The sequence below is a fragment of the Gigantopelta aegis genome, chromosome 3, assembly GCF_016097555.1.
Source record: "Gigantopelta aegis isolate Gae_Host chromosome 3, Gae_host_genome, whole genome shotgun sequence".
NCBI classification, from domain to species: Eukaryota; Metazoa; Mollusca; class Gastropoda; order Neomphalida; family Peltospiridae; genus Gigantopelta; species Gigantopelta aegis.
Window position 1 is genome coordinate 91,665,054 of NC_054701.1, and position 144,179 is coordinate 91,809,232.

General features: G+C 36.9%; 4 protein-coding genes across 4 annotated transcripts; 2 read left to right on the forward strand and 2 right to left on the reverse strand.

The window, feature by feature from the left end:
* Positions 1-10,994: 10,994 nt before the first annotated feature.
* Positions 10,995-37,980, forward strand: LOC121369339 (T-complex protein 1 subunit zeta-like). The gene is made up of 14 exons (XM_041494335.1): positions 10,995-11,164; positions 20,132-20,195; positions 24,199-24,333; positions 25,027-25,086; positions 28,835-28,948; positions 30,312-30,415; positions 31,077-31,187; positions 31,642-31,884; positions 32,533-32,629; positions 33,418-33,565; positions 33,936-34,028; positions 35,057-35,200; positions 36,016-36,088; positions 37,705-37,980. The coding sequence occupies exons 1-14, from the start codon at positions 11,028-11,030 to the stop codon at positions 37,778-37,780; spliced, it is 1,599 nt and encodes a 532-aa protein (XP_041350269.1). The 5' UTR covers positions 10,995-11,027; the 3' UTR covers positions 37,781-37,980.
* Positions 37,981-47,590: 9,610 nt separating this feature from the next.
* On the forward strand, positions 47,591-76,691 carry LOC121369341 (phosphatidylinositol transfer protein alpha isoform-like). The gene is made up of 10 exons (XM_041494337.1): positions 47,591-47,681; positions 50,207-50,237; positions 53,212-53,399; positions 56,919-57,018; positions 58,129-58,206; positions 60,080-60,160; positions 60,927-61,007; positions 65,606-65,701; positions 66,259-66,381; positions 70,359-76,691. The coding sequence occupies exons 1-10, from the start codon at positions 47,665-47,667 to the stop codon at positions 70,407-70,409; spliced, it is 846 nt and encodes a 281-aa protein (XP_041350271.1). The 5' UTR covers positions 47,591-47,664; the 3' UTR covers positions 70,410-76,691.
* A 313-nt stretch (positions 76,692-77,004) lies between these two features.
* On the reverse strand, positions 77,005-87,862 carry LOC121369340. Its single transcript, XM_041494336.1, has 6 exons — positions 87,518-87,862; positions 86,300-86,330; positions 85,057-85,246; positions 82,592-82,732; positions 79,475-81,751; positions 77,005-78,754 (listed from the first exon to the last, which is right to left on the reverse strand). Exons 1-6 carry the CDS (start codon positions 87,782-87,784, stop codon positions 77,956-77,958), a joined length of 3,705 nt encoding a protein of 1,234 aa, XP_041350270.1. The 5' UTR covers positions 87,785-87,862; the 3' UTR covers positions 77,005-77,955.
* A 15,278-nt stretch (positions 87,863-103,140) lies between these two features.
* Positions 103,141-116,035, reverse strand: LOC121366868. The gene is made up of 2 exons (XM_041491140.1): positions 115,900-116,035; positions 103,141-107,038 (listed from the first exon to the last, which is right to left on the reverse strand). Exon 2 carries the CDS (start codon positions 106,973-106,975, stop codon positions 105,299-105,301), a length of 1,677 nt encoding a protein of 558 aa, XP_041347074.1. The 5' UTR covers positions 106,976-107,038; positions 115,900-116,035; the 3' UTR covers positions 103,141-105,298.
* Positions 116,036-144,179: the final 28,144 nt, after the last annotated feature.

Here is a 144,179-nt window from a genome sequence, read left to right on the forward strand (position 1 = left end):
GTTTTGCCTGACCTGTCGCCCATTGAGCACCTATGGGACGAAATGGAAAGACACCTACGTCTCCTGCCAAACCAGCCGTTGACCTTGAACCAACTGGGTCGTGACCTTGTTCAGGTCTGGAACAACATCCCACAAGGGTTTCTGAACCATCTGGTGTCATCGATGAGACTTCGTTGTCAGAACTGTGTGAACGCACATGGTGGCCATACACAGTAATGACATTGTGAACTCACTTTCGATGCCACCCCTCTTCATGACCCCAGAGATTGGTAACGACAATGCCAGACATTTTATTTCTGGATTTGGTATTGATCGTAAATAGCAAATAAATAATGTGTCAAATAATTGTGTTGATTTACTTACAAATAAGAAAATCACACCACTTTTAGTAACGCACAGGAATAGTATATATATATATTTCATTGCTATGTATTTAATAAAGACAAATAATGTTTTGTGTAACAATAAAGATATATATATTTATTTATGAATTGAGTTTATAAATGCTTTTTGAATGTGACACCTAGATGTAGCATCTTACAAAGAATGACGTCATGTATCTTGCCTCACAGCAGTAGCCAGTATAACCTTCGCTGGATAAAGCAGATATCTTAAGGTTATATTTATGTGTGTCTCTCTGTCTCTCTCTCTCTCTCTCTCTCTCTCTCTCTCTCTCTCTCTCTCTCTCTCTCTCTCTCTCTCTCTCTCTCTCTCTCCTACAACCACATGTGTCCCTGGTTCACTTTGTCATTATATTAAAACTGCCGTTATAAAAGTTTGTTTTGTTTAATGACACCACTTGAGCACACCGATTTATTAATCATCCGCTATTGGGTGTCGAACATTTTATAATTTTGACATAGTCTTGGATAGCCAACCCACTACATTTTTCCATTAGTAGCAAGGGATCTTTTATATACACTATCCCACCAACAGAATAGCACATACCACAGCTTTGAATATACCCGTTGTCGTGCACTGGCTGAAATGAGAAATAGCCCAGTGGATTCACAGACGGGGATCGATCACAGACCGACTGCGCATCAAGCGAGCGCTTTGTCACTGGGCTATGCCTCGCCACAAATTACTGTTATAGCGAATGAATTTTTCATGAGTTATGCCAAAATGAGATAAGAATAAATTACTAAAAGTAACTGAAGACTGAATAGCATTTAAATAGTTAATGCATTGCAATTATTATTAAAAACACCAAATATATAAAATAAAAAAAATTAAATAATATTTAATATATTATTATTATTAATCAAGGCACATTAATTGTCAGTCTAATCATTCTATGATTGGTACCTACTTCATTATTGAAAAAAATTGATTGTTCAAAGTTAATCCTTAATTGAATGACTAAAGGCTTATTTTCAAAAGCAATACACGTCTACAGATTTAACAGACATCGGTAACTCGGACACCATATTACACTGTCGGCTCTTAACAAGATCTGCAATAGCTGTGTGTACTACCAATGTGCTATAGCATCTGTGATTATGTAATGTCATTGTAAAGAGGGGTTTTCAGATGTTAGATGCATGTTTGTTCCTAATTGCTCTGTTGGTGTCAGAATAACATTGATATACCAACAATTTGTGGTCAAATAGTATAAATGTCATAGTAACGAAAAAAGTTTGTTTTGTTTAACGACACCACTAAAGCACATTGATTTATTAATCATCGGCTATTGGATGTCAAACATTGTCATTTTGACAGTCATAGAGATGAAATCCACTACATTTTTACATTAGTAGCAAGGGACCTTTTATATGCACCATCCCACAGACAGGATAGCACATACCACGGTCTTTGATATATCCTCACGGTATGTATTTTGGCCCGGATATGCAATGATCAGGCGTAGTGTAAAAATAACTATGTCTTTCTTGTTATTATTGACAGAGACATAACCTAATGTATATATATATATCATTAAAATATAAACATTAAATTAAATATATAGTGAGATTTTTAGTTTTAGTTGTATATACTGTAATATTCTAACCTTTTTGATGTGGTATGTATTTTGAAGCGGAACTCCTGAATGACCAATATTCAAGAAAAATAACTCCAAACAACTGGAAACGATGTGTGGTGGTCCATAAATTCCATATTAATAATACATGTCAAAAATAACTCCATTAAAATACATTTTAACCCTATCGTCCCATGTAAACCATATAGCCCAGTGCAAAAAGTCACCATTTGTACACTGATAGGGTGGGGTAAATTTGACAGTCCTTCGAGTATTTTTGTTTGTTTGTTGATTATTACTATTATTCAAAACAATGTCCACTACAGATTTCATGTTCAATAGATATTATTTTTAAGGGTATTTGAACGTTGTTTAATCCTGACCCAATATAATCATATGCAGTGCATATAAAATAAGGACAGGGGACCCATTCGAACATTCATAAAAATAGATTGACGTAGAGGTGATCTAACTGCCTTGTGTTTAATTCACTAGTAGCAGACAACAATGTTTTATGCAACAAGTGAGTAAAATTCATCGTAAAAATTTGGAGATGGGGGGGGGGGGGGGTTTTAAAAAGTGCCTTACGGAAAATAGTACTTCTTTTTTTATAAATAAATAGTTTATTGCCCCAGAAATATATGATAATGTCAGGGTTGGGGCCCTGAATTCACTACCTTACAAAGTACATAGCAAACAATATACTAATATATATATATAAAAAAAGGAACAGTGACAAAAATGGAAAGAGAAAACTTAAAATGAAGTTATAGGTATACTTCCAAACTGGCATCATACTTAAAATTATACACATAACAAAAGTACTAAGTGTCTCAGTTGTGGCCTTCTAGAACGTTTAACCATGGTTTCCAATTGTTGTCGAATTCTGAATGTAAACAGTTTTTGTAATATATGTATTTTTCTATTTGTAACTTAACTTTAATAAAATTGTTGATACCAGTTTCATTTAGTGTACTCTTTTGTAATTTTGATTTGTATATGTAACATTTTACGTTAACAATTAACCAGTTTACAAATATATGTTTACTATTTATAATTCCAAATAAGACTGTGTTCCTATTCAACTGGGTATAATCACCTTTTTGTAATAACAATTTTTCTATAATACTCCAGAGTTCAACGACTTTAGGACAGTCATAAAATAGATGCTGCAGTGTTTCTGGTTCATGTGAACAAAAGTTACACATACTAGAATCAATCAGTTTTATTTTATGTAAAAAGGTATTCGTTGGTATAATTCTATGTAAAATCTGGTACTGAAACCACAACAGCGTTGGGTTTTTAAAAGAGCAAAATGGTAAACTATAATATTTTGCCCATAATGAAGAGGTAAAATCACAACCTTCCACTGAATATTTCATTTGTGATGTAGGAACTACAGATGATTTATTTAGTAGTTTGTAAAAGATTTTACTTCCCAATTGGTCTTTTAGAAAGAATTTAATTTTTGATGGAAATATTGGATTTTTGCCTAAATTGAATGTTTGGTTATTTGTATTTATTACATCACGCAAGGATTTGACAGCCATTATAAATGGTATATTCTAAAAAAAAATACCGTATGTTATATTTTGCTTTGAAAATAGTACTTTTAGTTACATAGTATTTTTAATTGTTTATACTCATGGCTTCTAGATTATGGCTAGTGATATTCAATGTTGGGCTAGTAAATAACTAATATTGCCATGCCCGACGGCTAGTGAATTTTTTTGGATCAAATGTTGCATTTAAGTCTATTTTGTAAATATAAATATCTTGCTCCGTCACCCCTATCCACCAATGTTAGTGTTTTTAAGCTGTATCTCTCTCTTTAGGTAATATATATGATTATTACTATTATTTAGTAAAATTGTATGAACTTAAAATAAAGTAGGGCTAGTGAATTTTTAATCGTGACCAGTAAATTTTTAAAATCACTGATCCCATGGCTAGTGAATTTTATAAAAATTCTAGAAACCCTGATACTTACCGCAAACTGGCAAATTGTGAACAATGCTTTATTGTTATCAATAAAAAATAATTCCATCAACAAAAACTTCTGCATTCGACATCATAGGGTTTTTTTGATGACGCACAATTGCTATTTTAAGATACCGTGCCATAATACATACCGAGATAATACCAGTCATGGTGCATTGGCTAGAGCGAGAAATAGCACAATAGGTCCACCGACAGGGATCGATCCTAGACTGACCGTGCATCAAGCTACGTCCAGCCCTTGTGTAACGAGGTCTAACCATATATATATATATATATATTTATATATCCTGGCACATGTTTTCGATATGATAAGCAAAAAATTTAAATATAATGAAAACAATACTTTGTACATACAATAATACTTTACCTTTCTCAAGTCACATTAATTTATTGTGAAAAAAAGTGATAATTTCCCATGAACACCAAGTTTTCCTCCAAAAAGAATAGCTTCTAAGTCATACAGGTGTTTCCGCTATATTTTCACAAACGTCATATGTTTTCGACAGTTTCATTGGCTGTCTATTTTTGTCCTTGTTATGGTAGTGTAGGGTCTATACTCTGTGCAATAATTTACATCAAAATATTCTTTTGAAAATAAAATCATAAAATGTTTGCAACTCGTAAAAAATATTGAATAATTTTCAGACCAATAGACAGTGTTACATATTTACATTAGGTTTTCGTCATAGGTTAATGTCTAATCATCTTGTTATACGTATCAACGGCACCAAAATTCAGACTGTCATCGTAAGTACTCTGACAGCGATACAGAACTATATATTTTCAAAAAATCTAATTTCACCAAACCACCTTTATTTGTAGTAAATGTAAATGCATATGTAGACATGCCCCCACCAGAATTACTGAAAAGAACTTTGCTGTGAATGACGTAAGAGGTAACCCAACCAGCCTTCCATAAATGTTATTGTTCAGTGTAATGATCACGTGGCATATCGTCTAACTTTGGCAGGTCAGATGTCGATGTTGCAGACGGTAACTTTGCAGGGATTTGTGATACCTGGATTTCGCTATATTTCATTAGTACCAAAATATAGCATTACGAAAACTGATAACATGCACACTATTTATGGTATTATAATTAAAACATAAAGTTGGCAGCTTGACTTGAAGCATTTTTAATATTGAGAGAAAAAACACACTTCGTTGTTTATGTTCAGGCTGATAGTGATGTAATATCTCACATAATCTCGTGATACATGCAGTTACAAACAAAGTATTGAAAACATATGTCGATACGATATACATTATATATATATAGGGCAACGGCCCCAGTATTCGACCACTTAAGAAAGAAAGGATTATAACATGTTCGTTTTATTGGCATTTGCTAATATTTGTTTCTCTTCGTATATACTTATTGGTAATGCTATTCATGAAATAGACCCACGGTTTATTCATGCAGTATACGCCGACTAGAGTACGTTTGAGTGCCGCAATGAACAGCATGCAGTATTCGACCAGATGACCCAGTATTTGACCACTTTCTATTTAACTAATAAAACTAAACTTTGAAGTTTATTTTATAGTAAATGCAACATATCAAACAACTAAATCCAAAAACTTTTGATTTTAACAACTAACACATATTCATGCATTTATGCATGCACGCACATGCTTGTATATACATTCACACACGGACACATACTTTCTGATAAACAGTCTGTTTGGTTCTATCTCAATTTACAGACAATGATATTAGACTGAAAATAAAAGAAAATATAATTGTGAGTCCTGACAGACAGCACCAAAAGACATAAAAGTAGTACATTTGTGGTTCTTGGGAGTTTATTTTGGGAATGTATACTCAATCTTTTTTATTGGTCTAATACTGGGGCAACCCCCTCTATCATATATCATGATAGTAGTCATGTGATCGAAATTATAATGACTGAGGTCACATTGCATTTCCAGCTCTGTTTGATCATAAATAAAATTATTAAAGACATTAAAGATTTCACTGTAGCTGATGGATATATACTTACATTCATTCACATGGTTATCGTCTGCTATTGCGTTTCTGGAAGAAAGAATGTTCACCAGACCTGTCAACCTTTAGTCAAGAGAAAGCCAGAGTTCGACAAATCCGCTAGCCCGACGCCCGTTGCTAGTGGTTTTTAAGTTCGGGCTAGTGAGAAACGCAAAACCACTAGCCCCTGCTTTCTTTCTTTTTCTCTCGGCTGAAATTTCGTTTAATAAATTTGATTGTGACGTTTGTCATCGAATAATATCAACAACGCAATCAGTATATAATAATAATCCACTTGAGCTAGGTCTGCAAACTGCAGTAACATGCTGTCTCTACATCGTCACAGTTACAGCATGCATTGTTTACCTTTCCCTTTCAAGTTTCTGGCACAGGAAATAAAGTCTAATGACATGCGTGTTTTAATTGGTTAATTGGTAGTTAATCTCGCACATATGTTTTAGGCTAAGAACTTGGAAATCACCAATCGCGACGACAGGTTAATCTCAATCAAGTAAACCCCAGCCATGCTTTGAATTTCAGTGTTTGTTTTATTTACCTATTGTTTTCTAATTTAACACTTCGCTGACATGTGGTTATCGGCAATCAGGAAAACAATTTACTTTAATGGTAACCACATATGCAATGACTCGGCTTGGCCTATTACGTGTAGCGGTTTGGATAATACGTCACAGCTGCCGATACAAGATAATACCTTTTTTGTTCATCAATTAACAACGGATTAGATGTCCGTAAATTGTTTTGTTTTTTAAGTTTAAATATTATTATGATTTAATACATATTAAAAAAAAATATATATATTTTATCCAAAAATGTTAAGAACATGAACAAGAAATAAAAAATTTAATTAGTACATTTACGGTATTACACTTAAGCCTTACAGGTTGCGTTACATTATCATTTGTGGTTAGTGTAAGTACCAAAGACAAATTTATATAAATCTTATAAATTAATATTCAGTTTTTACTATAATGAGGAACAGTGGCGTGGTACTTATTTAAAATCATTATAATGATGCAATAAATATTGTATTTTCATTAATCATAAGTAAAACCTCATTACGGACATCGTGTGAAATATACCGGAATTATACCCATTTCCGTAAGTAACTTTATGTCAATGTCAAACACAACATTTTTTAATTGTACAAAAATAATTTCTTGAAGAGTACCCTTATAACCAACATTTTACTGCACAAACATACAAAATTAACTGATACAAGTATGTTTATACATCTAATTGGTCTTTTCGTTGTCTTGCTGTGACATGTGATTTTAACATGCATCGTGTGTATCGCTGTCAACTCGGAGTCTGGCAGTTCAGATTCGTCATAGTTGCATAATGTAATCCAGTGGGAAGACATTTTACAATTCAGAGGTGTCATTAGAACTAAATTGGATTGTTTTTTTTGTTTTTTTTATGCAACACTGAATGTCAATACACAGCCTGTTGAATTAGCGGCAACACGCTTCGTAGCCATTACAATGACAACAAACATTATAATAACACGTCATTTTATAAACTCCATGTGCTTTTTTAACAATATAAATAGGCTATCCCACAATTCTCACTTCGGCAAAGGTTAAACAGTCGGGACAATTCGGCCTGTTACATTCTCAGAAAACGAAAGTAGTCGACATTTTCCGAATGAAAAAAAAAAAGGTAGAGTTACTTCCCTTATGTTATTTTGACAAAAGAGGATCGATTTTTTTTGTATGCTTACAAAAATGTCATTTAACAGGAGAAACTGTCTCCCGCACAGGTGTAAGGAGATTTAATCAAATACAGGAGGGTTGACAGGTCTGATGTTCACCCTGTCGCGTATGTTCAAAATACTCTGGGGAAATCTATATACTATTCAGTTTAAGCGAGTATGGTAATTAATTAAATACACTGGTCAAATACTGGGTATCGCTAAAGATCGAAAGGCGTCCTAAGTCAAGAAGCATCCTATTTTACGTACGGCTTGTTTATTACGAATCTGAGCACGCGTGAACTTGACAATACAATAATTCGGAACCAGGAAGTACTTGCTACCGATAAAAAAAAAATATGAGGAAAAAACAAGTAAAAAGTTATTTTTATACAAAATGCATTATACACCATCGTTATTTAAAATAGTAGCATCGATTAAAATCATATGCTATATTAATACCTACCTGCATCTAAATAATCAGCACTTGTCAACAGCAAAAGAATCCTGTCTGCTTTTATCTTTGGGTCAGGTCACGTGACGTACGTATTATTTCAACAAAAACGAATTATGGAAACCCATCTTACCTATAGGACGCTTTCCGATCCAGGCCTTGGAATGTACACATTCAACTGTGGCATGTGTTTTATCTATCGACAGAATACACTAGTAAGATTATAAACATCTTATTAATTGATATTTATAGTTAATTGAATACAGTAATATATCAAATAATCAAACTGATCGTGCAATGCGTGTGCGTTGTAGCCATTTTCCCATTAATAGGACGCTTCACGATCCTTCGAGGATACTGGTCGAATACTGGGGGCTTTCCAGTCGATTCGTCCACTCACCTCGGACAATTCGTCCACTTGATGACTGCATTTTTTTCAAACATATTAATAGTTATTTCTTTGACATGGTAATCGTTTCTTAACATTATTTTGTGTATACTATAACCAAAAAAGTAAAATAGAGTTAGAATTCAACATTACTATCCAGTTTTTATTAACTGTTTGTATTCATTATCATGCGGATGATTCGTCCACTCGCTCGTACACAATGTGGTAAATAGGTAATGCAAGCCTCCGCGTCGGAAGACTTTATTACCCACCCCCCACCCCGTCACGTTCTCCTTCAATGGCGTAAATTATATCCACTGTACCCTCCCTCGTCACGTTATGCCTAATAACCTCGAAATAAAATAAAAACGTGTTGTCTTCAATTCCAATTTAATTAAATGTACATTAAAAAACAATTCAACAAACCATAGTTTGACACCCAATAGCCGATGTATTTTTCGTGCTGGGGTGTCGTTAAACATTCATTCATTCATTCCGTCTATACAGGTAGTTAGCGGTGCAGCTTTGAAATAAGGCGTGTTTTAGACGCTACTGGATCCAACTTGGTGAAACAAGCTTAAGCAGTAATGAGCCTGCATTGCTAATTACTTCACAATATCACAATAGAGGACACCTGTACACTTACCACATTGAAAGGGAAGGACTAAAGATTATCTTTACTGGGCACATTGTACTAAAAACATCCTACGACATGTAGCGTGAAAGGCATACATTATAGAAACAAACAATAACCGAATAAATAGAAACGCCAAAGAATTATGTCTGCAGAGCATTGTTACAAAAACATCAACCAAGCGTAATCTAATGCAATATAATTTATTTTCACCTTTGTAAATTTTTGACACAGCAAAAAAAATATGGGGTAATAATGGACGAAATAAAAACCCAGTGGACCAATCTTCCAGTACTGATTTTTTGTAGTGGACGAATCGTCTCGAGTTCCTCAGTGGACGAATTGTCCAGTGGACGAATCGACTGCATCCCTACTGCCAGTACTGGGGTCACTGCCCTACACATACATACATACATACATACATATATATATAAACAATTGATATATTCATGATTGAATAAAATGTAGTAGTCACTAGTTGTATAGAATAAGTTAACAAATCATGGCCTAAACTGCAAAAGCAGCAAACTGTAATTTATAAATATTGAAATGGACATCTCATAATAAAATAATTTCAACATATATTTAATCAGAGTTTGGACGTTTTAAGTCACAATTCACTTACCACGACTAAAGTCTAATGGCAGGATTATGGATAGTGGATAACGGGTTAGCTAACGTAAACGCACTTGGACGTGCGTGTCGACTGTCACGAACTCGCAAGCGCCGACTGATAACAGCGAGTCGAGCAGTAGAACTTTTCTAACACCAGTCATCAAAATCAGGTATCGTGACGCCTACCTAAGCTTTTACACCTTATTTGTTCCCGTAATTGCCAACAGTTGTTACAACAGATAACTCTTGATGAGTTAACTAATGTTGACCCAGTTCCTGAGTTTAGCCCTGTCATTGGCGAGTCCGGTCATAATTTTAATCCTATTTTAAAAGAACAAAAAGCGTAGCATCAATACAAATATCAGTTGAGAGCCAACGAGGGTAATTCTGACGTCATAATGTATTATCGGCTGGGTTCTAGTAAACCAAAGCAATTCCACTGCAGATAATGTTAACATTTTAAAATAAATCTGAGTGCACCTATTTATGTTAATATAAAAAATAGAGAGACAGAGAAAGAAAGAAAAAAAAGAAAGAAAGAAAAAAGAAAGAAGAAAAAAACAAAAGAAAGAAAAAAGAAGCAGAAGATAGTGAGGGGAGAGGCAGAGAGAATGATAACTAAATCACAGCACCTTACATTTAATCTTCTTACAAAAAGTAAGTTCAAATGTAACACAGGCGGATCCAATGGAAAAATAGGGGATCCCCCCCCCTCCCAAAATATCCAAGTGCCTACGATTTTGGTCAGAGAGAAAAAGAGATATTGCTACGCCAGTGTTAATTTTAAACATATCTATAATTTCACTAATACAAATTTTAGCTCGAAGAACTACTAACCATTTTGTCCTCTTTACGTATTCTTGTTTTTGTTTCCTCTCTCTCTTACATTTCTTACATTTTTGTCATATTGCTTTGGGAAAAAATGGGGATACATGTATTCTAATTAATAATATTGCCCGTTCAAGCTGTTGGCCAATCTCAAAACCGCTTATTTTGTCTGATGGTAATAAATGTTTAAACACAGAGTTTAAGTATACTGTGTCTAAAAAAGAACATTCACATATGATGGTACCAGCCCAAATAGTTTGGCTGTGTGCCAGAGACGGCGTGCCTGAACCTTACTTGAACACTAAAATGTAAGCTAAATGGAAATGATAAATGTGATGGTTCCCAAAACAGAGGAGAGAAACACCAAAGAACAAGAAGTTTCTAGAACCAGAAAGCGTAATAACAAAGGTGTTTGGTCTTCGATAAACATGTCGGCGGTGAAATCATTGAATCCAAAAGCTGAAGTAGCTAGAGCTGCCCAAGCTCTGGCGGTCAATGTTAGCGCAGCAAAAGGTTTACAGGATGTACTACGAAGTAATCTTGGTCCTAAAGGGACCATGAAGATGTAAGTTTGTTCCCATTTGTAATCTAATAAAACTTGGAAATAACCCTCGACTGGCAACACGTGCTTGCACGCCTTGAAACTACCGGTAACCAGTTTGGGTACACGTTTTGGGGTGTTTAGTCGGTGTGTTCTGTCATATTTTTAATTTATACATAATATGTTCGTTTCTGATAATATCATATGGTTATCTTTTTACTAGTAGTAGTAGTAGTAGGAATGAAAATAGTAGGAATATTTTCATTATTACCATGTTCAAATGAATCATTAACATCACATCTGCCTAGCAACAGTGACATAGTAAAAACCAACATACTTAATCCCTTGATATTTATCTTGGGTTCGGAATGTAACTTGATGCGTGGTCAGTCTAGGATCGATACCTGTCGGTAGGCCCATTGACTAATCCACCCATCCACTTGCTTGTGCAGTTGGTGGTCTAGGATCAATTCCAGAAAGTTCGACCCGTACCCCTCTATATCAAAAGCTCTAAAGACTAACTCTAACCGTATCCCTAAAACATCAAAGGAAGGCTTTCCAGACGGTGGACGATTCATCCACTTGTAACAACATTTAGAGATGTTGAAAATACAAACCGAAACAAACTGATCTCAAAGAGCCATGTTTTATGTAAACGAGATCTCGCGAGAGTTTTACAAAAGGTTATGCATTACTGTGAAGTGCATGATAAACCGATAGTTACATCCTTGCCTCTATGAGAACCTAAAGGTTCAGTTCTTTAAGTTGTTCAGAATAATAATAATGTGACAACTTGTTAATACAGAGTATGACAAATATTTTTAAAAGTCACTAGCCACAGGGCTAGTGGGTTTGTGAAAACCACTAGCCCACCAAGATAAAGCACTAGCCCAAATTCCTGATCAATTATAACTGGATTTTTATATAATTTTTGTAACATAACACATTTACGAGTATAACAGTAAAATAAAACAAACACTTAAATCATGTTGTAACTTTCAGTTTTTTGTCGTGTTGTACGTTTGGTTTTTTGTCAAATGTGATACATCGTCATTGTCCTGTTTTCGCTTTTGCCCTCCCTCCGGGGAAAAATAATTGAGCAAACTCATGGTTGATATCTAAAACCACTGTCAAAATAATTAAATTTAAATGAGAGAACGACAGTGTGACACACGGTAATACATGGTTCAGTGTATTCGGTAGTGGGTTATACATTTAGGGCCCTACTATTTATGTCGCCAGGAACGGTGATGCCAATTGCTCAAATACAGGGCATTATCCCGTGTCAGACTGATATATCAAAAAATATAACGGCGACATCTAATCCGTTGTTAATTAATGAACAAAAAAGGTATCATATTGTATCAGCAGCTGTGACGCATTATCCAGACCGCTACACGTAATAGGTCAAGCAGAATCATTGCATGTGCGGTTACCATTAAAGTAAATTGTTTTCCTGATTGCCGATAACCACATGTCAGCGAAGTTTAAATTAGAAAACAATAGGTAAATAAAACAAACTGAAATTCAAAGCATGACTGGGGTTTACTTCATTGAGATTAACCTGTCGTCGCGATTGGTGATTTCCAAGTTCTTGGCCTAAAACATATGTGCGAGATTAACTACCACGTGACGTGTCCAACCAATCAAAACACGCATGTCATTAGACTTATTTCCTGTGCCAGAAACTTGAAAGGGCAAAAATAAAAAATGCATGCTGTAACTGTGGCGATGTAGAGATAGCATGTTACTGCAGTTTGCAGACCTAATTCAAGTGGATTATTATTATATACTGATTGCGTTGTTGATATTATTCGATGACAAACATCACAATCAAATTTATTAAACGAAATTTCAGCTGAGAGAAAAACAAAAAACAACACGATCGAGCGATAAGGAGGGAGGTGGAAACCACTAGGCCTGCGGGCTAGTGGTTTTACGTTTCTCACTAGCCCAAACTTAAAAACCACTAGCCACGGGCGTCGGGCTAGCGGATTTGTCGAACTCTGGTTAATAGCTTTAAGAAAGATTAAATCAGAAACTCCAAAATACAAGTTAAAATTAATACTACCACACTGTCAGTTATGAAATTTCAGTTCATGAATATCAACTCATATAGGTGACCGTTCATACTGTGAAATTCTTCACAAATGTTCTGCTTGACCGTTCATGAATATACTAGTAGCAATGCAAGACGGTCCCGATCTGCAGCAGTGAAATCAGGTCACCAGCCCCTCCATCAAAACTTTTGATATTGTAGCAATTACCGTGTACAGTAAAATCCATGAATTTATTTCTAATAAAATCAGATTTTATCGAGGAATATTCTTATGTTTTTCTTTTTCGTAAATTCCATATACTTTGCAAGATACTGATTTATGAAGTTAGTCTGCTCTCCGTGAGTGCAGCCGCGATAGTATGGACGAGTCTATAAAAAGTACTGTGGAATACCTGGAATTCCGCAAGGGTTACTGACGTTGCAGCGAGCTGAAACTTCTCAGCCAGTTAGAGGAGCTGTTACAAATCATGTAGGGAAAAACAGCATGGCGATATCTGCGCTTGGTCCGGAGATATTTTAGGGGTAAGTTGAAGGCTGTTTTTGCCAAAAAAAATTCACCATAATTGAGCGTAATTTAACCCTGCGCATCGGCGATTGAAGTTTGAAACTTCTGCTCAACGCCAATTTTTTATCGGCCATATGTTGAGATGCATGCTCATGACGGTAGAGTCTACTGCCACATCACCACCGATCCCCTCTGTGGGGCCGTTGTGTGTGTCTTGTGATTGAAATGGCATGTTCTGATTGGTTGGACGGTTCTATTTAGCGATGTAAACAATGAAGTTGAGGGTAGATCAGGTTCTGTTTCATGTTGTCAGCTGTGGATTTTTCGTGGTTATTTTTGAAAATGATTGCTCTAGTCTTGATTCAATAAGTTTTTTTATAATATCTGATAATTTATTCCGTAGATTTTAGATTTTTTAATATAGATTCCCCAGCCATCCTGTTTTACTTTTGAGTCCAATTGATGCCACTTTGCTGATATAATTAATTTTAAATTGGATAGTGGACTAGACTAGTTGTAATTATTTATTGCACGTTTTGAGAAAGGGTTGAGGTTATGTTGATGGATCTCTTGTTTTGATTTTTCAAATGATTGCAGTCAATGTGAGGTTGGGCCTAGATAATATTTTTATATTTCTATATAAATATAATAGGAAAAAATTAAATTGGACATTATTCAGTAATTAAAAAATATACATATTATTATCTTTAAATTAGACATTATTCAGTAAGTAAAATATATATGTTTTAATTTCTGAATAATGTCCAATTTAATTTTTTAAATTTCTGTCCAGTGTAGTGGTGAAAACCATGGCTGACAAAAAGAAAGAATGCCTGGACAATTTCTGTAAGGTGGCTCAACTCCGATCTGAGGACCTTGTCGGGAAGCTTTGTGAGAGTAAACCAGGATGCTTTTACAAACGGACTAATTCTTGATATCAGTTGTTATGTAAAGTGCCACCAAATGTCATGGGCTACATTAGAGGAATGGCTGCTCAAGTTAATTCCTTCTGCACTATTTAAGTCAGAGACCATGGACTCAAAATCATTTAGAATAAAACTACACAGTGCTGTGTCTAAAGTAAGAAATCAACAGGATAAGTTACGCACAAAAAAGAAAACACAAGACATTGTTGCATTAGAAAAACATTTATTTGAATTGCCAGCAAATGGGGTCCCTGTATTTTCAGCATTGGGCAGTGAGGGAACAGAACAGGATACTGTACATGAAGACCGTGGACATCAGTTAGGGAGTGGAACTCTGTCATCGGGTGGTGGCGATGCCGAATTTCCGGACAATGACATGCCTATCTTGGCTGAGGTTTCATTAGATCAGGGTTCGCACGCATCCTGGAAAACCCTGGAAAGTGCTTAAATTTTTTTTTTACACTGGAAAGTCCTTAAATGTCCTGGAAAAGTCAGTTTACCTCCTGGATAGTTCTGGAAATTTGAAATTTTGTTTCTAATTTTTTTTTAGTGATGTTACAAATACATAAATAATCGCGTTTGACTTAGGTACCCCTCCCCCAAAAGAAAGAAAGAAACCCCCCAATAAAAACAATACCTAACCGCATCGATGATTATAATGAGGTCGACTGCCATTGGTCAGTTGTTAAGCAGGAAATACTGTGTTGGTTTATTTGGTTTATAGATAGGCGTAGTGGTGCTCGAGTAGATAACCTTAATTGAGATGGCGACACAATTCTTCAAGCATGGAATCCTGATCAAAAAAATATACCAGTATGACATTAAAAAAAAGAAAAAGAAAAACGGGTAGATGTGTAAATCACTTCTGCGAAAATGCCTAACGAAAAGTGTACGTTTAACGACAGGTGACTAAAAAATGTTATTTTTTGAAAAACAAGCACGCGTCTAAGTTGACTACTTGCATGTAAATAATTTTATGGACCTGTTAAATCCCGACAAATTCGAGTAACTGAATAATCCATTTAGCTCGTAAAGTTAATTAAACGGTGTATAATTAAGTAGGAATTGACACCTCACAAAGTGAGCTATCGCTTTAACAATGGTCCACCGCTTGGGTCTGAATGCTGTGCGGCGAGTCGTGACCATGATTAATCATTTGACCGGAAAGAAGCCCATATCTTTAAATAAACCCCATCGATGAACGTGAGATTAAGAATGAGTTTAACACCATAGAGATTTGCAAAGATCTCCTTTCAACAATTGTAACAGTGTATAACATTGTTACACTTGTTTCTTTTGGTGGTGTCGCCTATGTTTATTCGATCTACTTGAGCCAAGCCAAAACAAAGGAGATGTATATTTCAGAAGGCGCACGTGCAACACGCTTTGATTTAGCAGCTGAGCTTTAGCTGCAAGGATTTAATTAACAAAAAATTCCACAAGGAGGCGTGGACAAGACCGGTTTAGATCACACCAATAATTATAAACGTTCTAAACTGTTTCATACCTTTTTTTTAAATTTATTTTTATATATATATATATATATATTTATTAAAAAAAAATATATATATATATATATATAAATAAATAAATAAGTGTGTGTGTGTGTGTATATATATATGTATTCTATTTGAGTATTAGATACATGTTTATATCACTATTTTGTACAGTGTACAACAAATATAGTTAATAAAATATTTTATTTCAACAGTTTTAGTTTACAACTTTACCATCCATAAGTTATATCCAGAGTGGGGTGTGACTACTGTAGACCGTGTGTAACAAGTATTGTATGTTGGAGACATAGCAGCCACTGACTAAAAAATCTGCTATGGTGTCATTAAACAAAAACTTCTTTCCAAGTCATATATTCAGACGCCTGGAAAAAGGTAAAATAGTACTGGAAAATGAACGAAAATAGCCCTTAAAAGTCCTGGAAAATAAAACCATTTGAAGTGTATGAACCCTGTTAGATAGATGTGAAACTTTAGACCGTGCTGTTGATAAGGATAAAGAATTTGTTATAGATATTAAACAACCAAGTGCAGGGACATAGAATTAATCCACAAAAGGACAACATTGTAAATCTTGAGAGTTGCGATCGCACTTCTGTTTCTGAAAAGAAAAGGGATAATTTAGAAATATACAATGTGAAACGTGAAATTAAACATTATGAATCGGTGTTGAGTGAAACCAAGGCAAAACTAGCTGAAGTTGAAGCAGAGGTAGGGAAAGTCAGTGCTAAAAACATGAAGAAATGTAGAAAAACTGCCCTAGTTTCCAGAAAGAAATTACTCGTTTGTCGTTGGAAAATACAAAAACTAGAGCAGGCAGCTCAGGAGAAGGATACCAAAATTCAAGAAATGGAGCAGAAAATAATTCGGTTGAAAAGAGAAAAGCAGCTTGAACAGAAAATGAAATCAAAGTACAAGAAACTACATTTCTAGTGCAAAATCAGGACGAACAACTGGATGATAAGTCAAGCTTCTTTGAAAGGAATTATTATGGAACTTTCAGGTGATATTAGAGATTTAGAAAAATGAGCTTGTGATAGCTACTGCAAAGATTAGTGAAGAAAAAGGAAAGCGACCTGACATGAAGCATAATCGTATATTCTCAGACAATATCAGAATGTGTGTTTTAGAAATGGTGGCGCTTGATGTGTCAACGGAAAAAATTGGTAAAGTAATACAGGCTGTGAACTGAAGGATTCTCAAGTTCCTTCAAGACAAGTCTGTGTGAACATTACTGATGAAGCTCAATATTTGGCCTAGCGATACATTGGAGAACTATTGAAAGAAACTCATTGGGGTGGAAATAAAGATGGGACAACTCGTTGGAAGGAGCAGATTCTTACACTGCTATCACTGTCCAGTCAGGGAAAATGATCTCATTAGGTTTCACTAAGATAGCAACTGAAGATTCAGACACCATTGTTAGAGTATTTCAGAATAAACTAAAGGAAATTACGGAAGCTCATAGTCATGGACATGGTTCAGTCTGATTCACCCGAGGATAAATTCATTGAGGATGTTATGGCAAAGTTAACATTTCTAATGAGCGACCGTGCCTCTAATGAAAAGGCTAGTGATAGAAAACTTTGTGAGTGGTGGGATGAACTTCTGCAAGCAGCAAAGTCAGACCAGCAAGGACGGGTTGTTTACCATTTTTTCTGCATGGCACACTGTTTGCTAGGTTTTCACAGTTACAGCCGTCAAGAACTTAGTCTCAACAAACTGAACTTAAAGTTGATGGAAAGTTAGGACGAGATGTCAGTGGACAGTTCTGGAGATTTGGTAAAACCTTAGCAGCTGAAAGAGCCATCCGCATGACAGCCGAAACATTTGGCCCAGCCGGGGATCATTTGGGCCTGAAAGATCTTTGGAATGGTGTCTGTCAACAAAAGGGTATCAAATCTATCATGGGAAATTACAGAGATAATTGGTTTAATGCCTTATTTGCCACAGCTGCTCATATCATCCACCATCTCAAAGACCTGACTGACCTTTTAGAAACAAAGGTAAAAGGTATTAAGGACAAAGCAAACCAGAAGTTGGTGTCTGTTCACCTTGATTTAACCAGTCCAAGACTAATTAATTACTATTATCCAAGCGTTGGCCATTATGTACATTAAAGTTACAGGACCATATCATTCCCTTATTGTAGGCAACAAGTCCAAGTACTTAGAGTTGTACCAGACACTTAACAACTGTACAGTTTTCTTCAGGAATGTCAGAGCCATCCAGAAATGTTAGTTGACATGGACACTCATGCATGTGATGCAATACGTATGGTACACCCTGAACTCCATACTGACATTTTCACCCCTGTATACCCAGAACATCGGGAGCTGTTGCATGATACCTTGCACTTTTATGCAAAGCCAACAGTTTGGCAATTCAGTTAATTTCCCACGCTTACGACGAACAGATGCCAAGGAACATACCACAGTTCGGCACTTCAGAGCTATTTCCACTAACACAGTAGAAGTTTAATAAAGTCGTATTTCAAACAGAAATCAGTTTCAGTAAATCATAGTTACTGTGTAAAACATTACTACATTCTTTCAATGAAAGAATAGAGTGGCTACAAAGCGATTCTGTGCAACATGCACATTACCGGTTCCGTTGCAGCTGCGAACGGCTTTAGCAGACGTTTTACGTTTCCTACTCGGCAACAACAAAGAGATTCGCTACATACATGTTTTTGCGAGAGTTCTAGAGATGCTCACAGTCGTCTGCATACATCTCTTCCGCACTGCCACCATGTAACAACATTTAGAGATTATGTTGAAAATACAAACTGATCTCAAAGAGCCATGTTTTATGTAAACGAGATCTCGCGAGAGTTTTTACAAAAGGTTACGCATTACCGTGAAGTGCATGATAAACCGATAGTGTTACACCACTCACCTCGGACTATTCGTCCACTCGATGACTGCATTTTTTTCAAACATATTAATAGTTATTTCTTTGACATTGTAATTGTTTCTTAACATTATTTTGTGGTATACTATAACCAAAAAAGTAAAATAGTTAGAATTCAACATTAATATCCAGTTTTTATTAACTGTTTGTATTCATTATCATGCGGACAGAAACCAGACACATTGAAAGGGAAGGGCTAAAGAGTATCTTTATTGGTCATATTGTACTACTAACATGGTACGACATGTAAATACAGGTAGTTAGCGGTGCAGCTTTGAAATAAGGCGTGTTGTTTTAGACGCTACTGGATTCAACTTGGTGAAACAAGCTTAAGCAGTAATGAGCCTGCATTACTAATTACTTCACAATGTCACAATAGAGGACACCTGTACACTTAATTGGTAAAGCAAACAGAAACCAAACAAGTTGAAAGGGAAGGGCTAAAGACTATCTTTACTGGGCATATTGTACTAAAAACATCCTACGACATGTAGCGTGAAAGGCGTACATTATAGAAACAAACAACCGAATAAATAGAAATGCCAAAGAATTATGTCTGCAGAGCATTGTTACAAAAACATCTATCAAGCGTAATCTAATGCAATATAATTTATTTTCACCTTTGTAAATTTATGACACAGCAAAAAAAAATACGGGGTAAAATATATATCTAATAATTTATTTAGCCCCCACGTACATGTAGTACACATTATTTAATTCATGGATGAAATGTACTTGGGAAATAAAAACCCAGTGGACTAATCGTCCGGAACTGATTTTTGGTAGTGGACGAATCGTCTCGAGTTCCTCAGTGGACGAATTGTCCAGTGGACGAATCGACTGCATGCCAAAGGAAGGCACTCCAATATTTCATGTTTGTAAAATGAGTGGAAGTGCATTTTTCTACAATCCTGTTACTTAAACTTGACATTGGTCTTAGTAGCGGGTCACTATTTTGAAAGTACAAGATACTGGTTAAAATAAAATAAAAATTCTTGAGTGAGCGGTAGGAAGTGATCACCAACTATTTTTTATATGGCCTGATAAATTAATGCATTATTTTCTACTTTACAGGTTGGTTTCTGGAGCAGGAGACATAAAACTGACAAAAGATGGAAATGTCTTGCTTCATGAAATGGTAACTATGCAAGAGGACTCTCTAAGTTAATGTGAATTAAAATTTTGAAAATGATGAAATATTTTAATATTAATTTTTTTTATTGAATCACATGTAATATGTGTTACATTCTTTAAAGGCATACTGACACAGATTTAAGGACCTTATTTCTCTAAAAATAGATAATAAATAAAAATTGCATTAATTGTTGAAAACAAATCTAGCTATCGCATCACTTTAACTAAACTATGATGGAATGAAATCCATGTCAATCCTCTAGGCAATTTTAGTTTTTGAATTATGGACCTGTAAAAATATCATTAATAAATGGAGTGTGGTGTTTATGAAGATGGTTGAATGAAGTACATTTAGGGACAAATCAAATAATTTTTGTTAACGTAAGACTTTGTTAGACCATTAAATAGGTCAGTGGTCTGACAATATGCCTTTAAGAATTGAGAATTCATATATTATATTGTATAACTGACAAGCTGTATGTACAACTTTTAGTTTTGAAATAAAGGAAATATAAAATGTTTAATACATTATATTTTATGCTCATGGTAAGGGATTTTTGGGTGAATTTTATTTGCCTTTTTAAATTTATAATGCCTCTTGTGACTTATTTTCGTATTGTCTTGGATCAATGTCAATTATTTTGCTCTAAGCCAGTCCACGATATACCGTATTTTTTTGCATATAAGCCGCAACTTTTTTTACTGTGAATTACAAGGTGTGGTTTATAAAACGGTGTGCATTATTTATGAATTTTACGGTGACCGCTGTGCATATAAACCAGAACTTTTTTTTTCATTCTCATAATAATAATATAGCATACCAAATGACTGGGACTGAAGTACTACAATGGAATGGCTCTTTATTAATAGTCTAGTCAGGCTAGAAACAATACATCACTTGTGTATTGTTATACTTAGTTTCAAAAAATTGACTCGTCCGCAAACTTTCGTAGTTTGATTTCTGTAACATTTATTGCTAGAAGTGCATCAGATGTGTTTGTCAGATGTTCTAAAATGATGTAACTTTCCTCATTATACAAAGTAATGTTGTTATACTTTGTAGTAAACACACCCATGTTCGATATTGCAGATAAAAAGCCAGTGGCAGCCTAAACAATGTCACGTGATACAATTACACTGTCACGGCCATTTATGGCCAATTGCAAAAGCCGGACCTTAACAAGGACATCAAAACAGTTTCTTGATATCTTTAACGCCACTGTTTCTAACCTGTTTGTAATGTTTTTAATTAATATATCAAAATTTAAGTTTAGTACAAAGCTTGCGAATTAAAATCACATAATCGGAGTAGCGGTAATGTTTGTATTAAATGTCGACATTTCCAATCTAATTAGCCCGCTAATTTATACAGAGCATAATGTTGTAATGTATTTCGTTATATTACATGTAATTATACATATATAATTCTCGGCAAATATATATATATATATTTTTTTTTTTTTTTTAATTAAAGGCCGTCATTTGAAAGTTATAAAACAATGTCAAAACTGTAAACAATCGATAGGACTGTGCTTAGTTTCGGTTCACTGCCACATATCCAGCTTGACCCGACCTCGTTTGAATAAATTATGTAATTTTTGTACACGGCACGCTAGTTAGGTTACAGAGAAACACGTGTTTTGCAATCAAGTGAGTAGATCTACTAGTCATTTTCACTTGTGCTCTTCTTTTTTTTGGTTCACGCTTTGTAATCATACTGGGACAAATAAAATATTATCATGTATTTTTTTTTTTCTTTGCAACTAATGCAAGATTATGAAATTAGCATTATGAAGTTCTTGTTCGTATTTTTGTAAAAATAGCAGGGTTTGTCGACGGTGTTTTGTTTACGAAACTTTCCCATTAACAATAATTTATTGTTTGAATTTAAGGGAGAATGGATCTCTTTATTATTATTAAATACAAACAATAATTAACTGTAATTAAGATTGTGGTTTTATTTAAAGGTGCGGCTTATTTAAAGGTGCGGTTTATGTACGAACAAAGGTCAGAACTTGGTCTAAAAACAAGGGGTGCGGTTTATACCAGAGTTAATATTTATTTATATCGGCAGTTTTATGAGTGACCAAACTATATGATTGGGAAGAATGGAGAGAGTTGATGACAACATACATTATATATTGGATGGTGATGAGTACGCTTGTAAAAAATTCATAATTGTGAATGGACCCCAGATCTCCTATATTTCCTATATTTTTTATAGGATCCTATAAAACTCCTATATTGAGATTCATTTCCTATATTTGAGTCAATTGCTTTGCCAAAATGCCGATTAATAAAATATGTTACTGAGTTATATCGCAGTGAAAGGCAGCCAGCCAGCCTGTCAGAAATTCAGATAGATAGATAACTATTTTAACGTGTTGAAAATGGGCAGAATTTTAAAAATAGCAATTACTAAAAAAAGTTAATAGAATTAAAAATAAAAAGTTACAAGGCCACAAATAAAAAGAATTGACTGCTCTGCCGAATATTTATGTGATTTGGAGCATTTCAGAAGGACAGTCCAAAAATAAATAAGAGAAAGCAGAGAGTATCGGACTATTTAATAATATTAAAAAATATATAATTTCGACATAAAATTTTGAACGAAGGTCTAAAAGTTTAAAGTCTGATCTATATGTCCACGTGAGTTGCCTCGTTACGGCTGTTTTGTTCTTGAGGAGGTTGGCCCCAACAGAGATGAGATGAACTGCTTGCCGTTGAAGTGTGGCACAAGTTTCCTCCACCTTTGACCTAACAGGGTTTTTGCTAGCTCGATGTAATGGACGCAGGCAATGATCTTGAGTACTCTGTGGACAGTGTTGTTGTCCATATCCCTGAAAAGGATTCCTTGTCTGTACAGACCCTCCCAGCGTGTCGTCACTACTAGACAGAGCCTCCCGTCTCGTAAGTCCGTATCGTGGATGGCCACCTCACTGCCGTCAGGGAATCACTGAAACTTCCCTCTTGGATACCTCCTGGCAGTGAGCCCACATGTGGTGTATCTTGATCTTGCTGACAATGAGACTCCATGTGGCAAAGTCCCTGCCTCGGCCAGAGGCGGAAAGCCGTGCCTTGGCTGGCTGGTCACTCAGGGGAGTGACAGCCTTCCGTTTCACAACACCAACTTTCTTGTTCGTCTCAGTGGAGTTCCTCGTGGGTGGGGGTCTCGATAGAGTCGAACGTGAAGGTGCAGGGACGGGCGACACCGGCCATGGAGTCTCGCACATGGCGATGTTCAGCTCCTCTCCTGGTGTCGACTCATCAGACTTCGCTGGCTGGGTTTTCTCGGCTGGCTTGTCCAGTCGGGCTGGGGCGACGACGTAGAAAGGACTGCCGCTGGCGGTTGAGCCGCCAACTTTGATCCCCCTGTGCCTCCCTTGGTGCACGATTCCTCTTCCTTGGTCCTCATCCCTCCTTCTGTGGAGCAGCGTCGCCGTGCACCAAAGTCACGGTTGCCCGGTGTACGCAACACGGTACTCTATCAGCATCCCATAAGCAATTAGGCACGGGGGGAACACGAGAGAGCATGGAACAGCGTCCGTCTTCGTCGCCAGCTCGATTAGGAATGAGAAATTCAGAAGATGCTTTGAATGTGGGAGATCTGTATCAAGTGCCAATCAAGATCCTGCTCACCTCAACTTTCAAAGTGTCCTGGATATCGGCATGGACTGCTGGCAAGCCTTAGTATATATTTGTTGAGGTAGTAGATGGTATCTTGTGTACATACGTAAGGTAAGAACATACCATTAGTAATGTAAATGTCTTTAGAATTAGTGTAAAATGCCTATAATCATGATAATCGGTCCTAATATTCCTATAAAACTCCTATATATGACCTCAAAATTCCTATAAAACTCCTATATTTTGGTATGCAAATTCCTATATTTCCTATATTTTAATATGTACAAGTGGCTGGGATGCCTGGGACCCCTAATTTCATTGAGTCGTATGTTTTTTTAGGTGGTTTTTTTTACACAAATTTATGTACATTTTGTTCACAGCAAATCCAACATCCGACTGCTTCTTTGATAGCTCGTGTCGCAACAGCGCAGGATGACATCACTGGAGATGGGACGACGTCAAACGTTCTCATAATTGGAGAGCTGCTCAAGCAAGCAGATCTTTACATTGCTGAGGTGAGAATCTGTTTGTGTGTAAGTGGTGCTTCAGCACAATCTGCATACTATCTTTATTTTATTGCAAATAAATTGCTGTTATGTTATGAAGGAAGTTTTATGAAAATGCAAAGAATTTAGTTTTCACAACTAGTTGATTTGTTCATTTGTTTGTTGTGAGTGATTCTTGTTGTTAATGTAGTAAAACGTAAGAGTAGGTACAGGGCTGGTAGTTGTTGTGAGTGATTCTTGTTGTTAATGTAGTAAAACGTAAGAGTAGGTACAGGGCTGGTAGTTGTTGTGAGTGATTCTTGTTGTTAATGTAGTAAAACGTAAGAGTAGGTACAGGGCTGGTAGTTGTTGTTAGTGATTCTTGTTAATGTAGTAAAACGTAAGAGTAGGTACAGGGCTGGTAGTTGTTGTGAGTGATTCTTGTTGTTAATGTAGTAAAACGTAAGAGTAGGTACAGGGCTGGTAGTTGTTGTGAGTGATTCTTGTTGTTAATGTAGTAAAACATAACAGTAGGTACAGGGCTGGTAGTTGTTGTGAGTGATTCTTGTTGTTAATGTAGTAAAACGTAAGAGTAGGTACAGGGCTGGTAGTTGTGAGTGATTCTTGTTGTTAATGTAGTAAAACGTAAGAGTAGTTACAGGGCTGGTAGTTGTTGTGAGTGATTCTTGTTGTTTGCTATCACTCTGGTGTTTCTTGTTTCAGGGTCTTCATCCTCGACTAATCACTGAAGGATTTGAACTGGCCAGAAACAAAGCTTTAGAGGTGAGATTAGTCAAGTGTTGACTTCTGTTAGCAGAGAATTACTGATTGTAAATTAAGTACACATCAGGTGGGTGTTCATGGGGGTCTGGACTCTACCCCCAACTCAAGGATGACTCAAATTATTAAAGTGTATTCACTGATAATAGACAACTTCCATTTAAGTGGTTACATGTAGACCCCCCTGTAAAAGATCCTGGATTGGAACATGCACATACAGGGATGAGAATCATTAGCAGATTATATTTTGTTTCAAACACAGATCTTTTTTAAAATGGGAAATTATTGTTTTAAAATTCAGGGCTTCTAGATTATGGTAGCCCCACTTCCATGGCTAGTGATATTCAATGTTGGGCTAGTAAATAAAAACTATTGCCATGCTCGACGGCTAGTGAATTGTTTGGGTCAAATGTTGCGGTTTAAGTCTTATTTTGTTAATATGAATATCCTTTCCCCACCCCAACACCCCAATGTTAGTGTTTTTCATCTTCATCTTGTTTAGGTGACATATCTGATTGTAACTATTATTTAGTAAAATTTTATTAACTTAAAGTAAAGTAGAGCTAGTGAATTTTTAATCGTGGCTAATAAAAAAATTAAATCACTGATCCCATGGCTAGTGGATTTTATAAACCCTGGGTTTCTTTTAATCTTAACAAATTATTAGGAATTTGGTCAGTGCATGGTGTGGCCAGAATAATTAGTTGGTTGAGAGGGAAGGACAGACAGTGGGAGTGGTAGGTAGGTCGTTCTGTATGATAACTTGTACCAGGATCTGAACCCATTGCTGTCCAGCCTTACTTCCAGTGGCTTAACCATGATGCCACCAAGGCCAGTACTGACATTATAATTGTGCTGTGTTTGTGTTTATACAGGTGTAAGAACTCTTGTTATATCCAGTGACTTAACCTTGATGCCACCGAGGTCAGTACTGACAGTATAATTGTGCTGTGTTTGTGTTTATACAGGTGTAAGAACTCTTGTTATATCCAGTGACTTAACCTTGATGCCACCGAGGTCAGTACTGACAGTATAATTGTGCTGTTTTTGTGTTTATACAGGTGTAAGAACTCTTGTTATATCCAGTGACTTAACCTTGATGCCACCGAGGTCAGTACTGACAGTATAATTGTGCTGTTTTTGTGTTTATACAGGTGTAAGAACTCTTGTTATATCCAGTGACTTAACCTTGATGCCACCGAGGTCAGTACTGACAGTATAATTGTGCTGTGTTTGTGTTTATACAGGTGTAAGAACTCTTGTTATATCCAGTGACTTAACCTTGATGCCACCGAGGTCAGTACTGACAGTATAATTGTGCTGTTTTTGTGTTTATACAGGTGTAAGAACTCTTGTTATATCCAGTGACTTAACCTTGATGCCACCGAGGTCAGTACTGACATTATAATTGTGCTGTGTTTGTGTTTATACAGGTGTAAGAACTCTTGTTATATCCAGTGACTTAACCATGATGCCACCAAGGCCAGTACTGACATTATAATTGTGCTGTGTTTGTGTTTATACAGGTGTAAGAACTCTTGTTATATCCAGTGACTTAACCTTGATGCCACCGAGGTCAGTACTGACATTATAATTGTGCTGTGTTTGTGTTTATACAGGTGTAAGAACTCTTGTTATATCCAGTGACTTAACCATGATGCCACTGAGGCCAGGACTGACAGTATAATTGTGCTGTGTTTGTGTTTATACAGGTGTAAGAACTCTTGTTATATCCAGTGACTTAACCTTGATGCCACCGAGGTCAGTACTGACAGTATAATTGTGCTGTGTTTGTGTTTATACAGGTGTAAGAACTCTTGTTATATCCAGTGACTTAACCTTGATGCCACCGAGGTCAGTACTGACAGTATAATTGTGCTGTTTTTGTGTTTATACAGGTGTAAGAACTCTTGTTATATCCAGTGACTTAACCTTGATGCCACCGAGGTCAGTACTGACAGTATAATTGTGCTGTTTTTGTGTTTATACAGGTGTAAGAACTCTTGTTATATCCAGTGACTTAACCTTGATGCCACCGAGGTCAGTACTGACATTATAATTGTGCTGTGTTTGTGTTTATACAGGTGTAAGAACTCTTTGTTATATCCAGTGACTTAACCTTGATGCCACTGAGGCCGGTACTGACAGTATAATTGTGCTGTGTTTGTGTTTATACAGGTGTAAGAACTCTTGTTATATCCAGTGACTTAACCTTGATGCCACCGAGGTCAGTGCTGACAGTATAATTGTGCTGTTTTTGTGTTTATACAGGTGTAAGAACTCTTGTTATATCCAGTGACTTAACCTTGATGCCACCGAGGTCAGTGCTGACATTATAATTGTGATGTGTTTGTGTTTATACAGGTGTAAGAACTGTTATATCCAGTGACTTAACCATGATGCCACCAAGGTCAGTGCTGACAGTATAATTGTGCTGTGTTTGTGTTTATACAGGTGTAAGAACTCTTGTTATATCCAGTGACTTAACCTTGATGCCACCAAGGCCAGTACTGACATTATAATTGTGCTGTGTTTGTGTTTATACAGGTGTAAGAACTCTTGTTATATCCAGTGACTTAACCTTGATGCCACCGAGGTCAGTACTGACATTATAATTGTGCTGTGTTTGTGTTTATACAGGTGTAAGAACTCTTGTTATATCCAGTGACTTAACCTTGATGCCACCGAGGTCAGTACTGACAGTATAATTGTGCTGTTTTTGTGTTTATACAGGTGTAAGAACTCTTGTTATATCCAGTGACTTAACCTTGATGCCACCGAGGTCAGTACTGACAGTATAATTGTGCTGTGTTTGTGTTTATACAGGTGTAAGAACTCTTTGTTATATCCAGTGACTTAACCTTGATGCCACTGAGGCCGGTACTGACAGTATAATTGTGCTGTGTTTGTGTTTATACAGGTGTAAGAACTCTTGTTATATCCAGTGACTTAACCTTGATGCCACCGAGGTCAGTGCTGACAGTATAATTGTGCTGTTTTTGTGTTTATACAGGTGTAAGAACTCTTGTTATATCCAGTGACTTAACCATGATGCCACCGAGGTCAGTGCTGACATTATAATTGTGATGTGTTTGTGTTTATACAGGTGTAAGAACTGTTATATCCAGTGACTTAACCATGATGCCACCAAGGTCAGTGCTGACAGTATAATTGTGCTGTGTTTGTGTTTATACAGGTGTAAGAACTCTTGTTATATCCAGTGACTTAACCTTGATGCCACCGAGGTCAGTACTGACAGTATAATTGTGCTGTGTTTGTGTTTATACAGGTGTAAGAACTCTTGTTCTATCCAGTGACTTAACCTTGATGCCACCGAGGTCAGTACTGACAGTATAATTGTGCTGTTTTTGTGTTTATACAGGTGTAAGAACTCTTGTTATATCCAGTGACTTAACCTTGATGCCACCGAGGTCAGTACTGACAGTATAATTGTGCTGTGTTTGTGTTTATACAGGTGTAAGAACTCTTGTTATATCCAGTGACTTAACCATGATGCCACCGAGGTCAGTACTGACAGTATAATTGTGCTGTTTTTGTGTTTATACAGGTGTAAGAACTCTTGTTATATCCAGTGACTTAACCTTGATGCCACCGAGGTCAGTACTGACATTATAATTGTGCTGTGTTTGTGTTTATACAGGTGTAAGAACTATTACATCCAGTGACTTAACCTTGATGCCACAGAGGCCGGTACTGACAGTATAATTGTGATGTGTTTGTGTTTATACAGGTGCTGGATGAGGTGAAGATATCTCGTGAGATTGACCGCGACACGCTGATCCAGGTGGCCAGGACATCACTGAGGACCAAGGTGCACCAGGATCTTGCTGATCTACTTACCGAGGTAAGTTACCATGCGGTAATCTTGAACTGGATGTATTAGAAAATACCTGAAGAAAGGAAATGTCTTATTTAACGACACACTCGACACATTTTATTTATGGTTATATGGCATCGGACATATGGTTAAGGACCACACAGAATATTGAGAGAGGAAACCTGCTGTTGCCACTTCATGGGCTATTCTTTTCGATGAGCAGCAGGGTATCTTTTATATGCACTATACCACAGACAGGATAACACATATCAAGGCCTTTGATATACTAGTCGTGGTGCACTGGCTGGAGCGAGAAATAGCCCAAAGGGCCCACCAACAGGGATCGATCCCAGACTGACTACGCATCAAGTGAACGCTTTACCACTGGGCAGAAAATACTTGAAGTGAATGGCTAATTGAAAGGTACAGTGTCAGGGCTAGCTCCGGACGAGCAGAAAATTTCACCAAATTATCTATTAAATGTCAAAAATTGCAGAAGCCTTCAGTTATTTTGCAACCGAGTATTAATTATTACTAAAAAAAAAGAATCACCAAATTAAAGTAAAATTTTGACATTTACAATTGGTAAATTTGGTGAGTGCCAGAGGTAACCATGCATATTTTGTTTTAGGGGCAAGACGTAGCCCAGTGGTAAAGCACTCACTTGATGCGTGGTCGGTTTAGGATCGATCCCCGTTGATGGCCCCATTGGGTTATTTCTCGTTCCAGTCAGTGCTCCACAACTGGTGTAACAAAGGCTATGGTATGCACTATCCTTTCTGTGGGATGGTGCATATAAAATATCCCTTGCTGCTAATCGAAAAGAGTAGTCCATGAAGTGGTGACAGCGGGTTTCCTCTCTCTCTGTATCTACGTGGTCCTTAACCATATGTCTTATGCCATATAACCGTAAATAAAATGTGCCGAGTGCATCATTAAATAAAACATATCCTTCCTTTTGTGTTCTAGTCCATACTTGTGTTAGGTTCTTGGTGTGGAATCTCTAAGATCTATGGTATTAATGAGGGTCAGTATTGAACATTCGTATAAAACAGTTTTACTCTTTGTAGTCTCTTACCTGACTATTTGGAGACATTTTAATAATAATTAATATTTGTTTTGTGTAATCTATTGTTCTGAAATTTGTTTAAAAGCCATTGAACCTAGTGTGAGAAATACTTACCTTTTTTATTTTCACATTAAATTAATTTTGGACTACTGCAAACATCATTTTGACCAGAAACACATTGGATTTGCCAACACTAATCAGTTAACAAAAGTTGTGTGTGTAATGTGCCATGTAATGATAAAAATTGCTGTAAAAGTTGAGAATATGTTCCACTGCCTAATGGCTAGGGTCCGAGGCTTTAACATTCCTGCTATATTTTAGCATGTTGTGGATGCCGTTCTCGCGATTCGCAAGCCTAACGAAGCGATTGATCTACACATGGTGGAAATCATGGAGATGCAACACAAGACTGACATGGACACAACGTGAGTAAAAAAAAATTCAAGACGAAAAACCCTGATGATTGTACTGGTCTTGGGATAGTTTTCCACAGATTAAACATTTAAAATAGGTTTCAGTGATACATTCTTTGCCTTTACTGTGAGAGATTTGAAATTGATCTTGTTATAAATATCCCTTGTGCTTTTTGTCAGAAGTAACTTATACAGCTGCAGGGAGTTTATACTCTGTCAACTAAATGTTATAGTAACCATTTGTTAAAGACACCAGATTAGTCTTTCTATTCCTTTCATTCTCTAAACATCCTACACAACTGCCATTTGTCTGACACCTAATAAGAAGGCCTAGTAAGTTGTATAACTCGTGCCTAATCCATTTGTTCTTTTAAAAAGCAATAAAATATGTTTCAGTCATCAGCTGATAGTGTCATTTCCATTTCCAAAATCAGTTGAGACATGCTGTGTTACATAGACGTTTAACATTCAGACTTTTTAAAAATGTATCGGATGTTTTTATCCTTTTTATTTTTAAGTTGTATGTATTGTTTATTTTTAAGTTGTAAGTAGTGTTTATTTTCAAATTGTACATATAGTTGGTTTTTAAGTTGTACATAGTGTTTATTTTCAAATAAATTTTTAAGTTGTATACATTGTTTATTTTCAATTTGTACGTATTGTTTATTTTCAGACTGGTTCGCGGCATTGTGATGGACCATGGTGCCCGCCACCCCGATATGAAGAAGAGGGTAGAGGACGCGTATATTCTGACGTGTAACATCTCACTGGAATACGAGAAAACGTAAGATTGTCCGTTGAAAAACTAAAAACTCAAATTACAATAATACAAGAAAATGTAAGATTTTGTAATAGAAAATACTGACTAATCACTAGAATATGAGAAATAATTTATATCAATTTATTTTAATAGATGCTGCACAGAATCATTATATGTTTAGTGGGTCTGCAGGATATTCATTGAAAAGAAATAACATCATTATTTAAATTTTTGGGGAGGTAGGTTGCTAGAACATATTGCCTGTCACTTGTAGCATGTAATAATTTTTTAACACCATCAACTAATTTTTATGTTTCAATATACTGCTGACATTGTCAAGCTTTAATGCTTGATGATTTGTTTAGAATATTTCATTGAATTATGTGTTTTAGTATTAAATGCTTGTTTAGTGAAAGTGACTGTTTTCATAACTTTAGGTCTCTTTGTTGTTTTAACTCTTGCACGATACATTTTTTAGCGAGGTGAACTCTGGTTTCTTCTACAAGAGTGCTAATGAACGGGAGAAGCTGGTGGAAGCCGAGAGAAAGTTCATCGACGACCGAGTGAGGAAAATCATCGACCTCAAGAAGAAGGTGTGCAAGGGAAATGACAAAGGTTTTGTTGTCATCAACCAGAAGGGGGTAGATCCACTTTCCCTGGACATGCTGGCCAAGGAAGGAATTGTAGCACTGAGACGGGCAAAGAGGCGCAACATGGAAAGGTAGACAATAGAATGGTTTTAAATTAGGTGTTTGTAAATACATGTTGGAATTAGGCCAACCTGGCTACACATTTCCGAAGCTGTCTTATCGCTAAGATATGGTCAAACCATCATAGGCTATGACATCATTACAGCATATGCCATAGTAACGTCATAGCCTACGATGGTTTTACGATAGCTTAGTGCTAAGACGGCTTTAATAATATGAGCCCTGGGCTATAGCTGGACTCACAAAATAACTTGCTTATCCCAATCTTTGTTTGTTTTTGTACTGGTAAGCTGTGTATTGGAAAGTGCATATAAAAGATCCCTTGCTGCTTTGACTTGAGGAGCAGCCTACAGAGTTTGAAATAGGAAGTAAAGTATGGCCAACTGGTTTTTGGATGGATTTTTCTTTTAAATGGCAGATCAAAAGAAATGTGGCCTGCTGGAAATATCAAGGGATGAGGAAATCGTTTGACATGGTGTGTAATACATTAGGACATCTGAGATACCTTTCCCTGACTTTATTTTAATTTATAAGTTATCTCCATTATCTAGATTTATTATTATATTTTTGTCCGTCTTTGTACAGTTCCTATTTTTCAGTTTAAATCATTGTAAGATTGCTTTCTAAAATTTTATTGTCCAAATAATGTCTTGTTTTAGACTGGGCCTTGCTTGTGGTGGAATGGCCTGCAACTCTGTTGATGATTTGATTCCGGAATACCTTGGTTATGCTGGTTTGGTTTATGAGCAGGTTTTGGTAAGATTCTATCAATATTGTTTCTCTGTTAAAGGGACATGCCTGAGTTTGCTGCCATTTTAAAGATGTTATCGACTAACGGAGACTTTTTAACAATATATTTTCCTGCATAATATATTAGTGACTATATTAAACGTGTTTCTGATCGTATTAGGTTAAATTTCATTTTATTTCCTAAAATATATTTTTTTGTACGTACAAAATTATTAGAAGATAAAATCCAGTTTGGGCTTCTTACAAATATTAAGATGACCAGAAACACATTGAATATACAGCCACTGACATTCTCAACAAGAAACTATATTTGATATGTAAGTTTAATCGTAGAAATACTTTATTAGTCGGAAACATCTTACAATGCAACAAACTCAGGAATGTCCCTTAACTAAAACCTAAATATATATAGTTTTCTTTGGTATTATTCATATACAGCAAGCTAAAAAATGACTGTAGGACTCGATGTCAAAAACATGACTTTTTACTATATCAATTCTTGCGAAACATTTTGTTTTATCCTTTTTAATCTTGTGCATTAAAAGAGTCAAACTATCGTACTTATTTACAAATCACTCTTTTAATTTTTTGTAAGTTATTACCTGATGGGGAAAAATAATTTGTTTTTGTTTCAGATATCTTTAGAATTTTAAACATGAAGGCTGAAATGATGAAAAAAGGATCTAAAAATGACTGACTAATAACTTTTGATATACTACCATAGGTATTGCAATGATTAGCAGTGATGATCAACAAACATGAGTGTCGGAATACAATTTGATTGCTTATTTCAGGGTGAGAGCAAGTACACGTTTGTTGAGGACTGTAAGAACCCATTGTCTGTGACCATCCTGATAAAAGGGCCCAACAAGCACACCATCACTCAGATCAAGGACGCCATTCGCGATGGCCTCAGGGCAGTGAAAAACGCCATTGAAGATAGTAAGTGGCTTAATTACATTTATCAGTGCGAATATCAGTCTTAATGGATTTTTCTTTGTGTTTTTACAAATATGTACATTATGTAATTGTATTTTAACATGTTAAGTAAATTAGATAATAACTGTCAAGCTGTGAGAAATAACAAATATACGAAATAAGCTTGTCCATGTAAAGTTTTAATTTGATTTATTTTATTTTGGTGAAAAATATTTCTTTTTGTTTTGTTTATATAATGACATTTTTTTGTCTATTTGATAGCTTTTTAAACATGTTTTCTGTTTTTTAAAAAGTTTTTTCTCAATTTGATTAGCTTTATCTATTTTGTATATATTTTATTAGCTTTTTCTGATGTTTTGTGTTTGTTTTGCAGACTGCGTACTGCCTGGAGCGGGATCGTTTGAGATTGCAGCTTACCAGGAACTGATGAAGTACAAAGACACTGTCAAGGGCAGAGCCAGATTAGGTACATTTCTTCTTTTCTCAACAAGTTGTGGAGCAGAATGTAATTTGTCAGTTGAGCTTTTGTTTAAGATATGTAACATTAGTGCCCCTTGAAGGCAGCTTTTGTCAGCCATTGCTCTCTGCTTTGTAATTGGCCTTGGTATGTTGTGTCCTTATAGGTCAGGTAGTAGATCACTTGTTGGTATCCGATAGCACTTGTTATTTATATAGGGGCGGGACATAGCCCAGTGGTAAAGCGCTTGCTCGATGCACGGTCAGTCTGGGATCGATCCCCGTCAGTGGGCCCATTGAGCTATTTCTCGTTCCAGCCAGTGCACCACGACTGGTATATCAAAGGCAGTGGTATGTACTACCCTGTCTGTGGGATGGTGCATATAAAAGATCCCTTGCTGCTAATCGGAAAGATTAGCCCATAAAGTGGCAACAGCAGGTTTCCTCTCTCAATATCTGTGTGGTCCTTAACCATATGTCTGATGCCATATAACCGTAAATAAAATGTGTTGAGTGCGTCGTTAAATAAAACATTTCCTTTCTTCGTTACTTAAATATACTTAATAAGATTACCATGTGTTAAAAATAAATTCTGTCCTGGATGGAGGATCCCATTACAGGCGTGCACTACAACAGCTAAAAGTAAATTTTATTACGAAATTACTGAAGTTTAAATACATACCAAAATGACAATAAACATCCTTTAATAGGATTGAGCTAAAAATGTTTCATTTCTGATGAGTGTATATACCTCAAACAGAATTCGGTTTACTCATTATTTTATTTCCTTGATGTCGCATTTAGATTACTTTTATTTACCAACAATGTTTGGATATTAAAGATTTTATATTTTATTTAGATAAATTATAACCAGTATATATATATATATATATATATATATATACATATACATATACATATACATATACATATACATATATATATATGCAGAGTTAGATTTTGTCAAACTTGCAATTTTCTAAATGTTTTGTTATGATAAACTTTACTACTAGCATGATATTGTTTTATTGTCTTCAGGAATCCAGGCATTTGCAGAAGCGTTGTTGATTATAGTGAAGGTTCTCGCTCAGAATTCTGGGCTGGATCCACAGGAGGCGATAGTCAAACTTCAGCAGGAGTACATCGGTCCATCTCAGGCGGTTGGCTTAGATATTAAAACTGGTACGTCTCACAGGAAAAATCAACATACTGGATTAAGGATTACATCTCTTTGTTGTGAACACAGTTCATTGAATCAGGCCAGCTATTGTAATAAATTATGCTTATGTTGAATGTCAAGTGTAGAGGTTGCAACTTTTATATTGTAGATTGCTAACAGCTGTAATTTACGATGCACTTGTGTGTCATTAAACTAAGATTCCTCCCAACATCTGACACCCTTTTGTTTGGGCATTCTAACAAGTGATGGTCCTGTATATCCATGTTGAAATGTTAAGTCATATTGTAAAGAACAAGATGTAGTTTGTTGTTAAGAGTGCTTACCTGAGCTATGTTGGTTCATAAGATCGATCTCCTCAAGCAGAGGTTTTGTTTTCCACAAGAATCCAGTCCCATTACTGGTTTGTCAAAGGTTGTGTTATATGCCAATGGGTTACATGGTGAAATGTTAGGCCCATATTTAAAAACTTTAAAACTTCTGATAATCAGAATTTTACTCGCATTACTCAAAAATACTATTTCATGTCAAAATCGGTTTGTTTATAATACATTGTGAATGAAGTGCAAAACCATTTTAGTATTAGGTAACTCACTGGTTAATGCAAATATAGTTCTCGTAATGAAATAGTCTGTTATGCAGTGAAAATCATGTGAACCAATATCCAGTTACCTAAAATTTTGAAATATTGTCCCCTGTATGAGGTATTTTTAGATGTTCAATATTCCTTTCTTATCCTGTTTGTAAAAGGAATAGTCTTTGAGATGATGTTAAAATTGTGTGGGTTTTTTATTGATACCTTCTGTTTGTGCCGTAACAGGTGAAGCAATGGTCCCAGTTGATGCCGGAATACTAGACAACTATCGAGTCAAGAAACAACTTTTACATTCATGGTTAGTATGGATTCTTTATCCAGAAATAGTTCTACAAGAAAGGTAAAATTGTTTGGACCAGACCATGGCATGGGTTGTGTATGTGTATATATTAATGATTGTAAGTTGAACCAATTATATTTTAATAACTTCCAGTTGAGTTTATGAAAGGTGCTCATTGTGTGATTACTTTAGAAGCAGGTAAAATAAGACTGGTACATGGGCTTAAACACAAGTTTATTGTGAATTATGAAATATAACATTGCAGCTTAGGAAACTTGTCCATAATTATATTTATCATATAATATCTTACATTTTCAGTGCAATCAAAGTATGTGATATTTTTCAGATCACATACTTTAAGAATTTGATAACTTTGCAAATTAGATGTAAATTAGTCGAGGTCTCGGCACTAGGTTTATTGACATTTAAGCAAACGTACTTGTGTGACACTCCATGATTGACGTATGCATTCATAGTCATCAAATAAAAACATTTCAATGGCAATTTGACACTGAAAGCTGTCCAGCATTCAGAAAACAAAAAACGTTAGGCATAACTTTATTTTGATGTAAGGACATCCAAAATGATGTAAGGACATCCAAAATGACGTCATTCAAGTTTGATGTCATTTCCATTCAAAAATACACAGCGCCACATATTCTTACATCATTTGAATATCTAGTAATGGCGGACTGGAATTAAAGTTCCGTGTACAGTTTGCAAAAACACGTATTAAGCTTGAGCTTATGTGATAAAGAGATTATTACCCTTGTGTATTTCGGTATCATCAATATCATATATTAGGAATAAAAATAATGTATTATGCTCGCTAGAGGCTCGCATAATACAATTTTTATTCCTAATACATGATATCGACAATACCGAAAAACACTGGTAATAAGCTCTATTTATTTTAATATAGTCATCTCTGCTTCATGTCCTTTAAAGATATTTTTATTTTATAGACCTTTTTTGGTTGTGCTCTCTATCTTTGATGCGGAACAAATAAAAATTGTCATAGTAACAGATTTCTTAAATTTCCTTTCTCAAAATGAAGATTGCCATGTTTAAAACAAGAAATTTGTTAATTTGAAGTTAGACACGGTGTGTGTTGTGTACACATGCTTGTCTGTTATGTGAGTGTGTGTTTGAAGTAAATGGAGGATTCGTCACAAGTATTTTTTAATATGAAAAATATCAACGGAGTTGAGGTTAATCGGTATTTGTTGAAGCTGGACAAGGTTGATATTTTACATATTAAAAAATACGAGTAGTGAATTCTATGTATCCTATAACACTTCTAAAATAACATTTTAGTTAAATTTTTAGTAAAGCACTACTGAAGTTGCCTCCATCTGTAATACGATGTCATGATTAGCCCAAATTAATTTGACGTCACACATTTTAACTAAATCTTATGAAAACGTTATCTCAGTTATACAGATCTTGTTTGCTTGGAATTTACAAGGTAAAAAAATTACTCATTCACAGCAACACAGCATATAGTTTTAAATTTGCATCACATTATTAATCGGGTTAATACACTAAATATTACATGGATTTATGACATGGATATTCCAGGTAAGTTTTAGGATAAATTGTTTTACTACAAGTGAGCCTTGTATATATTTCAGTACTGTGATCTCAACCAACCTGCTACTAGTGGACGAGATAATGCGAGCCGGCATGTCATCACTCAAGGGAGATTAACAGAAAATCCACCCTCTCGCTTCTTGTGTGTCCTTGTGAACCCAACTAACATTGAAGTCTGCATTTTGTTGTTTTTCTATTCTGTTCATTAAGGATGGCCCACTGTAAAACGTGACACATGACGCAAAGAAGTAAAACCATTTTGTGTGACTTGTCTGCTTGTTTCAAATTTTCTTTCATTAAAACTTCTTTTCTGAAAAGGTGTTTTGTTTTCACTTTGACTAAGGGAAGATGATTGTAAATAATGTTTTATCATGCATTACACTCAGTAAAGTATCAGTGTGGTTTTCTGAAACGGGTCATTCCATGTCAATTCACACACACTCTTAGATTTTGATGACATGTTTTAAAACTGCATTTACATGCACAAACAAAAAAGAAAGAAAAAACATCCAAAGTTTTAGCTGCAAATTTCAAATGGTTTTGGGTGACTCCAGATTTTGGGTGCCAATTTCTGTGTTCTTAATTTAACCTTTTAGTATTTTGGATGATCAATGTCTGTTCTAGAAAAAACACTTAAGTTCAAGATTGCTATTTTAGCCCTAGCTTTCAGATTCTGCATTTGGATATGGTTTATTTCTTCTATTCATTATGAACATAGGGCCTCCAGTTTTGGTAACTGAGAAATATATACCCATTACTTTATCCTTTCAATCATTTTGTGATGAATCATCACTGCCCTTTCCAAAAATCTTGCACATGGAAAACCACCCAAAAAACAAATATAGTTATGGTAAGGGTTGTAATTGTTGACTGTTGTAGTTAAAAGTAATGTATCTTTTTGTTTTTGACATTAAAATATGTATCCTCTCCAATAAACTTGTAAACTATTAGTGTTGAAATACCTCGGGAGCATAGTGGCTAAAGACAGCTGTGACTGATGGATCATTCGTTTCGTATTGATGACCAATGAGAGTGAAATACTGGATCAACAGCTGTGGGAATAGCTGTGATTGTTTATTGGAGCCAAGTACAGGATCATCTTCACAACAGCTGTTTTGAGATAAGCCCAGACTGACTTTAGAACCAGTTAAACCTATCAATATATAAATACACTGACAACAACTTGTAAAATGAATAGACGAAAAAAAAAAAAAGTTGTAATGAGAGTTTGTAGTGTTGGAAGTGAAAAATGTATCTTACTGTTTGTTATGCCTCATTGTGGGGCTTTGAAGGATGACTCCGTAAAAATAGAGTATTGGGTCAGGACGTAGCCTTGTGGTAAAGCGCTTTCTTGATGCATGGTCAGTTTGGGATCGATCCCTGTTGGTGGACCTATTTGGCTATTCCTCGTTCCAGCTAGTGCACCACGATGTATGTGCTATCCTAGCTGGGGTGGTGCATTTAAAAGATCCCTTGCTACTAATGGAAAATGTACTGGGTTTTATCTCTTAAGACTGTCAAAATTACTAAATGTTTGATATCTAGTAGCTCTAGTTCCATTAAACAAAACCAACTTTTTGGGGTTGATCTTACAAATGTTAAGAAAAAAAACCCAACTAGAGCACATTGATTTATCGAGATCTGTATGTCAAAAACATTTTAATTTTGATGTATAGTCTTAGAAAAGAAACACTTCATTTTTCTATCGGTAGCATGGGATCTATTGTATGCACTATCCCACAGACAGGACAGGATAGGAATGGAATGGAAAAGGGACTTAGCGTGCACATTCAGAGCAAGCTGTTGTAGCGCACGCCTATCTTGGGCACAAGAGCGGCCTCGGCCGGCTCCTCCGTCCAAGACCGGAAAGAGTGGGGAGATGAAGGAGGGGCCGCCTGCACTGGCAGGTGCAAGGGATCACCAGCAGTCCAATTAAGGTTGGTAACAGGCGGAGAATGGTAGGTGCTATGGAATCTTGGGCCGTTCAACTATTACGTAAAGCTCGAGGGGTTGGTTAGGTGTAGGCGTCAATGTTATGTAGCGTTACAGGGGGTGGGTAGGTCGGTGTATTTAACAGCGTTATGTAACGCACTTTGTTATTACTAAAATCTTTTTTTCATAATGTTCTGTCACGGCGACAACGGAGGTAGTTATAGCTGGATGTATACACACAATAAGGTTAATAAATCGACTTGAAATGCGTATCTGTCAAATGCTAGTTCCTGACACTTAATCCCATTTTAGCTACTTAAAACTATTATAAATCAAATGAAATTAAATTAAAAGTGATATAATGTGTACAATATCAGTTCACCGTGTTGTCTATCAGTGTATTTTTATTTTCGTACATGTTTTATATTATAAATGGTGCATGATAGAAAGCGTAATGTCAAAAGGTACCACTGATAAACATCTAATCTACTTACTAAAAACAATGGTCGACTAACCGCCACCATTTACCTCACCCCGTAATATGTTCTTTTCTCCCCCACCCCCAGGATGAAATGCACTTCATTACTTCTTCGAGTTATTTTTTCACAATATTTCAAAATATGTTGTTTAAGTTTTTGTTTACAATGAATTTGTCTACATGATCGCTGTCGACTGTCTTGTGGAAAGTCCAGTATTGAATGGTCCATACGGCCGCAGTCAGTGTACTTTAATGTTTAAAATGTTGGGGGGGGGGGGTGAGGGGTGGCTCTCTAAAGGTAAGAAAGTGCATTATCATCCTTGGGACAAAAGCTTTTGGGATAGGGTATAAGATGGTAGGTCAGTCGACCATTGTTTGTAGTACGTAAAGTAAAATAGTGTTGAGTAATACCTCAATGATAAAGCATTTTTGAACATTAAGCTTTTTACCATGCACTATTTCACAAGTAAGTTATGTGTCAGAGAATTATAGTACACGTTTATAGTCCACCACAACACCGGTTTTAAATTGTATTAACTAATTCAGCAGTCGACCGACCATCAGATACAAGGCTGGAAGGTACTGAGTTCGCATCCTCTGGTACCGGCTCCCACCCAGAGCGAGTTTTAATTGCTCAATGAATAGGTGTAAGACCACTACACCGATTTCTCTCTCACTAACAACTAACCCACTGTCCTGGACAGACAAAATACCTGGTGTCTGTGCGTGCGTGCGTGCGTGCGTGCGTGCGTTCGTGCGTGTGTGTGTGTGTGCGTGTGTGTGTGTGTGCCCAGGACAGCATGCTTGAACATTAATTGAATATAAGCACGAAAATAAGTTTAAATAAATGAATGGATGAATGATTAAGGAGTCGACAATTTGCTTGTTAAACTAGATATTTCATTATTTACTGAACGATGCATAAAAATAGAAGAACAACGCAACTTAGGATGTGTTCTTCGACACTTTCTACGTAGCCCAATGGTAAAGCATTCGCTTGATGTGCGGTCGGTCTAGGATCGATCCCCGTCGGTGGACACATTGGGCTATTTCTCGTTCCAGCCAGTGCTCCACAATTGGTGTAACAAAGACCGTGGTATGTACTATCCTGTCTGTAGGATGGTTCATATAAAAGATCCCTTGCTGCTAATCGAAAAGAGTAGCCCATGAAGTGACAACAGCGGGTTTCCTCCCTCAATATCTGTGTGATCCGTAACCATATGTCCGACGTCGTATAACCGTAAATAAAATGTGTTGAGTGCTTTGTTAAATAAAACATTTCCTTCGACACTTTCTTGATCCTGAACTTCAGTGGATATAGTTTCGGAGGCTAATGCCCGGCGCAGACGAGCGTTTTTAACGCATGCGTCTGCGTTAAAAAAAAACGCAGACTCAACGCAAACGGATGCGTCTCGTGTGCGCCTATTGTGATGCGTTCCTGCGATCCACTGACGATTTCTTTTATTAATTAATTTATTTATACTTTACTCTAGGAAAAATAACAAAGATTAAATGTAATTTATTAATACATTTTAAAACATAATAAACTTTATTTAAAACATTATGTACAATATACTATTACGATATAAATCTTTCTTATTTCACAATTGTTTGTTTTAATTATTATTATTATTAGGCATAGAATGAATGAATGAATGAATGAATGAATGTTTAACGACACCCCAGAACGAAAAATACATCGGCTATTGGGTGTCAAACTAAGGTAATGGAAACAAACAAGGTGATGATCAACATTAACAGAAAAATTCAAGATATAAATACAAACAGTGTAAAGAACTGTGCAAAAATACAAATACAAATATCACAGATAAGATACTGACTTTTATTCTAAACTTCAATTTGTGCTGTATTGGCCATTCTCAAAGAGAATGTTACACCCCTGCACCACGGTGAGGTTACAGCACACGCAGGGGAATTAGGCATAGAATGCAATAATTTATATTTTTTAATTTAATCTATTTAGAAATGTCATTAATTACACATGCCTAGTCTTTGTTTCAAAGATGAGCAGTTGGAAATTATTTGTGTTGAAACATTTACATGTTAGTCATTTTTAATGATCGGGTCTGTTTTCACAGTTCTATTCATCACTGAAACCAATAATTGTTAATATCGTTATATACAGATATATAGACCGATGATTGGTCAATATAAAAATGTGAACGCAACGCAGACGCAAGTAGGCGCACACGTGTGTTTTTAGACGGATGCGGCAGGAGACGGGTGCGTTTGTGCGTCTAAAATCAATCATGTTTGATATTTGAAAAATCGACGCAGTGCTAAAAAACGCAACGCAGATGGGGTCGCACACGATGCGTTTTTAGTTAGTACGGATGCGTTTTTAGTTAGTACGGATGCGTTTTTAGTTCGTACGGATGCGTTTTTTAACGCAAGACGCATGCGTTAAAAAAAACGCTCGTCTGCGCCGGGCATTATACCTGCGAAATGTGAATGACGAAGCAGTTGTAGTAACGAAGGTCATATCTCTGTACAATGCAGACAGTCGTGAATGCCTACGACCACGAATCGGTCAAACAGCTGCATCTGCATTACTCTACCATGTAGGCAATATGTAATTCTAGACAACAGTATATGCGACATACCACAGTTAAAAAAACTATCACTGCACTTGACAGATCTTACTTGTTACGTTAGACATTAAAAAGGCCATTCAAAATCAACAGGCTTACCTGCTAAAGAACACGTACTATTATAGTAATTTTACCTGTGTTGCATTTGTTATAAAGAAAGAAGAAAGAAAGAAAGAAAGAAAGAAAGAAAGAAAGAAAAAACAACTAGTGAAGTTTAAAAGTCAAAGCTCTAGTATTCATTAAGTTGACTGAACATTTACATTTCTTATTATTAAATGTTGCAAAATCATTTTTCGTCCCATCCCATCCCTGTCTCTCTGCATCTTTCATTTTAGTTTTTGGATATTTTAAATACGTTTTTCCATTTAGCCTATAGGATAACACATACCACAAACTTTGATATACAGCAATAAGGCACTTGCTGTCCAAAGGGGTTCGATACTTAGATCTCTCACTATATTATTATTATTATTATTATTATTATTATAGACAAAACTTATTTTTACTTCGAATTTATTTGAACTTTTCACTTTCCATTTGAACATAAACTTACGTACGTTATTTAATATTACCTCAGCAAGGTTTAATGGTATATTGATCGAAAACTTTAGTGAAAATCTATAGTTTACGTGATCACATATGGCACACGTTTGTAACAATTAATTACCTTCAGAATGTATATGTATGTGTCTATGTAGGGGGAGGGGTGTGAAAGGAAAGTGTGTGTGTCTGTGTGTGTCAGTGTGTGTGTGTGTGTCTCTCTCTCTCTCTCTCTCTCTCTCTCTCTCTCTCTCTCTCTCTCTCTCTCTCTCTCTCTCTCTCTCTCTCTCTCTCTCTCTCTCTCTCTCTCTCTCTCTCTCTGTGTGTGTGTGTGTGTGTGTAGTAAATGTCTATAAAATGATACGAGTTTTGAGTTGGGTGGGGAAGGGTGAACAGAGTGGTAAACAGTTGGGTTTTTACTAATCGAACTAGTTTCAGCATTAAATGTATAATTGGTGACATTATCCGATTAAAATAGTTATAGATGGTTTGTTTAACGACACCACTAAAGCAAATTGATTAATTAATACATTTTAGTAATTCTGACATGTAGTCATCCGAGGAAACCCGCTACATTTTCCCTGATGAAGCAAGGTATCTTTTATATATGCACTTTCCCACAGACAGGAAAGCACATGCTATGGCCTTTGTCCAGTTGTGGTGCACTGGTTGTAACGAGAAAAACACAATCAGTTGAATGGATTTGTTAAATAGAATTATTTGTATATTATGGAATACCGACACCGACATGCTAATTTGTTCCTATTTGTTCGTTGCTATTTGCGTGTCGCTGTTTGCTCGTAACTGATTGCTGTTAGTCTGGATATTAAGAGAGGAAACCCGCTGACACCATATAAGCTACTATTATCGAACAACAAATATATTTTAGAAGTATTTTCTCACATAAGACGACGTTTGATATGCCAGTTGCACGACACTGTATCGATGAAAACGAAATACATATTTGTGTATTGCCGCCTCAGCACATTTTAAATCAAACGGCTATTTGGTGTCTAAGATATGGTTATTATAAAACTCAGCGTTGAGAAGAAACGCGTTACTGGCTCACAAGCTACTCCGCTGCTGGCTCACAAGCTACTCCGCTACTGGCTCACAAGCTACTCCGCTACTGGCTCACAAGCTACTCCGCTGCTTGCTCACAAGATACTCGTTTCGAAAAGCTGCAAGGAATATTTTAATGCATTTGTCCTAGACAGGCAAATATACCATGACCTTGGTTTACTAGTCATAGGACACTGGTTGCCATGGGAGTTCACTGAGGACGATCGATTCATTCACATATTTACCTTTGTTTTGACACCCAATAGCCGATGTATTTTGTTTTTGTGATGAGGTGCCGTCAAACACCCATTCATTCATGCCTTTACGAGTAACCAACCATCCATCAGATTTGCGCTCAACAACTAAACAATATGCATGGAAGGGCAACAGCCCGACGGGTCCACCGAATGCGATCGATCTTACTATATTACGACTCATCTAAACCTAAGGATTACCACTGATCGTTATCCCGCCTTATCTGTACATACAAGACCAGAGTCCAGGATATATACTGATGGAAACAAATAAGGGAACATATAAACAGTAACAGCAAATGTTGACTGAAACTAAAAAACCAAACACCTCCCCCCCCCCTAAAAAACCCCGCACAACCCCCCCCCCCAAAAAAAAAAGAGACAAAAACAAAAAAACAAACAAAAAACAAACAACAACAACAACAAAAAAAACCACTCACAGTATCAAGAAGTTGGCCGTGTTATGGTCGGGAGGTAGCTCAGCACTAATGGTAAAGCGCTCGCAAGATACGCAGTCGGTCTGGGATCGACCCCCGTCGGTGGGCCCATTGGGCTATTTCTCATTCCAGCCAGTATATCACGACTGATATATCAACGGCCATGATATGTCTGTGGGATTGTGCATATAAAATATCCCTTGTTACTAATGGGAAAATGTAGCGGGTTTTCTCTTTTAAACGAAATGTCAAAATTACCAACTGTTTGACATCCAATAACCGATGTTTAATTAATAAATCAATGTGCTCTAGTGGTGTTGTTGAACAAAACAAACTATAACTTTAACCGTGTTACTGGCAGTTAACCCAGGATTACTGACATTGAGTCCCACGTTACATCCCTGTATTTCATACATAAAACTACTAAACACAAGATTACTGACATTGAGTCCCACGTTACGTCCCTGTATTTCATACAGAGACCTACTAAACCCAGGATTACTGACAGTGAGTCCCACGTTACGTCCCTGTATTTCATAGAGAGAACTACTAAACCCAGGATTACTGACAGTGAGTCCCACGTTACGTCCCTGTATTTCATAGAGAGAACTACTAAACCCAGGATTACTGACATTGAGTCCCACGTTACATCCCTGTATGAAATACAGAGAACTACTGAACCCAGGATTACTGACATTGAGTCCCACGTTACATCCCTGTATGAAATACAAAGAACTACTGAACCCAGGATTACTGACATTGAGTCCCACGTTACATCCCTGTATGAAATACAGAGAACTACTGAACCCAGGATTACTGACATTGAGTCCCACGTTACATCCCTGTATGAAATACAGAGAACTACTGAACCCAGGATTACTACTATAGCAGTTAATTAAATTTAGTCTCAAAGTTAATGTTTGTTTTGTTTAAAGACACCACTTTCACGTTGATTTATTAATAATTGGCTATTGGGTGTCAAACATTTGGTAATTTTGACTTATAATCTTAGAGAACAAACCTGATACATTTCTAGTAGAAATTAACAGACCTTTTATATTCACCATGCCAGAGCCAGAATAGCACAGATGTATTCTTTCTTTCCATCAGTATATATTTAGTTTGAGTTTGAATACATTCATACTTTTGGATATGTACGTCAAATGTGAACGATAAAAATCGATTCCAAATCGTATGTCTGCACGGTGCAGTCAAACCTGAACACCAAAATGGCCTCGGTGATGTAGGCCTAGTGGGGGTGCAAACCTGAGCGAGTTTAAATAACGGCTTCGGTGTTAAGGCTGGTAGGCAGCCCAGTTAGCTTAGGATAAGGTAGCGTGCTTGAACCCCCACTACATCGACTAACCATTCAGTCTTGTCTAGGATAGGCAACCCAGTTAGCCGAGGATAAGATAGCGTGCTTGGACCCCCAGTACATCGACTAACCATTCACTCTTGTCCAGGATAGGCAACCCAGTTAGCCGAGGATAAGATAGCGTGCTTGGACCCCCACTACATCGACTAACCATTTACTCTTGTCCAGGATAGGCAACCCAGTTAGCCGAGGATAAGATAGCGTGCTTGGACCTCCAGTACATCGACTAACCATTCACTCTTGTCTAGGATAGGCAACCCAGTTAGCCGAGGATAAGATAGCGTGCTTGAACCCCCAATACATCGACTAACCATTTACTCTTGTCCAGAATAGGCAACCCAGTTAGCCGAGGATAAGATAGCGTGCTTGAACCCTAATTGGGTGTAGGCAAGAAAATCTGATTGAAATTAACGATAAAGTAACTAACACTTTCGACACTGTATCTCTACACAAGGCAGAGTCGAAAGAATATTTTGACAAAGTTATGACTTCTCCCATGAATCACTGGCAGATACCTTGTTTAGAAGTGGTCTGCCGCTCACCAATACGAATACGAATATGTTCATTTGTATTTTAGATCATTTCGCAGCGTTTGCATACATTCACGAATACAAAACATCCGTCTTAGTCAAACTAAGAGGACTGCCAAAACTGGTTTGACAAATCCAAAACCTACACAGACAAAGCCCATTAGAAATCTAAACAGTCATGGTGACATGTGCGCATGAGTCACTGTCAAAACTAACTTAATACCGGGTGTTCGTGAAAAATGAGCATATCCTGCCCGACGGTGACCCCCCACCATGAGCACAGCTTTTAGTTGTTAAGTACTTGTTCGTATCCAGACGATACATTGATATTAGTTTGTACAAGATATCCAATAATAAAAACTGAACATAGCATCAGACATTATTAAGTTAGTCAGTGATGCGTCATCATTGTACTATTTAGTAGTAGGGAAAAGTATTTAATGTCTACCAGAAAGCTTTGAAGAATACATAATAATAATGAACGTGACGCTACTTAAAAAAATAAAATAAAAAGAGAATGAATGAATGAATGAATGAAAAAAAAAAAGAGAGAGAAAAAAAAGGAAGAAAATGATATGGTTATTTATTTAACTCGATCCATTATCGTTACAAGATACAATATCAATTTTCTAAACCTATAAAAGTAACTAGTCTATGCAGTTTAGTCCGCTTTCAGAATACTTCGATACATACGAGTGGACCCAGTCTAACCGCCGGCGTATGTGACGTCAGGTTCATTCGCCCCCCATGTCAAGAAGATACCAGCGGTAGGCAAGGAAACATGTTGTTAAAAGAATTGTAAGTGATTTTTCAGGTTTATAGAATAACTTGTATTTTCGGGGTATATTAAAATTATGGCTTTCAGCATGTAGTGTTTTTGAAATCTTTGTTACAACGCCCAGTGTATGTATCGATTCTGGTCCAAAAATAGATTTCTCATAATATCACATCATGACCGAAATTCGCCTATCACCTATGATCGGATTGTTGACCGCTTTTCTACTAGTGTCATGTAAAGTTTGACTATATTATATATATTTAATACACTATAACAAATAATATCTATGATGCGGTTAAAATATAGACCTCACCATTATTTAAAAATTAACTATGCTACTGTAACTGTCCACCCCATTTCAAGTGTTTTGACCCAACCGAACTCTTCTTTATACTTAACAAAGCAAATTATTTGGGAGTGGCTATTCACCAAGCTATATAAAACATATAATAAGTTGTAGTTATTAGTTTTGTTTCACTTTACTCATTTGTTAGTAGATCTGTTAGTTTATTACTAGAAAATTAGCCATCAAATTAAAATAAACACACGAATACAACAATTGAACCTCAATTTATTTTTAATTATAAAAATTGCCACTTACTAATGAAGAGTAGTCTACTCAACAGTTATGTCACAATGAAAACAAGCCACTAAGTCGAAAAGTGATTCCACCACATTTTGACAAACATATATACCGGTATAGTGTTTTCCCTAGCTTTTTTTTAGCATGGTGCGGCACCATGCCTCAATAGTCTATGCCATCTTGCCTTAATTAGCACCATGCTGCCTAGCCCGAGTACTCTGACTGTAAGAGAGCTAGACGGACATTTGGACAGTTATACGCTCTCATTACAGTCAGAGACCAACCTATGTATTTTTTGGGCAATTTCTGACAACCAAAATGTTGGCAAAGATTCCCGCTCTAATACCACACCAATCCTATGTTTGACGTCAAATACCTTTACATCGATCATTTTCGAGTTAACTGATAAAAAAAAAATCGTCGATCTCGCCACGGGCGAGATAGCCGTAAATTCCATATACTGCTGGGCGAAATCGCCGTACTCTATATACATATAAGCAGACGGGAATGTCACTGTTTATTACAATAAATTGGTTATTATAATAATATTTAATTAATGTTTTGGGTTTGATACTGTTCTTTATTCCCAAGCTTTTGTTTTTTCTGTCATTGCTTTTGTTCAGTTTACTCCATATCAGCAAGGTTGGGCGAGATCGTCGACGTTTTGTGTACCATTTCATTGTACACTTACTTATTGTTTGAGAACATATTAATGTAACAAATTAATAAAATTTAAACTGAAACTCTATCTGTCTGTTTTCTGTCTTCCATACTGTTTACAACAAAGTTGGCCCGACTGACAATACTTTAAGCTTATTATTATTCAGTGCATGTTTTGGGTTTGATATTGGTTTCTCAAAAAGTTGGGTGTAGTAAACAGATTTTTTTATTATATATATATATATAAACATCCACACAATGAGTTTATAAGGTAATTAATGTTAGTAATATAAACATTTTAAATCATAAAATTCCTCTTTAGTTAGATATATATAGTACAGCGATTTCGCCCAGCAGTATATGGAATTGATGGCGATTTCGCCCGTGGCGAGATCGCCCTACTTCACTAATACACATACTACGGAAAGAAATCCTACAGCACCCACATTCAGCTACGCTTCGTGTCACTCCGTCGCCATAATTACAAAGCTTGGCGATCTATTTCGAGACGTAGATCACGTGATTGCCCACTGGGCGATTCCGCCTTGTGCAGCATTTACAGGGGCCGTCAAGCTGTTAAATATCACATACATGTATGTAAACTACACAGCATAGCAGGTTTACTCTTAGGCTTAAGACTGTTTCACACGTGTCAGGATTCTAAAATGTTTCTACATCCATTGGCTGATGATTAATTAGTCATTGTATTCAAGCTGGTATTAAAAAAGATTTAGTTAACTTTATTTTAATAAAAGTTGAAACAAATTAAATAGAATTCATTACTGATATTTTTTGATTTACAAAATATTAACCTGAGACTGTTCAACTGTATTTGGATTTATACAAAGCTTTAGTTGATAGTTCACTTGGTAGTAAGGAATACTTGTGACATAACAGTGTAAATACATGTATTCTAATGCTAAATATTAATAACTATGATTTTGTTCAGTCGGTTGAGTGCTCGCTTGAGGTGCTTGCATCACAGGATCGAACCACCTTGGTAGATCCATTCAGCTGATTGGTTTTTTTCTTGTTCCAACCAGTGCACCACAACTAATCAAAGGCCGTGGTATGTGCTTTCCTGTCAGTGAAAAAGTGCATATAAAATATTGCTTGCTTCATTAGGAATAATATAGCGTGTTTCCTCGAATGACTATGAATCAGAATTACCAAATGCTTGACATCCAATATCCGATGATTAATTAATCAATGTGCTCCAGTGGTGTCGTTAAACAAAAACAAACTTTTATGTTAATATTTTTAAGTGTTTGCATTAGTTTTTTTTCTTTTTCTTTTTTTTAGTCGAATTGTTCTGCCTATGACAGTAGAGGAGGTAAGTTTTTTTGTTTTTTTCTCATTCTATTTACTTAAAACAAGAAACATAAAAATGTAGTACAGGTGGGGAAAAACCCTTTCTGTGGATAGGCTTATTTTGACCCTCAATATCTAGTATAAAAAGGTTTATACAATGTACTTTTATGCATTAATTTATTTTGGTGAACTGATCAAAGTTTTAATATTATATTTTTAATTTAATAAAGATTTCATGATATCTGAAAAAAAAGAATAAAGATTTTTTAAAGTATTTTTTTGAATGTTGGATGACATTGTTCTGTTCTTTTTATTTCTATAATCTTCAAATGAATTGATCTCAATGACATCGCCAGGTGATAAAAGTAGTTACGTTTTTATAAAGGCGATGTAAATATTATTTAGTAGCCAAGATAGATAACTGTTAAATGATAAACACTACCAATTCTGTTGTTTTTATAAGTGATGATATCCCTAACAGTAACACAAGGAACGTTTTCTAATGTTTTATTAGGAATTATATATAATTATCCCTAATCCTACCTTAACTGTAAAAAATATTAAAACAAATTGTTAGCTGGGGAAAATAAGGAACTCTTGCCACTGAGGCTGTAACCAGTCGGCCAAGACTTGTTTCCTTTGATGTCATGTGTGCAGACTGAGATAGTTTTGTTCAGTGTACAATGAATGAAAAAAAGAGTACATATTGAAATAGTGGAGCAGGTAAAAATGAAGCTGTGTGCGCTAAAATATAGTAAGGTATGGGAAAATAAATAGGGGCACAAAATGAGAAAGGGGGGCACAGTGCCCAAGGCTCTAAAATAGACCAGCGAGAATACTGGAATTATAACATTCAGACTTGAAAGTTTTCAAAACAAATGTATGTCAAAACCCCCTAAAACATGCAGTTCATGGCATACTATTTAACAATAACATATAGTTATTCTTTAAAGTATCACAAACAGTTCACAAACAATATTCAATGTTTGCTCATCATATGTATTATTATATTGTAGATCCATTATGTATTGCAACATGAATGTTTTGCGATATGCCAGCAGTAGCCCAAACTGCGTGTAGAAAGTATTGCGACCTTAGCTGCTATTCAAAGATAATAAAAGTAAAAACTCTCTTCAAAGCAAACGCTTACATGCCGTGTATGGCATGTAATGTTTTAATTAATGGATTTAAAAAAACCTTTGTTTGTTTTAATTAATGGATTTAAAAAAAAAAATTGTTTTATTTGTAAGTAAAGTCGCTGTATTATCATTAGTTGTTCGCAATACTTTTTTTTTTTTTAATCCCAGTGCCCCCTTTTCTTTCTCTCCTTTGAATTCCATCTCATTTCTTCCCGATCTGGCAACTCCTATCTTTCAACTTCCTTCGCTGTCCACCTCCACATCCCAGTCCTTGTCTCTCCAACCGCGACATGTGCTTGTCTCTTGTGGCTATCTCTGCCACACACCTGTTCCCCATCAGCTTTTAGCTGTGGGCTTAGTCTGACCACTTGGGGAGTGTTCAGTAGTTACTTCTGGCATTGTTAAGAGGCACTTGTAACCACCTACTATGCACCCCTACTACCGGCGGTCGTTAGTTATTGCTGTGGGTCATACCAGCTTTATTAGCAGCAGAGGACGAGGATGCCAGGTGGGTGTAGGGAAATACACAGAGCCTGCACCCATGGAGGAAGTTGAGACAGGTAGGCGATGGTGTTGACAGCTCAGAAGACAGAGTCGGAGGAAATTGACAGAAAGGGTTGAAATCGTGGGAGAAATTGAAAAGTTTTTTATATTAAGATAATGAGAATGATAGGCAGAGGGTGGTAGATGAGAAAGATGAATGAATGTGTGAGCCAGCTTTGACGGGACTTGAATCGCTGTCGTCAGCTTGATTGTCCAGCAGTGTTTGCAATACTTTGTTGTACACAAAACTTTCATGTTCTACAGTATAAGGAAATAAAATTACTATAACTACAGGAAAGTGCTAGTCACCTATGAAAAACTATGAATTTTCTTCCATATCCATATTTTGTATCTACCAAAACATCGAGTCCTGCCCTTTCCTTCTTTTTAAGATCCTTTAAAGTTTTTATTGCGTTTGTCATTTTAAAAATCTCAAACCAGGGTTTATGATAAAGGACAGACTTTGCTTTTTTATTCAGTCTTTGGGTGCTAAATACTGTGTCCAACTTTATTCAGTCTTTGGGGTGCTAAATACTGTGTCCAACTTTATTCAGTCTTTGGGGTGCTAAATACTGTGTCCAACTTTATTCAGTCTTTGGGGTGCTAAATACTGTGTCCAACTTTATTCAGTCTTTGGGTGCTAAATACTGTGTCCAACTTTATTCAGTCTTTGGGGTGCTAAATACTGTGTCCAACTTTATTCAGTCTTTGGGTGCTAAATACTGTGTCCAACTTTATTCAGTCTTTGGGGTGCTAAATACTGTGTCCAACTTTATTCAGTCTTTGGGGTGCTAAATACTGTCCAACTTTATTCAGTCTTTGGGGTGCTAAATACTGTGTCCAACTTTATTCAGTCTTTGGGTGCTAAATACTGTGTCCAACTTTATTCAGTCTTTGGGTGCTAAATACTGTCCAACTTTATTCAGTCTTCGGGGGTGCTAAATACTGTGTGCAACTTTATTCAGTCTTTGGGGTGCTAAATACTGTGTGCAACTTTATTCAGTCTTTGGGTGCTAAATACTGTGTGCAACTTTATTCAGTCTTTGGGTGCTAAATACTGTGTCCAACTTTATTCAGTCTTTGGGTGCTAAATACTGTGTCCAGCTTTAAAAACAATGCTTCTAATATAATATTAGTACTTTGGTATGATTCATAAATGTGATAAACATCTATTTTTTTTTCATTACATACACTAAGTTAGTTTGGTTGTTACACTTCAGTCTTGACTTTAATACAGAATTTGTTATTAACCATTTGCAAATTCCATGACTTGTTTGATTTTACTGTAGCAATCAGTAATCTTTCCTATTTTAGTATCAAGTTGCTCAACTCTACTCTGTGGCAGAAGCCAGCAAGAATGAGACAGGTGGTGGAGAAGGCATTGAAGTGCTGAAAAACGAGCCGTTTGATGCAGATAATGCACCACCGGACAGTCCGATGAAGTCTGCATATGGAACCTATACAACTGGGCAGTTCACACACAAAATATACCATTTACAGAGGTAGGTACATGTATGCTTTAGTATCCAGATATAGAGCGAGGCTCGATATCGGTATTATGTCAATAACAATTTACCATACCGAGCAAATATAAAAAAGTCTGATATATAGTTTAAAAATGTTTCCTACCATTTAGTAAAGCACTAAAAATATATCTGATGAATACAAAATGGCTGAAAAGAAGATCAAATGGACATCGGTCTTCCTCAGAATCAACAGAAAAAACATTTACATGCACTGTGTCACTGTGTGTTGACAAAGTATGAAATTAGTAGGTGAGCCTTAACTTGGGCATGCTTTTAAAGTCAAGTATACAGAAAATACTGCTTGATATCAGTTTTGTGTCAATACCAAATACTGTATCGATTGCAAGGTAAATGACCCCTAAAATACTGATACCGTTACCAAACTTGAAATTTCAATACCACCCAGCTCTATCCAGTTTAAAGTGCTGTTCCAGATGTATGATGTATGGAGCTATATCAATCAACATATTATTTAATATGATTAGAAAATTTAAAAAAATTATACACCGGTATATTTTCCATTAAAAAATATTCCCCTGAAAAACAGAACCAGCTGAATTCGTTTCGGGAATTTCCGTCAGATTTGATCCGTGACGTCACGAAGGGAACTCCATTTGATAGTCGGCGCCATTGTTTATTATGGTTAAACGGCGTGTTGTTGGCGGCTGTAGCAATACAAAAGCCGATAAATTTAGTCTTCACGCATTTCCTAGTAATGTTGCTGTGAGAAAGCTGTGTGTGAATTTGATTAAAACAATGTGGAAAGACTGGACAGGAAGAAAATGCCGGAGACCGTTGCGACAGCAGACACTTTAGTTTTGATTAGTCCGAACTGATTTGTCGGCTTAAGCGAGATATGGGAATACCATGTGTTATGGCTTTTAAAAAAGGTGCCGTACCAACAATTTTTCTGCGACACAAAACAAATGACAACAAGCCGACGCCATTCACACCGAAACGACCTTGAGGTGCATATCGTCAACGTCCCAAACTACGTTATGCTTCCAACTCCGGTCAGGTTTTTTTCTCATGCACGGTTCGTGCAATCAGCCAGATCCGATTTGTTGTCGTTTGCATCTCGTTCATTTGTGAGGTTTTTCTTTACAGTTCGAGAACATTTTCATTAACAATAAAGTTCAGATAAGTAAGTATCTATAGCCTAGTCCGTCCCATCCTACCAAAATGTTTTTTGTAAATAAACTTTTAAAAAATGCTATTTTTGTATGCAACTTAGAAAACAATCTGCTCAGAAATAAATAACTTGTAAATTTCATAGTATGAAAAAAGGCGTTCCCTGTGAGACAGACTGTAAATACATTAAATTAATTTTACTATACCTTCCCACAGAGAATACCTTTTTTTCATACTGTGGAATGTACTATAAGTTATTTATTTCTGAGCAGACTGTTTTCACAACTGCACACAAAAGTTTTTTTTTTTTTTTTTTTTTTTTTTATTTATTTTTCCAAAACACATTTACTTTCTTTTTTTTAATTCTTTTTTTTATGTCAAACCAAACTGAAATTATTCACACAAAAACCCATCTTTATAGAGGGATGGGAGGGACTAAAAGTCGTTTTTGTTTATTTCTTAAAATTACCGATATCAGGTCCACTCGTAGAATTCAAGTGTTATTTATCGTCTTTTCTACATCACAAGTATTTGAACATACAGTATAGCAAAATAATTCGCACGAAAAGCTAAAGAACAAAACAAGAATAAAAGTTGTAAATTAGTGGTAAGCTGTCTCCACGACCATTTTCGTCATCATCTGTCAGGCCGGCGGTTCTTTGGAAGATGTTCCAGGTTCAAACTGATACAGCATTATTTGTTGTGTTTCTAAAATATTAGTCCAGTCGTCATTACTACACTATTCATCATTGAAAGAAGAATTGCATGATAATTGAGCTTAGCAGTCGCTGTCGGTCCCACTTCCGTTTGCTCTAGAAGTCATCTCGTGGTAGGTTTCTGTGAAGCGAGTTCCCTTCATGACGTCACGGCTATTTACAGGCAAATGTTTTTACTGATAATTTTACTCGGTCGTTTCTGGCAGTGTTCTACGGGAGTGATGTTTTAATACTTTTATGGGGCATTTTTGTAATTATTGATTTACATATCGATGTAAAATATTATTGCAATGAATTAAGAAGGCATTTAATTGTGGAATTTGAAATTTTAGTGTTTGGTCTGGAAAAGCACTTTAAGGTATACATACAAATGGAGATGCCAGTAACTGCTAATCAATGCTTATTATCACAGGTGTGCAAGTGAACATATTCATTTTCAGTTATTTTGCTGCTTACATCCAATTAACAAACTCATCTACCTGGGCAAGAACAGTGGGTCAGTGGTTAGTTGTTAATAGTTAGTGAGAGTGAAGTTTGTTTTGTGGCCTTACGTCTACCTATTGAGTTGTTAAAACTTTCTCTATGTAGTTGCCAGTACTGGGATGCGAACCCAGTACCTAACAGCCTTACATCTGATGGTTTACCACTGTACCACTGTAGCCAGTAATATACCAGTCCTTGATGTTTGAAAATATCAGGTGAGTGGTACATCAATCTCCTCATGACCTCAAGGTGAATGACTTGCTTTCGATATGAAAAATGATGAGTAAAGCTTGCACATATTGACAAAAAAATGTTTAATTGAAAATCACACATTGAAGAAAGAAAGATGTTTCATTTAATGACGCACTCAACACATTTTATTTACGGTTATATGGCATCAGACACAGATTTTGAGAGAAAACCCACTGTCGCCACTTCATGGGCTACTCTTTCTGATTAGTAGCAATGGATCTTTTGTTTGCGCTTCCCACAGGCAGGATAGCACAAACCATGGCCTTTGTTGAACCAGTTATGGATCACTGGTCGGTGCAGATGGTTTACACCTACCCATTGAGCCTTATGGAGCAATCACTCAGGGTTTGGAGTCGGTATCTGGATTAAAAATCCCATGCCTCGACTGGGATCCGAACCCAGTACCTACCAGCCTGTTGACCGATGGCCTAACCACGATGCCACCGAGGGCGGTCACACACATTGAACAGTGACTGAATTAGTACAATGATATTGAAACATTGAGGCAGGCTGGGTTAAAGCAGTTTTTAGAAAGCCAGTGGGAGATGCCCAGTTACTATATTTTTAGGCTGTTGAACATCAAACATTTGGTAATTCTGATAAGTAGTCATCAGAGGCAACCCTCTACATATTTCCATTAGCAGCAAGGGATCTTTTATATGCAGTTACCCACAGACAAAAAAAGCACATTCCACGGCCTTTGACCAGCGTTTATTGCACTGGTTGGAACAAGAAAAACTCCAAATCAATTGAATTGATCCACCGAGGTGATTCGATCCTCAGGCAAACTTTAGGCGAGCACTTAACTGACTGAGCTAAATCCCACCCCCATTTGAATAGAACATTTTATGTGATAATTTTTCTAAAGTTTCAGTACCTTTTGATTTTGCATATTTATGTTTCTACATTTCAGTAAAGTTCCTGGGTGGATTCGGTTTTTAGCACCAAAAGGTTCTTTAGAAATTCATGAAAAAGCATGGAATGCTTACCCTTACTGCAGGACAGTAATAAACGTAAGTAGGTTATTAGTTTTTAATTAACTCACCAGAGGCCTCAAAGAAATAATTGTGTTGCCAGGCACTCTACATAGAAAAGTAAAGACAACTGTAATTTTTAATTTCATTAAAAAAAAAATTCCCGATTTGTAAGTTAAAGTGTAGGATAGAAAAGTAAAGACAACTGTAATTTTTTATTTCATAAATTAATTTTTTTCCGATTTGTAAGTTAACATGTAGGAAAAAAGAGTATATACACAACATTTTATATGGACTTTTAGGGTGGTAGTAGTATATAATATTTAAAAGTGCCAACTACCCTCCCTAATAACAATGTTTTTTTAAAAAGCCTGAATGATTTGATGCCATTTTTTAGGTCTTACAATTAAAACCTGCTAAAGAAACCATTTATGTTAAGAAGCTGTTAGTCTTAAGATAGTGTTAACTGATACCATGAGATATTTAGAGAATAACTAACTATGTGGAGTTATGAATTATCTGTCCCGAGGGACAGATAACTTGAAATCCCTCGTAGCAAGTTGGGAACAAGAGACAGCATTGCATCATAGCTGTGATGTACGTATTGCTGATGATGTAAGTTGGCTGTTGACATGACTGTCACCATGATGGTTGTTTGCTGTTGCTTAACTGTTGTGACATCAAAGCCTAAAGCGAAGCATTGATTATGACGTCAAAACATATTTAGGTGAAGAATTTGTTTTTCTTTCCACACTTTCTATATGGGTAATAATACTAAATGTGTGTGCTTTGAAAAGGTCATCATCAAACCAGTATGAGATTACATGAGATGGTTGGCAGTATTGTGTAAAAACTATTAAACTATAGTATCTTAAATATTAATTTCTTTTCAACAGCACTTGTCCTCAAACAAGTGCACTCTCCCCCCTACGGCTAGTTGTCTGGAAGTTAAGTCACATGACCGAAACTAGAGGGAGCATACAGTAGAAGAATTTTAGGTCATCCCATTGGCTGTTGGGATATTTGGACCAGACTATTAGCTGTTGGGTGGGGGGAGTGCACTTGGACAGGTGATGTATCTCTAAATGAGAAAACATCTCAAGTTTTCTCAATTCTATTTCATGTTTGATTCTGATTTTTAATTGACAGAATCCTGATTATATGAAAGAAAATTTTTACATTATCATTGAATCCATGCATTATGAAGATCGTGGTGAGACAGAGAATGTAAGTAATAGTTAAAACTTGTTTATTATAGAATATACAATGAATGGATGAAAATGGACCAGATTAATCTCAGTTTTAAGTACCCGTTTACTATGGCTCATTTTTTACACTCATCTTTGACGGGTTGTATTATTGTATGGCCTTGTTTGTTCGTTTCTGGAGCAAATTGGTTCCTTTAGGAGCATCAAACCTTGCATGCAAGTACAACTTGGGATAATGTTGTGTCACATACCATAACTAGGTCACTGCAACATACTTTTCACACATTATTGCAAATAGTCCGTGCCATATCTTCAATATCAATTCATATAACATATATAAATCATACTTTGCGTGCAAGTACAATTTGGGCTGGTGGTATGTTACATGTTATAACTAGGTCATGACCTACTTTAGACGAGGTGCGGGATGTAACCTAATGGTAAAGCACTCTTCTGATGTGCAGTCGATCTAGGATCAATCCGTTAGTGGCCCATTGGCTATTTCTCATTCCAGCCAGTGCATCACCACTGGTATATCAAAGGCTGGGATATGTGCTCTTGTCTGTGGGACGGTGCGTACAAAAGATCCTCTTGCTACTACAGTGTTCGGGATTAAACATTTTGGGCAGTATCCCAGTTGGATACTAACATTTCAAAATCTGGTATCCCACCTGAAAATTTTGTATCCCACTTGAATGAAATTCATAAATAACCTTTTAACAAACTTGGATGACACTCTTCTCGTTCCCAGTCTATTGTTATGCTGCAATTGAAATCATGGAATTTGTGAAATTTGCAATCAAATGGAATCGCCAAAAAGAATTACTGCATCTATTTTTAAGTAATACTGACATAAATTTATATTTAGCAGTAATCTATAAGTGTTTCTGATTTTATTAATGATAAACCTACCTATATCAATTTTCTGCAGGTGTAGAATCAAAATCTCAAATAAAATTTTAAGGGAGGAAACATCCAACAAAAACAATATTGACTTTGTGGATCCCAGTCTATTGCTATGCTGCTATTGCTCCAGTGTAGCATTAAACTCGGTTCAAGTTGGGGGAGATATTGTTAATAAAAACGCAGGACTTAAAAAACAACCTTATATGGTATCCCGGTGGGATACTGGGTTATTGAAGTCTGGTATCCACAGTTAAATTTTGGTATTCCCGGGATATCGGGATACTGTTACTCTCTAACACTGTACTAATGGAAAAATGTAGCAGATTACCTTTCTTAGACTATATGGCAAAATTAACAAATGTTTGACATTCAGTAGTTGATGATAAATCAGTCAATGTGCTCTAGTGGTGTCATTAAACAAAACAAACTTTAATTTTGTTTTGTACCTTTGTGTCTCGTACATATATTTAAGTTGTCATGGCAACATATTACTTGTAAGTAAAGCAAATCAACATCCATTAAGAGAGTTCTATGTTAGTACTTGTCCACTTGTCCCGGACCTGATTTGTGGTATAAGACAATAGCAACTTTTTCTAACAACTTTTCTGATGGGTGAAGGGAACTGGTAATCACAATGTATTGACAAAAGGGTATGCTATTCATGAATTTAGCACTGCGAGATGTTGACAGTTTTGTTTTAGTCAACTGGATGGTTTTTAATTACTGATAAGAGACCAGTTAGATATTGCGTGACTCAATATATTTGGGTGAGGCATATACATTTCAGATAGGACAAATGAAAATGGTGTTCTAAGCACTTAACCAATATTTCAAGTTATTGCCAGTGGTTAACCTTGTCATTAGGCAGTGTAAATAAAAGACCATAACTGCTAGCTACCAATATCGAGATTGTTCGGTGATGCCTCGTGTAGTCATATTTGACTTGTTTAGGCTTTTATTATTAGTATTAGTATTTTTTTAATCAGATACATGATCTGGATAATGAAGATTTGAAGAAAAGGCAGGTTGTAAATATCGATATAGCACATGATCCTGTAAGAAGAGGGGTAAGTAACTCTACCTGTTACCTGCTTTAGGTTGCACATCACCATTAATTTTTGCATATATTTCAGAGCAATTTCTATTGCAGAATGAATTTTGTAACAAAAAAGAGAACCATGTGACTTTTGTTTTGATGTTTTACCGTGGCTTGGTAACTGGTATGCAAAATATATATTAATATTGATTGACATTAAAAAAATTGGTATTTTCCATCTGTAAACAGAGCACCGCCTCATTGTGCTTGTTAAATAATTATCAGCATGCCACACATATGATTGTTATTAGACCCATACCGGTCCAGCAGGAGGGGACTATAGATTTCATGTCTATCTGTCCATCGATCTGTCCCACATATAGTTTTCCAGATGTTTTTTTCACAATGCCTCAAAATATTAAGCTGAAATTTTGTGTATCCATGTACAATGATGTAGCTTTATCATGTTCTGTTACAGATCAAATTTGATTTTCATGGTAATTTACCCATTTTTCATAGTTATGGCCCTTGAACTTAGGAGATATTAAAATTTGTTTGGACTGGTAGGGGACACTTATTGCTTTAGCGGTACTGTAAGAGTGCTTGTTAATGAACTGGGTTATTTAAATACTACGAACGTCAACTTATTTATAATTAGAAAAGTGGACCCTGAGATCTTTAAACTGTCTACATTTCTGGAAGCCTGCACTACATTTGTTTTTCTATCTTGTGTAAGTGCAATGTTTTACCCATGACATTGTTTAAAAGTGTTTTTGTTTTTTTATATTTGTTTGCAGGACTACAAGGAGGAGTGGGATCCGACTAAGTTTAAATCGACGAAGACAGATAGGGGAGCATTAACAGGGCCAGACTGGAAGGTAGAGCTTTCATGTTTTAGGGATGAGGGAGGGTGTATTTTAACAGGGCCAGAGTGGAAGGTAGAGGTTTTACTGGCGTTTTTTAGAGGTGAAGGAAGGGTGTATTTTAAACAGGGCCAGACTAGAAGGTAGAGTTTGTACTGGGTTTTTTAGTGGTGAAGGAAGGGTGTACTTTAAACATGGCCACACTGGAAGGTAGAGGTTATACTGGGTTTTTTTTAGGGGTGAAGGAAGGGTGTATTTTAAACTGGGCCAGACTGGAAGGTAGAGGTTGTACTGGTTTTTTTAGTGGTGAAGGAAGGGTGTATTTTAAACAGGGCCAGACTGGAAGGTAGAGGTTGTACTGGGGTTTTTTTAGGGGTGAAGGAAGGGTGTATTTTAAACAGGGCCAGAATGGAAGGTAGAGGTTGTACTGGGTTTTTTAGGGGTGAAGGAAGGGTGTATTTTAACAGGGCCAGACTAGAAGGTAGAGGTTGTACTAGGGTTTTTTAGGGGTGAAGGAAGGGTGTATTTTAACAGGTCCAGACTGGAAGGTAGAGGTTGTACTGGGTTTTTTAGAGGTGAAGGAAGGGTGTATTTTAAACAGGGCCAGACTGGAAGGTAGAGGTTGTACTGGGGTTTTTAGTGGTGAAGGAAGGGTGTATTTTAAACAGGGCCAGACTGAAAGGTAGAGGTTGTACTGGGGTTTTTAGGGGTGAAGGAAGGGTGTATTTTAACAGGGCCAGACTGGAAGGTAGAGGTTATACTGGGGTTTTTTTAGGGGTGAAGGAAGGGTGTATTTTAAACAGGGCCAGAATGGAAGGTAGAGGTTGTACTGGGTTTTTTAGGGGTGAAGGAAGGGTGTATTTTAACAGGGCCAGACTGGAAGGTAGAGGTTGTACTGGGTTTTTTAGTGGTGAAGGAAGGGTGTATTTTAACAGGGCCACACTGGAAGGTAGAGGTTGTACTGGGTTTTTTAGAGGTGAAGGAAGGGTGTATTTTAAACAGGGCCAGACTGGAAGGTAGAGGTTGTACTGGGTTTTTTAGGGGTGAAGGAAGGGTGTATTTTAACAGGGCCAGACTAGAAGGTAGAGGTTGTACTAGGGTTTTTTAGGGGTGAAGGAAGGGTGTACTTTAAACATGGCCACACTGGAAGGTAGAGGTTATACTGGGGTTTTTTTAGGGGTGAAGGAAGGGTGTATTTTAAACTGGGCCAGACTGGAAGGTAGAGGTTGTACTGGGTTTTTTAGGGGTGAAGGAAGGGTGTATTTTAACAGGGCCAGACTAGAAGGTAGAGGTTGTACTAGGGTTTTTTAGGGGTGAAGGAAGGGTGTATTTTAACAGGGCCAGACTGGAAGGTAGAGGTTGTACTGGGTTTTTTAGAGGTGAAGGAAGGGTGTATTTTAAACAGGGCCAGACTGGAAGGTAGAGGTTGTACTGGGGTTTTTAGTGGTGAAGGAAGGGTGTATTTTAAACAGGGCCAGACTGAAAGGTAGAGGTTGTACTGGGGTTTTTAGGGGTGAAGGAAGGGTGTATTTTAACAGGGCCAGACTAGAAGGTAGAGGTTGTACTGGGTTTTTTTTAGGGGTGAAGGAAGGGTGTATTTTAACAGGGCCAGACTGGAAGGTAGAGGTTGTACTGGGTTTTTTAGTGGTGAAGGAAGGGTGTATTTTAAACAGGGCCAGACTGGAAGGTAGAGGTTGTACTGGGGTTTTTAGTGGTGAAGGAAGGGTGTATTTTAAACAGGGCTAGACTGAAAGGTAGAGGTTGTACTGGGGTTTTTAGGGGTGAAGGAAGGGTGTATTTTAAAAGGGCCAGACTGGAAGGAAGAGGATAGTACTGCGGTTTTTTAAGGGTGTATTTTAACAGGGCCAGACTGGAAGGTAGAGGTTTTACTGGGGGTTTTTAGAGGTGAAGGAAGGGTGTATTTTAACAGGGCCAGACTTTAAGGTAGAGGTTTTACTGGGGGGTTTTAGGGGTGAAGGAAGGGTGTATTTTAAGAGGGCCAGACTGGAAGGTAGAGGTTTTACTGGGTTTTTTTTAGGGGTGTATTTTAACAGGGCCAGACTGAAAGGTGGAGGTTTTAGTGGGGGTTTTTGGGGGTGAAGGAAGGGTGTATTTTAAACAGTGCCAGACTGGAAGGTAGAGGTTGTACTGGGGGTTTTAGGGGTGAAGGAAGGGTGTATTTTAAACAGGGCTAGACTGGAAGGTAGAGGTTGTACTGGGTTTTTTAGTGGTGAAGGAAGAGTGTATTTTAAACAGGGCCAGACTGGAAGGTAGAGGTTGTACTGGTTTTTTTTTAAAGGTGAGGGAGGGTGTATTTTAACAGGGCCAGACTGGAAGGTAGAGGTTTTAACTGGAGGTTTTTAGTGGTGAGGGAGGGTTTATTTTAACAAGGCCAGACTGGAAGGTAGAGGTTTTACTGGAGGTTTTTTAGGGGTGAGGAAGGGTGTATTTTAACAGGGCCAGACTGGAAGGTAGAGGTTGTACTGGGGTTTTTAGGGGTGAAGGAAGGGTGTATTTTAACAGGGCCAGACTAGAAGGTAGAGGTTGTACTGGGTTTGTTAGGGGTGAGGGAAGGGTGTACTTTAAACATGGCCAGACTGGAAGGTAGAGGTTGGTCTGGGTTTTTTAGGGGTGAGGGAAGGGTGTATTTTAAACAAGGCCAGACTGGAAGGTAGAGGTTGGTCTGGGTTTTTTAGGGGTGAGGGAAGGGTGTATTTTAAACAGGGCCAGACTGAAAGGTAGAGGTTGTACTGGGTTTGTTACGGGTGAGGGAAGGGTGTATTTTAAACAGTGCCAGACTGGAAGGTAGAGGTTGTACTGGGTTTTTTAGGGGTGAGGGAAGTGTGTATTTTAAACAGGGCCAGAATGGAAGGTAGAGGTTGTACTGGGTTTTTTTAGGGGTGAGGGAAGGGTGTATTTTAAACAGGGCCAGAATGGAAGGTAGAGGTTGTACTGGGGTTTTTAGGGGTGAGGGAAGGGTGTATTTTAAACAGGGACAGAATGGAAGGTAGAGGTTGTACTGGGTTTTTTAGGGGTGAGGGAAGGGTGTATTTTAAACAGGGCCAGAATGGAAGGTAGAGGTTGTACTGGGGGTTTTAGGGGTGAGGGAAGGGTGTATTTTAAACAGGGCCAGAATGGAAGGTAGAGGTTTCACTGGGCTTTTTAGGGGTGAGGGAGCAGGACGTAGCCCAGTGGTATGGCATTCGCTCGATGTATGGTCGATGTGGGATTATCCCTGTCGGTGGGCCAATTAGGCTATTTGTCGTTCCAGCCAGTGCACCATGACTGGTATATCAAATGCCATGGTATGTAGTATCCTGTCTGTGGGATGGTGCATATGAAAGATCCCTAGCTGCTAATCGAAAAGAGTAGCCCATGAAGTGTCGACAATGGGTTTCATCTCTCAATATCTGTGTGGTCTTTAACCATATGTCTGACACCACATAACCGTAAATAAAATGTGTTTGTTAAATAACACATTCCTTTTTAGTGGTGAAGGAGGGGTGTATTTTAACAAAGCCAGACTGGAAGTTAGAGGTTTTACTGGAGGTTTTTAATGGTGAAGAAAGGGTGTATTTTAACAGGGCCAGACTGGAAGGTAGAGGTTGTACTGGGGTTTTTTAGTGGTGAGGGAGGGTATATTTTAACAAGGCCAGACTGGAAGTTAGAGGTTTTACTGGAGGTTTTTAATGGTGAAGAAAGAGTGTATTTTAACAGGGCCAGACTGGAAGGTAGAGGTTGTACTGGGTTTTTTTTAGTGGTGAGGGAGGGTGTATTTTAACAGGGCCAGACTGGAAGGTAGAGGTTGTACTGGGTTTTTTTAGTGGTGAAGGAGGGGTGTATTTTAACAAGGCCAGACTGGAAGGTAGAGGTTTTACTGGGTTTTTTAGTGGTGAAGGAAGGGTGTATTTTAACAGGGCCAGACTGGAAGGTAGAGGTTTTACTGGAGGTTTTTAATGGTGAAGAAAGAGTGTATTTTAACAGGGCCAGACTGGAAGGTAGAGGTTGTACTGGGTTTTTTTAGTGGTGAGGGAGGGTGTATTTTAACAGGGCCAGACTGGAAGGTAGAGGTTGTACTGGGGTTTTTTAGTGGTGAAAGAGGGGTGTATTTTAACAAGGCCAGACTGGAAGTTAGAGGTTTTACTGGAGGTTTTTAATGGTGAAGAAAGAGTGTATTTTAACAGGGCCAGACTGGAAGGTAGAGGTTGTACTGGGTTTTTTTAGTGGTGAGGGAGGGTGTATTTTAACAGGGCCAGACTGGAAGGTAGGGTCGTGATGTTTTACTGTTCATTTTAGGGATGTTTTTGTGTGGTGTGTGTGTATAACAAACTATGTTGAAGCCCTACACTATGCAGCTTTTCTACAAATTTCAGTCCTCAAAATAATTAAATCATTTGCACCCTCAAATTGAATTTAGAGGTGCAAGTGTGCATGTTTGAATCAGAAGCGAAAATCAGTATTAGTTGTGAGTAGATTAAAATTGTCAACGTTGAAAGTAACAGTTATCTGCTCAGTGCCAATTCTTTGCATATAGATGTAGATGTAAATTGTATTTTACATTTTTAATTGGTGCACTCTGTCCTATGTTCATACAAAGTATTCATTTGTTACAGACTTCTGTCCGCCCAGTCATGTGTTCATACAAACTGGTTCGCTGTTACTTCAAGTGGTTTGGATTGCAGAACAGAGTAGAAAAATTCATAATGACGGTTTGTTGTTCTTACTTAATTTCTGTTGTTTTGTTATCCTATGATACACTGAATATGTGTTGTTTTCTTATCTTATGATATACTTATATTACTTTGTTATGATAATAATCTAAAAACCCAGATATATATATGATGGGTCCACAGGAATAACCTATGATGTCACATTTTTAGTACGGTGATACTCTTCATTTGTGGAATATTTATGCTTAAGAAAGCATAATTTACCAACTACTTTTAAAGGACTACCATAATCATAGGTTTTTAATTTAGTGTGTCATCATGACCTGGACATACACAACTGTTATAATGCTATCTGTTTGGAAGTCATAGGTTATTGCCGTGGACCCTTCATATTTATTCCACTGCCCCTTTCCCTTTTCTCTTTTTAATTCCATATATTATATCCCCAATCATTCTACTGATTTCAAGATCTTTTGATGTCCACTACACCTCTACATCCCAGTTTCTCTACTACTGTGACAACTGTTCATCTTGTGTACTACACCTGCCATTTGTTAATTAGTGTTGTGAAACTTACACACCTGTTTGTATTTCAGCAAGAACAGCGACTGTTCTTCAATTTCCATCGACAAGTGTTTTGCTGGACAGACAAGTGGTACGGCTTGACCATGGAAGATATACGAAAAATAGAAGAAGAAACCAAAAAGCAGCTAGATGAGGTAAATACTGGGAGTGAAAGAGTTGATTGTTTGAACAGTGAAAAGCAGCTAGATGAGGTAAATACTGGGAGTGAAAGAGTTGATTGTGTTAACAGTAAAAAGCAGCTAGATGAGGTAAATACTGGGAGTGAAAGAGTTGATTGTGTCAACAGTGAAAAGCAGCTAGATACGGTAAATACTGGGAGTGAAAGAGTTGATTGTTTGAACAGTGAAAAGCAGCTAGATGAGGTAACTACTGGGAGTGAAAGAGTTGATTGTTTGAACAGTGAAAAGCAGCTAGATGAGGTAAATACTGGGAGTGAAAGAGTTGATTGTTTGAACAGTGAAAAGCAGCTAGATGAGGTAAATACTGGGAGTGAAAGAGTTGATTGTTTGAACAGTGAAAAGCAGCTAGATGAGGTAAATACTGGGAGTGAAAGAGTTGATTGTTTGAACAGTGAAAAGCAGCTAGATGAGGTAAATACTGGGAGTGAAAGAGTTGATTGTTTGAACAGTAAAAAGCAGCTAGATGAGGTAAATACTGGGAGTGAAAGAGTTGATTGTGTCAACAGTAAAAAGCAGCTAGTTGAGGTAAATACTGGGAGTGAAAGAGTTGATTGTGTCAACAGTGAAAAGCAGCTAGATGAGGTAAATACTGGGAGTGAAAGAGTTGTGTCAACAGTGAAAAGCAGCTAGATGAGGTAAATACTGGGAGTGAAAGAGTTGATTGTTTGAACAGTGAAAAGCAGCTAGATGAGGTAAATAATGGGAGTGAAAGAGTTGATTGTTTGAACAGTGAAAAGCAGCTAGATGAGGTAAATACTGGGAGTGAAAGAGTTGATTGTGTTAACAGTAAAAAGCAGCTAGATGAGGTAAATACTGGGAGTGAAAGAGTTGATTGTGTCAACAGTAAAAAGCAGCTAGATGAGGTAAATACTGGGAGTGAAAGAGTTGATTGTTTGAACAGTGAAAAGCAGCTAGATGAGGTAAATACTGGGAGTGAAAGAGTTGATTGTGTCAACAGTGAAAAGCAGCTAGATGAGGTAAATACTGGGAGTGAAAGAGTTGATTGTGTCAACAGTAAAAAGCAGCTAGTTGAGGTAAATACTGGGAGTGAAAGAGTTGATTGTGTCAACAGTGAAAAGCAGCTAGATGAGGTAAATACTGGGAGTGAAAGAGTTGATTGTGTCAACAGTGAAAAGCAGCTAGATGAGGTAAATACTGGGAGTGAAAGAGTTGATTGTTTGAACAGTGAAAAGCAGCTAGATGAGGTAAATACTGGGAGTGAAAGAGTTGATTGTTTGAACAGTGAAAAGCAGCTAGATGAGGTAAATACTGGGAGTGAAAGAGTTGATTGTGTTAACAGTAAAAAGCAGCTAGATGAGGTAAATACTGGGAGTGAAAGAGTTGATTGTGTCAACAGTAAAAAGCAGCTAGATGAGGTAAATACTGGGAGTGAAAGAGTTGATTGTTTGAACAGTGAAAAGCAGCTAGATGAGGTAAATACTGGGAGTGAAAGAGTTGATTGTTTGAACAGTGAAAAGCAGCTAGATGAGGTAAATACTAGGAGTGAAAGAGTTGATTGTGTTAACAGTAAAAAGCAGCTAGATGAGGTAAATACTGGGAGTGAAAGAGTTTATTATTTTAATAGTATTGGATGAAAACATGTCACAAATTCTAACTGGGTTTTATAAATTATGTGATTGTAGGGTTTTTAAATCAGGATTCAACTGTGGGTAAAAAGTTAACTGAGAGGTGTTTTATGGTGCTTATTGTTTGAACTAACAGGTTTTTTCATAAAATATTCATTTTTGTACCTCTCGTGTGTTCTCGGGTATCCTTCGCTTTCTCAAAACGGGTTAAGTAGTGATACACAAAAATCAGTACTTAGGTATATTGTAACACATTTTCATCCTCTTAAAAAATATAATTCTTCTTGTGCTAAATACAATTTTAAGTATACTGACTGAATGAAAACAAATTTTTAAAATAGGTTTAACAAAGTATGGCCATGTTTGCTTTTGTAGTTAGCAAACATGTTATTTATGTTGACATACAATCAATGTAATCCAAATTGATTTGGTATAGGAATTAAACATATTTGTGTACGTAATTTTTCATCACAATTAGAAGCAAGGTTTAATTTGACTAAAGAATTAGAATGGTTGATAATATTTTAAATGTTATTATTACACTTAAAAACTGGCACAATATCGTTTTCTTGGTGAAAAAAAAAGAGTTTTGTTTTATTATGGGGTTTGTAATAAATAAGAATAGCTCATGAATTAAAGGTGAAACCAGAATAGTGATAATAGCAAAATTATTTAAAACTTTATGAGCAGTAGTTTGATGTATTTAACTCACTCGATTGTCTACAGGTTTTAAAAAGGCAATCTGTCAGGTGACCGTCCATTTTAGAGAATTTATTTTCACACACAACCAATTGAAAATGAAAAATACTACACAATGTACAGAGAATTGAGGGTTCTGAGAACAGCAAATGTCATAAAAGATGTGTGCAGTGCAACCAGTTTTAAGTATTGACAGTAGATATACATGTATTTTAGAGTGAAAATGCAGACACCAAAACGTGCATAGTGTCTTGTAATCCAGGTACAGGTTACAACAAATTAATGCCTGGTAACCTATAGGTTAGGACAAATGTATGAAGGTTACAGGTCCCATTATGATTCCTTTGTAAACACCTGATACTTTGTTATTCATCCTCGTTATACTGATACTTGTGGGTGTCATTTCAGGCATTCAGATTTCAAGGAAACAATCGTTTCCTGTAGCATGTCGGTAAAATGGAACCAAAATTTTGCTTGCCATGATTATTATATCGAGTACGACTATTCAATGAAAATAATATATACAGTGTACCCTCGATTTATTGCCCCCGATTTAACGCCAACCTCACATATCGCCAACTGTCTTCCAAGTACCGTTTTTTCCCCCCGTTAATACCCTCTATTTAGCGCCACCATCGCTATCCGACATTTGCCAAACATGTTTTAGATGTTACAGTCCCCTTGATTATATCTGCATTGCTCCAATTAGCCATAATCATACGGCTGAACAGGAGTACATCGGCCGTAATTAAGCTCTACAGGAGTTGATACTTTTGTTATTGTCTAATGATTGACAAAGAATTAGTGGTACAAGATAAAAAGCTGGTCTGATGATCACGTGACAATAAGGGGTGTAATCAGCACATTTGATTGAGCAATTCTGGGTAAATGCATAAGGTCAGTTGTTTTAAGTGCTAATCAAGTATGACCCGCATTTAAATAAGTAAACAAACATCCTTTTTAACTGTTATTGTGTGTAAGCTGATGAATTGCAAAGCTCAAAGTGAATAAAGAATTGAAAAGGATTGACTTTGACACTGTGCTATTTAAATTTACCGTACACGTTTGTATATTTCCAAAGTTCATTAATGTTTAACTTGTTGCCTTGTTTTTGTTTATTGTCATTTTAAACAAACTGTATGACATTTAGTACATGTATCAAATGAAACATATGTTTGATGGCGCATTCTTGGCACCCTCACTTTAACGCCAACTCGATATAACGCCAAAATCACGTTCGTACCACAGTAGGCGGTAAATCGAAGTTATACTGTGTATATATATATATATATATATATATATATATATATATATAATAAAAACAGTTTTCGAAGTGTTCCCATGATCACAAGGCACGGAACCAAAAAAGTGTTTCCCATTAAATTTAAAATCCTATGGTCTGTAATTTATATTTAAACAACACCAAATTGACAAAAGTTTTGGTCATATTTTTTTTCCCCAAAACAGTTGTGAAGAACAAAGTACCCTGCTAGACTTTCTTGACATGTGGTAGCCTGGTAAGCTGAACGCCTGTTTTCGAATTAAATAGTTAAAATTTAATGACTATAAGAATTAATTTTTTATTTTAAAGATATCTTTCAACTCTGTTATATATTTTGATTAACTGTTAATGTTATCTATTTTCAGGCGAGACTACAGGGAGGTGTGAAAGGCACAACTGCATCTGACGATGATTAGTATGGGTGTGTCACAACCCGATACACACATTCATACTGGAACAAAACTCTCACATTAAACGTACAAGTGACTCAGTCGTAGTAATTTTAATGTCTCCATTTGTACAAGACCGATGCATAGATGTTGTTCTCACACACCTCGGACGTGTGACATTTACCACAAATCACGAGTTTAATTCATGGTTTCTTTTAGCTTTGTTAGGTCAATAGATGTTATTGTATATTGGATACGTTTTGACCATTGACTTTAGAATGCAGTTGGAATAAGTGATTTTTTCTAGTTTGATTTGGTCGAAAGATGAATGCTCCCTTCACATCGTGCTATCTCATTCTTACTAGCAATATGTTATATTTTATTTATTCTGCTTTGTTGTGTTACGTTTTAAATGTATTTTGTTTGGAGGAGCAAGTGTGGGAACTATTCATCGGTTGACCAGTCAATATTTGGTTAAATACACACTATCAACCCTAATCATGTGACAACCTGTCTTGAGAGGGCACTTGTCTAATAAAAGCCAATTTTTAATACTCCGAGATGTCTGTATAACTAATTTCGTCTTTAGGTTACACAAATTGTCATTAGGTCATTGATTTTATAACTAACTGTAGAACTGGTAGAAAACATGACTTCTTACAGGATTGCAGTAGCATGTTTGACATAGATGTCATGGGTTAGTGTACCATACTACATATAATCGGTCTTCTATTCTGTAAGTCTGTCTGTCTTACAGTTATGAATCATAGTGTTGGTTAATTGTGATTGTCTGTGGGAAAACCAGACCCAAGTCACCAATAGGAATTCATGCATAATGTTATTTTATTTCTTGTATTACCAGTATTAAAGGCAGAGCAGAATCGCATTTACCTGTACAGTTACAACATGATACAGTTGTGAAATATGTTTGTAAAATCTCAATTTTATTTGTTGTACTTTGGCAGGGTTTTCTCATAGACGGTCACAAATATCATGCAGATTTAGTAATGATTTTTAAAACAAATCCTAGCTAATCGAGTTGAATAAAATGTAATGTAACAAATCTTACTGTTAGACTCTGTGTTGTGACCGATCCCTCAAGATTCATTCTTGCTATTTGTTGTGTGATGGCACTTGCATGGTAAGTAATATTTTGAGGACCAGTAATAAAAAATATTGTTTATAGGGCTTGGTGCATTCAAAATGTTTATTTTGATTTTCTTTAAAATCTCTTAGACTTATTTTATTATTGTAGCAACTTAGTCATTCAAACACTATCAACATTTATCACCCTTGTGTATATGAATTCTTGTTCAAGAGTACCTCATGTAGGTTATAATATCTGCAGACAGCCAATATGGATTTGTATATTTTTGATTTGTAATAAAAGAATATTGAAAATAGGAGTTAACTGACAAACTACAAGTTGATCATTCATAGGTGCTTGATGTGTATACAGTTTTAAATTAAGTACTGATATGATTTACATTACCAGTGAAAGAATGTTTAGTTGCTGGGTTTTTTATATACTATTCTGTAATCCTAGATATATAAATCATGGGAGTTAGATAGGTGAGAGCAGTTACTCACTAGGGAAGTGAACATTTATTGCTTAAAGCAGGTCAGTTATACATGTACTGTATTGTGTTGCTGAGTGAGGCTGGATAATGGGCAGGGATTGGTTTAGTGAGTGTAGCACTGACCACAATTATTGATGTAATGTTTCACCATCTTTATTCTGAATAGAACAGCTGGAAAGGCCTGCTTTTGTTTTATATTTCATTTAATGTTTATGAAAAACCCAGACCTTTCAGGGCAAATCCATGTCTATAGTTAATGAATTATACGAGTTAATTATGGAGTTGATGTTGTTTGAGAGTAACCCAGTGGTGATATGTAGGTAGGGTTGTTGAACCTTACACTTGTCCCCAAATAACAAAGCAATACATTTTATAAATAAATCAACATAAAATTTAATGTTTAACCCCACCCACCCCCCCAAATTCAGATGAGGTACATTGTTATATGCACAAATCATAACTTAAGACATTGCTATGTCATAAGATATTTTAATTGGTAGGTTAACGGTTTTTCTGCTAGAACATTTAAACATTACCAGCTCACCATGGAAAGGGGGCTGCTAATGAAGAAAATATGTGATGGCGGCCAATTATTTTAGTTCAGTCGGCCCATTCATTCCTCACCAAATTTGTTTACTACAGACCCAGACTATGCATGCTTGTAATTTTTAATGGATTCTGTTCATGTTAATGTGCTTCAGAGTGTACTTCATGCTGAAACAACTTGCGATTAACATGACTATTGTTAATAATGGCAGCGATTGTGTGTATTTTCTGTTAGTGTGTATTTCCGTGTGTGAACTGCACATTCCAACATATATATAAGCCACTGTAAAACCGTTAAGGCTTCTTGCTTTGTCTTAATATTTGATTATATGTTCAGTTAATGTTTGTACTGAAATGTGTGTTGAGTGTTGCTGAATATTCATAAATATCGCTACTGTATGGCTTGATTTCTATTGCCTAGTATGAAATCTGGCAAAATTTAATTTTTTAATTTTTAATTTTTTATTATTTTTCATTTTTAAAAAGGCTGAATTCTAATGTCTGTGCCATTGTGTATGAATGTTGTTGAACCAGCCATAGAATGATTGAAATTATAGCATAGTTAATTTTGCTTAAAATATCAAAACCGTTATGCATCCAATTCCAATAGTTTAGTTATACTTATGCAGTTATGAATACGGTTTTCCCCATGTTATTACATTCACATACATTTGGAATCTTTGCATCTGAAGTCCCCAACAGGTATGTGATTAATTTTTCTGAGTTATCTGCCCATTGTATGATGTAATTATATCAGTTTCCCACTTTTATGATTATATCCACAAGATGTTGATTTGAAACACAAAACATTGGTTTATATCAACCATATTAAGATATTGAATCCATTTTGTACTAATTACCATGCATGTAACCTTTTTATCAAATGAGCTTTGTATGTCGGTCTGCATCCCCGTGTCTCCCCCTCCACATCCACTAAGTTTGGATTAATGAGGGTTTTTTTTTGGGTAAAATCACACTTCTACTGTTTTCATGATGTACAGTAGGTGTTTTGTATATCCAGTTGCTAGAACAAAAATCTCTATACACAATGTTCAGGCTTGGTAGATAAACTGTCTATGAATCTGTGATTACAGTTTGTTTCAAATTGATGGTAAAAGCATTTAACAGAACCTTGTCAGCTTAGCTGTCATTGAAACAATTTTAAAGTAGGAAAAATGGAACAAAAGCATTAAATCATTTGGAATTATTAGTCCTGCATTAGTAGGGTGAGCAATACCAAATACAAAACTAAACCATTTAATAATCACTTCCTTGTGTTTGATCATTCTAAACTTGTATTTTATGTATTTACCCTCCTTTAAGAACAACAGGGTTTTGAGTGGCCGTCTTTTTAACATAAAGTACAGTATTGATGTAACCATGACGACATGCAGTGTGTTAATGCACATTTTATCTTTCTGTTGTGTATTTGTGGACACTGGTCCAACATTTGATTCGGAGTATCATCACCAGATATAAAAGAAAACACCTTCAACATAGTTTGATATAATAAAATATATACTAGTTTACCAAAAATGTTGATCTATGTAATTTGGTACTAAACCGGCATACAAAAAAGAATAACATTTATCATAGAAAATATTTGTACCTAATGTGACTGTATAATCGACAATAAATATGTTTCCATTCATTGGCCTTGTTTAATCAAATACTTTTTATGTTATAAATTGTTTTTTGGAAGGAGGGACTTTTGCATTTATTAAGCATTACTGTATTCCGGTGTATACGGTAAGGTAAATGTAATGTTTCTGAAAAAAATTTAAAAAAAGAGAAAAGAAAAGGCTAAGATATAATTATAATGTGGAAGTTTATACACAGTACTGCATGAATCTGGAAATAATTAGTTTAGTCTATTAACACTACTTTGTCCTAGCTATAAAGTTTTGTTTGTGGTGATAATATAACATGTTTGAATTGGTGAGGACAGCCACCCCTTAGTACTAATAACTTCATGTACTACCATCTAATGAACTGGTTATTAACTGCTTGCTGTTAGATTGGGGTTATTGTGGGGGGGTTTTGTGGTCGTGTTTTTAAAAGCAATACTGCTGATGGTTGTGCCATCTTATTTCAATTTCTAAGCATGTTCATTTGATGTATCAAATGGTTACTTCGTTGTGCCATTCCCAACAATTAGCAGTCTGTTAACTATAAGCAGGCACTGAGAACAGAACATTATTTATATTCATGTTCAGCAACAGTGCAAGATCAATATACGTATTGATATTATTATATTGATATTAATATTGATAAATATCTAAATGTAGACATATGTTATAGAGTAATATTCAGAACAGCATACAACTTGTGAAATTGACCGAATATTTAACAGATTGCAAGATGCATAATGGTTGGCTTTCCACCAAAAAGTATTAATTATAAAAATGTAAGAATATATCTTCACCACAAGTAGCCTAAATAAGAGGAGCAGTAAGTACAGAAGGAATTGGGGTCTTAAAACACGGTCAACAATGGCTTTTTTGTTTTTTCTTCTCTTTTTTTTTGGGGGGGGGGGGGGGGGGGAGAGGTGTAACTAGCATCCTTGTAGCATTTCCCTCCCTCTCTTGATCACATGTAGTCTTTAAGTGCAATCAAGTGATCTCAGACCACCATGATTGTGTTTGTGCGGTTTTATAGAATAGCCACGTAGACTTGTGTGCTTCCTTACCTCAGGCTAAAAATAGCTCAAGCTTAATTAACAATTAATTGTATGCTTATTTTGTTACATATTCATATTTGTATGGTTTTATTATTTTATTACTTGTAAGTGTGTTTTTTTTAGTGGGGTGGGAGGGTGAGTAATCAACCCTTTTTTTTGGTGACATTTGTTGGTAGTAAATGCCATTTTTAATTAAGGAAACATGATTTTTGATTTGAGTGTTTTTGGTTATGGTTAACATTGAAATGTTTATGGTCAGACAGTGATATCTTAACATGACATTGCATTGTTTGTTTATTTGTAGTAGTGAATTTGCATAAATTTTTTTTATGAACATTATAAACGCAATTCAGTATACACAAATGAGTTGTCGGCACTGAAAACATTGTATTAATAATAGAGAAGAAAAACTTTAACTTTTTCTGTTTGACTGCAGGGTAATAGTGATGTTATATTTATTTAGCTTTGGCTCAATTATTAAAACTGCAGTCATGAGTTTGTTTCATTATAATATTTAACCACCTACAATAGATCATCCCCATTCTTCTTCCCATGATACATAATTCTTCAGTAACCTGTAGGTCACTTTTAAATGTTTCAATTCACCATTCAAAATGTGGAGCATCAGTTTGTTTTGATTTGTTTGTTATTTATTGATATAAATCATGGCAGTTAAAAAAAATGAAATCGCACAACTGAATTAAAGCTATAGTTGTGTTTGTATAAAGCATTACAAAACGGTGTCAACCCTTATATGACAGGGGGGTGGATGAGATTACAGCTTTTACTTTAAATGGACATCATTTTACAAATTAAAATATGTAGTGTTTGAATATACTATTGTGTAAAAAACCAATATCTTATTTGAAGTGTTAATTAAAAACACCAAATGAAATACTCAACTAAACTGTAGTACCTTGCATCTATTTACATACATTAACTCCATCTTACAGTGTTCATGAACTTCTGGTCACCTGTATTTAACAGAAATAATTAGGTCAAATATAATTATTTTAGATTTATCCATCTGATTTTGATGGGCATATAGATTTTCTTCGAGACTATTTACTATATAATGAATTTTGTAACAGATGTAAACAAAATGTTCAATATTGATTAAAATATTAATTAATAATCACATGCTGTATATTGTATATTAGGAATGAAATGAGTTATGGGTATCTGCTGTAGTAGTCTGCAAAACTACGACGGAACAGCTTTGCATGTTATGAACGGGTCCATAACAATGATGTATTAAACAATACTTTGTTACAATATGGACTTTTTATACAATATTTTGAGTTACTGGATCAGTGAGATCATTGGACCTTTACTTGAGAAGCTTTTCATACAGCTTCACATTACATTAACAGAATCATGCAGTTTAAAATTGTACATGCAGTTGTTGTACAGAAACCCATGACTAAAACCGGTTAGTCACTGAAATTAGCAAATGTTAATGCTTCAACATTCTCAATAATAAAAAAAAAAAAGGTAATCTTTCATTGTTGTCCTTTTGTTTTTTCACTTACATGTAAACTCTTGTTGGAGAACGTAATACCTGTATTTTATAGAAATACAGTGAAACTCCTCTAAACATGTAAACTCTTGTTGGAGAACGTAATACCTGTATTTTATAGAAATACAGTGAAACTCCTCTAAACATGTCACCCTTGGGACCAAGTAAATAGTCTGTTTTAAGAGGTATCCGCTTTACTGAGGACCTCTCCTGCACAGATATTTAAATGGGGACCACAAAAAATGTCCGGTTTTGAGGGAATTCCTGTTTCACTGTAATAACCAAAAATCACATATATCTGACAAGCATGTTCATTTAATAAAGTGCCAAATACATCTATAAATATTTTACAGCATTAAAGAATTTTGTGTTTGACCACACATTATACTGATATCACAACTGTTCTCTTTGTATAGTACATAAACCTGGGATGGAAACAGACACTTTCCATCTCGTTCCAGGCGAGTACAAATCACTGGAGACGAGTACAGTTTAAATCACACCGGTCCCCTGAACAGTAATCCAAGCTGATGTGGCCTATATTTTAAGATGCAGACTGTCTGGCTATTTCGCCATGATACTATGATGCCCTTCATATGTAACGTGTGTTCCTCATTAGCTTGCTAAAATATAGATTGGTATGTCCCAATAGTAGGACTACTAGTGATTTTTCTTGGGGGGACTAGTAACTTTTTAAGGATACTAGTCCCCTAGACCAGTGTAAATATTTCTTAAATTCCATCCCTGCATAAACCGGGATTCATGATATTCCCTGTTCTCCACTTTCTAAATTAGTAAGGAATGTTGTTTAACAACACCGCATATTTTAAACTACGGCTATTTTGACAGTTGGTCAAGAGAAGACACCTGTTGCCACATAGGCTACTGATATTTAAAAACCCCAGCCAGATTATTTTATATACACCTCAAAGGTGGAACAGTATATACCAAGACTTTAATGAACTAGTTACGGCACACTGGATGTGATAGGAGAAAAGCCTGAATTCCACTGATGATGAGCGATCCTGCATCCTATCGAACCTCTGAGTCATGTGAACAAGAGGTCTTATACTTTACCATGGAATAAAAGTTAAGGATACTAGTATTTCACTCCTTATCAATTAACTGTCAAATTATTTCAGTAAGTGTCTGAGCTTTGTTAGTGTTGAACAATTCATGAAACTGAAACAGGTATGTAGGAAAGTTCTTTCACACATGGAATAAAATTTACCAACAAATAAAATGTCATTACGGATATTTTGCTCCTTCACCAATTAACTGTCGAATTGTTTCAGTAAGTGTCTGAGCTTTGCCAGTATTCATCAGTTCATGGATGATGCTGGATTTGCAGGAAATTGAAACTGGCAGGAAGAAAAGTTCCTTCACACAGTCCATACATAAATCTCTGAAGTCGTGGAACACCGAGAACTGCAATATTCTCGCAATCGAATCTGAACTGAGTAGCCTGGACGACAAAATGACCTTCATGTAATGAGCAAGGTCAGTGAGAAGATACTGGTCTGCCAGTGCCAGGACGTCCAGACTTACATCAACCAAAACATTCTCCTCCACTTCACCCCCCTCCATCTGCAAGACAACGGAGCAGTTCAAGTCGCAGCCATGGAGATAGTGCAGGACATAGAGCAGAGCATCATGGGATATACATGGTATCGTTATCTCCGATTGGCTGGCCTCAGTGTAATGTCCTTCCAACATGGCTGAAAACACGGAAGACTTGTTTATTAAGGTTTTCCGGTTTGACCCAATTCTCTTGTCACCAATTAAAAAGAAAAGATCAAAATGTTCTTTTTTATAGTGGCAGCTCGACTGAAAATCGGCTGAAGCAGATTTTGCAAATATAGATCTAAAACTGTCTCTAGTTCCTGTTTGTTTCAGTGCTGAAGGTCTATCAACCATCTTGACAAGAAAGATAACTCCACATAGGATGGCACTGAACAGTGGCCCCACATCCCCTGATTGCAGAAATGACAGCATCTTGTCAATTACTTTCATGCTGATCAAATAGTGCTGTTGCATCCCAGGACTCCTGAGAAAAAAAAAACAGAAGAAAAAAAGTGCATAAGTCCAATATGATACATACTAGTGAGAACAACAAAAAAACCCACCTCCACACAAACACAAACAAAAAAACCTAACCCAAAACCCCTGGTTTAAACCATTATGTAATATCTAAAATTATCAACACAAACTGCATCCAAAGACGTGTAAATTAATTTTAATACGAAATGTTATATGCAATTAAGACATTGGTATAGGTATCTATAATTTGAATCTGCCATCAAGGTATACTGGGTTATGCTGCATACAAATGAGAGTTTTTTAATAAGCTGCTATATTTGGTGTATCAGTCTTTTCTTTTTTCTCAGCTGTAATAGTTTTGGATAAAAATCAAAATAAACATATACAAGTCTCCTTAGTGGGACGTAGCCCATTGGTAAAGCACTCGCCTGATGCATGTTCACTTTAGGATTGACCCCCAGCCAGTGCATTACAACTGGTATATTAAAGGCCATGGTATGTGCTATCCTGTCTGTGGGATGGTGCATATAAAAGATCCCTTGCTATTAATAGAAAAATGTAGTGGGTTTCCTCTCTAAAACTATATCACAATTACCAAATGTATGACATCTAATAGCCAATGTGTTGTTAAACAAAACATACTTTAACTTTATCAGTCTCCTTATAATGTGGACATATTGAAGCACAACAGTTATTCCATCAAAATGAAAAATAGTGTGGAACCCACCAACACAGATACAGGAGACACACGGAACAGAGAATCTGAATATGTTTCTCCTTCCGCAGCAGAATGTGCGAGATCACTCCTCGTCCAAACGGTGACGCTGCAGAAAAACTCAAGTCCTTGAGCAGACTGAGTCCTGTTCCCGCCACGTCAATGACCCAGTCATCCAAGGCACAGTTGTTACCCGATAGAGATCTACCACTGTCGTAGTCGAAATCGTGCTCCATTCTAACGGGAGAGGATGGCTGCGGGTCGGCTACAAGCCTGTACTTTGACAAATCGAGATCGTATGAAATGCTGAAACTAGAATCACTCGACTGCGGAGACCAACTGCTTCGTCTTTCCGTCTTCTTCCGGTTGAACAGCTGATAGGCAGAGTTATCTACACCTTCATCGTTCAGCAAAAGGTTCTTGTAGATGAAAACAGGAGCAGCAATTCTGAGCAGTGGTTCTAGACAGTGTGGATTTCTCAAAAGTCGTGACAGTGTGCGAATACATCTTGACTGAGGTGTGGAGGACAGCGTGAGGTAGTCTAACAGGCAGGATAACACCGGACTGACAATCAGATATGGTGATGGGTCAGTCTTTACCGATATTCTAGACAACAAAATCAAAATATTCTTTTCTGTCGTCTTCAATATGTTAGGTTTTGTCGAGTCTGGTTTGGACCTCTTAGGAATGTTTTCAGTCAAGTCGAGTGTCTGGCTTTCTGGGGATCGTGCCGAAACCGTTCTCTTCCCTTTCCAAACACACATGTCAACAGTGTCTGTAAGAACATCTTCACATATGGTTGGTTTTACACAAACTGTATTATGGAAACTTCCACCACTAGTGTGTGCAGTATTAACCTTTGTTTGACTAGGCTGGCTGGACGTAGTTTCAGGGTTACTACATTCGTCAGCTTGATGACATGGTGATGGATGTATCATCCTGTCCTTAACAGCTGTAATGCTTTCCTGCAGCTGTTCTTTCTCGGGAATATCCCTGAACAAATCAGTTGGATCCTCCTCATCCTCTTCCGAGGAATAGTGCCACGTGCATACGTCATCGCTGCCGTGACTGCCTGGTGGTGACCAGCCCAGGGGGGAGAACTTGGGGGGTGAACTGCTGCACATGTAGGACTTGCTACCGATCGGGCCATACATATCGATGTTGAGTGGACTGGTGGCCGATGCAGGACTGGACGGAGGACTGAACAGTGATGAGCACATGGACGGTGATGACATCACTGACTCATTACTCAGAGGACTGTACTGGGCGGCAGGCAGACGTGGACTGACTGAAGAGTTTGTTGACAATCTCTGTCTGTTGCCAACACCAACGGATGTGCTGACCATTGTCCACTCTGTGTTGATGGTGTATGTCGGACTATCAATGCTGAACACGGGATCATGACTTGAACCGGGCTTCTCATCCTTGATTCCTGCTTCATTTTCAGACTGATCAGTTTTCTGCCCTCCTGGATGAACGGGAGACTTGTCAAATAATCTCCTTTTACCTTGTCCAACCCTGGTATCAGGACTAACTTCATCCACAGATGTGTTACGCACTCCAGGACTAACTTCATCCACAGATGTGTTACGCACTCCAACACTAACTTCATCCACAGATGTGTTACACATTCCAAGACTAACTTCAGCCACAGATGTGTTATGCACTCCAGGACTAACTTCAGCCATAGATGTGCTACGCAGTCCAGAACCACCTTCAGCCACAGACATATCGCAGAGTCTAGGCACAGATTCAGCCGGAGATGATTGACGTGTGTCTCTGATTCTCTTCACTTGTGTTTTAACATCCAAGCTCTCGGCCACCGACACAAAGTGAGCAGATCTCTGAAGGTGTTGCAGCAAGACGGAAACCAGCTCGTTGTCGAGAAGAACATCAATGCTGGCATCATCATAATGGAAGCAAACCAAGCCACTGATGAGTCTATCATGGACCACAGAATACTGTTTGTCTTGCAGCGACTTTAGGAAAAGCTGGAGACCTCCGTGTTCGCGAATCTTTACTCTGTTCACAGCCTCCTTGCCACAGAGGCAGATCGCGTTGATAACCGAGATCTTGTTCACGTGTGTCCGCTGGTCTGTCATCAGTCGGATGAGAAGTGGAATACCACCAGCGGCTCCAATGGATGGTCGGATGTCCGAGATGTCAGTCAGATGAAGCAGAAGGGAAAGTGCATTCTGGGATGTGGTATTATCAGCATCATCCACTAACTTGACCAGCTCTTCGAGAATATTAGCATCTAAAACCTGTTGTGCAAAACTTCCAGAACACCTGAATAATACAGCATGAAGTGTTTATAATAACATCAATGTCAAAGAAATTGAAAATGCCTGAAACATATATGAAGTTAAGTAGTCAATGTATGTGGAAATTCAACATATTTCACAAAATACAGACTTCTTAAAAAAAGAGAAAAAATCATCAGTGCATCAAACCCCATATCATTAGCTTTATGTATTTAAACATTTTGCAGTGCTTGCTTGATGTATGATAAATTTAGCATTGATATCCATTGGTGAACCCATTGGTCTATTTGATTTTCTCATTCCATTCAGTGCTCCACAACTGGTATAACAAGGGCCATATGTACGGTACTATCTGGTACATATGCTGCTAATTGAAAACAGAGCTCATGGAGTGGTTGCAGTAGATTTCCTCTCTCATGAGCCATGTCTGATGCCATATAAACGTAAATAATGTTTAGATTTTGTTGTTAAATAAAACATTTCCTTTCTTTTAAACCTTTTTCACCTAAGGGATGGGACGTAGCCCAGTGGTAAAGTGTTTGCTTGATGCATGGTCGGTCTGGGATCGATCCCAGTCAGTGGGCCCACTGGGCTATTTCTCATTCCAGCCAGTGCACCACGACTGGCATATCAAAGGCCATGGTATGTACTATCCTGTCTGTGGGATGGTGCACATAAAAGCTCTCTTGATGCTAATCGAAAAGAGTAGCTCATGAAGTGGCGACAGCAGGTTTCCTTTCTCAATATCTGTGTGGTCCGTAACCATATGTCTGACGCCATATAACCATAAATAAATGTGTTGAGTGAGTCGTTAAATAAAACATTTCCGTCCTTCCTTTTTCACCCAGTGTTTTGGAACACCTACCCTGAAGCCGACAGTTCACAAAGACTCCTCAGTGATGACGTCACCAACTGTGAGTCATCCTTCTTTAGCAGCTTCGACAATGGCAAAACTGCACCATGTCCAATGAGCTTCTTCCTTTCTGCCGCAGTCTGTCCAAACAGCCTGAATCGAAGATCATCAATACAGGTGGTCATTATAAGCAAGTGAAAGAATGGTCATTCTTAATAATGTTAAGCAATGGTTATAACAGATGACTGACAGGGTAGAAACACTTGGTGCTGTTAATTGTCTCCACCACTAGTATATAAAAGCCAAAGGTCAAAATATGTGAGTCCAAAGGGGTTATTAAAAAATAAATGTCTCTAAACAAGCAGTCAACTCTGATTTATATTAACCATAATACAAAGGTTTTTGCAAAAAAATGTGAATAAGAAAACTGTTTAAAAGGAGCTAAAGTTTATAAAACATGTTTTACCTCACAACCTGCATGCATCTGACCTGACCAGGAATATTTTGTTCAGTATCAAGTCGCAATTTGCTACGTCAGTTTCAGAGATCACTACACCCTTTTAAACCATTAAACAGTAGTTGCTAATCAAATTTCAATTGACTAGAAATATCACTAATCAAGATTTTGAAAACCAAATGTTCCCTGTCCAGTTGTTTTATCATGTTATATATTGCAGAAGTTTATAGTGTGCAAGAATATTATACCATGAGACGTTGTAGTGATCGAGTGGCATAAATCTTGCGCACTATAAACGAGTACAATAAATAACATGGCAAAACAACTGGTATGTGTCTGCATTTATTACACACCACCTTTCTATATTATGATTAACACAAGTTTCATTAAATAACACCACTGACTTTGTCTGGAAAGTTAGTTGAATTTTATGGAATTGATGGAACATTGAGCGTCCTGGATAGGTACATAACATCATTCACGACTATAGGAACATGACACCATTCCTGACTATAGGAACATGATGTCATTCGGGTGTATGTATGCGAGATTTTGTATCACACATATGTGTATTTTTTTTTTTTTATTGCAGTCAGAATTGTCTTTACTACTATATAGTAAGATTTAATGGGTATGTCATAAATAGAGAATAATACATGAGTGTCCGTTAGATACCATTTATCTCACAATGAGTTGTTTTTAAACAAGTTGTAAGATAAATGGACATGAATGTATTAAACGTTTGACTTCGCTCAAGATTTCTGCCCGCGACAAACGTAAAACATAATGTCGAAATAAGCATTTCTTAGCCTTAGTAGTTGTAATGCTAAAATGTTGTGCAGAAAATAGTATTTTTCTATTTCATTTATCACCAGCCGTGTTGTGACCTGGACTCAACTCGGTGGTCATGTAAATCGCCCACGTATGGGCGGGTAACTGTCCAGTCAGTGGACACGTTGGAATAAGCATTATCGACCACTATCCACAAAATTGTTGTCCTTATATGCCATGCCGTTTCCAAGTCATACTCGTCGGTCATTTCCGTCAGTGCTCGATATTCTGTAAATCACCTGTGGCCAATGGCGTGGGCAAGAGGCCGAGCACTAGTGAACAGTTTTTCTATCACATCACATTCTACTAACGTTAGACACAAAAACCAGTCTAGCGAGCGACTGTTTAGGATTGTGGTCGAGCGCTCAGCCTCCGTTGTGATAATATTAAAATGTATGGTGTCATGATCAGCTTTTGCTGAAGTAGAGAGAACCACAGAGATGGGTACCTAAACCAACATTTCAATATGATTTGTTATATAGAGAATAATACATGAGTGGCCGTTAGATACCATTTATCTCACAACGAGTTGTTTTAAAATGTATCTAACGAGCGAAAGCGGGTTTGATACGTTTTTAAACGAGTTGTGAGATAAATGGTATTTAAGAGACACGAATGTAAATAATTATTCTGTTTCTTACATATCCTCAAAAACCAGGGTTTAAGCAAATTTTAACATCTTTTTAAACTAAAAGTTATTTACAGCCGTTGCGCTTGTAGCTAACTTATGCATCACAGACACATGATTTTCAGGTTAACTATACGTCACAGTGTAATCTATTTCCACCATGTTGTTTTTTATTGGCTGCATGGCACTGGTGACCTGGTCCTCATCTAGGAGCAGCCAGTCGAATGTCTTGAAATTGTTAACACACGTGTGTTAACAACCCATGTGTTATACAAATTAATGCATGGTGTTCTCACCAGTGGGTATGTAAGAAATGTTTTTACATAACTATATAAAACACTAAATGTACTAGAAAAAGCAGATCTAGTCTTCTTGACAAATGCCATGATGATTGAAAATCTACAAAATTAACTATTCCGTGCTTATTCACTTGTGACCTACAACCGTTAGAATCTACCAAAGCAGTTTTTAGAATGACTTAATTAAATATAAACTCATTTAAATATAGTTTGCATGAAAACCGAAAGACAAATCCTGTGTTAATAACGTTGGATGACGTACCTCAGTGCTCGACAACAGACAGTGATCAGGTCTACGTTACTGGCTTCTTGTAGGAGTTTGACGGTCCGCAGAAAGACGTCATCACACTCGGCTATCACTTGGCAGTTGTCCCTATCAATAGCCAGATTGGCCAGAACACGACAGCTTCGAAGCTGAATACTGGGTACACTTGTCTTTACAAACTGATTTGCTGTAAGTCAAAACAGAAAACAGAATAAGTTTTACCTTCCTAAATCAAGCTTTCATAAGTCTGCATATTCATTGAGATGATTTAACGAACAAAAAACGAGAAAGAAAACCCCCAGATTATTTGAAATCTTAATATCAAGGGAAAGAAGTAAAATGCATTTTAAGATCCGATTTTAACCAGACTGGGAAAACCCCAATAAGTTCTTGTCAGTTTATGTAGTAACAAAAACGTTTTTAAACCAACTTACATTGATATAAATTTACAAAATTCTTTGACATTATTCTAACATGAGAAAGGAAAGGAAATGGTTTATTTAACGATGCACTCAACACATTTTATTTACGGTTATATGGCATCAGACATATGGTTAAGGACCACTTCATGGGCTACTCTTTTCGATTAGCAGCAAGGGATCTTTTATATGCACCATCCCAGACAGGATAGCACATACCACGGCCTTTGATGTCGTGGTGCACTCGCTGGAGCGAGAAATAGCCTAATGGATCCACTGACGGGGATCGATCCTAAACCGACTGCGTATCAAGCGAGCGCTTTACCACTGGGCTACGTCTCGTCCCTCTAACATGAGAACGCATAAAATAAATAAACAAAATAAAATATGTTATTTTGAAATTTATCTGCATGGCCAATATTTTTTGTGTTAACACAGCCATGTCTGAAAACATTCACAGGACAAGAGAAAAAATTATTTTACAATGTTTTTGAAATTTATAGGAGATGAATGGAGGGTATTCAGGGTTTACGAAAAATAATACATTTTATGAAAATAATGAATTAGTCATGCTTTTGCTTTTTAAATTTGCTAATTCCTGTACTAAATATTCACCAGTCTAACAAACAAAATAAGACACAAAAGGAAATATTACAGTATCCCTCAGATAAATATAAACTGATCAATATGAAATATATATTGTTCTGAACAAACAACATTTTACATACCTATCTTAAGATGATTAAACATAAACAATGAGAGTTCATGGAAATCATTGTTATTACCCGGAGTATGGAAACATTTGATTTTAAACAACTTACCAACCACTCCAACTCCACCTGCCTGACAAATCTGTAAAACAGAAAAGATTTCTTAAACACGTATCCACATTATAATTTTATATAATCATTTTATAAAATTATACTAACTTTGTGTGAGTCAGACATGATCATGAGTTGGACATCTTTGTAGCTTTATTTCTCGAGTTTTACACTATTCTTATATATTTAATTGGGATTAAATAATAAACAAATTATAAATATTAAAATTATGGATATGCTTGCACAATGAAATGAATGTATTTTGAAGCGGAACATCCAGATAACTTCTGAATTACTAATATTCAAGAAAAATAACTCTAAACAACTGGAAATGATGTGTGGTGGTCCATAAATTCCATATTAATAATACACATAAAAAATAACACCATTAAAAGTAAATTTTAACCCTATCATCACATGTAAACCATATAGCCCAGTGCAAACATAGTCACTATTTATACATTGATAGGGTGGGGGTAAATTTCACAACCCTTAGAGTATTATTTCTTTTTGTTGATTATTACTATTATTCAAAACAATGTCCACTACACATTTCATGTTGAATAGATATTATTTTGAGATGTAATATGCACTTGAACGTCGTTTAATCCTGACCCAATATAATCGTGTACAGTGCATGTAAAATAAGGACAGGGGACTCATTCAGATGTCCATAAAAATAGATTGACATAGGGGTGATCTAATTGCCTTGTGTTTTTTTCACTAGTAGCAGACGACAATGTTTTGTGCAGCAGATGAGTAAAATTTATTGAGAAAATTTGGAGATAGAGGGATGTTCATGTATGTTAAAAAAGTGCCTTACGGAAAACAGTACTTAGATTAGTTACATGGTATTTTTAATTTTTTATAATTACCGCAAACTGGCAACTTGTAAACATTGCTTTATTCTTATCAATAAAACATACTTCCATCAACAAAAACTCTGCCTTTGATGTCATAGCTTTTCTTTGATGACGCACAATTGCTATTTAAAGATAGTGCACCAAAATATATACTGCGTCATAATACATACAGACGATATATAAAGCAGGCAAGTACTTTTTGCACCCCTGTTATTTATTGTGTACAAAGCCAAAACAAGGGTGCAAAGAGCAACTATCGTTGACCTTAACGTTTAGAACTATGGAAGTGGGAATAAAGTGTCATGTCACAAAAATGAAAAAAATGTTGTTGTTTTATTAAATATTGACCACCTACAGCCAGTCTAGCCTTCGTATCCATGGCCATATTGCCCAGGATGCTGAGTATGATATCAGCGGTGGAAGTGTGTTCTGACTCGGGGTCTTGTGTTCTAAGAATTTCAACAATCTTTGAGATGACAGATGCGGCCAACATTTTAGCAACACCATTTTTATCTTTGGATATTAGCTTTCGAACAGTAACCAATGTGTTGAACACCCGTCGACTCGAGTCGCAGGATAGAAGTTCCTTCAAACTTGTAAAATTTGCATTGTCCTTGCTCATTTGTGTTTTAAATGTCAAGCAATAGCCTAAACATTAATAAGAAAAGGGAAAAATGAAACTGATAAAGAGTTACTTCTCTTAGACTGGTTTACAGGTTGCTATGTTACCCAGCGTAATAGCAAAAATTATCAGTGTAGTTTGTCTTTTTTATTTATTTCCCATTTTAAAGAGTTATAACAAGGGAGGTAAATCAGGGGGCAGTGACTATGGGTTGTATTACACCATATAAAATCTCATAGGCGAGCAAGTTTGTGTTTAAAAACACTATATGCAATATATCAACCAAACTATGACCCATAAATATCACTACTACAACCCCTAACTCGAAGTATTAACTGCAGAAAATGATACCATTCATGGCTCATTTTCGGTATAACCAGATGTTTTTTACAACACCCCTAGTTTCACACAAAATTTGATTACTTTTTTTTACAGGTACCCCATACATGTTTCAAGCGCAAGGCTACTTGACACAGTGGTAATAGATGAAATAAAATGACATAAATTTTTTTTTTGTCCAGATGAAACTTCTTTTTTTTTTAAAAATATTTTTACAACCAACACGCTCACATTTATCATCAATCACAGGACTTGTGGTGTTAACTTCTCTATCAAAGGTTCGACGCATCTCCAACTTTGACCCAGCCGGAAATTATTTGGTTTAGTACTACCGGTTCTAATGGACCAAAACAATTCCTATTGCCGATAAAGTTAACATTTTCCAATAAAACTGATAACGTATCAACACACCCAAGCAGTACACCAATAAAAAGTGTGACACCTCATATTTAATCTACCCGCAAAAAAATTGGGGTGGGGCGTCACATACTATTTAAAATATTTAATTTATGTTTTTATTAGCAACCCTCATTTTCGTCGTAAATCGCAGTTGCATATTTGGGGTACTCAGAACTAGTTTCTACCGCTGGTCTATACTGCATGATGTATAAGAAATAAAAGTGTATTTATTTATTGGCAATCGATAATAGTATTTGCACAAATAATCAATCATATTCAATGTCACATATTATATTAGTACTATCATCAGAGCCGCAGCACCTCGAACTTACAACTGACATATTATTTCAGGTCCGTAGCCAGCATTTCGAGTGGGAGGGTTCGACTAGGTATTTGCTTGGGCCTTAAATTGGATATAAAGTTGTTTGAAAGCGTGAAGCGCCCGGGCTTTGTATGGGGGAAGAGGGGTCAGGGGCATGCTCCCCGGAAAAATTGAAATTTCTAAAAGCCAAAAATGAGTTTTCCTGGCATCTGGAACTTAAAAATGGATATTTTAAAACAATGATTTTCGACTATGTTGTAGATTGTATTTTTGTTATTACGGTTATTTATTTGTTTTGTTTTTAAGATAATGAAATTCTAGCACACAAGAGAAGTTAAAGGTATTGGCAATTGCTTATTATAACGTTTGTAACAGAAAATGTACGTGCATAAGTGTAGGCCAACGAGGCAGGGGTCGGGGCGGAGCAAAACCTCAAATTCGTGCAAAAATTATGTAGATATTCGGACAAAATGTGCTAACCTGAGACCTTTTTATCATTAATTTCCATCATTCCACCTGCAAAATTAGTTGTAATCTATATACAAATGCGTAGTGATTTGTTTACAACCTATATAGCTGTTTGATAGTAATTGTAATGTGAATAAATGTTGTTATCCATAGATGCCCCAGAACTACATGCATGATCATTTCCTTTAATAATGAACATATTTATGAAAAACGTATCACATTACTTTCTTAAAAATTGTATCATCACGAATCACCGCCAACATACGCAGCCCCTGTTAAGAGTACAGGTGTAGTAGTCCTCAAACGTTTTCAGCAAAAGGTATTGCATAAGGTATTGCATCCCATTTCATGTTTGACACTGATGCGTCATATCATCAAAATGGCATCTACATGTTGGCCGTCAAACATTTTGAAATACTTGGAAATAACCTTCATGATACAATAACTTCTATGCCAAAATGACCGAAGAATATTGCTTGATATATGTAGAAGCCAGTGTCGATTTGAATCTCTATATAAAGATCAAGGCATGAACAGGATTATTTTCTGTTGCTAACCTTTTTTTCTAACTTTGGTTGATAAATCAATGGAAGGTGAACTGCTGGCATTATCGTGTAATATTGTTGAAGTCTCTACGAGGTCATCAATATAGCAGAAAATACAATTAAACAATTTTAACAATTATTAACCACCGGCTATTGGAGGTAAAACATTTTGTGATTTTGAACACAGTCTTAGAGAAAACACACTACATTTCCCCATTTTTACGGCAGCAGGGGATCTTTTTAGAAGTATTTCCCCCCACTGACAGGACAGCACATAGCACGGTCTTTGATAAACCAGATGTTGGTCACTGGCTAGGACGGGAAAACACCAAATAATAGATCCACTGAGGTGGTTCGATCCTACGACGCAAGCCCTTCGGGCGATCGCTCTACCGAGCAAACTGGATCTCGCCCCAGGTTGTTGGGAATGATAATATATAAGGAATCTTGCGCAAATGTAGTTCACAACTGTCGACTTGACACATCAAACAAATTATTGTGGGTTTTTTTCTTACACACCCGTTTAAGAGACGACCCGTTGTAGATTAAAATAACCATTCATATATGTACCTATGTGGGATAGTCTATAGGGCTATTCCACCCGTGGGTACGTACGACACACAGATACGTGGTCTAGGTGCAATAATCCTATTCCACGTAAGTATATATGAATTATTATTTTTCTCCCATCCACTGAACGATTTTTTTTAAAATATACAAATAGTGCAAAAAGTTATATACATGTATATATTTTTTCTTTATTCAATAATATAAATATCACAGTTTAAAAGAACATACTTCAGAATGGTTTGTACTAAAGTATAAAGCCAAAATAACATTAAAGTGTACCTATCACATCGTGTGTTTTTGTGTGTGTTCTTTTTAAATAAATAAAAACGTCCTACACCAAAATGGCTTAGACCAACAAGATCACGTAGTCATGTAAGACGTATGGACTGTCATGGAATGGGCTGTCCTGTATAGCCTTGGATGGGAGAAAAGTATCACCCGTGTATAAGAGATGACTCGTTGTAGATAAATATTGTCTGCAACATAGTATGTTGGAGATAACCTTTGAAACTTGCTCCACGGTGATGACCCGGTCACTGGAGTCATACCATCCAAAAATATAAGGACGACAGAAATTGATTGCTCTGTGACGTGTAAGTTAACCTGAAACTGATTACTGTGTAACGCATAAGCATTTTAGTTGTTTTTAAGGGTACTATATTCCGCCATCTAATTAATATACTCCGAGTGACTGTTTAACACAGGCATAGGTGTACGGATTGCTATCTTTGGAAGAGGGTGGGGTATGAAGGCTGATATTTGCCTGAACATCAGCGTACGAGACAGAGCGGGGGGGGGGGGGGGGGGCAACTGCTGGAGCAAATTTTCAAATTCGAGCAAAAACAATAGCAAAATTCGAGCAAAATCAGCTCGCCTGAACCCTTATTACCATATATTTCCATCATTCTACCCACAATATTGGTTGTAATCCATGTAAAAATGCATAGTTATTAGTTTACAACCCTGTTTAGCTGTTTGGCAGTATTGCTAATACGAATAAATGTTGTTATACAGATTTTGACATTTTCATTGAATTTTTGACAAAAATCAGCCTACCCACCTCCACTCCTATACATCTACAAAAATGGAAGCATCCTTTTTATGGATGTCTGGATAGCTCAGAACGCATTGTGGTTAGTCTGCAATTTGCGGGCGATTCGGTGCCACAGGTTCGAGTCCCAGTGCGTTAATATCTATGTATGTAACAGTCAACTTCGACATGCATACAATATATAGATATTCATACATCAATACATACATACATACATACATACATACATACATACATGTAACAGCACGGGACAATTTTTGAGGCCAGAAAGGATTTAATTATCCCCTGCGCCAGTGCGTTAATATCTATGTATGTAACAGTCATCCTCGACATACATACAATATATAGATATTCATACATCAATACATACTAGCCAGTGCCAGGTCTGCCCACTGTTTCATGCACGTAAGCGAGATGGACCGCGTAACTTGTAGACCCTATGCATATAGTCGAGTTAAAAAGCATCCTTTTTATGGATGCCTCAATAGCTCAAAAGGTATCGTTGGAAGTCTGTAAAGTTGCGGGCGATTCGGTGCCATAGGTTCGAGTTCCAGCAACGGCACGAGAGAGATGCTAGAAAGGATTTAATTATCCCCTGCGCCAGTGCGTTAATATCTATACATGTAACAGTCAACCTCGACATACATACAATATATAGATATTCATATATCAATACATACATACATACATACATACATACATACATACATACATACATACATACATAAATACATACATATGGGATATATCCCCAACACAGTTTAACATTCTGGCTACGTCAGTGATGTAACTTGTTTTGCATCCAGTCCAGTATATGGAATGTTTATATGGAATGGAGTTTTATCTTTATCTTTTATCTTTTTATTAACATTACTGATTAATACTGTCAGCAGACTGAGAGAAATTCGAGGTAAATAGGTTTCAGGCGAGCTAATTTTGCCCGAGATATCTCTGTTGGTTTTGCCCGAATTTGTAGATTTAAAAAAACGTTTAAAGTTTGTTTTGTTTAACGACACCACTGGAGCACATCGATTAATTAATCATCGGTAATTATGACTCGTAGCCATCAGAAATAACTCGCTACATTTTTTTCTAATGCAGAAAGGGATCTCTTATATGCACTTTCCCACAGACAGGAAAACACATACCACGGCCTTTGTCCAGCTGTGGTGCACTGGTTGGAACGAGAAAAAAACAATCAGCTGAATGGATCCACCGAGGTGGTTCGATCGTGTAGATTTAATTGCTTCAGCACTGGGGGGGGGGGGGGGCGAGAGGGTTGGGGAGGCAGTTTCCCTATGTCCCCACCGTCTTACGCTCATGAACACAGGTTTGATTGAACTCAGTCAACCATTCGACAATTGCTTTCTCCTTCGCACCCCCCCCCCCCCCCACCCCCACCCCCGTTACATAAAACAAAACGACAAATAAGTGGCATATTGTGTGGTGCACATACTGAGATACCACAGTTTATTCCATAATAAAAATTACATACTCAAAAGTCTGAAAATGCACACTCTTGCAACATAAACCTCTGAACGAATTATAATGGGCCGTTACCCCTCCAGGTCAGAGTGTTTAACGTGCACATTCAGAGCAAGTTGTTGTAGCGCACGGCTGTCCTGGGCACAAGTGCCAGCCTCGGCCGGCTCGTCCGTGCAGGACAGGATAAACACTTATGCAAATTACCAACCTTTATGTACTTCGACCAAGGAGAAAATAAGTTACTTTCTAATTCGTTCTTCAAACGAAAGAAACAATATTGCGTCTGCTACAGATTTAAGCACGTCTGTGTTGTGTTGTGTGTGTGCGCGCGCGCGCGCACACACACACACACACACACACACACACACACACACACACACACACACACACACACACACACACACACACACACACACATACACACATGCACACACACACACACACATACACACACACACCGTCGAGTTGGTTGAACATGTGCACTGCGTTATGGCGTGTCCAGAGATCAAGAACGCGTGCCAGGTCACTTGACACACCGCCGAGTGCGCGAGATGCGCAGCCGTCACTCACCGCGACCCCCAGGTCACTCGCCACGTAAGGTCAACTTACTCTCTTACAGTTGACGGACCAGATAGTTGGCGAAGACCTCGTCGTGACCTTTGACACGAGTTTGACAGACCCAGCGACGCGTGATGAAGGCTTTGATCAGTCGCCCCAGATGAACTGTGACAAACGTTCGGACAACTGCTGTCGCATGGTGTTACTGGACAGCACTGCTAAATGTTTCGTTTCGTTTCAATTTATATTTTCGTTGTTCTGTCATATTAATGTTCAGTGTGACTGTTCTGGGCACAGATCTGAGCTGTCTGTTCAGGACAGTGTGTTAGTGGTTTGCTGTTAGTGGTTAGTGAGATAGAAGATGAATTCAATAAATACAACGGCAATGGGCGTCGCCATGTTTGTCACGTAACATATAGAAGTGGCTATGTACACGGCGCCTCGGCATCGCCAGCGTCGCCATCTTTGTCACGTAACATATAGAAGTGGCTATATACACAGCGCCTCGGCATCACCAGCGTCGCCATTTTTGTCACGTAATATATAGAAGTGGCTATATACACGGCGCCTCGGCATCACCAGCGGCATCGTACTTTGGGGTTGGGGGAGGGAGTCCAGGGTAAGGTTACCACACCCCTCTAAAATGTCCCGCAGGGTTACATATAATCTATTGTATATTACTCGAATCTAAGCCTAAATATTATAATGTAGTGTTGGCCCAACAATGATTTTGGTCAGAACGGTCAGTCGAATTAACTTTCACCAACACTGGTTAAATGGGCACTTTCATAAAATATAAGCCTTGTCTTGGAAATACGTGTACCTGAAGCACCAACATATATTAACAGTTAGGATCTCCACAGTACTCGAGTCCTCGGCCACGGGTCGTCGAGTCCAGCAAAACTCGAGTCCGTTCACAGGACTCGAGTACCTGTACAAGGAAGAGCACTATCATTCAATTATATATATATATATTTACGTCATTTGTCATATGCTTGCAGCCGGTTATATTATAGAGCTATGAGGATGTGTGGAATTCAATACAATGGCATGATATGGAATCCATGTTCTGTCTGAAATGCAGATGCATAATGCTATTTTCCTTAGTACTGACGCCATATAACCGTAAATAAATGTGTTGATATTTCCTTCCTTCCTTCTTATTCATTAGTCTCGTTACCTCTAGTGTAAGTGTCGGGTACTCCTTTTCGGATCGAGTTCGACCCCCGAGTATTTTGGACTCGTGGAGGCCCTACCAACAGTTAAAAAAACCCAACAACACGTCGTTTACGAATTCCTAATTGGAGGCACCCATCTATTGTCTTTCTGGCTAACTCCGCCCACTCAAGCTTGCCCAGAAGTAACATCACAACAGAATTGCGTTAACTACTCATGTACGTGTACAAAGTAAACAAACGTAGTGTAGGGCCTACAGACTAAATAAATGTGGTACAGAAAGAAACCACTAAACAAAGATAGATTTGAACTGCAAACATGAAACGGAGAGCAAGGAAGGTTTTTCGGTGTGTAATGGCTGATCTTAGTGTGTTGGGGTATATTTTACAACCATTCCAGTTTAACTTCTCTGCGTCGTAAAGCAACATAAATACCCAATTAATTTAATAAAGTATTTAACCAAACATATTTCAGTCTGTATTTACAGGAAGAAAAGCTATTTTGATATCGGTCCCTCTGTAAAGATGCAAAGACAAAAGTGGATACGATCGAACAAGGACTAACATGATCGCCGAGTATGTCAGTATCAGGTCATACTATCACGGTGTTGTTGTTTTCTTTTCTTGGATACCCCCACCCACTCCTCTCTGTGTGTCTTGATTATACGGGTGACAGAGATGCGAGGAGGGTGTCCAGAAGGCCGAACGTTCGCGAAAATGTTGACTGGTACCATTGTTTTCTGTCATATCACATTAATCTAACACGCGCAAAAACCAGTCTAGCGAACGACTACGACCGCTCACGGTAGATCGCATTAGTCATACAATCATGCGATCAAATTTCAGCACATTTGACTGGCTGGTCTTTGGGTCTACAGTAAAGACAATCAAATCAGAATTCCCCTTCGTCTCGCTAAAATGATGTAGAATTCTCAATTTTGGTCCTTCCACTCTGTTTTGTGTTTAGATGCAAATTTTCATTGTAGTACCGGGGTTTTTCATTCATATTTACGACAGTAATTTAAAAAAAAATTTTTTATTGCAATTCTTCGCTTTGGAAATTAATAATTTTTTTTAGCTATAACATTAGGAAACGAAGATTCCTGGTTGACTCCTTGGCATGATTTAATATCACAGAAGAGCAGTACTTAGCATATACCAAAGTCCATGGTATGTGCGTTCCTGTTTGTGAGAAGGTTCATAAACAAGATTCCTTGCTGTTACTGAAAACATGTTGCCGCTTTCTTCTCAAAACTAAATTTGCGACACACTGAAAACATGTTGCCGCTTTCTTCTCAAAACTAAATGTGCGACACACTGAAAACATGTTGCCGCTTTCTTCTCAAAACTAAATGTGAGACACACAATAACCGAAGATTAATTAATCGCTGTAAACAACCGAACTTTTACATTTTAACAGCATATACTTTTGGGCAGTTTGCTCACATACTCCTGGTTCCTACGATAGGATATGAAGAGTTCAAGGGAATAACTTGTGATGTCCAAACAGAGTCTATGTTATAAAGGTCATGTTTGTGAAGATCACAATGGCACAATAAAATAAAATTTTAAAAACCTATAATTATGTTAGGTCATTAAGAGTTGTTTGTAAATCATGCTTCCTTAGGTATAAATATTCCACGATTGCAGAGTTGTAAATTCAATTATCTCTAACAGAAGTGTGACATCACAGGTTATTCCCTTGGACCCATCGACATGCATTGTAGATAACTGATAAATAACAAAGAAGAGGGTGAGTTTTTACACGCTATTCCATTTATTAACCAAGTATATTACAATATGGCGTTTTTAAATAACTTACAATACTGAGTAATAATAACAGTAATAATATACTCATAAATCACACACAGATGAAAATTACTTCAATGTTATAATAAGGACAACATTCACGCCATAGAGCCGTTGTAAGCACGGAGAACGTAGCAGGTTTCTTCCCAGTCCGTCATACGAGTCTTTCACGATGCTCACTTTTTTCAAGAATGAAAATGGAACAAGCAACAGGGATAACAGTTATACATATTTTTAAAATTACCTTCACTAGAATAAAGTTTTTATATCCGCAAATGTTGACAGAACTGGAAGAATGGGGGTAACAAAGAACATGCGATTACGAAAACCCATCTCACAAAGCAAGACTATTACTCCATACCTGTACTGCATTAAACATTTTGAACGAGTTATAAATGTATGAATACTAGCCTTGGCTTGCTTAGATGGTGTATAACGTAATGTATATGCTGGTTTGATAAATAAAGTTTATTAGCCAATCTCCTTTTCAACAAGGTGACACATAAATGTTTGAGCATTATTCAGTCTCAACCAGTATCCCACGACTGGTATAATCTAACGTCGTGGTATGTGCTGTCTTATCTGTGGGAAACTAAATATAAAAGACCCCTTGCTACTAATGGGAAAATTTAATGTAGCGAGTTTCCTGTCACAATTATCAATTGTTTGACATCCAATAGCCGATATGCTCTAGTGGTGTTGTAAAACAAAGCAAAGTTTATTTCGATAAACCAGAATGAGTTGCGATTACAAAAAAAAGAAAGAAAAAAAGACGACATAAAAAAATTTCAAAAAAAAAAAATATAAATTTAAAAAGTCAATTCAAAATAGCTCTATGAACCAATTTGGATGTGAACATAAAATTATGTGAAGTGACATACACAGTACGCATACAATTCATTTATTCGACATCACGGATGCGTTCAGCCAGTCGTTTGTTGCTAACGCTTTCTACACTGCTTTTAACGCTATACATTAAACCAAATGACCAATTCGGGAACCAGTCAAAATAGTTTGCAACCGTTTAGCGTAAAACGGCTAGCTAAACGTAGGCCAGTATAACAAACCGGGTATATGAAATGCTACAAAGTATGTCATTAGTTAATAAAACCACGTGATGATTTCCAGTCACACTCGGTGTCTAAACGTGCGAGATCAGCGTGTACTAAAACACAGGTAGCACTGAATACAGAACATTAAACCGGATCTTAATAAAAATCACAGGTTCAGTCATATCAACGGCTGCCTTACTGCTACCGGGCTGCACCACCTGTCATCGATGATGGGCAGAAACCCGTCGTTAGCGGGAAGTAAAAGGGAATTGGTGTTACCCAAAGATATTTATGTTTATGCTATTGCACTAAAGAGAAACATACGAAACTGGCACATACTGAAACATGTTACTGGCAACCCACCTAACCTGGCCACTATGGCCACCAAATAATTAGTCATTTTGGAGTATGTGCCAATAATACACAGGTGAAATATACTGAATGTCGGCAAAAGAAAAACGAATTTTTAATTTATTTAAAATTATTCAGTTTATTTCCCATTAGCGTTTGTTTGTACTAAATTTGTCTTGTGATAATTTTAGGCTCATTTCGAGTCTTTTTACCGATATATATATATATTTACCGTACTAAACTATTCGCGTTTCTGTTGTTACTGTCTACGTGCGGGTTTCTATGGGGACCAGTGGCGCGTGTATCACTGACAGGTGGTTATTATACAACAAGGCGCCGTCTGTAGCTGGTTTCATTGTAATACTAAACGTGGCAAGATGTGCTTATGAGGTAACGACAGCATCACACACATGGCAAGATGGGCTTCAACGGCAAATCCAGGGCCGTACACAGCTCCCCTACCCCACCATACCCCCTCGAAAAATAGGAGAAACTGTCTTTTATTTCAAAGGCGTACTTTTACCTAGGTGGAACAAACACCTTCAAAAAGTGTATTAGTGAACCCCAATTTAATTTTTTACTATTTATTTTTCTCTGCACCCCCCCCCCCCCCCCCCCGTATAATTTAGGCTCGGTACCGCCAAGAACACACTGGCAAATAGCCCCATAACCCTGTTTATCACTTAAAGGCATATTGTCACAGACCACTGACCTATTTAATGGTCTAACAAAGTATTACCTGAACAAATATAATTTGATTTGTCCCTAGATGTACTTTATTCAACCATCTTCATAACCACCATACTCCATTTATTAATGACATTTTGTAAAAATAATTGAATTATGGCAATGGTCCATAATTCAAAACTAAAATTGCCGAGAGGGATGATATGGATTGCACTCCATCATGGTTCAGTTAAGGTGATGCGATACCTAGATTTGGTTTCCAACAATTAATGTAATTTTTATTTATTATCCATTTTTAGAGACATAAGGTCCTTAAATCTGTGACAGTATGCCTTTAAAGTTTTGTTACACGGTACTATATATTGGAAATGTTATACCTAGAAAATACAACGAGACGACAAATGGCCAACGAATTATTGTAATTAATATACACTCCCATATTTACTTACCACTATCATCAAGGAAAACAGTATGGATCTAAACTCAGCGATTGCAATCAGTACAACGCTGAAAAACAATTTCATAATACTCTCAAATACTGTTGTAGCTCAATGTTTACTCAAAGTAAATATTTGTTATAACGTTATGATTTATTATTTCATATGATGTACAATTTCACAATAAACTGAAGTAACTGTTTTAACTGTATGACGTAGTTTCACAATAAACTCAATACAAGTACTTTTTTTTTTTTTAATAGTATTGATGTAACTTAATGACGTAATATATGACAATAAACACTACTCATGAACTTATATAATTTTATGATTGCACAACTTCAGTATTTTTGTGACTTAAAAACATACAATTCACAATAAAGATGTACCTCAATGACGTGTCATTTCACAATACATCAAATAGCGCTGTTACTCACAGGTGTATACATGTCAATAAACGTACACAATATCACAAATTCACATTTACATTCAATATTGTTCCAACTTATTAAACAATATCACAATAAATTCAAGTAGTTATAACTTAATAATATACAGCAAATATTTTTGTTTGTAGGTTGCTGTCATGTATTACAAATAAATTCAAGTACATATGTTTAACTTAATGATTTACACTGACTTAATAATAAAGTACGATATCACAATAAACTCCAGTATTGTTCCAATTTAATCACATACAGATAATAATCAACTGAAAATACCCTTTTTTGTAACTTAAGGATGACAACATTACCATAATCTCAAGTACAGTTTATGTACACTAAATTAATAATGTACGATATCACAATAAATTCAAGAATCGTTCCAATTTAACCACATACATGTAATAATCCACTAAGTACTTTTTTGTTTTGCAACTGAAGGAAGATGGAATCACAATAATCTCAAATACATACACCAATCCTCTGAAAACACGGTACAGTATCTGTAATTATTACCCATATGGGCTCAAATATACGTGGTAATATTTTTTCGATCTCTGCAGTGTGCAGATTGCTTCTACAGTCACCGATTAGCTGGCTTTAAAAAGACAAGATTTGATTGGCAATTACATACTGCCGGGACTACTTTTTGTTCATTCATGATTCCATTCATCGGTCAAACTATTACTACGAACTTCAAATATTTTTTTACGATACGAACATTTACGGAATTAAAAATCAAAATATATGTACAAATGTTTAAAAAAAAATTTATTTCATTATTTTGACTGGGTTTTTTTTGGAACTATTATTTGGTGGATACTGTTGGGTGTGCACCGGTAACGGCGCGTATGAATATATTGTTATGGCTGGTAGAGCTTGTTAGTTGTTACAGCAGCGAGAACGTAAATATACTTTTAAAATCGTTAAAGATTGACAATGGGTAATACAGAGAATAACCAACTCACTACGAGGAATTACGGATTATCTGTCCCTCGTGAATTAATGCTGTAAAACCCTCGCCAGAGGCTCGGGTTTACAACATTAATTCACTCGGGACAGATAATCCATAATTCCTCGTTAGTTATTCCTTGCTTAGATTATTCAGTTCTATACATCCTTGGTTGTTTTAACGTCTATAGAAACTCAAAATGATGTCTCAACATGACCATTTAGTGCCCGCCAGAATTCCGATCATACTAGGATTTTTTTTAAAGAACATACGAGTAATACATCCCATGTGACAATTCAGAACATGTTACAAGTGTTTACTCCTCGCCTGACAAGATGTAAAACGTTTGGGTTGTAGAGAACGAATTTGTAATTACACACTCAGAATTAAATTTCACACGTCTACATATTGTGAAGAACCGTACGAATTTGTAATTACACACTCAGAATTAATTTTCACACGTCTACACGTGTGAAAAATGAATACTTCAAGCAAGAAACAATAGTTTTGGAAAGAAATACAAGACAGTGTTGAAAGAGAACCGAGAACCTTTTAACTCGAAATGTTAATAACTACTACTGTGACGTATTGGTCTCGGTTGATGACGAACAGCACACAGCAAGTCCAACATTGTTCTCATTGATGACGCCGACAGTTAGCAATGATTATTGTCTTAGTAGGTTTCAGACAATAAAACGGTATTATGAGGTACAAACATGCGATGGTAGCGTATGGAAACAGACGGTCTAACATTATCTAGATCCCGTGTTTATAACACTTTAAAACTGTGACTCAATGCTTTAATAAAGATGTGTCCGTAGGAAACACACACATAGTGGTGGGAAGAAATAAGGGAACACACGGTACTCCAGATCACATTTGATCACTAGAGTAGTTATGGCTGTATAAAATACACATTTCTAATATCAATACTGTGGTGATGACTGACAGCCCCCCCCCCCCCCCCCCAAAAAAAAAAAAAATGAACGTCGTGAAACTGTGGATGAATGTTTTTGGTTGTAGTCAATATTGGCTATCAGGGCTAGCTTTAGGTGAGCAAAATATTTGCCAAATCATATATTAAAGTCGCAGAAAATTGCAGAAGTCGTTATTTTCTAAAAAAAAATGTCAATTATTACATGAATTGTTTTACGCCAAATAAAAATCGCCAACTGCTTTCGAAATTCGCAATTGGCGAATTTGGCGAGTGCCAGAACAGCCGCTGTTACCATTTGTGTTCCTTTATTTCATTCCATCAGCATGGTTCAAGACTGGAGACTGGCTCGAGTCTGGCCTTGACACTTTTATAAGTATGGGTCCTGGGCGTTATCCTGCGAAATTGCATTTTGGATAAGCAATGAACTTATCATATTCTGACGTCATATTCACAGAAAGCGCGTACTAATACGCCGAGATCACAGGGGTCCTACTTTTGTTCGGCGCACCATGTGTTCCCACAAGCAATGAACTAATCTCCAGGAAAACCGAACATGGAGTGAAGAAACAATGACAAAATTACAATGTTATTTCGGGAGTTTTGTCACGAAAATATCACCAAAGACGTGTAAATCAAAACAGCATTATGTTACTTCCGGTTTACTTTCCTTTTATGTTTCGCACTAAGTGCATTTGGTGCCAATATGAACACCAGGTCGACCGCAAATGTTAAACTTTGTCAACAGTAGATGATAATTAATTAATTTGTAACGTTAGCCTTAGAATATCCACCTGCTACATCTGATTCACATGGTATTGGATTGTCCACGGCCGTAACCTCTCAGTCATCGGGATAGCACAAACGGAACTGCACTAAATTCACCGATACTTTCTAAGATATGTACTTTTCAACACTCGGTTCACACTCTGCTATAACATACATGTAAATATATCACATGACAGCATATATAATAAAATAAGGTGTATACTTTTGGGATTCTTAACCAGTCGATTCGCATATACATGCTTATGTATTCAGTCAAACTTATTCAAGCACACACACACCTGTTAAACAGGCATCCGTCTTAAAAGGCCATTTTCCTACTCTGCTATATTATCTAACATATGTCAAAGTGACCTGTATTAAACCGTCAGATCTTAAAGCTGCAGTCTAGACTCGTATTACTACATTATTTCCTAATGCGAATTACAAACACGACAATAGTTTTACTCAATTCGTTTGTCAAAGGTCAAAGGTATAACACCAGTGGAATCTCACAATGTTTACTGGCATGAAAATGAAGAATAATACATTTTTGGTGACGTACTTTAGCGAGTATAACCGAAAGTTGCCGAAGATTGACTTGCGACGGTAATAAAAGTAATGCAGATGATGGATGGATGAAAACTCTTTAACCTAATCGTGTACAATTACAATGCAGAAATGTTCGACCTGGACACAATGTCAGTCTCGCCAGACATTCTAAATGATGACAGACTACAAAAACAAACTCGACATTGCAGCTTTAAGACACGCTCGTTTCTTGTGGCAGCACTAGGTCGGTCGTTATTTTAGTGCGTTGTCACGGACGTCTAAATATACACACACCGGAGAACAGTTTTAATGGCTTCCCTCGTCAACGAAAGTTACTTATATGTTTTAATGTTATGGAACACACACACACACACATAGTACTATATATATATATATATATATATATATATATATATATATATATATATATATATATATATAGTACTATTACACTGCATTTTAAACTGATTGTGTACACAATGTGAGACTTAAGTGAAATATGTCTCTGTCTGTCCGTCTGTCTGGTTGACTGTAAAGCTGTAATACTGGTACTGTAACTAGCATGCGTCAGTGTCACTATTGTATTTCACTTCTCTCCAAATAACCACGAGACTACTAAACGAAGTAAATACGCATGTTTTCCGTGATAACAATGATAGCATTGCACCATGGGAACATTTGTTATTTGTAGTATTTAAAACAAGAAATGTTTTACAAGCTTCATATTACAAACACAAATTCAACAAAATAGTACACATCTTTCACATTATCGCAAAATCACAGGGTGTCATTTTCCTTTGGATACCCTATATATAAGAAATATTAAGTACGTCAATTGGTTAATGAAGACCATGTTTTCAGCCCTTGCAATTAAGAAAATTGTCTCAGAAAAACAAATCCTTAGGAAAAAGTAATTTAATTCAGCTAAAATACTCTTTGCCACAGCATTTTATTTTAAATATCTATACAAATATCCCAGCACTGAACTAGAGTGGGGCAGAAAACCCCACAACCGACAGCTGTTGGGTTCAATAGATTTTACATACAGCTGTTCAGTAGGCAATGCTGGATGCTGACACGAAATGCAAGGGCCGATTTTATACCAACAACCAGTATCGTGGTCAGAGCTATTACCGTGATAACTTCTCAAATAAACGTCACTTCAGCCAGGGTCTCGTTTTATCCTACCTGCACGAGTGATAACCAATGTATCCCTTTATGAACCGAATTTGTACTGTAACAGTTAAAAAATAAAAGTTTGGTTTGTTTTACGATACCACTAGAGCACATTGATTTATTAAGCATTGACTACTGGATGTCAGAGTGATTTTTATATGCACCATCTCACAAACAGGATAGTACATACCACAGCCTTTGGTACTGCAACAAATACCGGTCCTTATGGTTTGATGCCGGGAATAGCTTCCCATCGAATGTACTCGCACGAAACTATTTTTGCGTGGATGAAAACCTGCTCTCCTAAGTAACACGCCGATATCGCTGATTTACTTACTCAAAGATTACTGTGGATTTATACAACGAACGAGAGCAATTGATCTCCTTTCTAACTTCGTGAAAGCAGTTTCGTGCTGACCATCGATTTTCAAACCATAAGCACCGAGCTATAATCGTTTACCAACATAGGTAAAACAAGACTAAAAAGAAAAGAGAGATCAGTTAACGACACCTCGACCCATTTTAAACGATACTGGAGGGTTATCAACAACTGAGCCCCGCCCCGCCCCGCGAACATAAAGAAATGAATAATAATAATATTGTTTATAAATCTACCATGTGACTGGAATGGAGTCATTCTCTCATAACTAGGATCAAAGCGACGTGCTGGGAGTTTGATAATAAATAAATAATATTGATTAAATCCATTTGGCAATGGTAATAAATTAGTATTAATCGGTAAGAAATGACAGTTGGTTTCAAAGGAAGTCATTCCCACCGCGTGGTCGTTCGTACAATATCAGGTATACTGCCGTACTGTATGTACTATATACTTTCCCCAAGAAACAACACCTGCTACACATTTCTATATCCATACACATAATTGAAAAACGCCCATTAAAAGACAAAATACACACGTCTTTACGCAGGAAAACATACCATGTAAACACCACAACAAAGCCATGCCTTATTTCAGTCAAGGACCTCGCTTCCGTTCACACAAACAAAAGGTGTTTGTTCCACACGTGTGGTGCGTTTAGATAAAAATCAAGACTGTCTAAAATACTATCTGACAATAGTTTTAAGATATTATACAACTTTGTCTTGTAAACAACTACTTGAAGAAAACAAAAGCTTTTAAAAGGCTACGTATCTAATGGCTAAACAGATTACGCATCCTCCACAAGATTATTAAACTGATTTTCGCTGTTAAAAAACAAATTATGGCAGGAAAAGTGAAAATCTTAGCTAAGAGTTTACTGTGTGAACATGTTTTTAAACCTTGAAAAAATAGGAAATGTAGAAATAGTATTGTCAGTGATATTTGTATAACCTAGCAACCTGAATAGTACCATGAAGGCTCCCAACTATGATATCATATAACGAGGGAACTTTCTAGATGTTTATGTTGACAATGGAGATCATTACACTAGTTAGGAAATAATTAAACTTTCAGACTAGCTTCTACCTGGAGTTCAATGAGATCTACCAATCGCAGTCTACCTTTACATTCACCTCGGTAGATGCGATTTATCTCCGTATTGCACGCTTTGAAGGGTACGTCGATCCGTTCTACTAGCACTTTGGAAATGAGATAATCCAAAGCACACATTTTTCTGTTGGGGTGCTCTAGTGGAGTTTCCGAATCTGTCCCTTTTCCTTCCTTCTCCTCGGTCACGAGATCGCCCTCCTTCTGCCCTTCTGGGTTTGATTCCAACATATCAGAAATGTTCGTTCTGCTCACTATAAATGGGCTTGACCCATGACTCCAAGAAAGTTTTGTTTCAGTTGAAGCTGTCAGGGGCACGATTTCAAACTTAGGTATCCAGTCATTTGAATTCTTTGGCGAATATTGTGTTTTTACGGGTCTATCCCCTTGAGAGCTGTTGGTCTCATTAACAAGCCAGTTTTGGCAGCCATTTTTATCAGACTGATCACAAACCTTTTTGCCTCCCGCGGGAAAACAAGCGTCATCATCTTCTACGTCTAATTCCGACCCGGCAGGTACAAATTGTCGTTTCATAAATGCATGATACTGTTTATAGCATACACCCGAAGCCGGCGACCAGAGAGCATTTTCTTTTTGTTTGAGATAAGATGAATCGCGAGTCACGGCGTCAGTTGAATATTTAACCGACATCGTCTGTCCTTCAGAAACCTGGGGATCCACCTGGGTGTAATTCCCAGCACTGCCCACAGCACCGCGACTAGAATACAGTATATGTTCCCCGGGGTTTTTACCCTCCTCACTAGACAAATTACCTCGAATCAAGGAATCGGCAGAAGCTGCTAGAGCGGACGCCTGATCCCGTGGAGAGGCAGCCCGTTTTGAGTTCGGACCAGATCCACGGTACCGTGCGGAATTGGACTCGTAATATTTTCCGGTGTCCATGCAAATGAAGGTGGTTTTCTCGTCTTCACGATGAGTCCCGGGTCTGTAGTGTTTAGGAATACCGCGATCACTGAACGTGGATTCGTACTCGTGTCGCGCGGCTCTGGGAGACGTTGTACTCCTATAATATGGGACCTCTCTCGAGGACGACTCCCTCTCGTAATGGACGTCGCTATACTCTTTCTCTATAACGGACATCACCGACTGTCGCATGTCGTACTTGCTGCTCTTAATCGCGTGGTACAACACCGGGGTGAACTGGGATCCAGAGCTGGTGGACGGGGGTCCTGCACGCTCCTCGTGATAAGAGAGTGGAGGCGAGGCCCTGCCTGCTTGAGGGGGTGATTCGCCCCTCTCAGATCTCGAGGTGATCGCTACATCGTGAGGTGAATCTCGTCTGTACATAGCTGGAGGAGTCCGCGACTTCTTGGAGTACGCTGGCTGAAACGAATTGCGAATCTCTTTGGTCGTCAGTCCCGATTTCTCACTCATTGTGAAGTGTTCGGACTCCTGCCCTTTAGAACTTCCATCAGAGGACAACTCGTCAGCTGTATCATCCAATACGCTAGGGTCATTCTGCTTCTCATTTACAGTGAGAGCGCATGCACATGACTTCACCATACACAATGGACTGTCGTTATTTTGTCGCGCCTTGTTTGGGCGAGCGTTTACCTTCATGCTGAGATCGAGTGGCTCTTCGGAATACCAAGAAGTTTTGTAAGATTCCATTGAATAATTGCACTAACCCCGGCGAAACGTACTCCCGTCAACTCTTACAAGCCGAGTTGTTTTCTGTAAAATACAAAGACAAAACATTTTTTATTACAGGTCCTTAAATATAAGGATACTAATCTGAAGACAAAAATGAATGTGGGGATACTAATCTGAAGGGGGAAAAAAGAGAAAGACACATAGCCCAGAATAAAACAAACCCCTTCAAACCTACCGTCCAAAAGAGACATTTGGTTGATATCATTGATTTTATTGGTTAATTTAATATTATTTACTAAGTAATGTTTCAATGGTTATGTAAAATGCAAAAGTTAAATGCGACCAATATGACGAAACACTAGTCTGGCTATCGCCATAAACTGTGCACAGATCCCCACCACGCACATCGATGGGATCGTGTCCGTTCTGTGAACAACAGTAATGAATACACAACCGAAATGTTTCTTAATTAAATTAATTTAAATATAGTGATATAAAACCCCCAGTTCAAGAACGGTAACGAGGGAAAATCGATTTTAAACCACGAGTTACTAAACAAAGCTGAAGTCACGATTTGGCGCGTCTTTGAATGATGCCAGCATATCATGAAGAATTCAGACGATTTGAGAAGTAAGCGAATCGCGCGTACCGTGTTTGTTGAATTATTAGTCAAACAACCTGACCCAACTTATCAACATTTACGTTCACGCTACTGACACACACACACACACTAACAGCTATAAGCGAACGAGACGGGGCGAGCTATAAGCGAACGAGACGGGGCGGGGCTAGCCGCAAAATTAGTTGTAATCCATGGGCAAATGCTTAGTGTTTCATATCTAACCTTATATAGCTATTTGGTAGTAATGCTTATATGAATAAATGATATCCGGATTCGGGCATTTTCATTTAATTCGGACAAAAATCACATCTGAGAATCGCTCAGTACTTCGGGAACGGAATTTTAACAAAATGCCAACCACTTTTTAAATAACCATGATGTTCTCAAGATAGTTCACATAACGAGCATGCCAGAGCGCGCGCGCGCGCGAGAGAGAGAGAGAGAGAGAGAGAGAGAGAGAGAGAGAGTTAGAGAGAGAGTAGGACTCGTATGAGGTCAAGTCCTCCACAAACAAGATGGCTGTCGTAAAAACGTTTATGTCAAATCGGTTCTTCTTAAAATTTTACATATTTTATGATCGCAGTTAGTACCTATTACTATAGTTATAAACAAGAACCATTGCTGTATGTGGACAACTCGCCAGTTGATAACTTCGTTATGACGTTGTCAAAACATTCTTTTGATTCGACCTGGTGTAGAAGTACGCTTTTGAAAATGTTAATGCTGTTCAGTGGTTTCCCAGGAAATATTTGGAGGCAATTTCACAACACATCGTAAGTTTACGACTGCGATTAGCAGTTACACGTGTCGTACCTTTACACGTGTTTGGCATCTATGTTACGAACAAAATCATATACTTACGGAAGATCTAGAATTGAAAGCACGACAACAACAACAACAACAACAAAAAGCGAGAAAAAAAGCAATATTTATATTTAAACTGTGTTCTCTTGTACCGTAACTACGAATTGGGATTTAATCGTAGATTTACGTTTACGAACAAAACTAGGTTTACAATGGACAGTGAAATTAGTCCTTGGGTATTATCAGATCCTGTTATCCCTGAAAAGTCCATCTTGTCACTACAATAATGTGATTATATACGCCTCATATGCCGTTGTGTAACGGCCAGAGGCGTAACAAGTTCTGTCCTGTTCTGGTGATCAAACTATTACACAGTATCTGCTATTCAGTACATTCAACCTGGAAACATAGTCGAGTTAACAAAAAGAATTTGTTCAACAATAATTTTGCTAATGTATTTATATAATATGAACAAAACCAAATAAACTCGTCATAAAGCAGCAACTGCCCCAGAACATGTTTAGACTACTTAACAATTTAGAATAGAATTTCTACAAAAAGGTTGTTGCTTTCCAAAGTCAGTCTTATACACGGTATCGCTTGGCTCTACTCGCGGTCTACGTCAGAGGGAACAATACTGCGATAAACGGATAGTTAAAACTGTATACTAACCGGATGCGAGCGATTATTTTAGAAATCATCGATTTCAACTGCTGCATCCTAACCGCACGCGTGCGAAATCTATCGCGCCGTAGGCGTGCGGTTAGGATACGGCGATTGAAATCAATGATTTCTATCGCCGTATCCTAATCGCACGTGAACGGTGCAACATAAATGTGTCGCGTAGCACACGTGCGGTTAGGATGCGACGATTGAAATCAACGATGTCTAAAATAATCGCTCGCGTCCGGTTAGGATATAGCTTTAGGATACATCTGAACAGATATGTGTGTCACTAGCTTAACTACTCTCCACTTTGAAACCGAGAGGTAAGCTATTATTTGACAGATTTGACAAAAAAGTTAGTTTATTTAACGACACCAATAGAGCACAATTGATTTATTAATCATGGCTATTGGATGTCAAACATTTGGTCATTTTCGAGTCGTAGTCTTAGAGAAAACCAGCTACATTTTACCATTAGCAGCAAGGGATCTTTTAAATATGTATTTTACCAGCAAGGGATCTTTTATATATGTATTTTACCATTAGCAGCAAGGGATCTTTTATATATGTATTTTACCATTAGCAGCAAGCGATCTTTTATATATGTATTTCCCACAGACAGGGCAGAATATACCACATTTGATATACGTCATGGTGCACTGGTGGGGACGGGGAAGGGAACCCAATCAGAAAATGGGTCTACTGAGGTGGTTCGATCCTAGGACGCAAGCACCTTAGGCGATAGCTTTATCGACTGAGCTAGATTCCGCCCTTGACATATTTATTAAATTATTATTATCTTTTTTTTTAAATGTACTGCGCGTGTAAATAATGCAATCAATGTAGTGTTTGTATTTTGAATTAATAAATGATGCTATACATATAGTTATGGCGAGGCCAGATTGTGATTTTATTAAAACTGTAGTTGTGTTTATAGTTTAGTTTAGTGTATAATGTTGTTATAACATAGAGAAGCGATATGGCAGCTTTAATACACACACGCAGAGCCAACCTTTTGACCCATGGGATATCGACGGACGTGACCGGTGTTTACCCAACTGGTGAACGCTGAATTGCAATAAAAGTACAAGCGACCCCGGAGTTCAACGATTTAATGACGACTGCAGCTAGGTCACGTGTGGGTCAGCTGGAATGCGAACACTCAGCTGGCTAGTATTCAGCTTTGACGGTATTTACCTACATGTAATAATATAAACAAGTAAACAAACACTAGTCAGAGCTCGAAACTCACATGGAACAAGACATCAAACTCAAAACACACAATATGATTTCTGGCCATTAATTTCATGATATTAGACACCAGAAGTCAGTTGCGAACTTTAAATCCAGCCTGAAACAATATCTCATGGATGTGTATTTGGCTGATTAATTTTTATTCTATATAATAATTATGTTTTGAGACTTTAGTGTCAATATTACACAACTAACAGATGTCTGTTAAATGTAAGATTTCTCTAGTCAATATGTATGTATGCATTATTATAATAGTATAGTACTTAGTATATATATGTATTTTCTTTTCCAACATTTCAATGTATTGTTGAGGGCCAAGTGGAAGATTAGCTTGTGTTAAAGAGTTAATACTTGATGCTGTTAATAATATGAACAAATAAGCGCATACAATTTAATAAATTTACATTTTTTCATGGGTGTACCAATGAAATGCAGATTACACTAATGTAGTATAATAATAATTTGAAACAAATCCTTGCAAATGATGTCCTAAGTTTTAATGCGCTAACGAAAAATAGGTTAAATAAAATTACTTGCGTAAGCAAAACGATTTTTAGAGGTTTATTTATACCTATAATTCTTTAACGAAGAACTCATCAATTAATGGGTATGGAAGCGGTAATATATATATTTTCTGTTTACTTTTACCCAGCATTCTTGGGAAAGCTAGTGTGTTTGCCTAAAGACAGCGCATTAATTTAAAATTTTGACAGCCTCGAGTTGATTATGCAAAGAATGCGTATGGGATCGATTGAATTGTAGTCATTTGTCACCAATGTAAAAAGAACGAAATATGACATTTCCCCGCCTCCTTTGTAACAATCCACGTTCAAGTCGTAAACGACGAGTGAAGTCACTCAGTCAGTGGGTAACCGCGTGGTTGGGATGCTAGATCAATACCTGTACTTTTAGTGGCCGACACTACAGTACACTGTGCTGTGTGTCTCGTGCCGTTTGGTACACTACTATATATGGAATCTTGCCAGACAGCGTTCTCACTGCTCGCAATAGCAACCTCCATGTGGCAGACAGTAATTAGAGCTGTGTACTGGTTGTATGCTATGCAATGTCCCCGGGGAGGTATATATTATAGTCTATGTTCACAGACGCTGGAAAATCACGCACACACACACACACACACACACACACACACACTGAAACCTCTCAAAACCTGACCCTCTGTAAACCGGAATTCCCTCAAAACTGTGCAGAAAACAACCTCTAAACCGGATGTTTCACAAACAGAAATTAACATTAAGGCAATGTTCACAAGTAAGTGTTTAAAATTAAAGCATGTTCACAGATAAACATTAAAAAACGTAATATTTAAATGTAAACATTAACATTTGAGTAACATTTACGTTCGATTTGCACTGTACACATTAGAAATGCTTTCAAATTTACATTATGCAATGTTCCAGTGCCAGTTTTGATTTAGTAAACTAGTCTGGGAGTGGCAGTCCTCTGTGTCGGCGCAAGGGTGAACAAATTGTTTTGTTTAACGACACCACTAGAGCACATTGATTATTATTAATCATCGGCTATTTGATGCGCAAAGATGAAATCCTCCGTAAAAGATATCCTCGGGAGTGACTGGCTGCCCTCCTATAAACGAGGAACAACGTAGAAATTCGTGGAATCATCTGTTTGGCCATTCCACTCTTCATTGTGCAGAGGTACGGCCCTCATCAAGTACAGTATTGCGCTTTTGTCGTTCACATTTACTGGGAAGGGGTATTTAACACGTTTTGTTCATAGGCAGACACTGTCACTGTACAGTGGTGTTCACATTAACTGGGAAGGGGTATTTTAACACGTTTTGTTCATAGGCAGACACTGTCATTGTACACTGGTGTTCACATTAACTGGGAAAGGGTATTTAACACGTTTTGTTCATAGGCAGACACTGTCACTGTACACTGGTGTTCACATTTACTGGGAAGGGGTATTTAACACGTTTTGTTCATAGGCAGACACTGTCACTGTACACTGGTGTTCACATTTACTGGGAAGGAGTATTTAACACGTTTTGTTCATAGGCAGACACTCACTGTACAGTGGTGTTCACAGGTAGACAATGTGAACGTGTCGTGTCCATAGTCATGCACTGAGCGATGTCCACAGACAGACTGGCACTGTACAGTATTCAAATACAGACATACTTTCACGGTCACACATGAATGCCTAAGTAATGTCAGTGTCAAAAACACCCGGTCTATTTTTAGAAAATGTATATCCCAACTGCAAGACCTCTGCGTTCATTCAAACGTTACACGGTGTACTCTTAGGTCGACTAAAATGCTTGCTCGACAAAAAGTTCTTTTAAGACACGTGGACAACATGATAATACATTTTTACTTTAAAAAGATCTTCTTAAAAATCGTATTAAATAGTTTACGAGGAAACGTAAAGGTATTAAATTTATAGAATATAAATTAAAAAAACTACAGAAGCCCCGACACACACACACACGGTTGAAAATTAACATGAAAACCATGGTCGCCAGCAGGGCCAGTTGAATAAAAAAATCTTACTGGCCCTCCTCAAATTCAAGTAGCCCTCCAATTTAACTGCACAGCAAAAATAAAAACTAGATTTTCTTTGTTGAACAACAACCATGTATAATAATAACAATGTATATAGTCTGTTTCCATCAAAACATTATTAAGTTCTAAACCCCAATCTGATTAAAATTAGCTCTACTGGTCCAACAGCATTTTTTTCCCGTCTTGAAACGAATTTTATATAAAATTTTATATTGAAATTAGTTTCCGGCATACTTAGTAATTCACCCGAATCATTTCGTATACCCTCGGCACAATCCCGAATGTTTCAAATTCTTTTCAAATCACTGGCATGATTTTGCAAGTAAGGTTTTGATTGGTCGAATGAAAGGTCAACTTAATTTGGCACAGTGGAGCTAATTTTAATTAGATTGTTCTACACCCATACCAACCCAAATCACATTTTTGAAAAAAAAGAAATCCATTATAAATAAAAATGTTTCTTTACAAATTACCATTAAATGATACAGATTAAATATAATTTTTAATACAGGGGTAAAGAAAAAAGCAAGAAGACCAAAATCATAGAAGCTAAAACCGAGTCTGGTCAGTCCGGCGCTTTCAAAATATATAACATGTTCTATAATATCGCCCCTGCGCGTGTTGTAACCTCACCGTGGTGAAGGGGTGTAACATTCTCTTTGAGAATGGCCAATACAGCACAAATTGATGTTTAGAGTAAAAGTCAGTATCTATCTGTGATATTTGTATTTGTATTTTTGCACAGTTCTTTACACTGTTTTTATTTATATCTTGAATTTTCTATTGATGTTGATCATCACCTTATTTGTTTCCATTACCATAGTTTGACACCCATTAGCCGATGTATTTTTCGTGCTGGGGTATCGTTAAACATTCATTCATTCATTCCATTCCATTCCATTCCGGTGTGTTTTGTTACACTGGCCATTCGATTCAGTTTCTGTGCGTTTCTTTTTTTATTTTCAGGTTGTGGTTAAAAAGAAAACAACACAAGCAGTGGGTACAAACCAAGAGAAATATATCTGGTTAACAACGAATAGGTCCAAATCCAGTTTTTATATTTCCGCAAACATATAAACCGTCAAAGGTCCATAATTGTTTTAAGATGATCATCCTCATTTAAAAGGGTAAACTTTTAAAGGGACATTCCTGAGTTTGCTGCATTGTAAGATGTTTCCGACTAATAAAATATTTCTACGATTAAACTTACATATTAAATATATTTTCTTGTTTAGAATATCAGTGTCTGTGTATTCAATGTATTTCTGGTCCTCTTAATATTTGTAAGAAGTCCAAACTGGATTTTGTCTTCAAATAATTTCGTACGTACGAAAAGAAATATTTTAGGAAATAAAATGAAATTTAACCTATTACAAATATTAGAACGATCAGAAACACGTTTAATATATATAATTACAGTCGTTAAAACGTCTCTGTTAATCAACATCTTAAAAATTGCAGCAAACTCAGGAATGTCCCTTTATAGTTCAATGTCTCGTTTTTCTAACATTATTAGTAAAAAAAATAGTTTAGCAATGTCCGTTTCCCAATTTATTGTGAACGATGTACACTGCAGACAAATGTGAGATTCATCCTCAGTTTTATTAGGACAGAAAGAACAACTCTTTTGGTCAGACGTCCTTGTCACTTGTGTGGGAGGGCTTCTTTTGTGGATCTTTTATTTATTTACTATTATTTATTTATGTGAAAACAGTTGTACGGTAGCTCCTGACCGCGCCGTGGACGGCTCCGCTGACCCTGTTTCTGGACACTTGATGCTCCGGCAAACAGGTGCACGCCAAGGTTATTAATATTGTTACGTCAAAGAGCACGACGTATCAAACTCGCCAGTTATGCAAATATCATTCCCGTGAGTTAACAGTCACAGGGATGTCTCTGTCACTAAATAAAACAACTGCGATTCTTATTTTAATTTGGCACAAAACATTTTTCTTTTTTTCAAATCAGGTCATGATTAATATTTGGGAGCGTTGGTAGCCTATATCATTGTTAATATTTTAGTAATCGGCTGAGTAGTTCGCTGGTAGTTACATTCGCCATTTACTGTACAGTAATTTTCATCAGACCTATCCCCGCGTCGGTTGTCTAGGTTAAAATCACGGGAACAAACTACGGTTGTGAAAATTTAAATATTGTTCTCTGGTTCGTGATATATCAAAGGGTTGGGGTGTACTACTTGTGGTTTATCAGTATATGACTGCCTTCAATTCATAATTCATCAAAAATTTACCGACACTAGTTTTTAAACACTACCAAATCAGACATAACGCAATTACATTATCTATATCCATACAGCCGAAGTGGTTTTCTTATCCTTCAGGGCTCACCCTGTACATTACCAAAGTAGCCAATTGCTAATTTGTATACAAAATAGCTACAAAATTTAGACTTTGGCTAATAAAATATTCCTTAAATTAACCACATTTTAATGATTTTCAAAGAAATACTCTACATTTCCGAAAATTGGCTAAACCTCAATTTGTTTCACTGTGAGGCCTGATCCTGGTGATTATAATACCACAATACACATTTTTCATATTTTTAAAAACATACGCACCTGGGAAACAGCGGTTATGGAGACGAGTTGTAGTCGATTTTAATTGTATTTCCTCGTTTCAAACGTCATAGACTCATGTTTCACTCTGTCGTAACATTATCCAAATGTGTTACGTGTTTAGAAATAAACTAAACTTGGGTGTCAATTTTCACGAGCTGAAACTAAGGTCCACGGCTTTAACTATTATCCTAATAGAGCGAGAGGTTCGTCTGTTTCTTTCAAACAATGTCACATTTAGACGGAGCAGACGACGTGACCCGACAGCCCGCGCAAATAAAGCCCTGCTTTTCTTTGTTACGTAATTCTGTAAACGCAGCAGTTTTCTCGTGAGCTAACGGAATACAAATCAAAATACAGTGAGTGATGGTGGCATACGACGTTAACAAACGCATAAATAACAGCCCGAGACGGCGTCTACTGCGGTACAGAGAGGGTATGAAAGCAGGAGTGGAGAAGAAAAACGTTAGCTTACCGTGCGGCTCGCGGGTCTGCTGTTGTTTGCGAGGAGTGACAATGTGGCTGCGCTGGTTCAAGGGCTAACGACCTGTACCAGCAGAAAACCTATTAACGAGAGTTCAACGCCCGCGGTCCCGACCGACATACTTCCGGCTTACATTGGGCTCGCTCAAACGATCTCTGTTGCAGGCGCGCATTTTCACCAACTTACTTGTTTGTTTTACAATGGCAGGGCCGTAGCTACGAATTTTTGTAGGGGGGGGGGGGGGGGGGGGTAGTTAATAGTCTAAAACTACTTAAACGTATAAGAAGAGAATTTTCTTTAAGTTTATATAATTTTTTCCGGATTTTTTTCAAGTAGGTCTGTTTGAGCCAATTTTGAAGCCATTCAACAATTCCATATCGTGGAGGAAGGGGAGAAAGTGGTTCTGATAGTAAAGATTCTGGCCTATGTACCTTGTTAAAACAATGTCCCGGTACCTGCTCCCAACCTGAACCAGTTTAACGACTGTGGGTAGGTGTAGACATATCTCTCACTAGCCCCTAACAACTAGTATCAAGCAGTACACAAACATTACGCATGGGACAATCCCGCGATATGTCATCTCTTGGGCGGTTTTACCAAAAATAACCCCACGTGGTGTCATTTCGATCTGTAAACAAACCAGAAAAATAATTTCAAACTACAGATGCGTGTTCGTATGCACACACACAACTGTAATGCAATCACCCTTTTGGGACTATGTTACAGAAGAATGTGATCCGTTAATCCTTAAGAAATAAGGTAAAGAATCCTTTAAAAATTTACCGGAACAAAACATAATCTATTATACATGTGGGCAATTCTACAGAGGCATAGTTTAAAGCCGCACACCCTAGTTCCATCCAGCGTAAATAAATTCTAATTCGGTTAATCTACAAACCTGTAACACACTTAGATCACGTTGTTATCAAATGGAGTGAAAAAGCAGATTTTATATCGATAAATACCATGGGAATCCCCATGTCCCAATTGCTTGAAATAATTTTGAAAGTTTGTATTCTGATGTCACCAGTAGATGTCGCTCGAAGCACAACAATGCCTACGTCACGACAAAATTTCACAGACTTGGGGTGCGTTCTTTTCACCTCTCCTGGACATGTTCCAACTGTTCTGTCCTGGTTGTATCCCCTCTCCAGATATCGTAGGCCTTAGCAAAATTACTGGTTTTAAGGGTTTGTAACGTTTTGTATTGAGATACTTACTTGTTTGAACTTTATTGTTACTGAAAATGTTCACGAACTGTGAAGAAAAATCTCACAAATGAACAACAACAAATGATGTTGATCGCGCGAACCGTGCACGAGAAAACAAACCGAACCAAAATGATAACGGTCACGTGATATACCAACGTTTGTGACATTGAAATGGAAATATCCCGTCTAAAAATAGATTAGACCTTGTCTGCTCAACGGTTTTTTCTCAAACGTGCGCCCGTTTTTCAGAAATACGAAAAATGCAATTTGTGGTATTACAAACACCAGGATTACCAGGATTTACCAAAAAACACTTCAGGTGAATGGAAATGTATATTCTAAATAATAAACGGTAAGTAAAGTGCAATTTTATTTGTGAAAAAATGGGTTTAATAGCGAAAAACAACGCCGTAATGGTTAACAACTAGCCGTAACTAGGGTGTGTCCCTTTAAATGTGTCAGTGATTACGTTTATAAAGTTTGATAGATTCTTCAAAATACGGATTCATTTTATATTCATTGAATTTGTATGGTATAAGTCTTGTGCAGTAATAAAAATATAATAAATTTCACCTACGAACAAAGTCGAAGCCCGTCATGAAAATAACGCACCACGCACACATTCTACGGACCAAGAGAATACGCCCTACGCAATACGCACACATGGGTTCCTATTTTTAGCTTTTACCTAACGGTGACTGAAAAAGGAGAAGTGCGTTGAAGGAAAGAAACGTTTATCGACACCTCAGCACTATTAAAATATAACTATTTGGTGTCTAACAATAATTACTTCGATAAATCGTCAAAACGGTGAGAGAAGAAACCCGCTGCAACCACATAGGCAAGTGTACCTATTTTATAATTACAGTATATGAATCGGTGTATAGAAAGTCTTTGAGGAACAGTAACTAGTATTGTAAATGTTTTATTATCTATATCACAGTGTAATACAGTCAAGTATTGTATCCCTGACACGGAGTAATTAGCATCGCTGGTTCCCTGACTACCTGGCACACGGTAAATACACAGATAAGGTTCGTTCTTAGTCTGATGTTGCCACCGCTAGGAAACCTGGGGTTTATTTTAAATATTATTTTTACTAGTCGCTAGTCAGGCGCACGCACAGGAAATTGTACTGGAAGGGGTTTCTAGAAGTGGTTCGTGTCATGTCCCCTCGAAATATATATTTAAAAAAAGGGTCTTTTATACGATTTCACCACAGACATGGCAGCACATACCACGGTCTTTGATACATCAATTTAACAGGGGTCTCTGTTCACATCGGTAATAAAATGATGGAAAGTGTGAAAGAATGTGTCAATGAGATAAAAGCTTAGCAGGACTGCATATCCCCTACCCCTACCCTTTTCTAACCCAACTATATTCCGCCTTCTAGTTTCAGCAACAATAATACTAGTCATTATTTTAATTTATGGTCTCACTAATCCTAATTATTCTCGACACAAAAGAGCGTGGCAAAGACCTCCGCATTCTCGACGTCTACGTCACAGGGTACTTATCAACATTAATTAGTAAGCAGAAGATCCAAGATGGCTGGCTGGATATGTCTTAACATGCCCACCCACTAATATAATATCCAGCCTCGGTGGTGCAGTGGTTAAACCATCGGACGTCAGGCTGGTAGGTACTGCGTTCGGCTCCCGGTACAGACTTCCACCCATAGCGAGTTTAACGACTCAATGTGTAGGTGTAAGACCACTACACCGACATCTCTCTCACTAACCACAAACAACTAGCCACTAATGCACTGTCCTAGACAGATAACCAAGCCAGCAAACGTTTCGGTAACATTCGCGAAATATTTGAGTTAACGTGAAGCGTATAAACCAGTCTAGGGGACGTTTTACTGCTCGGTCTGGCTGAACTCAGCCTTGTTCCCACGCCAAGGGGCTGCAATCAACAATGCCGTGGAGATTACCGCAGAGTTTTTAATTGAAGCCATGGACTGAATTATTATATATTTTTTTGCAATATGTATTTTTTTTATTGTTAAAAATAAAATTTACTTTGTGAACTGAAAACTAATTAAAAGAAAATAATAAAACTGTCCCTTTATCACTCGGTATCTCGATGCTATTGAGCACGCTCGAAAGATAAATGTAAATTAACGGCACTAATCGAAATATAAATGTAAATTAACAGCACTAATCGAAAGATAAATGTAAATTAACAGCACTAATCGAAATGTAAACGTAAATTAACGGCACTAATCGAAATGTAAACGTAAATTAACGGCACTAATCGAAAGATAAACATAATTAACGACACTAAGCGAAAGATAAACGTAAATTAACAGCACTAATCGAAAGATAAACGTAAATTAACGGCACAAAGTGAAAGATAAAACGTAAATTAACGGTACTAATAGAAATATACACGTAAATCGAAAGACAAACGTAAATTAAGGGCACTAATCGAAAAATAAAGGCAAAGTAATGGCACTAAGCGAGTTCAAGGCCGCTGAATTCTGGTGACTGACCAGAATACGTATTTTTTAGAAGGATGGAACGTGAATATTTTGTACAGGTGTTTTATTTTCAATATAATATTCCAACATGTGCTCCGAGTAATTCAAACTATATTTCTTCTTGGGTTGACCACAATGAGTGGCTCGTTACATGTATATAACGTAAAATATAACATATATATGCTGCTATTATTCTTTTAATTCTGTATTACATTAACTATATTCTCACTATGATGTAATTCTTATAATTAAAAAATATCAAGATTGAACAGGCACATCAGTGAACGTCAAACATTATTACATTCAATTCGTAGGTAACGGTTACACGACCTTCAGTCGAATGAAATGGGTTTCATCGCTGCTGATACACCTGTGAATCTACATATTGTGTATATTCAATACAGCATTGGAAACATGTTAACGGTAAAATTGTATTGAAAAATGCATTGGACACTAGTTTTACACGGTACGTATTTTGCCATGAAAAATTTATTAATTGCAGGAATTGTACTTACAAAACAACTTTATTCTCGCCCACACATTTGCACCATCCCTGAATGTTGAAAACTCCACGATGTTTTATTCCAAACCGTTGCAGAGTTTTATGACATGAAGTGTAGTTCATCGGCCCTAACAAATGGTGACACTGACCTGGAATGTCTTTGAGTTTTAGAGGACAACGCGTGTTGAAAATCTTTCGACACCTGTTTGTGGGGTGGTGAATATAGAAGATCTCTTGCTACTAATGGAAAATGTCGCGGGTTTCCTGTCTAAAGACTATATGTCAGAATGTTTCACATCCAATAGCTGATGATTAATAAATCAATGTGCTCTAGTGGTGTCATTAAACAAAACCAAACTAAAACAAACAAAAGACACAGCTCTTGGAACTTGGATAGGGTTTTATCGTGCTCATATACCTTTATGGTTTCGAACACCCCTATCCCGAGTCCGGCCTCCGATATGATCGGGAGTCTGACTCGGAGCGACACGGGTCTGCTTGACTGTTCCCATGTGATGAGCCAGGCCCCAGTTCAGTCAATCGCTTGTCGCTTTTACGCTACACAGTAAACCGAATTACCACTTTGGGAACCAATCAAATAGTTCGCGAACGTTAGTGAAACATTTGCTGACTGAACTTGAGGCTGATGTCATAGGCAAACCGTCCACTGAATTTATCATAAGTGTCACTGACTGTTACCGAGGACGAGCACTCTCACTGTTCAACCAAAAAACGCTTAAATACCGTTCTTCTAATTACTATTAGTTAAAAACAAATCAAACTTGCTATCCTTGTTACATACGTTGAATATCCATTCCCCATTTATTATATACATATATTAAAGATAATGTTGCGTGAGCGGCCGTTAGATACCATTTACCACACAAGGAGTTGTAAAGTAAAATTTGTTTTATTTAACGACGCCACTAGAGCACATTGATTTTTTTTATCTTATCATCGGCTATTGGACGTCAAACATATGGTAATTTTGACACTGTTTTTAGAGGAAACCCGCTGTCGCCACATAGGCTACTCTTTTTACGACAGGCAGCAAGGGATCTTTTATTTGCGCTTCCCACAGGCAGGATAGCACAAACCATGGCCTTTGTTGAACCAGTTATGAATCACTGGTCGGTGCAAGTGGTTTACACCTACCCATTGAGCCTTGCGGAGCACTCACTCAGGGTTTGGAGTCGGTATCTGGATTAAAAATCCCATGCTTCGACTGGGATCCGAACCCAGTACCTACCAGCCTGTAGACTGATGGCCTGCCACGACGCCACCGAGGCCGGTACAAGGAGTTGTCTGCAAGTGACTCGGAGTGTAGGATTGTGTGGGTTTTTTTTTTTCTCAACAGGATTGAATGAATGCATTTTTAACGACACACCAGCACGAAAAGTACATCGGCTATTGGGTGCTATTGGATGCAACAAGTAATTTCTCATCAGGAGCCCCATCAGCCATCACAACTCTGCTATTTAATTTTCAATTTGGTCACACTTAGATGATCATTCTTGAAGTTGCACAGATTACCTTAAAATATCCTTTCAAATTTAAGAATTATCCCATTAAATCTCTATGAGACATGTTAAAAAGAGAGAAAAAGAGATTGTTTTGGCTGCCGTAGTGGAACTGTACATGGCAGCTGTTCAGTGTTTATAAACTGATTTCTATCAGTTGTTGAACATCCGATCAGCGTGTAGTAAAACAAAATCTTAATAATTCGAAACTTCCATAATATCTCGGTATTCGCTTGTGAAGACTTCCCCAGAGAATAATATTACCATGTTTCAACACTATCCAATTAAAACTCCAGAAACAGATTGATTTTTTTTAAAATTTCAATTTCAATTAAAAATACAAATTAATATAAATTCTAAGTTTCCCAAATATATCTCTGTTAGTTCATGGAAAGTGCCCCAGAAGATCATTGTACCAAGTTTCAAAACAATCCAATCAAAACTCTAGAATATAGAATTCAAAGAAACTAAAATCAACTTTAATCCCCACCCCTCAAACTACAGCGCATTTTACAGCGCTTGCCAAATAACCTATAATACGTCATATAGCAAATCAATTTCGTTAATGTTCATTTCAATGGGTGGTTTCGCTTTGAATTCAGTCAACCAGTCGGTCTTCAGCGATGAAATGAAAGAAAGAAAGAAGTGTTTTATTTAAAACAACGCACTCAATCTGAACGACAAAACCCTTATTGACGACCAAAACCGTATCTCTGCCCAATGCAGAGTCGAATGGGTATTTGGTAAAATAGTTGTTGGTTATATGAATCTCTATCTAGTGCCTCGTTACTTCTGAGGAGATCCTTTACAACACATTTTAATGTTCTCATAAAATTTGGTTGGCATTGATAAAGTAGTTTTGGATAAGGAGGCGAAGAAATTACAGTTTAAGTGCATTTCTCAGTTTAACTAGAGCAAACCTCACCCTCCTACACGGGATCCAACATTGATGACATTCACAAATTAGATAAGTCGTCTATTGACCTATAAATGCATAAAGAATATTTGGTTATAGCATTTTTGGTCATCTGGAAGTAGAATGTTTAAAAAAAAAAAAAAAAATGGTTTAAGGTTCTCCTTTTAGGCCCCGCTCATCAGGACCCTGGGGGTCAGAATGATCAAATTCCCAGTTTTGTTTCTTGATGTGCTAAAGAATCTTCCCTCAAAACCTGGTTGGAACTGGCCAAGCAGTTTTGGACAAGAAGTCGAACATGTAAAACGTTTACCACGGACGACGACAAACGAAAACGGAATTGCAATAGCCTCTATTAGAAATTCGCGAGAAAAAATAGGCAGAGTTACGTCCCCTAACCACTTCCGGCGCGTTCCGGTTACTTTTGGAATGGCCGATGGCCACAGTGGTTTGTGAATCTTCAGCTGAGATTTATGCATGCCAGTCCCTGGCATCATAAATGTCCCCACATACGCTTTAAAAATAAAGAATGATACAGGTAAAAATTAAGTTGATGAAATTGCGTTTTGTTTTTATAACGGACCATGTGTTAAATATAGCTGTCACACACCCTGATTGTTTTGGTTTTCTTGCATGGACATTTTTTATTTTTTGTTTGAAAGCTGCAATCTCGCCTCACATTAATTATTATAATTTAAATATACAAACACACCTGCAGTTTTAATGCATTGTGTGTGACAGTAACACAGTTGTAATAGATAATAGAAACATATGTTTATAGTGCGTCCCACGGGGAACGTATTTTTTTCATACTATGGAATTTACTACAAGTTATTTATTTCTGAGCCGCTTGTTTTCTAAATTACACACAAAAATAGTATATTTTTGTTATTTCCAAAAAACGTTTATTTTTATTTTAACGTCAAACCAAACATAAATTATTTACAAAAACAACAAAACAAAATTTTTGTAGGATGGGACAGACTATATGTAATATTCCTATCAGAACAGTCCCACGATATTTCGGCTCCGGTGACCTAAAAACGTACGGAGGGAGACGAAGCTCGGCTCCAAACTCGGCTGAACTCGGCCAGGAATTGCCTGGCAACATGGAGCGATGTCAGAAACGGTGCGCGTCAGACGGGCGTCGCTCACCACGAACCAACAAGTGCATGACAGGTTTTTTTTTACACCGGAAAACCTACATGCATGACATTTAAAAGAAAATCATCATATTCATGGTATATATATATATATATATATATATATATATATATATATATATATATATATATATATGTGTGTATGTGTATGTGTATGTGTCTGTGTATGTGTCTGTATCTGTATGTGTATGTGTATATGTATATATATTATTATATATATAGTTATGGTAGTGATCTGGAAATATGTTTTGATACGTTATCGTCGGTTTTAACGAGTACGATCATGTTTGGCATTATTCTGCTGATAGATTTTGCAAAACAAGATTTGGACTGCAGTACAGTACATTCTGTTAGTTTAAGAATATATGTTTCAGAAGAAATAATCTAGATTGAATATTATAAGAAGGATTCGATGGTCAATCACACATCAAACTAATTTATTTTTTCAAAACATCCCCCACCCCCGAAAAAAACCAACAACACAAAACCAAACAAATAAAAACATAACACAACAAAACTAAAAAAACCTCCAAAAACCAAAACAAACAAAATACAATAAATAAAACAAAAAACCCAGACCCCACACCCCCCCCCCCCCCCCCCCCCCAAACGAAACAACAACCAAACAACAACAAAAACATACCCAAAAACAAACCCAAACCAAGCAACATATCCGTTTCTATTAAGAATATTAAATAAGATTACCTCGACATTTTCTTTACATATTCTTGTTTTAATTAAGACTGAGATATATTTTCACTTAGCAAGGTTTATCGAAAATTGTATCGTTGTTTGTAACTTAAAAACAATCTTATCAACTAATTAACAACGTGATGGCATTTTTAACATGGAGACAATTCAAGTTTTCCAAGCTACGACCCTAACCACCTGGCATCCTTGCAGTCCGTTATTTTTTTAACCTTTATGATTTATGCGGAACAAACATGTCAGAACACCTTTTCATGACAATAATAATTTGGACGACTACAACCCCAAAGAGGAAACATGCCACTAGTATGACGAGTCGACTAGATTATAATTGAACATTGATAGGTTTCCTTCTAACGATGTGATGATCGATTATACAAATTCCTAGCGCTTTCCGCCACAATTAGAAACAGCTCACGCGAAGGATGCGCAACTCCGACCATTACATTCTGTCTTTTCCTGGTCATGTATATTAACTCCGCCCATTTGGTCACTAGTCTAGGTGGTTATACTGACTAACTCCGCATATTTGTCATCTTCCAGTAATGCAAATTTAACCATTTGACAGAAACATTTACTTGACTATGAAAAGTCAGTTTTTGTTCTCGTTTTTATTTTGTTTAATTTAATTTAAATTTAAATTTGAATTTAATTTATTTATTTTTATAATTTTTGTTTGTTTATTTATTTATTTATTACATATTATTTGCCTTTAAAATAAAAAGGGGGAATGCATGATTATATACTAGTAACCATAACGGACAATAAAATATAAATAATAAATATAGTTATGTTCTAAAAAACATTAATTAGAGAACTTAGAACATTAGTTATTGCTTTAAAAATTTACTATATACATTTAAAACATTATTTTGTTTTTTACATTCTCGGTGTTTTGTGCGAATCTGTTTTTGTGTTTGTTATTATTATTATTATTATTTTGGTTTTGTTTTGGTTTTGTTTCGTTGTTTCGTTGTTATTTTTTTTTTTTTTTTTTATTATTATTTTTTTTTTTAAACCAGAAGGCATAATCTCAGATAATGATAACTATATGCAGTGTAGAATATAGTTTTTAATGACACTTTTCACACAGGCACATCGCAGCTGCGCACTAGTCTGCCTTAGTACAATACGTTTCACTTATACTAGTAATCGTTTTCACCAAACACTATGTTCATTGTAAACCAACAACTACTGAATAAATTACTATTCTGTAATTTGAAGTACAAACAAATTTATTAGTATATTACTACCGGTATTATTATTATTAATTTATTATTATTGTTATTAATTACTAGTAGTATTAACATTGCCTTGCAGCGATTCCCCAAAAATTCTGAATTAAATTTCAAACTAATTTCTTATTTTTATTTTCTTGTCTTTTTTTTCTTTTTTTTTCTTCTTATTTTTGAAACTTGCTATCAGTTTCTAACAGGACTATGAAAATCAACTTAAAAACATGTTATTAGCTTTTGAAATGATACGACTTATCCTGATTCTTTTCCTTTTTGAACGGGTGCCAGACGATATTACCCGATTTCCCGCGCCGGGGTCACTGAGCTCAGCTAGACCGTTCACAGATAGACTATTTACTATATACAGTAAATCTTCGATTGCTCGGAATTGAAAGGGACAAAGAAATAGTTTTAAGAAGTTCGAGTTTTTGAAACACATATGGGTCACGCTGTAACACAACTGGATGTCTTCGTTTTATAAATATAACAAACGTACTTTCCTTTCGTGTATATTGCAAAAACCACATTTATAACGATATAAAAGACATGCAGAGGTTCGCATAATACAATTTTTTTTCCCTAATATATGATATTGACGATACCGAAAAACACTTTGGTAATAACCTCTCAGCTATATATGTAAATGTATGTTGATATATGAAACGCACAAATGAATGGCCGTTAGATACCATTTATCTCACAACGAGTTTAAAATGTATCCAACGAGCGAAAGTGAGTTTGATACGTTTTTAAACAACGAATTGTAAGATAAATGGTATCTAACAGATAGTTTATTCTATTTCTTACATGGGCGGGACGTAACCCAGCTCGATGCGCGGTCGGTCTGGGATCGTTCTTGTCGGTGGGCATTATCCTGTCTGTGGGATGGTGCATATAAAAGATCCCTTGCCGCTAATCGAAAAGAATAGTTCATGAAGTGGCGACAGCGGGTTTCCTCTCTCAATATCTGTGTGGTCCTTAACCACATGTCTGACGCCATATAACCGTAAATTAAATGTGTTTAGTGCGTCGTTAAATAAAACATTAAAACAAATCTTAAACATCCTCAAAAACTAGGTTTTGAGCAATTTTAACATATCTTTTGACTAAAAGTTATTTACAGCCGTTGTACTTGTAGCTAAGTTACGCGTTACAAACCCATGATTGTCAGGTTAACTATATGTCACAATGTAATCGATTTCCATCGTGTAGTTTTTCATTGGATGTATGGCAGTGGCGACCTGGTCTCATCGCCTAGAAACAGCCAGTCTTTTGTCTTGAAATTGTTAACACTTGTGTTATCAAAAATAACGCATGGTGTTCTCACCAACGGGTGTGTAAGAAACTTAAATAATTGGAAATATGATTAATTCTAATTAAAACAAAACATGAATGAAAAATAGAACATTTCAGAATAACAAAACCTATTTTATAACACCAATTTTATTTTATTATTACTAAAACAACAAGAGGAAATTCATTTTGAAGAGACCATTAATGAAGGTCAGATATGACGGTTACAACGAACAGGAATTTCCGGAAATAGGTAATTAATTAGGATTACATTACCTCAAATATCGTGCACAAATGACGTCATATCAAAAGTATATAATACAATGAAATAAGATGTGATGTACATGTATAGGCCTATAAGGCTATAGGAACGATGTAAATATACAGACCTACATGCCAGCTGTTTTACCGTGTTGTTTACTGTACGAGTTTATAATGCGCAATAATATTATACCACGAGAGCGCATAGCGATCAAGTGGTATACATCTTGAACACTATAAATGTAGATTTTTTGACGGAACAATATTTGCCTTAGTTACAATCAACAAAGGAATTTTGACCGTACAAAATAAACAAATGATGCGATATTAAAATGTAATAATAGTAAATATCTTTAATACTAATAATAATAGTAATAATAATAATAATAATAAGATATTCAGTATTATAAAATAGATTATTTGAATAAGAACTGTTTTGAGGTAATCTAAGCGAAAAGGCCCTCAATACGCGTTGATCTACTACTCTGAAAGTTGTGAAATAAAACGGTTCATTTCATTTCCTAGTATTGTTTGTATTATACAGGATAAACACAATAACCGGTTACTTGCTGAAGATATCGGCTTTACCCTGCTCAACGAATGAATGAATGAATGAATGTTTAACGACACCCCAACACGAAAAATACATCGGCTATTGGGTGTCAGACTATGGTAAAGGCTTACCCTGCTCAGGTATTAGGCCTTGTTTCCTCCACCTTATATATTGTTCTCACAATCCTAACAGGACTTACTAAGGTGGGGTTTATTAGGGTAGCCCCTCTCATATTACATCCTGGCTACGCCAATGACAGTGGTGTGTTATGCATTCTGACTGCAATGCTTTTGTGAGTTTTCAGTTTGTATTTTTATGGTACAAGAATGAATGCTATTTTATACTAATCATACAAAATGAACGTGTCCATGCTCAAACGGAAGCTAATTTGTCTTTCTCTCAGTACTGAATTTTCTACTTTTTCTCATACATGATAAACCTTACTGTGTTCTCCTAGTAAACATGTTTCCGAAGACTTGTTGCAGAAGTTGGGATCAATATATATAATAAACCATGTGCGCACATACAATTATGCTTCACGTCACCACAACGGAAGAAAATGTTCAAACAATAATTAGTATTATCGATGTAGAATGGCAAAGAATTTATATATTATATTAAAACATTCTGAAAGACAAATACACAATATTTACATTTTGTATAAAGTTTTGCAGAAAATATTTTGAATATTAACTACCTTATTGGCAAAACATTTATCTTTTTCCTTTTAATATGTGTTAACTCATGTAATCCGTATAAAAATGCGTAGTGATTCGTTTGGAGCCCTACATAGCTGTTTGGCAGTAATACTAATTCTAGTATTATGATAAACATTGTTATCCAGATTCGGGCATTTTCGTTTAATTTTGGAAACAAAATTCAGCCAACTCCCCTCTTCCGCCCATGGGACCCATTCGGTTGTTCTCGTCCCAACCAGTGTTTCACGACTGGTATATCAAAGGTCTGGTATGTGCTGTCCTGTCCGTGGGAAAGTGCTAATGCAAAAAGATAGCGCTTTTTTTTCTGAAGACCACGTGTCAAAATTACCAAATGTTGGGCATTCAGTAGCTGCTGATTAATTAATCAATGTGCCCTAGTGGTGTCGTTAAACAAAACAAACTGTAATGTTTAAATGTGAATATACTGCGTTTTTACAAAACAAACTTTAATGTTTAAATGTGAATATACAGCGTTTTGACAAAACTAACTCTAATGTTAAAATGTGACAAAACTAAGTTTACTGTTTATATTTGAATACACTGCGTTTTGTCAAATCAAACATTAATGTTTAAATTTGAGTATACTGCGTTTTGACGAAGTGACATGAACCGGAATTACTTATGTTATTATTGGCGCACCAAAGTCGGTGAAGTGTAAACAGAGGTCAAATGTCACATGTGACATTTCTGAACTGTCGTGTGTCTGAGTGGTGGGTAATGATACCGAAGCATAACGAAAATCATCACCCAACAAGCATTCTGAGAGTAATGCTAAAGCAATATATGTCCTCTACCGGGCACAACAAATTTTCGTAGCTCCTATGTTTCAAAATAGTCCCATATATGAAGTTTGTTTTGTTTAACGACACCACTAGAACACATTGATTTATTAATAATCGGCTGTTGGATGAAAAACATTTGGTAATTCTGACATAACATAGGAAACCCGGTACAATTTTCCATTAGTAGGATCTTTTCTATTCACCATCCCACAGTCAGGGTTTTACATACCACGCCCTTTGATATACCAGTCGTGGTGCACTGGCTACAACGAGCAATAGTCCAATAGGTCCACCGACGGGAATCGATCCCAAACCGTCCGCTTTACCACTGGACTACGTCCTGCTCATAAATGAAATGAAGATTAACGGCAGATATATCAAACCACTATGGAAGGTAAAATAAATTGTATTTAAAGTCATTTGTGCAAATATGCACAATACAATTGGCAGTAAAGCCTACTCAGGCCGGACAGTACATACCACTGCCTTTGAGGTGAAGCACTGGTTGGAACGGGTCCTCAAAATTGATCATGCATTTAAACAAAAAGGTTGTAGGTTATTACAAAATATAGCAGTTTAAGCTTGAAATGGTGAAACTATTTTCAATCTAATAGCCAGGCTTGGTGGTCACAATATTAAAAACAAGAGTAACGCTGAGGTACATGCTACATTTATGTTAGGAGTTTGATGGAAAAATACACATTAATGACTTTTTTATATGAATTTTGAATTTATGAGAAAGGAAACAATTTCGTAGTACTCCATGTGTGACACATTTATATTGACAGACAAACAGTTTATGTACGTAACGTAAACTTCTAAGAAAATAAACCGTATTTGCGTCTTTAAAGGTTGAACCAAACTTTTCTATAATATTCAGAATCTAGACAAATTATGTGATTTATCTCACAGAAGGTCACTCACCTAGAACAATGGGTGACCTAGTACTGTAATAGCAGGTGTGCTATCTAGAACCAAGAAAGGGTAGGTCACAGTGACCTAGTAACGGTACGCGACACACCGCCATCCACAGTTATACATGCAAAAAATAGTTAATTTGTAGAGAACATAGATTTTAATAATCATAGGATATTGGATATCAAGCATAATTTTGGTACTTCTGACATGGATTCAAAGGGAACCCATTACATTTTTCTATTAGCCGCAAAAGATCTTTTATATTTACTCTTTCGCAGAATTTACAGCATATACAACGACCTTTGATACAGCAGTCGTAGAACACTGGTTGTAACGGGGGGAAACCCAGTCAGAGATGGCGTCCACTGAGGGGATTCGATCCTTCTACCCAAGCACCTCAGGCGAGCGCTCTACCGACTAAGTTATATCTCGCCCTTTGTTGCACACAATGTTTGATGACCATGCACGAATTAGTATAGAAGATATGGTGCACAAAATGTCTTCTAATATGCAGTAATCCACTAAAAGTAGGTCACAGTGACCTAGTAATTATGGTATACGACACACCGCCATCACCAGTTGTTCCTGCAAGTTATGTTTGATGGTCCTGCATGCATTGGTATCCAAGGTATGTTTCAGATAAAAACAGTTACTAGACAAACGGACGGACGAATGGACGCACGTACGGACGGACAACGCCATATAATATAATACGACATGTCATACACGGGGGTATAAAAATTGTCCTAAATTTCTTTAAGATTGTAATTTTTTAAATCAATTAACCTTTTTGTCTCAATACTTTCAGAAGAAAACGTACTGCTATAAAACGTACGTGCTGTTTATCTCGTCTCATGCTGCAGTTTACGAAACGATACAGACGTTGGCCAGAATGTTTGATACGGGGAAAACAGTGTTAGGTTATGTAGTTTTCATTTGATCTGTATAATATCTTCTTTCTGGGTTTTTTAAACCTAGTGAACAGTAGACGAGGGGAAATACCGTAAAATGAAGCACTTACCTTAGTTTGTGTGCGTTTGGCGTTATGTCCTATCACGGTTCAAACCGGTACAAAGTGTTCCCAAAACAACGAGCTATAGTACAACTCGACGTTCACGTATAATTATAATGGCCTATGACGTGCACAGAACATGCCGAGAATCGCTTTGAAAGCACTCGCTCTAAAAATAGAGAACACAGTTTCCAGTCTGGGGTAGGTTTTTTAAAGGCCAGAAAACATATATTTTAAAGCTCCAGTTTTGTCGACTTGTCTCGAAGATGGAACGTACACTGTTTAATCATCCCTGAAACGTTAAACGCAATGGTAAGGTCAATGACCGCATTATCGTCTGCTGGAGAAGGGAAGAAAAAAATCGGTCGGCTGAGATTATTGATTGGCGCTAAGTTTGATATAACTAGTAACCCTATCCGAGGTAACCATGCGATATCACTTGACTGGTGTTTTTACGCTACACGCTCTGATATATGACAGTCGAGACACCAGTTGAAATTAAATAGTGACTTTCCAATGGTGGTCAGTCGCAGATCGAATTGCAATCTATAACTGTAACTTTGGTCATGTATAGTACGACAGATAGCAAAAAGTCAGATAGTTAGGATCAAAAGTAATGTCTTTCGTGTGTTGGAAGATGACAGCAACTGGAGCGGCCAGTTGTATATTAATTATCCTTTCACATGAGGGAAGGGGCTTGTGAAAAGACCTCATTCTGAGTACAGCGCCTCCCTATCCCCCCAACCCGCTCCTGACTATCAGTAACGCCTTGTGCGAGAAATACGAGTTTTATCAGGGAATACAATTTTGTTGTCCATGTTTAATAACTTTCCGGATTTATTCATGGAAGGAAGGAAATGTTTTATTTAACGACGCACTCAGCACATTGTATTTACGGTTATATGGCGTCAGACATATGGTTAAGGGCCACACAGATATTGAGGGAGGAAACCCGCTGTCGCCACTTCATGGGCTACTCTTTTCGATTAGCAGCAAGGGATGTTTTATATGCACCACCCCACAGAATAGCACATACCACGGCCTTTAATATACCAGTCGTAGTGCACTGGCTGGAACGAGAAATAGCCCAATGGGCCCAACGACTATATATATATACTTCAAAGGAAATGTTGACGGATGGACGGACGGATTCGAACAAATCGGTATTACCAAACCTCTGCTGACGAACGTCATAGCTGAACTAACAAAATCAGAAAATACATCTTAAAATTGTTGCTATTTTGTTTTCCAGATGCTAGTAAAATGTTTGAAGCCATTAAAAGATAACAATTTCGCCTGTACCTTCCCCAACACTCCAGTTTTGGGCCTAATGGACAGGTGTTACAGGTGTAAACATACTTTTCTCTCACTCATCACTAACCAACTCTTATGTAGGCTACAGCTATCCCAGGTTACTAGGTTAGTAGTTGGGGGTGCCCAGACAAGCGTGCTTGGATTTTAAATGGATATATAAGTTTGGCAATAACCAGCGCGGGCTAGAGTGCGGAAGGGGGGGGGGAGGGGGGCTAAGGGATAAAGGGCACATGAACCAAATTGTGAAATGGCCACCCAACGAAATTAAAACAAACAACAACAAACATCTGGGAAAAAGAGGCACTTGAATATATTAAAGGGGCGGGTACCCTTGCCTCCATCTTGGACCCGCCTCTGTGAAACGAAATGAAATTGCTGAGCTAAAGAGCTGACTCAGCAAGTTTGCACTCGTCTGCTGTTCCCTCGTATCAATCAAACTGTGTTGCCTTGACTACCAACGGAGGCTTCACGACACTATACACTAGGAGCAGTATGAAGTAGCATATCTCGCATTATAACTCAGGTAGATTGATACATTAAACTGGTCACACACAAATACACAGCGTCGTCTTGTGGTTCAAAGGTCACACTAGCAGGTCTTACTCAACACTTCCAGCTAACCCACCTTCACAAACATACACACACACACACACACACACACGCACAGAAACACACACACAGACATACACACACACACATGTAGGCTACACACACACACACACACACACGCATAGGCCACACACACATACACACGCACAGACACACACACACACACACATGTAGGCTACACACACACACACACACACACACACACACAACACCACCACCACCACCAGCATCACCAACCACAATTATGTATTTTATTTGTTAATTTTCCTTGCAAAATTTCCTTAAATATTACACCTTGCATTACATGCCCACATAAAATGATATCCACATAATTTCATTGCTACTATTTAATGAGAGTTGTCAAGTGCGGTACTTATGTATTAGAAGGGATTATCTTATAAAACGTTATATATGAGTGTGGGTGGTTGTAGGGTGGTACGTTAGGATTTGACATGAATGTACGGGCTCTCATTTTGGGAGGGGGTGGGATAGCTGTAGGCTGAATTTTGCCCGAATCTAAATAACTACGTTTATTCGTATTTGGATTACTACCAAACAGTTATAAGGTGTTCCAAACGAACCACTACGCATTTTCCAATGGATTACAACTAATATTGTGAGTTGAATGATGAAAATACATCGTGAAAAGATTTCCGGCCAGCTCCTTTTACTCGAAATCTCGATCGCTTTTGCCCAGTTGCGACGGGAGTAACTGCTGACCAAGTGTCCAACCTACCTATCTAATAAGCCTATGTAGGCTAAGTGGTAATTTATTTTGTGTGTATTGTATAATTAGATGTGTATTGTCATCTGACACTTTAACAAACAATTGAATCACCAATCGTGATCTACCAGTCGATGAAATCACATTTCAAAGAGGCTATCCTGAGTGGTGGTCTACCTTTGTTAAGCTGTTTCTGATTTTCACGGCCTTTTCCGTGACTAACATTATATACTGAAGACATTTTCTCCTGTAAATGAATGCTAAAGCAAGGCTTTTGGACTGGCATGCATATTCAACGATATATAATGCACATTATTGTTTAATATCAAGTATAATCTTATATTTAATTAATAAAACGGTTAAATTTGACGGCTACTATATATAACGGACGCAGCCAATTTGTACTATCCCAGTGACTACGCCCTCTGGCGAGCCGGTGGTTACGCAATACTTAACGTGTTACGTCAGGAAGTAGTCTTATAACTGAAGAAACAAAACGTACCTGATTTTTGCGGATGCATCGCAATGTTCTGTAATAATATCCATTCCAGTAAGTCAGCAATAAGTATATATTATTTTTCAATACAAAATAAACCACAAGAGTGGCTACACAACAAGTTGAAACAATTGTATCATGTTTTGTCCATGCATTAACCTACATACTGAAATGATACAAGGGGTAGTTTCTTAGTTAATTGGTCTGTTCTGTTCGTTGCCTCTACCTGTGATTCCTGATTGGCAGGTGGATATATGATAGGTAACCAGACGAGCCAATTAATTACCGCTGTCTAGACACAAAAATCGTCTCAGACAACGTGCACGCTAAGCAACTGACTCAAAGAAATTACGGTACAGGAAAAAACCTGTCTGTGCTACAACATTTCGGACACGGGACGTGTCTTTCTTTGGGCGGAGGAGAACTATCATAATGGAAGATTTACAACAATATTCAAAAGTAATTTATATTTATTTGTGCATATATGATTCAATTAGTTGTTGTTGTGTCACCTGCCAATTATATGCAATAACGTAGGCTTTAGTTACTTAGTAGGAGCTAGCAATCAGACCAATTAGTGTGAAACTTAAAGTCAGCAATCAAGATACTACGGATTTTTAATTAATGGCCCAGCTGATACCCGGTCTGCCAACAAATATACCTATTAATTATTATGTCAGCAGTTAGCGATTACAATTTATCACGTGACAATGAGATGAATTCCCAAGGAACATGAAGACGTAATCATTTGAGCCGGATCTTATAAAATAGAGACCCACAGATAGACCGATGAGGTGAGACCCACGGGGAGACCCTTGAGGACAACCCTGTCGTTCATCTAAGAGCTAACACACACACACACACACACACACACACACACACACACACACATATATATATATATATATATATATATATATATATATATATATATATATTGTTGTTGTTGTTAACTTATTAATCATGTTTAATGTTAGAAAGTAAAATACTTACTTCATTTAACATTCCGGTAAAACAAAACAAAGAAAAACTACGCTATGTTACTATATTCAATATGCAATGTTGAATGAATTAATGTTAAATGACACCCCAGCACAAAAATATATCGGCTATTGGTAATGAATGAATTAATGAATTAATGTTTAACGACACCCCAGCACAAAAAATGCATCGGCTATTGGGTGTCAAACTATGGTGAATGTCGACTATTGGGTGTCAAACTATGGTAAATGTCGACTACTGGGTGTCAAACTATGGCAACTGTCGACTATTGGGTGTCAAACTATGGTAAATGTCGACTATTGGGTGTCAAACTATGTTAACTGTCAACTATTGGGTGTGAAACTATGATAACTGTCGACTATTGGGTGTCAAACTATGGTAACTGTCGACTACTGGGTGTCAAACTATGGTAACTGTCGACTATTGGGTGTCAAACTATGGTAACTGTCGACTACTGGGTGTCAAACTATGGTAACTGTCGACTATTGGGTGTCAAACTATGGTAACTGTCGACTATTGGGTGTGAAACAGTGGGAGAAATACGAATATATATAATTGATAATCAACATCAATATAAAATGAAACACACAGCGTAAAGCGTTGTGCAAAGTATAAATATCACAAGCATATTAAAATTTCGACTGCCACTCTCTCAGGACTGGCTTCACAGAACGAAGCTTGTGTAAATTTGCTCATTGAAGAGTCGGAAACATGACGTAATGGCAGCGAAACTCCGGGCGGTGTCTTACAGGGTGCGTTCTCAGAGTTCTAGTGTCATAGTTCGCTATTTGTATATATATTCGTGATAAATAATTAATCACAAATTAATCAACACAGGCGCAGGTGCGGGAGGTGAAAGTTGGCGTTGACCCCCCCCCCCCCCCCCCCCCCCCCCCCGCTCCAAGCAAATATTCGTGTTTTCAAATACAATGTATATAAATGTTTTTTAATTATTGTGAGAGAAACACGATCCCCCTAGAAACTTCACTCTCCACAGTCGAGACCTTGCCTCCAAAAATTCCTTCCCCAAGCGCCTGATTTTCTTCTCTGGATTTTGGGTTAAACTATTTTTTCGTGAAAAACTCCCACTGAAATGCTACGTTAGTTGGACTTGGAATAAGTACCTATTTATGTTATTCTGACATGCTTTTCGTGAATGACAAAATACAAACGTGCGGTTTTCAGTATGGAAGTCAACTGAACTGTACATGTATGTTTTTACAGCATACACTTTCAAATATATGTAGGCCCATTTTCAAAATAGCTGCGTGGATAACGAAAGAATTCTTAGATTTTCGGATGTACAATTATTTCCTGTCGTACACATTCCTACGGGGTAATGAGGGTTTTGTGATGCCTTAAATTACCCCTATACGCTTTCAAAGCTGATAATGATTGCACATTCAGTGAATTGCACGGTGTTTTCGCCTTTGGCTGTATGTCATCGTCAGAACAAAAAGTTACTTTTCAAATCTCAGACTTGAATATAATAATAATAATAATAATAATAATAATACATGTATTATGCGTGGGCGTAATACGGAACCTTTGAAAGGGGGTTTCGTTTTTGTTATGAACTAGTGCATTTTATATCTAATTATATATATTACGGAGAACTGGTGAAAAAGAAGAAAAAGATCATTTAAAAGGGTTCTCTCGCACATACCCCCCGAACGGCTCTTGGTTACGCGCCTGAAATGCTGACAGGTTTATCGGCACATTCGTTTTATTTGCAAGCGCAGATCCGGGGGAGTCGAGGGGGTCTGGAACCACTCACCCGCCCTGCTCACGACAAACATTTATTTTAAAGTGCATTCATCGTTAATATACAACAGTATGTGGGCCCCCCCCCCAATCCACCCACCCACCCACCCTCCAGTTGCAAAATATCCTGGATCCGTGCCTAATTTATTTTGTACACGTTTCCAATAACATTTTACTTTTTTTGATACTTTTTTCCTCCCTCTCACAATATCACACCCACCCCAACGAACACAGTCCATTAAGAAAGAAAAAAACCCAATCATCTCATGAATAAATAACACCCTAACAACAAAAACAGACCTATCTTACCTGACTGGGATGAGAAATGATGACTACAAATATGATGAATAACTCCGGCTTTGATGATTGTCTGAAGACACAGGTCTGCGTACAGCAGCAGCAGCAAACTGCAATTATGTGACTTTGTATGTACGCACGCAGCACGTCGATAATAGGCAAATGGACGGCGTATCAATTCATAGGATGGTGTGGTGAACTATGGAAATGGCAGACTTAACTCTGACCGATCCTAGCGGGTCAATGTTCTCATGGAGATAATAATACCACGACCACGGAGGTTGACCGGTTCTTGTATGACGTCAGAGGTCATCCAGTGGTCAACAATCCAAACGGTCATCTAGTACAGACGGAGGACAGTTTTCCCCGAAGGATAAAACCAACAGAATGAATGAATGAATGTTTAACGACACCCCAGCACGAAAAATACATCGGCTATTGGGTGTCAAACTATGGTAATGCAAATAAATAAAGTGATGATCAACATCAATATAAAAATTCAAGACTTAAACAAAAACAGTGTAAAGAACTGTGCAACGCAACAGAAATCGAAAATGGCTGTTGGTGTCGGCCTAAATGTTGCTGTAAAAAATATAAACAAACCGGGCACACTGTGCTGATTAAGATGGGGAAAGTAGTATTATATGATGATGATGATGATGACGAAGACGACGACGATAGTGCTGGTACTTCCTGGTTCACTAGAAACTGAAAATCATCTGCCCTTTGAATGGATCTCTGGGATATTTTTCTATACACATGTACAATAATTCCCCTGTAATCTCACGTAGGCTTTAAAGGGACATTCCTGAGTTTTTGTAACTTTTAAGATGATATCGACTAACAGAGACTTTTTAACGATTTTAATTATATATCAAATATATTTTTCTGCATAAAATATTTGTCACTGTATATTAAACGTGTTTCTGATCGTTCTAATATTTGTAGTACCTTAAATTTCATTTCATTTCGTAAAATATACTTTTTTTCGTACGTACTAAATTACTTGATGACAAAATCCAGTTTGGGCTTCTTACAAATATTAAGACGACCAGAAACACATTGAATGTACAGACACTGATATTCTAAACAAGAAAATATATTTAATATGTAAGTTTAATCGTAGAACTATTTTATTACTCGGAAACATCTTACAATGCAGCAAAGTCAGGAATGTCCCTTTAACTTTAGTTCTGGTATTTGAAGATGGGTGATTGCCTATTCATTGTTTTATTACATAACTGGATATGCCTTGTCGAAACTATTGTATACTCTCTAAAACATAAGATCAGTAGCCTTAAAGAAAAAAAACCTTGTTGATGCGTATTGATTTTTGTTTTTGTTGGAATGGACAAAAGAAATGTGCCCCTGGTCTATCTCATCCAGTAAGTAGTTATAGTTACTAGTCAACATTTGGATGAAAATTGAGGAAACTTTTTGCAAACACATCAACACCATGGAAGGGAGGCTCGGGTTTATATCTAACTAAGATTGAAGTACGTTGGGTACGCAATTCAACTGTCTGTTGAGGGCAGTGGTTAATATGTTAATGTTGGATATATATCCTTCCCAAAAAGGGGGTGGGGTGGGTGGCAGCACAACAAAATAAAACTACCCAACCCCACAACAACAACAAACACAACAACATACAAACCCGCTCTGCTCATAGAAAAAAGCGTCAAGTGATATTTATACGCACTCTGCCCACACATGTACCAATCGTTTTGGCGTACACTTTCCCACTAACCTTAAGGGTCACGCAGGGCTCGAATGAAGGCCAGCGATCGCCCGAAGAATGATTTTTTGTTTATCATCTAATGACAAGGAATCAATTAGAAAAATGTATTATAGTACTTAAAATTGTGTTTTTCATAATTAAAAATTACGTCTTAATGCATGTCTAAATCTATATAGTAATATCAGGCTTTTGAAATGAGAGAGAGAGAGAGAGAGAGAGAGAGAGAGAGAGAGAGAGAGAGAGAGAGAGAGAGAGAGAGAGAGAGAATGAGATTAATAGGTTAATTTACAATAACAAAAAAACCTAACTGGCCTTCACAAGCTGTGTTGAGTTCTTGTTAAAATCCTATATTTATGTATCAAACGTGTATCTCATTTTCTGTATGTCATTTGGTTTTAAAATTATTCGAGACGGGAACATATAAAACAACTGGCGCCCATTTTGACGTTAAAGGTGGATATTTAGATTATTAAAAAATTGTTACATGTTTTTTGCAGTTTATCAAAATTTTAATTGTGATCTATTTCTTCTTGGGACTTGTCCCAAACATTATTTAGCTTATTCAAGTTTTCGCTTTGTACCTCCTAAAAATTGAAAGTTAAATTACTGTATTTACTGTAACAATGTTAAAGCAACTTCTGATATATTATTATTTTTGATGCTCTGCAGAAATTTTGTTTTAAACCTGACGATGACTAATCAGGTAGAGAGTTTATTCACGTGGATCCACTGAAAACGTTTTTTTGCATCACGTAAACACAAATTCATTTTTAAACACTACGTGACAATGTTTTGGGCAAGATTCTAACCGATAGCTGTTGGCATAGAGAATTATTATTTGCTAGAAGGAAGGAAATGTTTTATTTAACGACGCACTCAACACATTTTAATTACGGGTATATGGCGTCAGACATATGGTTGAGGACCATATTTTGGGAGAGGAAACCCACTGTCGCCACCTCATAGGCTACTCTGTTGGATTTGCAACAAGGGATCTTTTATATGCACCATCCCACAGACATGATAGCACATACCACGGCCTTTGATATACCAGTCGTGATGCACTGGATGGAACGAGAAATAGCTCAATGGGCCCACCGACGGGGATCGATCCTAGACCGACCGCGCATCAAGCGAGCGCTTTACCACTGGGCTACGTCCCGCCCCTCCATTATTTGCTAGAATGATGCGCCTTAGACTATCATCAAACAAACGTACATATATATATTTGTAAACCGTATAGACAATGATCGGAATCAAATTTGTACTGATTGAAACGAGAATATGCGATTACCCTATCGGATATATCGGCCTACACCTTAACAAATCCTGTAAACGCGCTTTGACCCTTGTCGTCACAGAAAGCCATATTGCGTCCGTAAGTCGTGTTGGGGTAGGGAAATTCTACAACCAATTGACGATTAGGCATTGAGGCGAATTAATGTCTACTACGTCTCCACAACTGCTGTCACCTGACAATGTCTATATAGCGCTAAAAGTATTTGATGTTTCGTACACACCCGTTGGTGAGAACATCATGCGTTATTTTTTTTATAACACATGGGTTGTTTACACACGTACGTGTGTTAACAATTTCAAGACATGCGACTGGCTGCTCCTAGGTCACCAGTGCCATGCATCCAATGAAAAACAACACGGTGGAAATAGATTACACTGTGTCGTATAGTTAACCTGACAATCATGTGTCTGTGACGCGTAAGTTAGCTACATGTACAACGGCCGTAAATAACATTTAGTCGAAAAAGATGTTCAAATTTTCTTAAAATCTGGTTTTTGAGGATATGTAAGAAATAGAATAATTATTTACATTCGTGTTCGTTAAATACCATTTATCTCACAACTCGTTTAAAAACGTATCAAACCCGCTTTCGCTCGTTAGATACATTTTAAAACAACTCATGTATTATTCTCTATATAACAAATCATATTAAAATGTTGGTTTAGGTACCCATCTCTGTGGTTCTCTCTACTTCAGCAAAAGCTGATCATGACACCATACATTTTAATATTATCACAACGGAGGCTGAGCGCTCGACAACAAGCCTAAACAGTCGCTCGCTAGACTGGTTTTTGTATCTAACGTTAGTAGAATGTGATGCGATAGAAAAACGATGGTACCAGTCAAACTGTTCGCTAGTGCTCGGCCTCTTGCCCACGTTATTGGCCACAGGTGATTTACAGAATATCGACCACTGACGAAAATGACCGACGAGTATGACTTGGAAATGGCATGGCATGTAAGGATAGTGGATTGTGGTCGATAATGCTCATTCCAACGTGCCCACTGACTGGACAGTTACCCGCCCACACGTGGTCACTTCTACGTGGGCGATTTACATGACCACCGAGTTGAGTCCAGGTCACAACACGGCTGGTAATAAATAAAATAGAAAAATACTATTTTCTGCACGACATTTTAGCATTACAACTACTAAGGCTAAGAAATGCTTATTTCGACATTTCGTTTTACGTTTGTCGCAGGCAGAAATCTTGAGCGAAGTCAGACGTTGTGCCCACGGCTGGCGTGCTTGAACAGTCCTCTAATGGAAGCACGCCACATACCTTTTGTTCTGTGGTAAAAGAGGAAAAGGCACTTGTTTTTAAAACGAGAACTCAACAGTTGAGAGGGGAACAGAAAGCGAGAGGGTTCTTTTGTATGCATTTTCCTATAGACAGGGTAATGCATACCAGGATATTTGATATACCAGAACACATGGGAGAAAAAAGATAACGGGTTCACAAAGAGCGATCGATCCTATGACCCATAGCTCCTAAGTCGAGTACTCCATCACTGGGCAACATCCTACCATTGTAATAGGTTAATATTTAGCACTATATATCTTCGTAAGCAGCCATTGATTGTTTTGCTATGACATGAAATCTTCGACACCGCCGTAATCCTTATAATATGTGAGTTATGAGAAAACTGACCACAAAACTAACGATACTCTCTGCATCTTAAATACAGTTTCCCAAAGCTTACGCCACATATACGTTTAGTTCAGTAATTTGCGAGATCACCCATGGCATTAAACCTACATAAAAGTGACATGTACAACTGCTACGATAAGAAACCCCGGCAGCAATATCTAAATCCGAGACCGCCAATTTCGGATAGGGGTCTATTAACCACGGTGGAAGAGATACCCATGTGATATTTATCGTCTCTTCACATTGTGGAATATGTCTTTTGAGAGGTCATCACCTCTGATCAGGCGATCGACTGTGTCACACAGTATAACTTCGCATAGATCTTCATGCAAAAAGTATGCTCATCGTTCTTTCGATTCATATCTTTATATCGGAAAAATAATTGCTGTAAATTTTTATAATTAATGTTAGCAGCATAATTTAACAAAATATATATTTTAATAATTTTGTTTATCCTTGAATATGTTTATAATATTATAATATTTTGTTGTTGTAAATTCCATTAAAGGAATGCTTAAGCAAGGCTTTTGGACTGGTATGCATATTCAACGATATATAATGCACATTATTGCTTAATATCAACAAGTATTTTATTATATTTAATTAATAAAACGGTTAAATGTGAAGGCTATTATATATAACAGGCGCAGCCATTTTGTTCCATTCCAGTGAATACGCCCTCTGGCGAGATGGTGGTTACGTAATACTTAACGCGTAACGTCAGGAATGGGTCTTAGAACTAGAGAAACAAAATCTACCTAATTTTTGCGGGATGGTAAAATAGTCATGCATTGCAATGTGCTGTATTTTTCAATTAAGAATTGAACGTTATATTTTTGCCGTTCATGCGATGATAAACACCAAAACCGTTTTACACACTGTATGAATGGCGTCAAAAATATAACGTTCAATTCTAATAATTCCAAATGCATTAATATTGCCATTATACAAAACTATATTAAGAAACCCAATCGAACTCTATTCAATCAATGATTTACCACTGTATCAATACACAAATAAGGGAATTCCCGTAGAAAGTTACATTCGTTTTTTCCGTCAAATCTCCGATTCATTATAATGATTTACATAAGGTTTTATAAATTTTAATTTCTAAATCAAGTGTGGATAAAAAGTTATAACGCAAAAGTTTTTATTCTTCAAAAATATCAAACGATAATTAATTAAGAATTGAACTATCTATATACTTAAATGGAAAATTTGTTGTAAAGCGGTTAGAGTATGAATTTTGAACTAATTAACATATGGGGCAGCGTCAAATTACTTAGAAGATTTGTCAATTACTATATTCAAATTGCAGTTACAAAAGTTGAATTTGTGAAAAGTTAATGTGAATACTGACCAGAAAGGGATAAAGTGTTTTCAGTGTTACTGTGTGTGTGTGTGTGTGGATTTCAGAGGAAGTTTGTGATTTTGTGATATTATTCTCGGAAAGGACAGGTCGCGTAATTGTGCACGAAGGCGTATGTGTTTTCGCGCGTTGTAAGTTGTCGATTTGGTGTTTTTGTCAAATGTGACAGAGCTACGCTCATTTCTCTCTTTTGACTTGTTCAGCATTCTGTGCTATAACTTCTAATAGAAGCTTTGTTTTTGTGGCCTGTCATATACATTATGTGTCTCAGTTCAAAACCGGAGTCGTCTAAAGCCTGACTTGTCACTCACTCACATTGCAGACGATATTGAGATAAAAATAGAAACGATGGAATCCTCGGGGATTCCTTTGTTGACGTAATTCATAAAATGTAGTTCCGGTAATAACATTCTGTTCTTATTTGTTTATCGAAAAAGTGCAGTTTTCACGTTTTTTTTTTTTTTAGATCACGTGATAATCCAGACGCTTATTAACAAAACAGTAATTATAAAATGGAATTATTACAAAATAAAACATCATTTTCAAAGTGGCTACACAGCAAATCGAACTAATTATACCATGTTTTGTCTATGATTAACCTACGCCCGGAAATGCTACACAGAATGTTTTCTCAGTTAATTGGTCTATGCTGTTAGTAGCCTCTACTGGTGATTCCTGATTGGCAGGTATGTAATTGATTGGGAACCAGACAAGTCAATTAATTGACG

What these genes read in the sequence shown, in the direction of transcription:
- LOC121369339 (XM_041494335.1), top strand. Translation starts at nt 11,028, where the DNA reads ATGTCGGCGGTGAAATCATTGAATCCAAAAGCTGAAGTAGCTAGAGCT. An exon ending in ATGTCTTGCTTCATGAAATG is followed by an intron (nt 20,196 to 24,198) that starts GTAACTATGCAA and finishes TTTTGTTCACAG; the next exon opens with CAAATCCAACATCCGACTGC. An exon ending in CAGATCTTTACATTGCTGAG is followed by an intron (nt 24,334 to 25,026) that starts GTGAGAATCTGT and finishes TTCTTGTTTCAG; the next exon opens with GGTCTTCATCCTCGACTAAT.
- LOC121369341 (XM_041494337.1), top strand. An exon ending in AAAATATACCATTTACAGAG is followed by an intron (nt 53,400 to 56,918) that starts GTAGGTACATGT and finishes TCTACATTTCAG; the next exon opens with TAAAGTTCCTGGGTGGATTC. An exon ending in ATCGTGGTGAGACAGAGAAT is followed by an intron (nt 58,207 to 60,079) that starts GTAAGTAATAGT and finishes TTTTTTAATCAG; the next exon opens with ATACATGATCTGGATAATGA.
- LOC121369340 (XM_041494336.1), bottom strand. Translation starts at nt 87,784, where the DNA reads ATGAGCAAGGACAATGCAAATTTTACAAGTTTGAAGGAACTTCTATCC. An exon ending in ATACGAAGGCTAGACTGGCT is followed by an intron (nt 86,331 to 87,517) that starts GTAGGTGGTCAA and finishes TCTGTTTTACAG; the next exon opens with ATTTGTCAGGCAGGTGGAGT. An exon ending in TGTCTCCTGTATCTGTGTTG is followed by an intron (nt 78,755 to 79,474) that starts GTGGGTTCCACA and finishes TTTTTTTCTCAG; the next exon opens with GAGTCCTGGGATGCAACAGC.
- LOC121366868 (XM_041491140.1), bottom strand. Translation starts at nt 106,975, where the DNA reads ATGGAATCTTACAAAACTTCTTGGTATTCCGAAGAGCCACTCGATCTC.